General features: G+C 42.5%; 5 protein-coding genes across 6 annotated transcripts in view; 1 reads left to right on the plus strand and 4 right to left on the minus strand.

Annotated features, from left to right (window-relative positions):
* The window catches only part of atp2b3a (ATPase plasma membrane Ca2+ transporting 3a), a gene marked incomplete at both ends in the record, with an annotated part of 173,604 nt that extends 163,715 nt beyond the window's left edge, over positions 1-9,889 (minus strand). Inside the window, one exon of the mRNA XM_084333459.1 lies at positions 9,664-9,889. Within this exon, the coding sequence (XP_084189585.1) occupies positions 9,664-9,889 (226 nt within the window). The remainder of the gene's footprint in view (positions 1-9,663) is intronic.
* A 25,134-nt stretch (positions 9,890-35,023) lies between these two features.
* On the plus strand, positions 35,024-36,619 carry ugt5e1 (UDP glucuronosyltransferase 5 family, polypeptide E1; the record flags this gene model as incomplete). The annotated part of the gene is made up of 1 exon (XM_084333460.1): positions 35,024-36,619. One exon carries the CDS (start codon positions 35,024-35,026, stop codon positions 36,617-36,619), a length of 1,596 nt encoding a protein of 531 aa, XP_084189586.1.
* Positions 36,620-39,536: 2,917 nt separating this feature from the next.
* On the minus strand, positions 39,537-90,140 carry dedd (death effector domain containing). Its single transcript, XM_084333740.1, has 5 exons — positions 89,993-90,140; positions 62,781-63,446; positions 61,708-61,812; positions 61,231-61,368; positions 39,537-45,252 (listed from the first exon to the last, which is right to left on the minus strand). The coding sequence occupies exons 2-5, from the start codon at positions 63,358-63,360 to the stop codon at positions 44,846-44,848; spliced, it is 1,230 nt and encodes a 409-aa protein (XP_084189866.1). The 5' UTR covers positions 63,361-63,446; positions 89,993-90,140; the 3' UTR covers positions 39,537-44,845.
* A 17,710-nt stretch (positions 90,141-107,850) lies between these two features.
* LOC311244504 (phospholipase A and acyltransferase 2) lies at positions 107,851-115,141 on the minus strand. Its single transcript, XM_084334050.1, has 4 exons — positions 115,050-115,141; positions 114,411-114,531; positions 109,664-109,962; positions 107,851-108,440 (listed from the first exon to the last, which is right to left on the minus strand). Exons 1-4 carry the CDS (start codon positions 115,065-115,067, stop codon positions 108,342-108,344), a joined length of 537 nt encoding a protein of 178 aa, XP_084190176.1. The 5' UTR covers positions 115,068-115,141; the 3' UTR covers positions 107,851-108,341.
* A 1,282-nt stretch (positions 115,142-116,423) lies between these two features.
* bgna (biglycan a) overlaps positions 116,424-144,179 on the minus strand; it is a 34,233-nt gene continuing 6,477 nt past the window's right edge. For both annotated transcript variants that reach the window (XM_084334023.1, XM_084334022.1), the window contains exons 3-8: positions 132,696-132,808; positions 130,350-130,563; positions 128,091-128,201; positions 120,648-120,741; positions 119,941-120,079; positions 116,424-118,419 (exon numbers count right to left, since the gene is read on the minus strand). In XM_084334023.1, the coding sequence (XP_084190149.1) occupies positions 118,222-118,419; positions 119,941-120,079; positions 120,648-120,741; positions 128,091-128,201; positions 130,350-130,563; positions 132,696-132,808 (869 nt within the window). In that variant the 3' untranslated portion in view covers positions 116,424-118,221. The remainder of the gene's footprint in view (positions 118,420-119,940; positions 120,080-120,647; positions 120,742-128,090; positions 128,202-130,349; positions 130,564-132,695; positions 132,809-144,179) is intronic.

The following is a 144,179-nucleotide window of genomic DNA, read 5'->3' on the forward strand; positions in this document are numbered from 1 at the left end:
TGAATTGAAAATGGGGGACCCAGATGTAAACAATACGAAAGTCTTTCTCTGGTCTGCATCCCCTTAACAATTGTGTGTATTGAGCCGTACTGTATTGTACCCATTCTGCAATCTGTTAATAAAGTTTTCAATCAATCAATCAATCAATCAATCAATAGCATGACGCTAATTGTGATTAGCATGTTTGCTAGCTACTCAATATTTAACTATAAATAGCTGGCTAGATATAGGTGTTATCAGGGCTTATATGTTTTGGTAATTTAGTATAGTGAAATATTTTATCTGTGCATCACATCTTTACAGGAGTAGATTAGCCTTGGGACACACTTCCAGCATGACGGCACACCCCCAACACACTTGCCTATCAGTCCTTCATGCCAGTAGCCATCAGTCTCCACAACCATGGGCATGGACTGCTGCCAAATTAATAGTTGGATAACTATGGCTGGAGAACTCGAGAACTGTTTGACTCTTAAACTATGCATAAATAGTGTGGTATTACTATTATCGATACTATATACCCCTGGGGCTGTGAAATTATGGAACACTTTCTGTGCCACTCCTTGTACATGATTGGCTGTGCTGGCCTGGTAGGCATGCCATATACTGAACTCTAGTTAGTTATTTAGTTAGTCATTATTTTTTTCTTTACATACTGTAGGTAAGTGTACATAGAAATCACTAATAATGTTTTTTCCCCCACAAAGTATCAAAATATAAAGAAAACTATTAGAATGACAGGTGTAGGAAGAAGTCTAAACGTATACACCTACCCTTCTTACAATAATCCGTAACCCTTCAGTAATTTAAAACATTATATACCTACCCTTCTTACAATAGAGCATTAACCCTTTAGTAATTTAAAACATTATATACATACCCTTCTTACACTATATCATTAACCCTCTAGTCATTTAAAACATATACCTACCCTTCTAACAATATATCCTTAACCCTTTAGTAATTTAAAACATATACCTACCCTTCTTGCAATATATCATGAACACTTTAGTCATTTAAAACATTATATACCTACCCTTCTTACATATCCATAACCCTTTAGTAGTTACAAAACATATATAAATAATAGAAAATAAATATATATATTCAAAGGTTCCAAACATAATACAATACTCTTACAGATTTACCACCTTATTTAATATAATTTTTCTTTTACATTTCCTAAATGCAGGGTTCCATTTATCATGTTCTTACTGCCTTTCAGAGTCTTTAACCAAATCATGTTTATGGATTATATTCTTCTCACCTAGACACACAGATAAAACCTCATTGTGGTACATGGTGTTGTTGTAAAAGCATATTTCAGTGGTCTCCTCCTGCAAACCCCCCACTGACTGACATCTAAATGTAAGAACACAGATGCCGTTCGGAGCCTCTCTCTCAGTGAGATGGTTGAACGGGCGAGGAATGGTTGTGGCACAGATGGCCATGTCAGTGTGTGTCTGCTTCTCCATGGGGCATGTGTTCTGGCACGCACACCAAGGCAGACTGTGGCACACTCCTAGTGCCCTGCCCTAGCCAAACGTCACCTGCTGCTCCTGGCAACCTAGCGGCACTCTCTGTTCTCTTTGGATGGGGTGGGGGGGTCGGAAGAGGGAGTGGGGGGAAGTGGGGCTCTTCACATGAAGTTGAATCTCCATCGTAAATATGCTACTACACAGGCAGCAGCCCTTCCTTGATTTCATCCCGGTTCATGAATTTGCCTCCTGACGGTACCATCAACGAGATGCGCTGAACAAGGCACTGCAGACTCAGAATGCTGTAAAAAGTTCCCCTTTTTTGCTCATCCAGATTATGTGGGAGATAAAAGCCTTGTCTGAATGGGGAGTCGCCCTTCTTCTCCCCGGTGACAAAGCTAGTGACCTGGGTGGGAGCCACTCAGCCATATCTCTAACTATATTGTAATGTATTTGATCTCTCTGGCTAATAAATCGTATTAACCGGATCCATTTGACTGAGTAAGTTATTCATTATCTACAACAATACTTGCAGGTGACGTCGTAATCGTAGTATTCATTCACACAAGCTATTTATTCCTGATCTACATGAATTCCATTTATGTCCTCATGAATTATGTTAGTGAATAGTTTTGTACATATTCTAATAGAGATGTGTAGACAGAGGAAGAAGTACACAGTTCCTTTATTTAAGTAAAAGTAGAAATACCCAGAGAAAATATTACTCTGGTAAAAGAAAAAGTCCTCCAATCGAAATTCAACTTAAGTAAAAATAGAAGAAAGATTTATATTGACTGTACTTAAGTATCAAAAGTTAAAGTAATATTATGATCTTGTATTTCAGTGCTTGAGAGCGTTCAACCCGGTATTATGTCCTCTTGAAGTAGACAGGCTTTATCTTCACTATCTTAATATCTTATGTTTTTTATGTACTTTTTTTCTTTAAAAGTAACTAGTAACTGCAGGGTTCAGGTACATGTAGTGGAGTATACGTACAATAATGTCCTTTGAAATGTATAGAGTTTAACCATTTTAGATTTTAGAATTCCAATCATTTGGGACTTTTCCTAAATAAATGTTAATAAATGTGTTAGGAAAAGTCAAGGAGATCTTTTTTTTGTTCCAAATTACTAGAATTCTCAAATTCAAAAACAGTCATATGATCAACTGTTCTAGTGTTGAAATACAAAGTTCCCTAAAATGGAAATACTCAAGTAATGGTTATCAGAATGTAATTTCAGGAGGACTTTAAAGAGATACAGGGATTGTCCTCCTACTTAGTTAGGCCTGTCTGATTGGTCACAAAGTAGTCCTTTTAGTCTGTGCTATAAGCAGCCATATTTTGGTTTTGAGATACAAGAAGTATAGTTGTTGTTGTTGCAGTGCCAGTAAATGGAAGGCATTGATTTCTTAGAGACTAAGCTTCAAGCCTTCATTCAATAATTGTATGCTTCCAATCTGAAGAAGCAAAACTACTTTTGGAAGGACTGAAAGGAACCCAGGCTTTCTTAAAGGGGAATTACGTCCACTTTAATAATTCATACATGTTATTCCTGAAACAGTCCAAAAATTATTAGCGAATACAGGATGAACAACTCTTTCCCAAGTCTATAAATTAGAGTACTAAAAGTAAAAATGTGTACATCAGGTATAAAGTCTGAAACTGCTCCATAGACAATGAATTTGGTAAGACAGAGTAAGACAGGTAAATACACAGGTCATAACATGTTTACAGGAAAGTTTGGAGTTGTATTTGGAGTGTATTTCGGGACTGTTGGGAACTAGGCTACACTGGCACACCTACTTCCAGTGAATGACGCTAAGCTAGGCTAACGGGACGGCTGTTCCCTAAGCCTACAGAGAAGAAAAGGGTATGTATCTGCTCCAGGGTAGATGGCAAATTAGCTAATTTGATTTCCCAAAAAGATGGTGTTCCTTTAACCATAACCATTAAGCGAATGTTAAAACTAACCTTAACTCTAACTATATATATATATATATATAAATTATGTACCTTTTTCCTGTGGTCAATTACTACTTTATTTACACATTTTAAGCAAAATTGGGCTGGGTTGAAAGAGGCGGCGATATATAATAACTTCTATTGTGAGGGAAGATTCCCTCTTTATTGGCACAGCCTGATAACTTTCTCCCCGCACCCAGAGCCAGCCTCCTCCCTGCATGGTAGTCAACCTCCGCCACAGCCTCCGGTGAGGAGCCGATGCAGTTGGGTCGGGCCAGCCTCATTGCAGCAGAGAGGGAGCGCAGGAGAACGCAGGACTTATGCCTCTACTGTGGGGTGAAGGGGCACCTCCGTGACACATGCCCCTCTCGACTCCTGCAGCCAGTGCCACCTTCACAGACCTGAAGAGACGCTTCACCTCCGTGCTGGTCCTTGTCAACCCTGACCCCTCGAGACCCTTCATCGTGGAGGTAGATGCCTCAGACACTGGCATCGGGGGCATACTCTCTCAGCTGTCTGCAGACTAGAAGATGCACCCCTGCCTGCGCCTTCTACTCCCGTCGATACACCCCCGCCGAGGACAACTACTAACCGAGAGCTGCTGGCTGTCATAGAGGCGTTCCAGGAGTGGCGACACTGGCTGGAGGCCGCCAAGCACCCCGTCACCGTTTGGTCGTATCACAAGAATCTGACGTACATCAGATCAGCCAGCCGATTGACCTCCCATCAGGCACGCTGGGCACTCTTCGTGGGGCGGTTTGATTGCACCATCACCTTTTGCCCAGGATCACAGAACGCCAAGGCCAACTCACTGTGTAGACTTCATGCTGCGTGGGAGGATCCGACCACTCCGGTCTCCATGAATGTCGAGGCAGTGGTCCGGAGAGCCCAACGCACCCAGCCTGATCCCCGGACTGGTCTACCGGGTCGCCTATTCGTCCAAGATGCCGCCAGGACCGAGGTGATGCAGTGGGGCCATGCTGGCCAGTTCGCCTGCCATCCTGGGGCTCAATGGACTCTGTCTTTTGTACGCCAGCGGTTCTGGTGGCCTACCATGGCCGCGGGTGTCAGGGACTTTATCTCTGCTTGTCCCACCTGTGCTCGGAACAAGGTGGCCCACTGTCCACCATCAGGCCTGCTGCAGCCCCTTCGCGTGCCCAGTCATCCGTGGTCCCACCACGATTGGCCTACCCCCTTCCCTGGGCATCACTGTCACCCTTACCATTGTGGACCGGTTTTCAAAGTCTGTATGGTTGGTAGCCCTGGCAATGCTCCCGACCACCGCAGAGACAGTAGAGCTACTCACCACCCACGTCTTCCGAATCTACGGGCTCCCCCAGGATGTGGTTTCTGACCGTGGCCCCCAGTTCACGTCCAAGGTTTGGCAAGCCTTTTGCGCTGGGATTGGGGCCATGGTCAGCCTCTCCTCCGGTTACATCCCCCAGTCCAACAGCCAGCCAGAGAGGGCTAACCAAAGCCTGGAGGCGGCACTCCATTGTATGTCCTCCCTCCATCCATCCTCCTGGAGCAAGGACCTACCCTGGGTCGAGTACTCCCTAAACGCCATGGTCAATGACTCCACCGTCCAGTCACTTTTTGAGTGCTCCCTGGGGTACCAGCCACCCCTGCTTCCTATCCAGGAGGCCGACGCTTCTGTGCCATTGGTCCAGGCCCACCTACACTGCTGTTGTCGGGTCTGGATCTCCATGCACTCTGCACTACTCTGTGCCACTGCACGGACCACCCGGAGTGCCAACCGTCACCGGTCTCCAGCCACTGAGTACCAGGTTGGTCAACAGGTCTGGTTGTCTACTGCAGTGCTAACCATCGCCTAAATGTCTCCTCCAAAATGTCGTCCTGGTACATCGGCCCCTATGCCAATGACCGGGTCATCAACCCCACCGCCATCCGGCTGGTCCTCCCTCACTCCCTCCGACGCATCCACCCGGTGTTCCATGTCTCTCGGGTGAAGCCCTATACGTCACCAGTGACCTGGTTCCGCCTGCTCCTGCATTGCCCCCTGCCCAACTGGTGGATGGTCACCCTCAGTGGTGAGGAGACTCTTGAGGGTTTGTTGCCAGGGCCGGGGATTCCAGTACCTGGTGGACTGGGAGGGGTATGGACCGGAGGAACGGAGCTGGATCCCCCGGTCCCAGATCATGTCTCCTGTCCTCCTCCGAGACTTCTACCGAGCTCACCTGGACGCCCCGGGGTCGGTCGGCAGGAGGCTCCCGCTCGGGGGGGGGGGGGGGGGGTCATGTTACAGCTTCACCTCCACAACCCTCCATACCTGTCTCACACACCCACTGCACTTCAGCTCAACCCTCCATACCTGTCTTACACACACCCTGCACTTCAGCTTGCACACTACTTGCGCATAATAGGCACAGGTGAAATGAGTTACGCTGATGGATGGAGATTGCACACCTGCTCCCATTCTACCGCTCTGCCTACAAGAAGCATGGTTCTCCATTCATTCAGAGTCAGATATTCCCTAAGAATGGCCTGGTAAGTATCCTCTACCCTTTCTCACATTATGCTGTTTATCAGATGTGTGTTCGTGTTCGTATCTCTTTCGTGATTTTTGACATTGTATTTTCCGCTGGAATACTCTGAATTTTGTGACATGATATGATTACCAACTGTTCCTTATGGATTACTTTATGGATTTACTAGCCCTGTTTCTTACTTAGTTAGCCACTAACCAATGCAAAGTCAATGGGGTCAAGCTCCTGCTGTACAAGCTGACTGAGGCTCACTGAAATGTATTCCACAGTGTTCCACAATCAATCAATCAATCAATCAATCATTGCATTTATTTATGCTTTTCTAGACACTCAACGTGAAGATTCCCTCCTCCATCACCAATGTGTAGCACCCAACCGTGACCTACTGTATGTGGGCTCAATGGCTGCCATACACTGGCACCAGGCCCACAACACATAATGGCTGAAAGGCTCAGGAGACAAGAATTGATATCAGACAATTAAGGAGATTGATTGATTGATTGAAAAGTTTATTAACAGATTGCAGAATGGGTACAGTACAGTACAGCTCAATACATACAATTGTTAAGGGGATGCAGACCAGAGAAAGACTTTCGTCTTGTTTACATCAGGGTCCCCCATTTTCAATTCATCATAACATATATGACATACATGACATACAGATAGACAGTACTGCTACATCTATACATTTCTGACATATCAGATTTGCAAATACAGTACTGTTTGTGATACAAAAGTGTCCAGAAAAAGAGTGTATATACTTTTGGCGTAGAAACTGTACATTGGAGGAGGTTGGGTGGGTGGGGTGGGGTTGGGTGGGTTGGGTGAAGGCTGTACATTGGAGGTGGGGGGGGGGGGGGTTGGGTAGGGGACACACACACATTTTACACTGTACATTGGAATACTGACAAAGCCTTACTTGGTCATTTACTGTACAACTAGCTTAGGACATTTGTAGGGGCCAGTTTCGAATTGCAGTCTCACGTAGGTGTTTTTTGAGAGTGTTTTTGAAAGTGGGTAGTGATTCACATTCCTTTACAGCTTTAGGTAGGAGAGGGATGCTTAGGCCTTGATGTCAGAGACCTGATTGGGAATTTGGCCAGGAATCTCAGGGAACCTCCAACTCATTGCAATAAACGCTCTGGGTTCTTTAAAGGACCACTTCGCAGATTTTTCAACCTTATCTCTATCTATCCAAATGTGGGATATAGTGTGAGAATTGCCTGCAGTTGTTGCAGATGTTCTCTGTGTCTCTGGTGGCGCAGCTGCAAAATCTGTATTTATTCCGGGCACCAAGTGTGTAATTTGACAAAGAACTACAGACTGGTTCAACTTTGGATTTATTTTTATCAGCGCCATGAGACTGTGGGTATAAGCTACCATTGGCCGACTATTTCAGTAAGAATTCTCCTCCCCTTCTGATATCTGTTTTTTAAAGGGCATCGTCGCTGTATCCTGGTACATGTAGGCACTGCTAACACGGTTTCGTGAGCAGGAGAACTCGTGTTTCTCGGTCAATATAGCATGTACTGAGGAATGTATTGCTTCAGAGGACTGTACTTGTACGATGTCCCTATCACCATAACCTTGTTACTGCCAAGTCCAGAGGACAGAATGCTCCCTGCTGGACAACAACACCACTTTCCATCAATGGCCTCACTGGCAATTTTTTATTTTCCAATCATGAACCCGGATCCTTACCCATTGAAGGATTTGGGTAGAGTTTTCTTAGAAGATGAAACCATTAATATGATAGGTCTAAGTTCACTTGGACCTTAAAGGCCAACTTGCAGGTTGTATTTTTGTTCAATAAACAATGTGACTAGGCCAACGTTGACTTTCATGAAGAGGGGGAAATTTTTTTTCGAAATTGACCCAGTTTTAGCGTTTTTATCAAACATTTTGTCGACCAAACCACAACCTCCACGCACATGCATATTTCAATCCATGGTTCATAACGTGCGTGTGTCATCTTAATGATGACGTCACATCAGGTGCAGGCCGGGCAGCAAGGGGCTCTGAGAGTCACAGGCAGGTAGTGGCAGGAAGCAGAGAGCCTTGCTACTACTAGCCGAGGAGCTAGTATCTGTTTCACCTAACACTATTGCTCCGTGATCATAGCCATTCATCTCTAAAGCGAACCACTATTTGTAAAAGCCACAACCACGTTACCATATTTGTAATAATGTAAATCATTGTGTCGTTGTACATATTGTGTATATAACGTTAGTAGCTAAGTTAGCTAGCTTGGTAGCCAGCATTCTCGAAAATCCTAACATCACCCGATCTAAAATCGTTCTCTCCTCTTTGTATACCTTTGTCCTCACAAGTATTCTGCCAGGGAACTTATGGACACGACAATAGTAGTAGTTATAAGGTGTTTGAGCTTGTAACGTTAACGTTAGTTAGCTAATAGCTATCGTGGTAGCCCGTTTCGTGACTGTGATGCACCGTGGGGCTAGGGGGCTACTATCGTATCAACATGCCGTGACGTGTAGCTTGCTAGCTGGCATGATGTGTGTGCAGTGCTTTGCCCCACAGGTCTGAGAAGAGGACCTGCACATTTTACTCGTTCCCAAAACTCTTTTACATGCCCAGAATTAAAATGGTTCACGACAGTAGACATAGCGGGGTAACGTTAGCCAGAGCCATATAGCCAGTAGTACTATGACCCGGACGGGCATAAGGCATAAGTTGCCTGAAGTGACGTCACGGCCCTGCTAGCGTCTGATAAGCTTTTTCATTTGCTCCATGCATGTTATTCGTGCGTGGACCTTTATAACCCTTTCTGAGTGGCATTTCCGGCATCAAATGGAAATAAATAAATAATGAAATTAGATACCAATGATGTAAACTACCCATAATATAAGAGTAGGGTTTAACCTGCAAGTTGGCCTTTAAGCAGAGAAAGTGTTAGGATGAAAGAACAGTTTCTTCTTACTTCTGACCTGTATATCACGCTAAGTGTCAACATTCTCTACTGAATCACACCATGTGTCAACAATTTCCCTCGCAGAGGGAATGAATCTAGGAGGCCAGAGGTTGTGTCAAACTTTAGGCACCAGAGCTGATGAATGTGTCGACAGCTGTGAAACCTTGAAGGGTGCTATGAAAGGGTGGCAGAGAAGAGAATCTTTGGTTTTCCGGTAGGGTCGCTCACACAAAGAGAGGACCGGAGAGGTACCTGATGATCTATATGTAACCATTTTTCGGTTTATGCCAATAAACCTGCTATGTTATGAAGAGACTACCGGAGCCTGTGTGTTGTATATATTATATCTCAAGGGGAGCTTTCATTTGAGTGACATTTCAACAAACCAACACAATACAGAGCCTATCCTGAAGGAATACAGAATCAGTAACATTAATTGAAAGTCAATGAAATCTAACACCATCATTCTGCCGGATGAATAATACATTTCAATGAGCAAATTCAACCTAACCCCACAATATTTGCCTACAATTTGCTAATTTGACCTATTTCTGCAATACTTCCACATCAAAATGGTCAGGCTGCTCACAACTTTCTGACCTACATACTGTATGATTGTTGATATGATGTAATTCTAAAAATACAAAAAATCGCTAACTTTTTCATGGACAATTTCCGGAAATGAAACAGAAAATGCATTTCAGTATTTAAGAAAATCCACCCGCAAAATCAAGCATTTTCAGCAACAATCCCCCAAAGAATTATTTAAAGGGAAATTCTCACCATCAGTCGGGGAGGTTTTCAGTCTCTGGCAGAGGCTCTCTGTGTTCCCGTATATCTCCTCGATCTTCTGCAGTGCCTCTGGGCCCCTCAGTTCCATTAGATCCCTGAGCTCCTCCAGGGTGGCCCCAAAGTCCCCCGCGTGGTTGGCCTCCATGCCTCCCCCTGTGCTGCCTCGCTGAGACTTCTTGGGGTGGAACTCTACCGAGCTGTTGGCTAAGTCTCCCATGGCTGCCGAGGGGCAGTGTTGTGCTTATGCAGGCTATAGGCTCTTCGAAACAGAATAGATGAGGTCCTCTGGGTCCAGTGTTGGAGTTGAGTAGAATGTGTATGTATGTGTGTTGATGGTTTGTATTCGCACTAATGTTCCCGGATACCTCTCCCTTTTATCCCCCTTCCCGGATTCTCCATATCAACTATATTGATATATTCATATGTATTCATGAATACCTCCCTTCTTTTTTTTCTTCTTTTTTCTGGATATTGTCAAATATATGTGGTAGTGGCTATCATTGGAATATCTGATTCAATTTTTGGAAACATATCTCAAAATGAAATGTTTTCCCACAAATACTTTTTGAGAGGCGAATTACATTTCAGATTTTGAGACGTTTGTAATAATAGTAGTTTCCCCTCAGTGTCACCAGAAGTAGTCAGTTTAAAGTGTGCATTCAATATTAAATACATAAATAGAATGGTATTTGAAAGAAAATTTCATTTTTGCTGAATTGTCAGCGAAAGTACATGTGTAACCCAGTCTGAGTGCTGAGTGTTGACTCCACCAGATATGCTAATCTAACAGCCCATGACTAGCAGAGAAATAGCTGCAATGGACGTTCAGAAGATGAACTTCTCTTGATGTGATGAGGAGGCGGAAGCACAGGCGATTGGCTGATGAAATCACCCTTGAATCTGTAACATAGGGAAAGAACAAAGTATCGTCAAAGAAATGTATTCACCATTAACACTGAGTGCCAGCGACGAGATTTCTCATTAGTTCATGCCAACCGTTGAGTGCCAGGGACAAGAGATCTCGTCTTTTTCTCGTATTTTTTTTATTATCGATTTCCATTCATTTTTCATCAATCTAGCCTCACGTTACCAGTGGGTATCTGTCTGAACTCGAACAGGGAAAATACCGCCCCCTATCGTCTCTCCGGGTGGTACTGCACCCCTTTGGATTGGATTGAATGAAACGCATGGAGAAAAAAAAGTCCTGCTTCCACATTTTACTTGTCAGACAATGCTATGTCCTATATGCTCTGTAAATACTATGTACAGATACCGAGATGGCACACCATGTTACGTGTTTATTGCACTGTTGTTTTTATTGGATTCTATTATATGTTGTACCACTGTATTTTTATTGGATTCTATTATATGTTGTACCACTGTATTGCACATCGTCGCGGGCAAGACCAGCCGCATTTCATTGTATACCTGTATGCCGTGACAATTAAAACTCTTGACTTGACTTGACTTGACTTGACTTGACTTGACAAGTAACCGGAGACGATCCAAGTAATCGCCCACCACCAGAACAGCGGAGAATGTGTGTTTCCAGTACCCAGCGTTGGATCAATAAACGCAATCGATATTTGGAATGGCGATCAGGAATTGGAATAATCTTTTTGAAGAACATCTGATCTGAGGTAAGGAATCTATTTTACCAGTCTTGGGATAATCAGAGCTATTTTCACCTATATATCAGCGTGTGCCATATGTGTGTATGTGTGTGTCTGTGTGTGTGTGCGATATAGATAATCGATTTTTCAGCCCGCTTCTATAGCGTGCATAATAGTAGTACACATATACTATCGATAATCTAGTGTTTATTTGAAAACTATTCATAAATAGGCCGAAAAATGACAGTGTTTTGTGTATTCCAGTGTATTCCAGTAAAGGGCGTTTATCACAGAATCTTTATTTTGTTCTGGAATTAAAAAAAAAAAAAAAAAAAGCGTTTTTCAAAATGGTATCAAACGGAAATGAACCGATTAAAAAAAACAATCCGTTTCGACAATGTTGACTGCAAACAAGTCATTGATAAGTGACGGCCATATTAGACACATAGCCATAATTTAAGATATAGTTTATGCATTCGCAAATATGAGAGCTCTGTCATTGAAGTGGGTGGTGGCGCGCAATGGGGTTCCGGGGCACCGGACCCGTGGCAATCAAAGTGTTAAAGTCCCAATCCAGAATCTTTGGACCATATACTGTAAACATGGGGTATATTCACATACATTCTTGAAGAGTTTGATCTGTAGATGGAAATCGGAAAATAAGCTATTTGGAACTTTCTTAATTAAATGGTAAATGGACTGCATTTATATAGCGCTTTTATCCAAAGTGCTTTATGATTTGTTCCTCACATTCACCCATTCATTCACACATTCACACACCAACGGTGGAGGCGACCATGCAAGGTGCCAACCTGCTCATCGGGAGAAATTAGGGGTTAAGTGTCTTTCTCAAGGACACTTCGACATGCTGCCGGGAGGAGCGGGAATCGAACCAGGAACCTTCCGATTACTAGATGACCGCGTTACCTCCTGAGCAACTGTCACCCCACTGTCTGTTTTACTGTTTTACAAACATTACCAACGTAAAAACTAAAGTTTTACAGCCACAAAATACAACAAATACAATAAGAAAAATAAAACATTTAATAAAATCATATTCTTTTGTTGTGTGGTGTTAGTCCTTGTATTAAGATAGCAGTCAACTAGACTATCCATGTGCACTCACTGGACTATCTTGTACTTTTTATATTGTATTTGTATTTATATTTTATATTGTATCTATAGTGTGTATAGATACTGGACTGTATAGGACTGTGAAGCTCTGTACCCCCCCCCCCCCCCCCCACTGTATCCCCCCCATGCTGCTTTGACACCTGAATTTCCCCAAGGGGATTAATAAAGGATCATCTTATCCTATCTTAGGCCCAGTCCACACGATCACAGGTATTTTTGACACCGGTTTTAAAAAATTATAAAAAATATTAAAAAAAAAACTCTGTCCACACGATTCCACACGAGTGACGTATATACATGTAGTACAATGCCAAAGCAGTAGGTGGTGATGTAGCTCAAACATGAAGGGCATTTTCAACCAATCAGAAGGGTTGAACGAGTCACTCCACGTCCTGCTAAAAAACAACAGTCCACCATCTTTAAATCACCTCGCGTGAGCCATTTAGCAACATAGCATTTATTTTTCAGCAAGAAACAAAGTGCAATAAAAGTGCAATAAACAAAAAAGGATACATTCACTGTGTGTTCTGCCTCATTTGTTGATGAAACAAAACCAACATCAACACAATTTACCACCAAGAGCGGAGTTTAGTCTCACAAAAAGATCGCAGATTTTGTTAGCTTACGTGCTAACGTGATTGGGATGTGCCATTATAATAGTATAGCATTGTGGCTAGCATACATTAACGTAGTAACGTTAATGCTAGTAGAATGAATGGATGAAAACATTATTTAACATATTGCAGAATGGGTACAATACAATACGGCTCAATACAAACAATTGTTTTTTTTTTATTGATCTTTTTCCCCCTCCATTTTTCTCCGATTTTCTCCCATCCCAATGTTAGTCGTTATGCCAATTCCCAATCCCCTTCCTGGTCGCTGCGCACTTACCCCCCACAGTCAGATCATCTGGGAGAGTGGAGGCTATCACGTGCTTCCTCCGACACACGTCCAGCCAATCAACCGCTTCTTTTCACCTGGCAGCGCGGATATTCTCCGAGAGGGCGTAGCGTGTGGAAGGATCACACTATCCCACTCAGGTCCCATTCGCGCTTAGCAGGCGCCCCAACCGAACTGTAGGAGTCGCTGTTTACAACGACCCGGACCCACCCCGCCAGCTTCTCCCACCCTCTAATACTGCCAATTGTATTAGTGTGAATGGCCAGCCAAGCTGGTGACACAGCTCCGGGGTTGGTGACGAACGCAATCTCCGCTACGCCACCTAACCGCCAATACAAACAATTGTTAACGGGATGCAAACAGTTGTAGTTTGGACTGGGTTCCTTATAACAATAACTTGACAACACGTGAGCTTAGTTTAGCCGCAGTTACAGGTTTACTCTGGTCAAGTCAGGAATGCGACAACAGACATCATCAGTCAATCACAACACTCTTCAACACAGACGATACGTTTCGAACAAAAGTTTGTTACAATCATTTTCATATAACACTACTTGGGACAGCTCTGCTGTAAACACTGGAAATAACCTCGGTTTCTATGCCCACATGCAACCACTGCAACCGGGATGCGCGCAAAAGACCACGGTTGTGTGTGGGCGAACAGTGCAACTGCGCACATACAATCACGGTTACATAAAACAGGGCCTTAGAGACAAAAAATATGTCTCCATTTCCTGGTGGTGGGGTTATCCATTTGTTTACATTTGGATCACTGATTGTGTCTTTAAGCTCCATTAAAGATGGAATCATCACTTATCTACATTATCATCCATGACTAAAATAATTTCATTTGGGCAGTTAGAGAGCAAAATGTGTTCCACTGATACACATATGTGGCTCTGACCTTGGCCAGGGGTGTGAATCCCCCTTTGGGAAATTCCTTCAAACAGCCAGTGAGAAAGCGCTGCACCACCAGCCGACTCACCATAGCTTGTGCACTGGAAACAGTAGGTGGAGGTCTTTCTCCCTTTCGCCCACATGGGGAGGAGGGTAAAAAGCCTGCAGGACAATGTATGTAGAATGAAAAGAACTTCTGACGTTATTAGGGATGTAGGTGAGGTCTTAGCCTGGCACCAGTGCCGTCTCCACTGATGGCTAGATAGCTTGGATGAACTGACAGCTTGCTGACATGCTTGGCATAAGAGCCAAAAGTAGAGTGGTCTTGATAGGAAACCATTGTAAGGATGTCTGGTCCAGTGGTTTAAAAGGTTCCTGGTTTAGACTCTGTGACACCATGGCTAAATCCCATTGCGGCAATAAGGCAGACATAATAGGCTTTGACTTGCTCCCTGAGGGAAGCTCTTTAAAAGGAGATGGCTGGAGCATAGACCTTCACAATAGAGGACAGCTTCTGTGGTAGCAACTGGAGATAAGCAATCATTTAGGGAATGCGAGCCACTCTCCAGCATCTACAGTGACAGTGAAAGGAGCTTGAGAGCTCTGAATGGTTCTGATTACCTCGAGGGGGTCAGCTCTTTTTCTATGATCGCAAAACCCAGCAGAGGGAGTCAGCTATCTGGTGTGCCATCTCGCCCCTTCCTCTGAGTGACAGAGACACAATGTCTTCCAGGTAGGAGAAAAGCCATATTTCCTGGTGGCATAACAGTTCCAATGACATCTTCAATGACATGGAGAATGTACTGTGAGTATCTGTATGGCATTCTCTGGTACTTGTAAGCCGTTCCCTGGAAGGTGAAGTTGGGAAACTTCCTGGGGGCAGAAATAGGCACATGAAAGTAAGCATCTTTCAAATATATAGATGTGAACCAATCTCCCAACTTGACAGAATGCAGCAGCTTCTTGACTGTGACCATTGCAGTGTTCCCTCACTGCAATCGGCTGATTGAGCGAGCTTAGGTTCAGGATCTGTCTCATCCCTCCCATTTTCTTGGGAACCAAGAAATAATGGGAGTATATGCCCTTCATCCTCTCCTGTGGAGGGATGAAGATGATTACCTTCTTTGTATCTCGGCTGACAAGGCAGCTGTCTTCGTCTGGTCTGATAACAGTCTGTTTCACCATAGCATGTGCACTGCACAGAGGGTAAGGGCTCTCGAATAGCAATTTTTGACCCATCCTCAAAGTTCTGTCTAACCATGGTGCTAGACTGCATAGATCTTACCATGCTGTGTAATGTTCTGAAGGCGAGCCGCACTGTGAATTGGCCGCCCTGGCTTCTACCGCTGTCTGCCCGGACGTACCTGATCCGACTCAGCAGGCCTGTATGTAAAGGGAGGCCAGCTTCCTGGCCTGGAAGCCTGTGAGGAGGCACTGGGGAACTCAGATTGCAGTCTGTAGACATGGACGAGAACCACGTTGTCTTTGAAACCTTCATCTTGGGAAGACGGGCTGGGCCGCTTGTCTTTCAAGCTGACAGGGCCAGCATAACTCTGACTTACCTAAGTAAGTGACAGACAGTGCCTCAGTCAGGGTGATCTGCAACAGCCAAAAGTGACACTGGGTCTGCTGCCAGCCTCTGGGTCAGGAGGAGAATTGCATCAGAAGTATTGGCCAATGTCTCCAGCTCCCCAAAGCTCACCATTGACAACAGGGCAGAGGACAGCAGAGCTATGTTGTTGGCAGCTGCTATGCTCTGAGCTGCACAAGCATATAACTTGTTAGCCAAGGCAGCAACCTGCTGGTGCAGTTGTTTCTTGGGATGCGGCTTCCTGTCTGGATGTCAAATTAGGATACATAAGGGCAGCCATTGAGTTCTCCAGGCACAGGATACCCACTAACTGAGTAGACATGTTCCCTTATATCTGGTTATATGGCAGGTAGGTACTAACCAGCACTTTTATCCTAGCGGATCTTGACAGACTGTGTCAATATAGGTGGAAGGGGGCGCAGAGCTTTCTGATAGTCACCCACCATATCGTCAGGCCCGGAGCAGAGTGGGGGCACTGGAAGGGGAATCCTGTTCACCACCAATGTAGCCCTGATCAGCTTGCAGCTGTCTCACAGCATAGGCAGAGGAAGCTACAGAGCTGGTGATGTCATCTTGCTTCTAGATGGAAACAGGGGCCATGGCACCAGAGGCAGGGGGGTGTCTGTGCCACTGTCATCCTCATAGGAGTACAGGGGACCAGGCAGCTGGCCAAGGATGCTCCGAATCTCCTGGTGCATTGATTGATTGATTGATTGATTGATTGATTGATTGGTTGGTTGATTGATTGATTGATTGATTGAAAATGTTATTAACAGATTGCAGAATGGGTACAATTAGTGTTGTCAAAAATATCGATACATATCGATACTGAATATTTAAAGCGGTTTCGATACTCATTTCCCGAAATATCAATACTTTCTGCAGTATCGATATCAGCTGGCTTGCTCGCAGTGTTCTACCGCAAGTTGTTGACAGACAGACACACTGCTGCAGAGCACGCTGGCCCCTCCTCCTCCTCAGAGACCTGTCTTCAGTTTGTAAACAAAGATTTTAGATCAGAATATGGCCAGTGCAGAGCCTCCGCAACTTGTGCTTGTGGATAAAGAAAACAGCAAAAGTGCTGTTTGGAAGTACTTCGGGTTTGAAGTAAACGACGAAGGAAAAGCTAAAGCATTGTTACAGAGCAGTGCCAACGATACAGCTATTAGCTAACGTTAGCTTATGCTAGCTAGCTGGCCACCTTTATAATTACTTCATGGAAACGGAGTAACGTTAAGTCGAGTTCATACTAACTACACTAGTACACGTATGAACTCGACATAACGTTACCCCGTTTCGGGAAAAGCTAAAGATGCCACGATGCCCATTTGCAAGCGTTGTTACAGAGCAGTGCCAACGATAGCTATTAGCTAACGTTAGCTTATGCTAGCTAGCTGGCCACCTTTATAATTACTTCATGGAAACGGAGTAACGTTAAGTCGAGTTCATACTAACTACACTAGTACACGTATGAACTCGACATAACGTTACCCCGTTTCCATGAAGTGTTTAAGTAGCAGCAATCTTGTTGAAAATGTAACGTTAATAAATGCTCCGAGTCCGAGCATAGCTCCGGAGAAATCTCTCTCTCTCTCTCTCTTGCCGTCATGAAAATTGTTGTAGTTGTTGTTTTAACCAAATAAAAAGCAGCAGCACTATTGCATAACTGAGTCATGTTTGCTATGTATTTCTTTCTTTAGGGGAGTTTGTTTCACAGTTTTAGCATGATGTTTTATAGATGGCTAGGTTAAACAGGTTTTAGTTTTTAAGAGTGGTTTGATTTAGATTAGATAATTTAGTTATTTTTAAATGTCTGATCTAAAGATAAACAAATGGTTTTAAAAGTGTTATATTTATCTTCTCTTATAGTACCAGAGAGAAGCTGAGGAGAATCAACCAGCAACAAAAGCTACATTTGTTTAAAAAAGAAATATATATATATATTTTTTTTTCTTTTTTTTTTTTATATATTTTTTTGGTATCGAAAATATCTAAACTTTCGATACTTTTCAAGGTATCGTATCGAAGTCGAAATTCCAGTATCGTGACAACACTAGGTACAATACAGTACAGCTCAATATACACAATTGTTAACACTTTGAGCGCCACTCACGGCTAATCTCGGGTTTACGATTGTGACGTTGAAAGCCACGTCACGGCTTTTCTCGGAATTATTTTTTTTTTTTTTATATTAGCGATCTGAAATCATATTGCATAACCCGAGCCTACCGTTGGATATCCAGGGGCCGCCGGTGATCAGATGTGAAAAAAGCGCCCCCTATCGTCTCCCAGATGGTAAATCACCCTTTTGGAATGGGCTCAATGAAAATGGATGGGGGAAAAAAAATATTCCAGTCCACATTTTCCAGTCCACTGATGCAGCCGGAGTTACCAGAGTTCATTCTGGAGCCTCTGAGCCGCGGCGAGCATGGGTTATACTGTACACACGTTGGATCAATATACTTATCGATTTTTTCGAATGGTGATCAAGAATTGGAATATACCATTTGGATACCATCTGATGTCAGGTAAGGAATCTATGTTATCAGTGTTAGGATAATCAGACTTGTTTTCATCGAGAAAAGCCATGAGGAAATAATAGCAGCGATTATCAGCGCACGGCACGAGCGTGCATGCGCACACATATACTATCGACCATCTAGCGTTTATTTGAAAACGATTCATAAATAGACCGACAAATGATAACGTCTGGAATATTCGAGTAAAAGGCGATTATCAGGGAATGTGTTGTTTTTTCTTCGAAACCAAGTGGTTTTCAAAATGCTATAAAAAGGAAATGAAGCAATAAAAACACAATCTGCTTTGCCAATGTTGACTGGAAAATGATTCTTTGATAAGCGATGGGCAGATTAGACACATAGCATAATTTAAAACATAGATTAGGCGATATTAACGTTACATGGGCCGTGGACCGTGGCATCAACGGGGTAAAAAGGAAAACACGGCCTGGCACTGAAAGTGTTAAGGGGATGCAGACCAGAGAAAGACTTTTGTCTTGTTTACATCAGGGTCTCCCATTTTCAATGCATCATAACATATATGACATACATGACATATAGACAGTACTGCTACATCTAGACATTTATGACATACCAGATCTACAAATACAGTACTGTTTGTGATAGAAAAAGAGTCTAAAAAAGTCTCTATCGATTTTTAAGGGCCGATTTTTAAGGGCCCTTTTCGGGCGGGGGCCCCCTTTTTATGCTTTTTGGGGGGTTTTGGTGATCAAATATTGAATATTGAACTATAATAATCAGTGCAGGAGCTCACTGATCCTTGAAAGACACTTTTATCACTGACTTAAAAGGCCCATACATCTCCATAAATGTTCAGGGGGGAGGGAATAAGTGCTTACCCTACAGACCCCAAGAAGTGCTGTATATTCTGTATTGTTTAATATAAATGCATTTTTTATTCCAATCCCGATTTGTGGGACTTGACTTCTTCGTAATACCAGCATTCAACTGTATGCGCCACAGCGGTTTCTATCATCATCATCACCACCCACGCTATGCATAAAATATAGGTCCGCGGAGAGGCACGCTGAGGAGGCCGTGCAAACTGCAATGGAATATGGGGCATCTCTCTCTCTTTACCTAATATTTTGTTTCTATCCGGACATTTTTCAGTTGGAAGGGCATGCATATCTATATGCGTAACGGCAATTTTTTTTTTTTTTTAGGGCACTTTTTTTATGAGGCCCAAAAAGGCTTTCATGGCATGGGAATTCAGCTAAGCACACCAGGCAGACATCTCTGCATCACTCTTGATTATTTTAAGTCACCATTGCAGAAGAAGTATTCATGTGTGGTGCAAACCAAGGTGTGGGGCAGGGTGATTGCCGGAGTTTGCTACCTATTATAATAACTTTAATAACTTTATTTTAGCACTTTTCATACAGAGGTTGCAGTTCAAAGTGCTTCACAACAGTAAGAAATACAGGCATAAGCGAGCATAAAAAGATACAGGTAGAATCACAGTGTTTCACATTAGGATCTAGCATCCCAATAGGCTCTCCGCTTACAGTTTTCAGTAACACAAATAGTAAAAATAGTTTAAAATGATTCAGTTTAAAAATAGTCAAAAAATTATAAAATAGAACGGACATAAAAAATACAGGCATGAGCGAGCATAGCAAGGTATGGCAAATCACAGTGTTTCACATTAGGATCTAGGATCCTAATAGGCTCTCTATTCAGTAATACAAATAATCAGTGTTTCACATTTGGATCTAGCAAATAATAAAAATAGTTTAAAATGATTCAGTTTAAAAATAGTCATCAGTAAGAAGTAAAAAGTGCAATAACCGACACATGAATTTGATAGGCAGTGTATAAGAGTAGGCAGGGTAAGAATAGTGCAGGTAAATACAAGTTGTGTCAGGATATCCCTGATGTTTCCTCTTGCCACTAGGTGGTAGCAGATATCTATCAGTGAAATGCCTGAGCAAAGAGATAGGTTTTAAGCTGTCTTTTAAAGATGTCTAGCGAGTTGGCTTCCCTGATGTTTTGGGGTAGTTTGTTCCATAGTTTTGGGGCATAGTTGATAAAGGCTGCATTACCGATCCTCTTTTGACTGCTTCTGGGAGCCTCTAGTAGTCCAGCAGCTGATGATCGCAGTGTTCTTGCTGGTGTGTAATTTATTAGAGTGTTGGCGATGTAGCTAGGTCCCTGTCCATTTAGAGCTTTGTATGTAAGGAGAAGGACCTTAAAGTCAATTCTAAATGTTACAGGAAGCCAGTGTAAAGCAGCTAAGACTGGACTAATGTGCTCTCTCCTTTTGGTTCTAGTTAGCAGTCGGGCTGCAGAGTTTTGGATTAGCTGAAGCCTCTCTGTGGTTTTCTTAGGGAGACCTGTGAAAAGTGCATTACAGTAGTCTAACTGGCTAGATATGAATGCATGAATTAGCTTCTCAGCATCGTTCTGATTAATAAATGGTCGTACTTTTGCTATATTTCTGAGATGGAAGAACGATGTTTTCGTCACTTTGCTAAATGAGAATTGAAGTTCAGTTCTGAATCTATGATAACCCCAAGACTAGTGACCTCAGATTTGATCCAAGGGGTTAGTCCCCCCAGGTTCTTTATTAATGTTTCTTTTTTAGTTTTGGAGCCGATAATTAGAATTTCAGTTTTGTTCTCGTTTAGTTTCAGGAAGTTCTTACTCATCCATTTATTTATTGCCAGTAAGCAGTCTGTAATGGAGCTAATCGATGTATCATTTGGTTCAGCAGATATGTACAGTTGTGTATCATCCGCATAGCTATGGAAATCTACATTATGTTCTCTGATGATATCACCCAGCGGTAACATGTAAAGGGAGAAGAGTAAAGGACCTAAGCAACTCCCTTGTGCAACTCCATAGTTGTTGTCGTATATATCAGACATGTGATCTCCTAGTTTAACATAGAATTTCCTCCCTCCCTGTATGTTTTAAACCAGCCCAGCACATGTTCTGAGAAACCGACATGGTTTTCAAGACGATCGATTAAAATATCGTGATCGATTGTATCAAATGCTGCACTGAGATCTAACAGGATAAGGATGGAGATCTTATTCTCGTCAGAGTTTAGTCTGAGGTCACTGATTATTTTGGTGAGGGCAGTTTCAGTGCTATGATATTTTCTGAATCCTGACTGAAATTCTTCTAAGATGTTGTTTTGTTCAAGAAAGGAATTTATTTGAACTGAAACTATCTTTTCAAGTACTTTACTAATGAATGGTAGGTTGGATATTGGACGATAATTTGCCATTTCATTACTATCCAAGTTAGGTTTTTTTAGTAATGGCTTTACAACTGCTGTTTTAAAGGCATCCGGGAAAATACCAGTCCTAAGGGAAGTGTTTATGATATCTAGCACAGGGCTTGAAACACTATTAAATACCCGTTTGAAGAAAGCTGTAGGTATAGGGTCAATATCTGAGGTGGAGGAGTTACATTCTGAGACAGTTTTGCAGAGTACATCTAATGTGATGCATGTGAAACTTCTCATGGTTACATTGCGCGGTTTGCCGCAATCAGCTTTATTTCCATCATGAGTAATGCTGGCCCTGATCAAGGTTATTTTGTTGTTAAAGAATAGTGCAAGTTCTTCACACTTAACCGTTGATGACTGAGGAGGTGTAGGGGCAGTGTTGAGTAGTACATTAATAGTGGAAAAAAGGATTCTGGAGTTTCCAGAATTTTCTGTAATGATTTTAGAGAAGTAATCTTTCCTTGCTAAGCGGATGGTTTTATTATAAGCAGTTAAAGCATCTTTGTATATATCACAGCATATGGTGGTTTTTGTTTTTCTCCATTTTCGCTCCGCTGCACGACATTTCCTTTTTTCTTTGTTGACCGTATTATAGTTTAACCAGGGCGAGGCTCTAGTTTTCTTCTTTTTCATTTTTAATGGGGCGACAGAATTTAATATATAAGATTTTCTACCATTTCATTTAGAGAGCTGTCATGATTGTGTGGTTCATGTAGTCTGATAAGATCAATGAACTTTGATTCAGCTTTGTCGTTTAGGAGCCTCTTTTTAACTATGATTTCTTTTTTTGTTTTAGTAAGGGTTATTTGAGTATCAAAAAATATACAGTGATGGTCGGAGAGAGGTAATTCAGTTATTGAGATATTTGTTATGCTTAGCCCAGTTGTTGTTATAACTAAGTCTAGTGTATTCCCAAGCCTGTGAGTTGCATTTGTTATATGCTGTATTAGGTCAAAGCTATCCAGTAGATTTTTTAGTTCTATAGTTTTCTAGTCTGTTTTCTTATTAAAATGGATGTTCAAGTCTCCATTTAGGATCACCTTATCATATCCGGTAACACATAGTGAGAGTGGAGTCCTGGTATAGGATTGGTGCATGTCAAATTATTTCAGCGTGAAACAGTACAGACACAGAAGGTCCAATATGCAAAACAAGATGAGAACAAGTGAACTTTAGTTTATAATTTCCCACAAGCATCAGGATATTCATATCCAGTCTTAAGAGTAACCTGACTACTAGCATGTCAAATTTGAAAGCTCTCAGAGTTTGTATTATTAATCTACATTAGTTCATATGCCTCAAATCCCATACAGCCAGGCTTTATTTGAGCTCTTTTTAGTTTTTGTTTTGGGGTGTATAACAAATTTTTTTCTTTTTTTATCCACTTTTTCTCCTTTTTCTATTTTTTTCTCCCATCCCAATTTAGCCCTGCCAATTCTCCCCTCCCCTGTCTTGAACGTTGCTCACATATGCCCCCCACTGGTCGGTTGTAGGGAGGATAGAAGCCTTGCATCACATGTCCCCTCCGATACAGGAGGCAGCCTGTCACATATTTTCACCTGCCAGCGCGGACTCTCATTTGGCGAGGTGTAACGTATGGGAGGCTCACACTACCCCCGCTATTTTCCTGTCTCTGCTGTGCAGGCGTCCCCCAACTGACCTGTAGGAGTCGCTGTCCACAACGTCCAGATTACCACCCATCGACTTCCACCCGCTAACTCTGCCAATTGAGTTATATGACGGCCGGCCCAAGTCGGAGGCAACGCCGACAGCCGGAGTCGAACCCGGTGTCTCTTGCGTTGGTGACGAGCGCAATGTCCGCTGCGCCACCCAGCCGCCCGGTGTATAACAATATCTGTACAATAATACCATTTTTACAGTCAAATATTTTTATACAAGAATCCATGTCATATATATGGGACACCTTAGAGATTAGAAAAAACATTAGTGTTTTGTTCTACCTCCAGTAGGTGTATCTCAAAAACGACAGTTGTCACTATATGCTAATAGTGTCCAGTGCTGTATATTAGATTAGATTCCCATTTATTGTCATCATACAGCACAAGTACAGTACAACCAAAACAATGCGCGCACACACACACACACAACCGTGTATTTATCAGACTATAGCTTTTGCTCATACCAAAATGCAGGACCCCGTCCTTTGAAGACGCACCTTTCAGCTTTTTAGCTGCAGCCTAAAAGGCATTAGCTCAGTTGACAGTTTTGAATGAAATCTTAACCTCGTTTTAATTTAAAATAGGTGACTATGTAGTACAAACATAGTCTACTTTTTATTTTATTGTATTATTCTCATTCATTCATTCATACAGGTCTGCGTTTTAAATTTTTATGAAATGTGCTGTATAATTAGTTTGGTCTATTGATAGTGCATATCTGAATATATTGTACATGTGACCTCATTCCCAGTTTTATCTCCTCCAGATAATTTGACCTAGTCGTGCCGCCTTGCAAACGAAAAATATACACAAATCAAATGGCTGTGAGCCGTGATGTTCGAATGCAAACAGCCAATCCGATGGCGAAATCCCATGTACCAGCGCGACGCGCACAGCCATGACGCTCTGTGATTTGAGCTCCAGCGGTGGGCTTCTCTCCTCCGATGCGAGGGGATACATTTCCATGTCACGGACAGAACATTGAGATGTATGGTATTGGCTACCATTACAATAATTTATCTCTTTTCAAAGACAATTAACGGACACTATCAAACTAAATAGTAATGCCATGTACGACGAAAACAGCAAGACAGGTAGTAAACGAATACACGATGCCCCGTTTAACCTTCAGATATCAGTTGTTAACCTTGGTCTGCATCTTCTATGACAACAAAACAACTATTGGGACTGGCGCACGCAGATCGCTCGTATCGATCACTTTGATGGTTATAAAGAGGGGTTGTCTCTATCGATGCTGGGGATAGAATGACACTTGTGGATATATTTAGAGACCTGTCCGCCTCACGCTTTGCGTGTATAACCCATTGGGTCATGATTTATCCATTGGTGATGTAAATTAAGCCGGCGTGAACGTTTTACATTTAATCTGAGAGAGAGAGAGAGAGCAGGCCTACCTGCTGCACGGTTATTACCGGAGACACCGGCTCACTCCCATCGGCTTTTAAATCATTCTGTGAAATCACAACAGTGGCATTAAGCTATTCCTTAATAAGTCCACATAACCTATACTAGCCCGTCTAAACAACAATTCCAGAATAAGACAATTGCTGCAGATATCCAAAAACGCCAGCTGCCATCCCGCTGCATAAAAATGACGATATCCCAAGACCACGAAAACATCCCAATGACCATATAGTTTGAGCAAATACAATTGGATAGCCTTGGTGCCTGCATGTGGATGCAATGATGACAGGTTAATTTCAGGCAGGACGGTTCAGGGAAGGTAACCTATTGCACCAGTCTCATTAATTTGGATGATTGCAATAATAATAATAATAATAATAATAATAATAATAATAATAATAATAATAATAATAATAATAATAATAATAATAATAATAATAATAATTAACAATCATAATAAGAAGAACAAAAACAATGATGCTAATAATAACAACAATAATGATAATACCAATAATACTTCAACATAATAATACATTGCAGCTCATAATAGCGCAAGTCTTTACCATGCATTTGACCAAGGCATTCTGAAGCTATAGAAGAAACCGACTGTCAAAATACTCACCCAGCCGCCTCCAAGGACGTATACGGTGAGTTCAGGAAAAACGGAATTCCAATGTCCCCTAATGTCCTCAAATTCAATTCAAATCCAAAAGCAGAAACGTGTGTGTGAGTGTGAGGAAGTCGGCGAGGGAGCGTGCGTGTTATGCGTGTGTGAGAGTGTGCGTGCGTGTGATGTTCCACAGGCTACCGACGTGATGTCCCATCTGTTGTTTCTGGACAAGAGATCAAGCGCACAATAGTGTATACGTCTGTGTAGAATTCCTCTAAGGCGGAAGAAAATGAAAACGACGGAGGACACATTATTATGAGCAGGTATTTGAGCAGGAATTAATGTTATTGTAGACTTCGATCATTTATTATTAGAGGTAGGCTCTTCTGGTTTGACTGACCGTTTCCCCCCTGTTATTGTCTATAGTCTATCACATACTACACTACAAATGCGTTCCCCCCAAAAAGGGTGTGGGTTTATAATTTGGGTCTACATGGCACATGCTCAAAAGATGCTCCGTTTAACGCACCCGTCCGGTGATGGCAACACGTTATCGGCTGTCCAATGCGACGGATGTGAGGGGGAGGGGCAGCTGGATGCTTGACGTCCTACTAGCATCCCCTTCTCTCCTGCAACCCCTCCTCGCTGCTCGCTCACCGGCCCCATTCATGATACTTATCCCCGGGTATAAAGAACCAGCTGCTAGCGCTCCCACAAGTCAGAACTGTAATAGATTCACAAAAAAATAAAAAATAAATAAAAAAACATTGACAAGGGAGACAGGAAGTATGATACCATTGAACAAAAATGAAAAATGTGTGGTTAACAATAAATATATTAAACCAAGGTTTAATCAACCATGCCTATAGCCTATAACTGAACAGGACTGAACTGTTTTTCACTTACACAATTTCTACCATCTCCACAAACATTTGCCCTCTAATATCGAACCACATTTGTATGCACAGGATGTGAAGCTACATCTACCATCAATAATACAACATGATCCAAAGATGGACAACTGTGGGAGAAGGGTTACGGGCGGAGTGAGTGTTTAATTCCACGAATTACAAGGGACTGATTTCAACTTTGATTCCCAGTATTTCTTTAAATATTAAGAGCATTCTACATACACAAAAAACACATAAACAATGGTTGTTTTTGTAAAACTGAGGCTGTGTCTGATGTGCTTTGGTGGTTCCCTCCACTGGGACAGAATGGAACTGCGAGAGTAAAAAAGAAAAAAGAAGATTATTCAGTTATTCTGTGAGAGAGTTGCTGAAACAAAATTATGCTATCTTCCAATATAAAAAGTTATCTTTATTCATATTCACACATGAACTTAGTTTGTGCGACTATTTTGCTGATAATAGATGGATGTAGCTTCACAAAATATTATTTTTGTATAAAAGACTTGTGTTTATGACAATTTATTGTCACTCAGCAGATTATTTATAATTGATTAATTTAGTTTGGCGCTATCTCCAGGGCCCAGGAGTTAAAAACTTTTAATCCCTTTTAAGGCGGCACGGTGGTGTAGTGGTTAACACTGTCGCCTCACAGCAAGAAGGTCCAGGGTTCGATTCCCGCTTGGGGACCAGGTTTCCATGATGCCAGGTACTCAGGTGGGGTATCTCCCAGGCCTTTCTGTGTGGGGTTTGCATGTTCTCCCCGTGCTCGCAGGGGTTTCCCCCCGATAAGATAAACCCAATGGAAAAACATGCACAACAGATCGCTAACGCTGTGGTGTCCTTGACGAAGACGGACAGGAGCACTTGGATTGGTCCCCGGGGCGCGGCTCACGTTGATGCCCTATCTGCTCCCGGCTGCCCATGGGGGGAAGGACAACAGGATGGGAAAAGTGCAGAGAGACATTTCATCGGCGACTCAGTGGTTCCTGTGGGTTGCCCATCTCGCGTGTGTGTGTTAAACTGCATGACAAATAAAGACTTCTAGTCTTCTAGTCTAACCAATTAATCCCTATCTGATTGGATCAGATTTGGATTTTGGGTAGTTGAAAACCAAAAAAACAGGATGAGGATCACTTTGATATCCGATCAGATCAGGAAATAAAATCCCAGCTTTAATCTGGATCAAATCTTCAAAACGGGTAGTTCAAACTGACAACACAGGATTGGGATCAGTTTGATCCCAAATAACTGGATTATCTTGATCCCACCAGAGGGGTGGATTTCCAGTGGATTACCAGAGCAAAATGTAGTATACAATTTATTTAAAAATATGTTTCAATATAAATAAGATGGAAAGTTTGTTAACTGAAAGAAAAAAGAAAAAAATAATTGCCTTCATGGCAAAAAAATAAATAGAATTGGTCACATTTGTGGTGGCTTATTTTGTTTTCAACCAAATGTCTTTCTTGTGTATGTACAGTATGTGATGAATAAATCTCTTAAATCTTGAAATGTTGATGACAAAAATGTTTATGCTCATAAAAGTATCACAACAAAGATTGTCAATCACAAATGTAATTTAGATTAAAGAAAAAATATATAAAAAAAAAAAAATCCATCTGTCATCACCTTCAGCAAACTGAAACCTCACTTAGAATTCAGCTCATCAAAGCACGCTTGGATGATCAGCTGCCTTTGAATTAATGTTTTTTTGTTGTTACCTAGTGGGAGTTTTTTTTTTATTACAATAAAATTATGATTTTATGTCCTTTATGTATTTAACAATACAATTAGACATTATAGATGTCTCTGCAATGTGGTCCCTTGTCTTCCTTGTATTATTTTTCATATCCACTAGATGGAGATTGGTAGGATTCAATCACTGAATCTAGTAATCTTGAAAAGTCTGAATCTGGATCAGGGTGATCTATACCCTGGATTGCTTTGAAATACCGGGACAAAATCTGGCAGAGTTGTCTGATCCTGGATCACAAAAAATGGGATTTAAAAATCTGATCGGGTCAGATATGGATTAAAAGTTTTGAACTCCTGGGCGCGTGTAGCTTTATGCCAAGCAAGCAGTGCAAAAATGTACCGTAGTGGCATGCAGTAATGCGCCTTTCATTTTCGCGGAAATAGGCTGTCTATTGCCATTCTCTTTGACAAACTCTAACCTTAACCAGCTCCTTAACAACGCCTAAACTTAACCGTTCTAACCTTAACCAACTCCGAAACAATGCCTAACCTTAACCTTAACCATAGAAATTATATTGCCATTCTCTTTGACAAACTCTAACCTTAACCAGCTCCTTAACAGCGCCTAAACTTAACCGTTCTAACCTTAACCAACTCCGAAACAATGCCTAACCTTAATCGGCGAAAGAATACACGTTAAAAAAAAATCACGTTAAAAAATATTTTCGATGGGATTCGAACTCGCCAGCAAACAAGCCATAGGATCCACAGCCATGTGTCCTTACCAATTGAGCTATTTGTTGGATACTGAATAAGGGGCGGTGACTTCTATATATTGAGCTCCGCTCGTGTCGCATGCGCGGGCACCTCGCGCGAGCACGCCGGCGCACGCACGCACCTGAGCGAGCACGCCGCCGCCGGTGCACGCACGGTAGCGCGTGTCTGAAAAGAAGGGCGCTTTACCGCACTAGCGTGCGGTGACGAATGCGGAAGCATTTTTGCACTGCTTGCTTGGCATTAACGTACAGGCCTCCTGCGTCCAGGGCCCAGTAGTTCAAAACTTTTAATCTCAATCAGATCCGATCAGATTTTTAAATCCAATTTTTTTCACCCAAAATGTGATCCAATCGGATGGGGATTAAAAGTTTTGAACTCCTGGACCCTCAGGATGCTCAATGACGATGTAACATCAACCCATCCATCAACTCCTGTTGAAACTGCACCCTCAAGGCATAAACAATCAATTGCACATGCACTGCTGGTCAGGCATAATAATCTATCTTGCAAATACAATTACCGTTTGCTTATATCATTACAGTTTGTTGCACAATACACTAATGGGAGTGGCCTCGTTTTTATCTACAGAACCTTTAAGCTATTTAAATACACTTACATTTTATTGTATCATGTGTACATGTGTGCTAGCGCAGCTGCGCAGGTATAGTTATGAGTGTTGGGGCGCCAGGGTGGAGCACCACGTAACGCACTGTAGTGCAACGCGGCGGCCCGGGTTCAACTCCTGGACCCGGCAACCTTTGCCGAATGTTTTCCCCCATATCTCTCCTCCCATTCTTCCTCTCTGCTGGACTTGTCCAATAAACAAATAATCTACCAAAAACATAATAAATTAAAAATAATGTAGTCATGTAGTAAATTATTCAGGCAAAGCCGTTGCAGTGGCTTAAACGAGGAAATATTGTGCACTTCACACGTTTCTATAATTGTTTTGTCGAAACCGGAAAGCCTGTAGCCTGTACTTCCTGTACTTCCATTTACACACTTTAGGAGGCCTAGCCTGACCCCAAGAAGATCGTCGTCAAGTGGAACCAACCTACCACCCGTTAACAGCTACAGTCTTTCCTCAGCTTCACCAACTTCTATCTGCGATTCATTTGGGACTACAGTCGGGTGGCCGCCCCTCTCGCGGCACTCACCTCCTCCCTGCATCCCTTCATCTGGACTTCTGCAGCCAGTACCGCCTTCACGGACCTAAAGAGTCGTTTCACGTCTGCGCCGGTCCTAGTCAACCCTGATCCCTCGAGACCCTTCATCGTGGAGGTTGATGCCTCTGACACAGGAATCAGGGGCGTACTCTCTCAGGCATCTACCGACCAGAAGATGCACCCCGTCACCGTCTGGTCGGATCACAAGAATCTGACGTACATCAGATCAACCAGACGGTTGACCTCACGTCAGGCACGCTGGGTGCTCTTCCTGGGGTGTTTCGATTGTACAATCACCTTCCGCCCAGGATCTCAGAACGCCACGGCAGTGGTCCAGAGGGCCCAGCGCACCCAGCCTGATCCCCGGACTGGTCCCTCAGGGCGTATATTCATTCCAGATGCCGTCAGGACCGAGGTCATGCAGTGGGAACATGCTAGCCGGTTCGCTTGCCATCCTGGGACACAAAGAACACTGTCTTTCCCACGCCGACGGTTCTGGTGGCCTACCATGGCCGCAGACGTCAGAGAGCTTGTCTCTGCCTGCCCTACCTGTGTACGGAACAAGGCGTCTCATCGCCCACCATCAGGCCTGCTGCAGCCTCTCCCCATGCCCAGTCGTCCGTGGTCCCACCTCTCTGTGTACTTCGTTACCGGCCTTCCCCCTTCCCTGGGAAACACTGTCGTCGGGTCTGGAACTCTGTGTGTTCTGCACTGCTCCACGCCACAGCACGGACCACCCGGAGCACCAACCCTCACCGATCCCTGGCTCCAGAGTACCAGGTAGGCCAACAGGTGTGGTTGTCGACTGCAGACCTCCCCCTCAACGTCGCTTCCAAGAAGCTCTCATCTCGGTACATCGGTCCCTACACCATTGACCAGGTGATCAACCCCGCCGCCATCCGGTTGGTTCTCCCTCCCTCCCTCTGACGCATCCACCCGGTGTTCCACATCTCTCGGATCAAGCCCTACATCACCAGCAACCTGGCTCCACCTGCTCCCCCCCCCCCCCTCCCCACCCAACTGGTAGATGGTCACTCACAGTGGATGGTTCGGAGACTCCTGAAGGTCTGTCGCCAGGGTCGGGGCTTCCGGTACCTGGTAGATTGGGAGGGTTATGGACCAGAGGAATGGAGTTGGATTCCCCGATCCCAGATCATGTCTCCCATCCTTCTCCATGACTTCTACCGAGCCCACCCGGATGCCCGGGCCAATCGCCAGGAGTCTCCCGCTCAGGGGGGGGGGGGGGGGGGGGGGGTCTCCTGTTACGGTTCCACCTACACAATCCCCTCTGTCTCCGTCACACACCGCTGTGTCTGTCTCTAACCCTGTGTTTGTCCCATTCACTCCCTGCACACACAAATCATCACACTGATGGATGGAGACTCCGCACCTGCCTGCTAATCACCACACCACCCTACAAGATACCAGGATCTCCATGCATCAGTGTCAAATCTTCGTTTTAAGATGGCCTGGCAAGTATCTTTGATATTCCTCCCACTGAATATGTTTTTCATAGTTTCTATGTTAACCTTACTCCTGTTGTCTTTTCGTATATCCACCCGTTTCATGGTTTTTTGACATCTCATGTTTTTTCATGTTTTTGTATTGTGTTTTTTCCGTGTGCTTCCCCTCGTTTATGCTGTGAAGACTTATTTAGTTTTTCTCTCTGTTGTCTTCACAGCTTCACTCCCGTGCTTCCCACTGGTCACGGTTATCCACCCAGGCTCAATACGCACACACACACACACACACACACACACACACACACACACACACACACACACACACACACACACACACACACACACCGCACTGGTGTTCATTCATTTTTGCAACGTATTAATAAATGCACTTCAGGGTTGACCATTCTTCTGTCTCCCATGTTGTGCATTTGAGCCTACCTGTTCCTAACAATGAGTTCCCAAAAAAATAAGGGGGGGGGGGGCTCAAGGGTAATTCAGGGGGGATAATTGGCACTATGGTTAGGGTCAAGCGAATCAAAATAATTTCCCCAAATCCCTTTGCATAATGGATTGGAAAAAACTGATTTCAGATCCAGAACACATGCCTCAGATCAGTCATCCATTCTCTCCCAGATGACGTCAAAAGTATGTGTCGAAGTTCAAATGCATTTTTTCTTTCTTGTGCCAAAGTGCAACCTCTAACCATGCAGCCAAGGGGAAATTGCCATTTGAGCTTGTAGTAGTAGTAGTAGTAGTGTGTGTCTGTGTGTGTGTGTGTGTGTGTGTGTACAAGAGTAAAAAAACAGGGCTCCATCTGGGGCCACTCTCCTAAACTGAGTGCCAATATCCACAGCACATCAGATCACCACAACCAGGTAAGCAGTGCCTTCTTTGATTTGCAAGTGTGTGTGAGTGAGGGAATGAGTTAGTATATTATTCTGTAAACAGAAAATACAGTTGAAAAGATAATGTTAGAGGTCGTTTCATAAGTTTATGATATTCTGTAAATCAGTTACAGTAGAATTATCTGAAAGCTTGACAGCATTGACAGTCTGACATAACGGGACCAAGAGTAAATACAATAAATGCAAACTGAATGTCCATTAAGTTTGTGTCTATCAAGGCACTTGGGGGGGGGATCCTGCTAGGGGGGTCCGGGGGCATGACCCTTAGGCTGTAAAGACAAAAATTTGGTGGCCTCTGGCACATTCTAAAGCTACTATTCCATCATATACAGTGATCTTAACTATTGCCTATTTTAATGAGTCTGCCTACTTGATTGTTCACATGTATTGAATTAATGTAGAGGATTAGGCTTCTTGTGCATTTGATCCCACAGTCTGTAATAGTTATTCATATTTCAAAGCCTATTCCTGACTGAACTTTTGTAATAAAGAATTGTTAATTTTTTTAATTAATTTACTGTTTATTGTATCATTTATTATTTATTTATCTTACCTATGTTAAAAACACAACAAAGGAGGGGGGATGGGTAGCAGTGCACTAAAGAGGGGATAAATATGGAATAAAATGTGACCGCTGACCTTGGGTCGGCAGACAATACTCTGCCAATGTAGCTGCAGCTAATCCAATAATATTCATTTTCGGGCGAAGTAGAGTGTGGTGTAACAGCAAGCAATGTCCGTTGGAAAAAGGCAAAAAACGATGGTTCCAGCCACTCTTCTCAATAGTACAGCAGGGTTAATCCACCTAGCAGAGGAAACCCTAATCAGTGGCATGTGTGTTCACAGTTTAATATTAAAACATATACATGTGGGCACTGGGCAAACAAAGAGCATCACTCAGCTTGAGGGGAGATGATAGGAGGAGGACCCCAGCCAAGCCACTCTATGGTCCCGCAGTAATGCAGTTAGGTTGTAAGGGGAGGACGTTAGGCTGTTGGTGATAGGGGATCTGACATTGTAGATACCGGGTGGGACGGACAGCACGTTGTCATGAGATCTCCTGAGTCTGCCATCTTGGAGTTCACCTGCCATTATAAGTCCAGGTGTCCAGCCATGACATCATCACGGGGCAGAGGAGGGAACATAGGGGGGACCTGGGACACCTGTTCAACCAAACCACAGTGGGAGGCAGGCGTCCCAGGTCCTCCCATAATTAGTTCACATTGCCCACAGCTCTGCATGACTTATCTAATTCTCAATTGTCTCAAGCCCTAGTCAGCACAGCCATGGCGCAGGGGGAAAAGTAATCTAACAGTAATCCGATATGTTAGAGGAGAAAGGGGTTAATCCACAGTCTTTCTTGTACACAGTACATATGTCCACATAAGGGAAGCAAGGTCCTGTCAACCTGTGACCAATGGTACATACATAGTGGTCAAATATAATCAAACTTCTCCCACTCATGAGTTCCAATCCGAAAGCTCAGAATAGTTTGAGTTCCCTGAAACGAACCAGGCTGCCCAATCTCATCAATCTCACAAGATACACTACACCACTAAGGTACCCATGTGCATGTCGAAATACTTCCCAAAGGTCAGTGAATACCATGACCACAACACCAGAGAGAGTTCCACAAATCATGTTCAACCCAGATTCGGCTCAAACAAGGGACTAAACACGTTTCGCAATTATGCCACATCAATGTGGAACCCCCTACCCACAGCCGTAAAATAATGTGAATCCCTACCCACCTTCAAAACTGCTCTCAAAGAGCACCTATGTGAGGCTGCAATTCAAAACTGGCCCCTGTAAATATCCAACCCCCCCACCCAACCCCCTCCAATGTACAGTTTCTTCCCCCTCAAATGTATATACTCTCTTTTAGAAACTCTGTTTCTTAAACAGTACTGTTTATCTGTATGTCATGTATGTCATAAATGTTACGATGAATTGAAAATGGGGGACCCTGATGTAAACAAGACGAAAGTCTTTCTCTGGTCTGCATCGCCTTAACAATTGTGTGTATTGAGCAGTACTGTATTGTAATTTGTACCCATTCTGCAATCTGTTAATAAAGTTTTCAATCAATCAATCAATAATTCCTTCTCTTTCCCCAGCTCACTTAGTAAAGTAATCAGCACTCGAATGGAGTGAAGCAATAATGATTAGCTGCTACTCCAGTAAGACAAACTACAGCTACGGCTTCACTAAATTATCAAAGTAGCCAAAGACGCACATGAACAGCACATATTAAAAACCCATTCATGAGCCACACATAATAATGACATTGATTGGGAGCCAGGAGTCTCAGGGAGCTCAATCTGAGAAAAAAGAAAAATGTAAAACCTGAACAACTTGAAAGGTAATATTAATTTAGATGAAACGACACATAATTAATTAATCAATAAAAGGAATAGGACTACACAGCACTAGACAATTTCTTTTTATTATACTAAAGGGGAAATTACATTGCATACTCAGAGAGGGTTGTTCTAATTAGAATATAATGTCAGCTATATTAATAATTAAATAAAGTATATCAGATTACATTAAGGTAGCCAATGTATGTGTAAAAAAGAAAAGGCCTGAAGCCTAACTATCTTTAGTCCAATAAGGTTTAATCAAGGATCAGGAAACCAGACCCATATGCAATGATATTTGTAATAGTAATGTTTTGGTATATTTTAGCTTTGTCTGTTCATTTCACAACCCCAAACTTTTCTGCATCTATTGCTGATACACATGTGATAAACATGACAACAAGACCCCATCTAAAATCTATACTCTTATTTCCTTAGCTGAAAATGGCAGCACCCAGCTCCCCCCAACATGCAGCTCTACTTCTCCTTGTGGGCATCCTTTGGACTCTACCAGCTCAAAGCCAGGCTGGCAAGATCCTGGTGTACCCAGTAGATGGCAGTCACTGGCTAAACATGAACATCCTTCTGAGAGAGATGCATGAGAGAGGCCACTCTATAACTGTTGTTCGCTCGACCACGAGCTGGTATATATCGGAGCAGGCGCCCCACTACAACTCAGTGACTGTGTCTGTCCCAAGAGCCAGCAGCCTGGAGGACCCAGAGTACATGGCGTCCTTCCTGAAGAGAAACCTACAGATATGGACCACAGAACGTTCCATATCGTCCTTCATCGCCCTCCAGCAGGAGACCATCAGTTTGCTGGAGGAGGCCCACGGTGCCAGCGCTGAGATGGCCCGCTTGATCATGGAGAACAAGCTGTTAGTGGACCAATTAAAAGCATCCAACTTTGATGTCATGCTGACTGATCCCGGATTCGGAGGAGGGGTTATACTGGGGAAATTTCTGGGTCTTCCAACGGTGCTCAACGTTCGCTGGATCACCAACGGCGATGGACATTTCGCCATAGCTCCTTCGCCTCTGTCCTATGTGCCGACCCTTGGGTCGCTGGTGTCCGATAAGATGAGCTTTGTCAACAAACTGAAGAATGTTTTGCATTATGGTATCGGGGTTTACCTTGATCATATCATAACGAGGCCCCTCTACCAAGGCATCTGCGATGAATTCATTGATCCCAACACCAGTATCTACTCCCTTATTCAGGGTGCTGACCTGTGGCTCATGAGAGTGGACTTTGTGTTTGAGTTCCCACGCCCAACAATGCCCAATATAGTTTACATGGGAGGCTTTCAGTGTAAGCCCTCAAAGCCTCTGCCAGCTGAGCTGGAGGCATTTGTGCAGAGCTCTGGGGAACATGGGGTGATTGTCATGTCTCTTGGGACCCTGCTGGGCAGTCTCCTGCCTGAGATTTCGGAGGTGGTGGCGGCCGCCTTTGCCCGTCTGCCGCAGAAAGTGCTGTGGAGGCACCAGGGGAAGAAGCCCTCGAACCTGGGCAATAACACCCTGCTTTTTGATTGGCTGCCACAGAATGATCTAATGGGCCACCCAAAAACTAGAGCTTTTGTCACACACGGTGGAACCAATGGGATCTACGAGGCCATATACCACGGGGTTCCAATGCTAGGATTTCCTCTCATCTTTGACCAGTTTGACAACATGTTGCGTCTGGAGGTCAGGGGTGTGGCTAAAGTCTTAGATGTGACAGCGTTGGAAGTAGATCTCCTGACAGAAGCTCTGAGGGACATCCTAGACATAGAGAAGCCCTACAGCAAGAACATGCTCAAGATGTCACAGCTACACCATGACCAGCCCCTCAAACCATTGGACATGGCCACCTTTTGGCTGGAATATGTCATGAGGCACAAGGGAGCAGCACACTTGCGCACAGACTCCTACAAAATGCCCTGGTATGCCTACCATAATGTCGATGTACTAGCATTTCTGCTCAGTATTGCAGTCTTGTTCTTGCTAGTTGTCTACAGGACCTGCAAAGTTATATGTCAGGTTATTAAGGTGAGGTAGTGTACCACAGTTGAAAATGGTGATTTTGGCTGGATTGGAACATTTACATTTCAAACCTTTATGTAAACTCGAAAGGCAACGGAGGTTTCCCCTCATTTACAGTCACGTCGAGTGTACATACAGAAATAAGCATAAATAAAGCCTATAAAATCACACAGCATATATACAATCATAACAATAAGACAACAAGATGAGGGTAGACCAAAGCAAGATTAGCGGATCAATTAAAACACATACAACTTGATTGACAAAGGTTGAAGATCAAGGTAGTCAACTCTGCAACAGAGGGGAGAATCTCAAGCTTTAAGGACTGTTCATTCCATGAGCTAGGGGCATCATAGCGAAATGCAGATTTACCCTGTTCAGAGCAAACTCTGGGACCAGCCAGTCACTAGAATAGGTTCCAAAATTCCATTCCAATAATGATATATACTTTTGTGTTTGTTGCATTTTGATATATCAGATTTTACTGCAGTTTCAGTACATTTAATGCAATCATCAAAAGCAACTATATGAATATAAAACTTTTTTTTGTGTGAGATGCATAATGTAAACCAAGCTATTGAACAAACTTTAACACCAACTTCTCAAAATGACCACATTTGACATGGTGCTTCCTTTAAAATAGCTGGGATGTTTTATTAAAAATTGTATTAAATCTTGTCATTTCTATTTTATTGTGTATTTTATATATATAAAATAACTATATATATATTATAGCTATAAATATTTTTTTAGACAACTCGTGATAGACATTCATCACATTGAAACAGAAACATTAACTCTTAAAAATGACTTAGTCCGCTGAGAAAAAAGTATGTGGTAATTAAGAAAAGAAAATATATATATTAGCTAATTTGAGTATATTAGTAACAAAATATATACAAGTCAAAAGGCTTAAGATTGTTTATTTTGTATCCAAATTCAATGTCTAAAGTTCCACTCGGATAGGATTAAAGGAATTGTTTTCCCTATTCAACTGTGGTACCTCCCCTTAACTCTTTGGACGCCATGATGGACTTGAGCATCGTTTGTTCCTACCACGCCACGTTCTAAAAGATAGGAATAAGTGGCAGTGTTTGCAGGGCTATATATATTCTATATTATAGCTATGGATAGAATACTATGGCCCATTTTACATCAACTATCGTTCAATATGTGAAAAATAATAAATTCTTTCATCCATACGTTCCCGTGTTATATCGTGGTGAATATAAGTATAGTTTTAGTGTGATCCTGTCTAATCCCAGAAAACGACGATATGCAGCAAAACGTGAATTTCACTAAAAGCGTTGCCGTTTCTCGCCTGGACACGTTACTATTTCCAAATCAAATGTATATAATAGGTATTATGTTTCATCATGAATGCATGAAAGGGGGGGGGGGTAGTTTTTTGATGCTTTGATCGTCACCAACGGCATACGTTGTGGAGTAACGTTACACACACGTTGCGATCGAGGTGAAATCATGGTAGGATCAAAGCAGGATTGATATCATTTAGCCCTTACCTTCACTAGGAGGTACCCCAAAAAGAATATTCCAATTGTCTAATCGCGAGTCCAAATATTGGTGTCCATCGTGTCGCCAACATAATCCACCACAACAGATGCATCGGGGGCATTTGACGCTGCTCAATGGGATCGGGATACCCGCTCGCCTCGCCTGACAAAGAAAAGTGCGCCCGGAGACATTTGATCGTTGCACAGGCCAAGATATAATGTTTCAAAGGGTGCTCTCGTCTTGTCGATGGTGTAAAATGAATTAGGTATATTGTTAGTAAGTTAGCCATGTAATAAGCAGGATAATGTATAGCTATACTCGGTCATTGTCGCAAAATAATTGACCGACACAGAGTTTAGAACACCGAGGCGCCACGCTGAGGTGTTCTAAACGCAGTGAAGGTCAATTATTTTAGCTACAATGACCTCGTAGCTATACATTATCCCTTACTTATTACATGGCGTTTTAACATTCGCCAAAATGCTTGATTGTGATTGGTCAATAGCGCTCGGTTGCCCCTGACAGCAGAGAATTATTTCTCGATAACTGACTGCAGCTATGGGCAATGCGCAATAATAACCGCTGATACGGGTAACATAGTGCTATTGACCAATCACAATCAAGCATTTTGGTCGCAGACAGTCACGAAAGCTAAGCTCAGCATATGCACAGCTGCACTCATCAGGTAATCAGACCACACACCTGCCGGCTGCCGGCGATGACAGAGGAGAGGAGCCACAGAACAACTGCGTCTGCATTTGATCTTGTCTTGTCGATGGTGTAAAATGAATTAGGTATATTGTTAGTAAGTTAGCCATGTAATAAGCGGGATAATGTATAGCTATACTAGGTCATTGTCGCAAAATAATTGACCTTCACTGCGTTTAGAACACCTCAGCGCGGATTCGTATTGAACACAAAAAACGCTTTATCAGCCCGATCGGTATAAAAGCATTCCACGATCAAGCAAAAATGTACGTCAGATAGTCCTTACCTGTGATCAAGAGTATTCCAAAAATAATATTACAATTGTTTGATCGCCATCTGGTACATCCGATGTCCATTTGGTCCACGGCATAACCCACCACAACATATGGATCCGGGATATTTGACACGCTTCAATGGAACCGGGAGAACCGCTCCATTCGCCCGACAAAGAAAAGTGAGCCTGGTGACATTTGACCGTTGTACAGGCCAAGATACAAGGTTTCAAAGGGTGCTCGATACCGCCGTCTAGCTGGATGCGGCCGGTATTGCACTTTGGCAATCTCAGACTCATACCCTATGGTAACACAGAGGTCCCCGGATGAATAATGAATAAAAATAGAACACTTCCATGAATTTCATTGTTTACAGTTGGATTTAAGAAGACAGACAATCTGAAAGTCATTGTAAAATCAAAGCAACTGTCACAACATTTGATTATACAACATTTTTATTGATTTTTGAACAAATTAACATTTGATTTGTACAGACATAAATGTACCAGTCAACTATAACCATGTAAATATTCACGTTATACCACAATCTCTTTCTTGGTCGACAAATAAAATAATTTGAAAAAAAAATAATAATTAAAAGGTTGATGTAACATAAGGCGAATATGGGCAAACAATGTGCTGCATTTCTTATTTCATTTCCTTGGTTTATTAACAGTGGATGTATGACTGTGTTACAAGTGACTCAATTGCAGTGCTCCCTCCCATTTGCAGTATGGCATTTAAAAGCCTAATTCCATCATTACTAGCTTTGTTTAGATTTACTAACCTAAGCTCTTTATGCAAGACCTGACCATTGTGTGAGACGCTCAACATAAGTTGTCAACATGTATTTTGAAGCTCTAAATTGTTTACATATGCTCAATTTATTAACCTTGGCACAAAATGGACCTGTATTTTCGACTTATGGTGAATCTGAAAATCACACTAATCCTATCAGCCATCAGTCAGAATCAGTGGGTATATACCCATATTTGATACACACGCACACAAATTAAATAAACTGGGACTTTACACAAAGCCTTCTCTAGGGTCAATTTATTAGGTCCAAATTGTTTGCTCTCTTCAAAGAAAATACAAATTTGAAAAGATAAGGAAAATGTCCAGCCTATCGAGTTATCTACAAAAGGTTACAGAGCTTTTGAATTTTCTTATGTTTTGGGGATCATAACAGGTTACATGCAATCTAGTATAGACAGTGGTGTAAAACAATCAACATAACATACAACAACCTATATAATAGATACCAGCTTGCAACCTTTATGTGAAATTCCACTAGGGAAAAGTATAAATCTAGGCTGACTCTTTATATTTCACAGTAACCGTGGCCTTTCAGTCGTAACTTTTTTTTCTCTCTTTCTGACATGTACCCCATAAGCTGGTGAAATGCCAAAAATAAGGATAGGGCTTCTTTGCTAGGACGAAGATATTGGACATTTAGTAAAAATGTATACTAAAATCTCTTTAAGGTACATCAAGCAAAATGCTAATTTTCAACCCACCATTCACCTAATTGATGAAAGAAACAATACAGGAGTTTCATTATAGCCTTTTGACAACAGTGGCAAAATCTGATTACAAAAATTTGGCAAAAACTTGTGTTTTGCGATTTGCAGCAAGTGAAAATAGAAAATAGTTTGAAAAGGATTAACAGGTGAAGAGGTGCATCGATACCATAATCTGGTTGACCAAGTGCACATTCTTATGCAAAATTTTGAGTAGCCTACTCGTCGATATAGAGTATCGACCAGAGTCATTTTCTTTATGACAATTTGGCTGTTACATTGTATAAAAGATAAATAAAAATAAAAACGAATCTTTGTACAGACCATCACATTTTGGAGAGCAGGCTTTGTGTTCATCAAATGGCATCATGCCATCTATTTTTGTTATGCAATTTATAGATAAACAACATAATCTCAGCATAATCAAATAGCACTATTCTAATCCTGGGTCCTTGGTATCAGTGAACCTTCACTGATAACAAGTACCGGTGCTTTAGCCTGGCATGGTCCATCCTAATCCTGGTATCAGTGCACCACTAAAATCAGGTGTGAAGAAGCCAAAAACTCTGAAAATGTTGAATAAAAGAAACAAAGAGAACTCAACATTTGATTGAAAATATGAATGCATGCAGCTCCTCCATAACGCCTATGATCTTAATGATCTTTTAGTGAATAGGCGACACGCAATGCTCCTCTGCCATGCAGACATATCCTCTGACTATACAAAACAGTGATTATCAGCAATCTTTTCACATTTCTGTCACGAGCAACCACCAAACCTAATGCTGCCTATCAAATCACATACGTTTATGGATATAAAAAAAACCAAGTAGGTATATTCAACGCTTTGGTAAATGAGCCAGTTAGAACCTTAACTTCCAATATTCTATAAAAGTGGCCTTCCGTCTCCCGAAGTGAAGCTCTCTATTTCAACCAGACTTCCTTTTGGAAGCTGTAGGCCAAGGGTTAAGAGTTTGATATCATTATTCAAAATCTGTGCAGAAAAATGTAAGAAACTAAACACATGTAGACATGTCCTTATGGTGGAGTTGGTCAAGCACGGGGGGGTTATGAAACATCAAGATATAGCCTAGTTAAAATAAAAAAATAAATCGTTTTTGTTTTCTGGCTAATTCCCTAATCCTGCTTTCTGAAATACACTTCTGGTCTTACATATAAAATGGGTAGTTCTGGCATTTCTAAACCTGGACCCTATTTTGCCATTATTTGAAGTCTAAATGACTAATAGGAAAGTATTGAGGGAGATTGCTTCAGCCGGCAGCCTCGAAATGGGCTGCAATGCAACAATTCGGGGCATTTGTGCACGTCCACTAAAAAGCGGTTTTGCCACAGACATACAGTTATGATTGATAAGTGTATGAAGTCTTTCATTTCTTACGACTGGTTTAAATGTGAGAGTTGGAGAGGAATAGTTTGTTGTGTTGGAGTAGAGAAAGCTTAGCGTTATGTAAAAGATATGAAACAGTAGTTCATGTTTGCACATATCTGAATGGTAACAACATAATCTGTCACACCACACTTCACACAGTTTTCATAGACTACCTTTGTTGGATAGGGACATGCTGAAGTTGAGGCCATTTGTGCTACAAATGGATGGAAACACTGCGTCTTGAAGACCAGGTCTGTAGTGACCAGTGACCACTACAGAAGAGAAGAAATCCTATACCAAAGGACACAAAATGCTGCTCCAAGTGCGGAGGGACCTGCTGCAGACAGAGTGGAGGTCATGTTATTAGCTAAAGTCATTGTGTTGATCTGGGATGTTGGAACAGAGACCTGCTGCAGACAGAGTGGAGGTCATGTTATTAGCTAAAGTCATTGTGTTGATCTGGGATGTTAGAACAGAGACCTGCTGCAGACAGAGTGGAGGTCATGTTATTAGCTAAAGTCATTGTGTTGATCTGGGATGTTAGAACAGAGACCTGCTGCAGACAGTGTGGAGGTCATGTTATTATTAGCTAAAGTCATTGTGTTGATCTGGGATGTTGGAACAGAGACCTGCTGCAGACAGAGTGGAGGTCATGTTATTAGCTAAAGTCATTGTGTTGATCTGGGATGTTAGAACAGAGACCTGCTGCAGACAGAGTGGAGGTCATGTTATTAGCTAAAGTCATTGTGTTGATCTGGGATGTTAGAACAGAGTCCTGCTGCAGACAGAGTGGAGGTCATGTTATTAGCTAAAGTCATTCTGTTGAACAGAGACCGGAAGAAGTGAAATGTAAACAGAAAGGTCCATTTCCTTTACATGATGTTATATACACATATAATAACAATCTGAGCCTGTGTCAGTGGCAGAAACAAACTTTTAGTGGACGTACTTTCACATGCACAAATGCCCTGAATTGTTACATTGCAGCCCGTTTCATGGTTGTGGGCTAAGGTTATCTCCCTCAATACTGGACCAATTCCAAAAATTTTTGTCCCCATTAGTCATTTAGACTAGGGTCTAGGTTTAAAAATACCGGAATTACCCTTTAAGAACATCAACAATTACATATCAGCGCCTGACATTGATAATAGGGCTGCTCCCTCTGTCAATTAGACTAATCTGTATTGAAGAACTGTATTGAAATAAGTGTCTTCTAATTGATTAGTTGTTTTTTCCCTTGATGCCGATTGCGTTATTCCCCGTTATTAAGCACAATTCAGGCATCACAACAATATTCACCAATACGCTAGGAGCTTTAATAAGCACCATCATTAAAAAGGTAATTCATGATTGCAGGACAATAATGTGGGACAAGCAGTTTTGCTGATTCGTCAATTAGCCTAAATCAACTAGAGTTGACAACATCCTATGATCATTAGTCGTGGGCAGAGATAGTTTAAAAGTCATTTTCTCGTGGGTTTCTTTCAAGAATCTAAGAAGCCACTGAGGCAGCTTTCTTACATTTCAAGACGAGACTTAAAAACACATTCGGATAGATTTTTGAAACGGTTCAGCTTAATGTTCGGCTGTCAAATTTGGTTACTGGAGGTGATTTGAGCAAAGCGGTTCAGGGAAGTCTAGGTCAACAATGGAGCAGCAACACTTCAGAATCATCTAACAAGTATTCACATTCCAAGACTTAGGAACACTTCAGAATCATCTTAAGTATTCATGTTCCAAGGCTTAAGAACACTTCAGAATCTGTTCCAAGACTTAAGAACACTTAAGAATCATCTTAAGAAGTATTCATGTTCCAAGGCTTATGAACACTTCAGAATGATATGACTTCAGAATCACATAAATGTTCAGAACACAACAACTCCAGCCACTTGTGAGCACATTAGATGGGGATCAAGAAAATAATTTCTAGAATGACCAAATATTTGAGCAAAAAAAAAAAGGTAAAAAGACATGAAAGGATCATGGATTCGAAAAAGACAAGGAAAATCCACACACAAATTCCTGGGCACGTTGCCTACTAGATTGCCAGGAACAGGGAAGCAGAAGTTGTGAGTGGACTATGGGCTGCAGCTTTCTATAACACAGAGTAAACCATATGTCAGTTGGGTTAGTCTGATCAGTTCCTAATGTACCAAATGCACTGAAAATAATCCACAAAAGATGTATAGGTTTGACAAGAGGATACCATTAGTTCTGAGATTGACTTGTTTGTCTGGGTCCGTGGGTCGCGGTCGGCGTCGGTCTTATTATATTATTCAAAATAATTCCACTTCTGGACAGTGTGGGACAACCAATGTCATTGTTTTTGTCACGTGAGGTTAAGGTTCAACTTAGGGGGGAGTCGATGAGTGTGTGTCAGTGAATGGCGTGATACCAAAAGACAATGTTAAATCGATTTTCATATTCAATGCTAGCTACAGTATCTGCAATGTCCTCTTGCGGGCAAGAAAAAGCAAGACAATGCATACAGATTCAACAACATTTTTGAATGTCAAGCTTTCTCGGTCCTGCAAGAAGACATTGCTGATATTTTAACTAGCATTGAATATGAGAATTGATTTACATGAAACCGATATGAAATCCCATTCCCCTCTGATATTAGGTAGGGCCACACCGAGCAGATTCCCTCATACATAAGTTCTCATTGAATCAAAACGGGTGCCTGGAAGTACTCTAGCTCGCTTCACACCTCAACAGACACACCCATAACGCAGTTCTATAGCTTGTAGACACATCCATATCTCAGTTATATTCTTCACATGGGGAAAGACGGGGGTGCCCCACCACCTCTGCTACTTTGGAATGGGAGTGTCTATGATGCGGTCTCTTTGCCGCTTCCGGTCACACTTCCTCCGCTAGTGATGAGGTTGCGGAGCAGCTTGCGGCGCCCCGCCTGGTAGTCCTCCTCGTCCACGTTGACCAGCAGTTTGATGGCCTCGTGGCCCACGGCCTGTTTGAGGGAGTCTGTGATGAAGACACCTTTGAGGGCCTCTAGCAGCGAGCCGTTGATGTAGTCCCTCCAGAAGGCATCCAGGTAGGTGAGCTCCGAGAACTTAATGTCGCAAATGATGGAGCCCAAGTCTCGGGACTTGAGGATGGTGTTGGCCTGGTTGAAGCGCTCGAACTGCCGCTCTACCGCCTCCTGTTTGTTGGAGAACACGTTGCCCTGGAGCGCCGACTCATGCTGGCAGTATTCAGCACGCACTCGCAGGCGAATATCTGGAAGGAGGAGGAGCAGAGGGTGTGAATGAGAAGAATCGTGACAGGAGTAGTTATACTAAAGAGGAAAGGAATGGCACAAGAGGATTGCTGACTACAAGTAACATGTGAATCACAGAGCAACCTCTGATTATAAATTAATAATAGTATCATATCATCTACAGGATTCCTAAATATGTTAATACAATATCTTTTAAATGGCGCATTTATATAGCGCTTTACACTTTGTTCCCCACATTCACACACCGACGGCAGAGGCAACCATGCAAGGTGCCAATCTGCTCATCGGGAGCAATTAGGGGTCAAGTGTCTTGCTCAAGGACACATCGACACGCTGCCCGGGAATCGAACCAGGAACCTTCTGACTACAAGACGACTGCTCTACCTCCTGAGCCACTGTCGCCCCTCGTCTTTTCCATGTCTATTCCATGAAAAATAGCTGTTTCCATGTCGTCTATACTCAAATGTTAATTTTTTTTATTTTTTCTTTTATCTCTCAGGTCTTGATTTTGATAGCTATCACATGAAACGTATGTAATCAACCAGGAGCCATGCTTGATAAACATTTGACCAGGCACTTAATTTTTTATATATACACTAATCTTTTCCAAAGCATTCCCAAAAGCTTTTGGATGATAACCACTATTTTTAAGTGTCATGGATTTTCTGTACGTTCATGCCTGTATGAACAAGCAAACAGAAGACTCCATTTACAACTACAACATTAATGTAAAACAGGAACATTATCATACTGTACATGCAACTGCAGAAAAATATGCAGATTATGCATTCTAGCATGCCTTTATTTCAGTCCTGTTCTTGGCAAATGCTGCTTGGCATGCTGCTTGCTTCCCACGCCCAAGCATGCACATCTGGCTCACGGAATGTAGATCAAACTGTCAAACTAGGCACTGCAGATCAAATATTTCTCGTCTAAAAAATTTGCCAGAAACATTATTATTTTAGTTAACCGTTTAGGTGGAAAAAGAGAAAGAATGCTTCCCCCCTGCTGCTTGATGGTATGGTTCTATTCCTAGGGGTGCCCTCTACTGCAAGAGGTTAAAGCACAACTAATTATACAGAAGCATAACAGCATACTGAAACTAAACAGCAGGGAACACTGCAAACGAATCTCCCATAGGGAATGTAACTTACAGAGCACAATGCTAGGGTAGTTGTATACAAACAATACAGAGTAGAACCTGGCTGGGGTGGTGGTGGGTGACAACCTTACTGGCAGGTACAGCAGCAAAACACTTAGCACAACATCAGTGTGTGAATGGGGAGGTCTTTAAATAGAACGCCTAATCAGTGTAGGTGGGACGATGGAGCATCAGCTAAGCTGTCACAGCTCCAGACAAGACATAACCTCTTAAGCCTTCTGGCTAATTCTGGCGTATTTACATTTTTAATGTTGATTAATATGCACTGTCCCTTTTGCAAATAAACTTAAACCCGATCGGCCCGGTGCCAGTATGACATTTATTTCACGTCATAAATAGATCAATACAGTCCGTATTAAGTAATGTTGCGTTTCTTTTTCAAATGTAGCCAAGCGTAAAGACCCTAACCTTTTAAAACAGCAGTCAAAGTGTATATTTTCAGCACTACGTTTGTTTACCAATGATTTGAAGTGTTATTATTGAAATATGAGCTTATAGAAATCTCTGCGCATTGCACCGGAAAAAGGATGATTTAGACGTGAGAAGTGAAAACCGTCAAAGATGAAAATGTTTTATAATAACAATAATTTATATACTCCTTTGGTTCATTACAATTTACTCAAGCATAGTAACAGACACAATATTTCTGACACTGGGAATACATTCCCTGTAGGGGTGTAACGATGCAACCTCACAACGATTAATTTCGATTACGATTATTCAGGCAACGATTCAATGCATCATGAAATTTCTTCATTTGACCACGATTCAATTCGATTCGATACATTTTAGATACATTTTCTATCAGTTAATTCCCCAAAACATTTTGAATACACAAATGTGGCTGGGGGAACTGATTCACTCAGCATGAATGGACTATAGGCCAATAAAAACGATACACAATTTTTTTATTATTATTATTTTGATTAATTTTGATTATAATCGATTCTAACATTTTCAAATCGATGCAGTTGAATCGTCACATTAGAATAGATGCATTTCGATTAATCAATGCATCGTTACACACCCCTAATTCCCTGTGGTCCATAGATGTCCCTAGATACCAAGAACATGCAAATGGACCTTGTAGAAGTGGAGCAATCTTCCATTTACTTGGGTATGTACGTTTGGGCGAATTTTCTGAAAATATGGCTAGGGCTTAAGAAGTTATGTGTCCTTCCTGAACTTGCTTCACCAAAAGGCCCTTGTCACGGTTTTAACATGTCATCACCGGATACACAGATCTAAGCAATAACATTAATTATGGTCCCCTTCCATTTAGGTGTGTCACAGCTATTCCAGTGAGACAGCATGCATAATACCAGGGCCCTGGCACATCTAAATGGAACAAGACCATAATAAATGTATTACAGTACTGTCCCCTTTCCAAGACTCATTCTTATCTCCACCAGGCCAAGTCTTTGGTTGACTGTGTTTCTAACTACAATGTCATGAAACTTGGCACACAGGCTGACAACAGGACAGGAACCATTAATTTAAAATCCTTGTCCATTCAAACAAATATTCTGTATAAAGTATGAAGTAATTTATACGTTTGAACACAAGAGGGCGCTACTACATAGGTTCACTACTCAAGAGCCTCAGGGAATAAGCTCTCTGGTGCCCGTTTACAACATGGAAATGCCATAGTGAACCTATTGCTATAATTAATTGTAAATTGAAATAAGGGCGTCCCCTCTTGCTTGGAATCTGTTCCTAACATGCTACCTATCAGCCTCCCTATGCTTCCTATCACCCTTCCTATGCTTCCTAACATCCTCCCTATGCTTCCTATCACCTTTCCTATGCTTCCTATCAGCCCCTATGCTTCCTAACATCCTCCCTATGCTTCCCATCACCCTTCCTATGCTTCCTAATATATTTCCTATGCTTTTTAAAATCACCTTTCCTATGCTTCCCATCACCCTTCCTAACATGCTTCCTACTACCCTTCCTAACATGCTTCCTATCACCAATCCTATGCTTTCTAAAACATCCTCCCTATGCTTCCCATCACCCTTCCTATAGAGCTGCCACGGTTACAGCATTACTGTGGTAACGCAATCACGTACAGTGTATCCGGAAAGTATTCATACCCCTTCACTTTTTCCACATGTTATGTTACAGCCTTATTCCAAAATGGATTAAATCTTTTTTATTTTTATTTTTTTTATTCTACACACAGTACCCAATAATGACAAAGTGAAAAAGGTTTTTTAGAATTGTTTGCAAATTTATAAAGAAATGTAAAGAATAAACAGATAAGTACATAAGTATTCACACCCTTTACTCAATACTTTGTTGAAGCACCTTTGGCAGCAATTACAGCCTCAAGTCTTCTTGAGTATGATGCTACAAGCTTGGCACACCTATTTTTGGGCAGTTTCTCCCATTCTTCTTTGCAGATTGTCTCAAGCTCCATCAGGTTGGATGGGGAGTGTCAGTGCACAGCCATGTTCAGATCTCTCCAGAGATGTTCAATCGGGTTAAAGTCTGGGATCTGGCTGGGCCACTCAAGGACATTCACAGACTTGTCCCGAAGCCACTCCTTTGTTATCCTGGCTATGTGCTTAGGGTTGTTGTCCTGTTGGAAGATGAACCTTCGCCCCAGTCTGAGGTCCAGAGCACTCTGGAAGAGGTTTCCATCAAGGATCTCTCTGTACATTGCTGCATTCATCTTTCCCTTGATCCTGACTAGTCTCCCAGTTCCTGCCGCTGAAAAACATCCCCACAGCATGATGCTGCCGCCACCATGCTTTACTGTAGGGATGTGATTTACCAGGTGATAAGCGGTGCCTGATTTCCTCCAAACATGGCGCTTCGCATTCTGTTAAATCTAGGTTTCATCAGACCAGACTATTTTGTTTCTCATGGTCTGAGAGTCCTTTAGGTGCCTTTTGGCAAACTCCATGCGGGCTGTCATGTGTCTTTTACTGAGGAGTGGCTTCCGTCTCTACCATAAAGGCCTGATTGGTGGAGTGCTGCAGAGATGGTTGTCCTTCTGGAAGGTTCTCCCATCTCCACAGAGGAACACTGGAGCTCTGTCAGTGACCATCGAGTTCTTGGTCACCTCCCTGACCAAGGCCCTTCTCCCCAGATGGCTCAGTTTGGCCGGGCGGCCAGCTCTAGGAGGAAGAGTCCTGGTGGTTCCAAACCTCTTCCATTTGTGAATGATGGAGACGACTGTGCTCGTTGGCACCTTCAATGCTGCAGAATTTTTTTTGTACCCTTCGCCAGATATGTGCCTCGATACAATCCTACAAAGTCTACAGACCATTCCTTGGACTTCATGGCTTGGCTTGTGCTCTGACATGCACTGTCAACTGTGCATGACAACTTATATAGACAGATGTGTGCCTTTACAAATCATCATCAATTTTACCACAGGTGGACTCCAATCACGTTGTAGAAACATCTCAAGGATGATCAGAGGAAATCGGATGGACCTAAGCAAAATGTTTAGTGTCATATCAAAGGGTGTGAATACTTATGTACATGCAATATTACATATTTTTAATACATTTGCTAAAGATTCTAAAAATCTTTTTTCATTTTGTCATTATGGGGTATTGTGTGTAGAAGTTTGAGGAAAAAAATAAATGTAATACATTTTGGAATAAAGCTGTAACATAACTAAATGTGGAAAACGTGAAGGGGTATGAATACTTTCCGGATGCACTGTATACACTTGTGCGCAGGTCGCGGCACTTTGCGAGTGTCTACCGGCTTGGGGCTGCATTTTTCACAGATCATGTAATATACCGTTTGAAACTTGAATTTGCCGACTTTCAAACGCCACCTTACTCGACCAATTCCGTGCCTTTGTTCTCGAGTTACATGACAATATGTCGGGCGAGCATCTTTTTACAGGCTGCGCGTCAAATAACCATGTCTGACTATATACGCTCGAGAACTGACCAATCACCGCTGATGGCGAAAATGATTGGTCAGCGTTGTAGCCAACGAGTGTCCGCTTCCAATGATACCCCACGTGGGGGAAGTAGGTGAAAGTTGACGAGCAAAAATTAGTTGTGACTGAATCTTCAGAACGCACAGAGGTGGATAGCCATTTTGGATTTGCACGCTTGTTTGGGGGGGTACACGGTTTACTAAAACCGTTCTCAAGCTCTAATTTTTTAACAGACTTTTATAAAAAAAATTACCCGTACTACATTAGACTTCAGGCTATGGAACAGCTGTGTTTTCCAGCTCATACCTCTATGCTGTAACTTAAAAAACAGGAATCTGGCAATGGCAACCACTAAAGAGAAATGTGAGTACACAAGTTCAACTCAAGTTCAAACCTCTGTTACTCTATTTCATTAGCACTATTTTGCTTTAGTAACTTCAGAATGTTACCTTTCAAAAGATACCGGGCTCATGCATGTGCTATAAGGTATAAAGCTAAGCTTTGCAAAAAAGTATGCAGTCCTCAAAAACTAAAATTGCCCTGTTTTGGGGGTTATGCTTAAAGGGGAACTCCAACATTTTGGGAAATTAGCTTATTTAACATCTTCCCTGGAGTTAGACAAGAAGATACATACCTTTTTTGTCTCTGTGCGTGCATTTTAGCTTTGGGAATAGACGCTCCGTTAGCATAGCATAGCTTCATCACTGGAAGTGGGGGAGGGTTAGAGCCTTACAGTGCCTTACAGTGTATTGCAAGGTCTGACATTGACCAAACTTGATATGCATGACCTTGGTGGGCTCTAGGTCAACTCCTGAAAAGGGGGTCAATGTCAGACCTTGCAATCAAAAGTTAGGGGCGCACTGAAATTATGGCAAGGGTTATTAGCCCCCTAACTTTTGATTGCAAAGTCTGACATTGACCCCCTTTTCAGGAGTTGACCTAGAGCCCACCAAGGTCATGCATATCAAGTTTGGTCAATGTCAGACCTTGCAATACACTGTAAGGCACTGTAAGGCTCTAACCCTCCCCCACTTCCAGTGATGAAGCTAAGCTATGCTAACGGAGCGTCTATTCCCAAAGCTAAAATGCACGCACAGAGACAAAAAAGGTATGTATCTTCTTGTCTAACTCCAGGGAAGATGTTAAATAAGCTAATTTCCCAAAATGTTGGAGTTCCCCTTTAACACATTGGGCGCCGGGCATTGTGCCCATCATTATACCCAGTCTGCCAGCACTGTAACCCTATGGAGATGTTTACCTTCTTTGCAGGGCTATAACTTTTTAAATATTATAGCTATATCTGCATTACTATGGCCCATTCAACATCGATTATCTATCGTTCAGGATGTGGGAACGTTATATTTTTTCATTCATACATTGTTGTGTTAATACCGTTGTGTTAATACCGTCTAGAATATAAGTGTTTTTAAGCTTTTCTGCTGTAATTCCAAAAACGCTAGTTATAGGCCCTGACGCATATGATAGATTGGCGTTTCCTTCCTATACACGCTATATTAAAAAATTCCATTCCAAACATTATGCTTCATCATGCGTGTCGTTTATAATTCCTTGATCGTCAGTAACGGCTTTATTTAGTATGGGTTGATATGTTGAGCAGATGGTTTGCAGTGAAGTGAATAAACAATCGGGCTGAAAATAACATTATATTCCTCTTACCGTTCGCCGATGAGACTAGAGAAAAAAGATCCCAATTATTTGATCTCCTACATCCATTTCCGGTTTGTATGGCGCAATAAACGCCGAAATCATATCGATTATTGCGTTTCGAAAGCGATCCAAATGCACTCAAGTGTTTGTCTGGATCCACGTAACAAGATATGACTGCTGGAGGGATTTCCTCGATGCACCGATGGCCACTTCCGGTTTTGCCGTGAGTGTAACTCGCCCGACCATCCACCAGGCGGCGGTATTGAGGCATTGCAATCTCAGACAGGGTGCCGCTGCAGTCCGGAGGGAGGCTGGATGAATTATGAATGCCATGGCGAAAAAATGAAATATTGATCCCAAAAACGATTTACGCCGTTGTTGGCGTTCAACGCATGGCGGGCAATAACGACTTACGCCGTTTATGGCGCACAATGTGTTAACAGATTGAGCGCCAGCTATTATCCTCATCCTGTAGTCAATGGGCCAGCTTTCCATTGCCTATTTTCACTGTGCGTCACTATGTTTCAATCTTATTAATAATTTGCATTCAATTTTTTTTTATTTTTTACATATTTGTTTCACATGTATGTGTAAGATTATAACCGTTTGTTGGTTTCCTTAACACTTTGGCGACCAAAGTCCCACGGCGATTTATAGTCCAGAGGACCAAGCTTTGTCAACAAACCGATGTACTTTCTAACAGCTATATATATACTTTATAGTATTGCTATCTGTCCATTCTCATAGTCACTTGAGTGCATAAACCGTGCCTTCATAATGGCTTAAAGAAAATAATCCATCGGTTGGTTGTCATTTTATAGCGCCGTGAATATAAGGTTTATTGCAGTTTTCGCCTCGTCTTTTTTCTGGGGAGCTAGATAATAGGCTAAAGGCTAGTCACGTTATATCAAACGCCATTTCTGTTGTATATATACGAATGAAATAAAACAAACTGCGTAGCATCCAGACTATTACAGAGCATCTATGGATGAAATGGGGGCGGCGGGGGACGCCGATTACTATTATTGATTAGCAATACAGTGTGTGTTCAAGTAGCCATTTTCACTGATCGATCACGTTGCGTTTTAAAACAAGCTCCAATCCGGCTGTAATTTGGGTGAATAGTATCCTACCGTCAGCCCATGAGATCGCCGGCAGCATTTCGTCATAATACATTGGCATCTGGTATATCGATATGTCCATTGGCTGATCATAAATCCCATTATTCCAGGCTGAAATCTGCGCTTCCAAACGTGATCAAAGATGGATGATGTTCGTTTGGGATCCAGGCTCAAATGAAACGCCCACAGACAGTAAAAATTGTTTTTTTTCCCAATCGGCCTCAATGATACTGCAGTGGAGCGATGGCGCCCATAAGAGGATCTGGCCGGTATTGCATGTTGCCGAAATCAAATATGCGGGTAGGTCCCCAGAGTCGATCGGGGACGTTAATACGGTTATTAACACTTTGATCACCAGGGTTAAATTCATAATTTACCATCCTTCGCCAGCCCTATTTAACATGGAGAAGTTCCCCTTCTTTGCAGGGCTATAACTTTTTAAATTGTATTGCTAAATTGACATTACTATGGCCCATTCAACGTCCTATATCTATTGTTCAGGGTGTAGCAACGTTATACTTTTTCATTCACATATTCATACTAAAATACGGTCTAAAGTATAAGTATGTTTTTATCGTTTTCTGCAGCTTTCTCCAGAACGTGATTTATAGCTCCAAATGCATTATATTGATGATGAAATACAGTTTGATAGGAATATGCGAGAGATAAAAAATTTCAAATGGACGTACTTCTAGAAGTTACTACGTATGATCTGATGATGACCGGATGGGGGGGGGGTCGTTTATAATTCCGTGGCCAACGTTAGATGATTCATCTAGTGTGGGTGATATGATCATTAGAGCAGTTAGTATCGAACACTTTGAAAAATAACATTGAATCTTACCGTAGCTTCCTCGCGCCGTTGGGCAATGAGCGTGGAACAGAAATATTCCTATTATGGGATGTAGAAATATTCGATCCATTTCCAGGTTGTATAATAGTATATACGTCCAAATCATGTTGTTTATCGAGTTATTGGTAACGGATTGCTATCCGTTGTGATCAGCTCGAGTCCTGAGACTATTACCGAGTGATCGGACCGAATTGAAATGAGCACCAGCTTTCATTTCCTGTTTCCGCCCTGGGCGATCCGCCGATCGGCCACCAGATGGCGCTCTTGAACCGTTGGAGAGTTGAGAGGGGCTCAACAGTAGATCTCAAGTCTCCGGGGGAGAAATATGATTTCGATCACAGATTTTTGAAATATTGATATCAAAGACTTGGTACGGCGTCTTTGGCAGAATGAGCATGGCGAGGAAAGACGTCGTACGGCGGTTAATATGGAATAAAACAATAACAACTTGCCACGAGTTAACTCGTGGCTCTGGTCCACAACGCATGGCACCGTAACACGTATAAACTCATGGCTGGTCCTTAAAGTGTTAAACATATACGTGAATGAACAAAATAAAGTTTAAAAAAAATAATAATAATAATATTCCAAAATATAATAATTATTATTTTTATTTTTTTTACCTTTACGAGTAATACACGATCACTCGAGTATAGCATGCGATCAATCGATCTAGATTTTTATTTAAAATGCCCATCCCTAATCTATATTCTAGCTATGGAGACAATATTATGGTCATTTGACAGTCACTATTTCCCGTCGAACATGCAAAAAAGACTTAATTTTTCCATGTATACGTTTGCGCGTTATCTCGGTGAATATTGTATAGTTTCAGAGTGATCCGGGCTAATTCCTGAAAAGCTGAGTTATAGGGCGCTATGTGAATTTTGCTAAAGTCGTTGGCGTTTCTCGCCTGGACATGCTACTATTTCCAAATCAAATGTATATAACAGGTATTATGTTTTTATCATGAATGCATCAAAGGGTAATTATTTTTATGATCTGATCGCATTCGTTTTGAACACCACACACACTGATCAGCTGGATCGATATGAAATCATTGTAGGATCAAGGTGGAATTGACGTCAAGATAGTCCTTACCTTTAATCGGGGTTAATCCAAAAAGAATATTCCAATTGTCTGATCGCGATTTCCAGTATTGATGTCCATCTGGTCCCTGGCACAAGATATGCCTCAAATGTGCTGAACGCGTTTCAAAGTGATCGGATGAAGCGATTTACTTGGCTTGGTCTAAATTATCCACCCGGACGAAATTAGATGTGACACACAGTGTGAAATAAGGTTTCAAAGGGTGGGCGATACTGCCACCTAGCAGGATGTGGCCGGTATTGCACTCTAGGGATCTCAGAATGATTTCCTATGGTAACACTGAGGTCTGTAAACCTGTAATGAATAAAAAAATCGAATAAAAGAAAAAAGGATCTAAAAACAAGTTTACTCGTCTTTGGCGCTCACCGCATGGCGGCCAAAAACGAGTTAACTAGTCTTTGGCGCCCAATGTGTTAAGAGGTTCAAATGTGAATTATAACTCGTCCTCAGTTCTGATCTGGGTTAACTTGGTCTTCCCTTCATCAACTCTCTGAAACCTACAGGTGGATGTAATTTCTATTTCCACTCAGTAGAAAGCTATCCGACTGCAAGATAGTTGCTTTACTTCTTCCCACAACAAAGCAGAAACATCATTTTATTCCACAGTCATCAGCCCACTGACTGTGTCCTAAAGCCAAGGACGGCATCCACACAGCAACAAGTGTCATCGGATCCCCCAGCAAGTTAGGTGCTTTAATCCACTGAAGAAGCTTATTACCTCAAGTTAGATGCTTTAATCCACTGAAGAAGCTTATTACATCAAGTTAGATGCTTGAATCCACTGAAGAAGCGTATTACCTCAAGTTAGATGCTTGAATCCACTGAAGAAGCTTATTACCTCAGGTTAGATGCTTGAATGTAGGGCTGGACGGTATGGTCTAAAATGTATATCACGGTATAATTTGAAGCATAGACGTAACGGTATATATTACGGTATATTCATTTATCTTAAAATGTCTATATAAATGCTTCTGAAGGGGTAAAACACTGGTATGGCAGCTATTATTACTGTACTCTTGTATTACTAGGACATATTTCACATAGTACAGAGGTATTTTAAGAACATTTATTGTGCAAAATTGCAATAGAAAAATGCAAAGCCTTTTCTCAAGTAACTTTTATCTCTGAAAAACACTTTTTTCATGAAATACAATCAAATCAAGCTGCACAAAGTCAAAATAAAAACTACAGCAGGACAGGAAGTTTCTTTCCCTCAAACAACTCAAACACAATACAACTCCTCCATAACTTAACTTTAGTGTACATGTTTGACAACGTATGTCCAATCAATCAATCAATCAATCAGTAGAGCGAGAGAGTGTGATGTAATAGGTTTGAGTTTGAGGTTTGAGCGTCCTAAGTTGCCGTAGTTGATGATGTCACACCAGGATGTCATTGTCAACACAGAGTTGGAAACGGGAGCAGTTCGATGGACAAAGCGATATAAAGAAACGAAGTCAATAAATGTGAAGTTATCTTTGAACCTCAAGCCTCATTAATATAACCCCCCCCCCCTTTCCTCACTAATGGAACGGGTACTGCGGAGTCACGTTAGAACGTTAGCTTAGCGGCTAACGTTAGCCCGTTGCTGCAGTAAAGCAAGTCTCCTCAGACTCCTTAGCCAAATTGAAATGCCAAAACTATATGGCAAGGTCCGTGAGCAAGTGGAGAAAAACTCCGTACAATTAAACACTATGCAACGACCACTGCAAACGTCGAGTGAATCGTCAAGTAACTTTAACGTCATTGCTACTGCTGTGACTAGCTGCTCTAGTCTACCGGTCACAAGGTATGAAGGTATAGTCAAAATCCATACCGTAGTGCAAATTCATACCGTTTATACCGTCCACCCCTACTTGAATGCACTGAAGAAGCTTATTACCTCAAGTTAGATGTTTGAATCCACTGAAGATTATTACCTCAAGTTAGATGCTTGAATCCACTGAAGAATCTTATTACCTCAAGTTAGATGCTTGAATCCACTGAAGCTTATTACCTCAAGTTAGATGCTTGAATGCACCGAAGAAGCTTATTACCTTAAGTTAGATGTTTGAATCCACTGAAGAAGCTTATTACCTCAAGTTAGATGTTTGAATCCACTGAAGAAGCGTATTACCTCAAGTTAAATGCTTGAATCCACTGAAGAAGCGCATTACCTATCTAGTCATCTTCTATATCTATTAGGGATGCACGATAATTATCGGGCCGATATCAGCAATTATGACGTCATCCCGATAAAAGTATTGATAGCTCTGATAAATTTTTTTATTTTTATTTTTTTTTACACTTTTTTATTTTCATGTCAACGTTCACACGCACAATATATGCTTACTTAGGATTTGACTTGATTCAACAACAAAGCAGTCGGGGCAATGGCAAGCCGAAAACGGTCAAAAATGTGGTTATTCGGAGTTTGTATATTTTTATTTTATTTTTTACCACTGAGGTAGGTAGATTACATTTTTAGAGACTAAAGTACAGAAAAAAGCTACCGTTGGGTACCGGTATCGATTCACAGGTACCGGTACCGTATCGGTTCAAATGTGAACGGTATCCCCTACTGACAAAGCACAATACCTGTTGGTTTTTAGTTCACTCATTGTTCAGGGAAACACATTGTTAATGACATTGACGGATTGTGAATTTTGTGATTGACTCAAATTATATTTATTTGGAAAAATAAATATAGTCACTTTATTTGAAGAGTCAAAACTGTTCTCTTGGCTTTGTTTTGTTCATAGTAGTAACGCTCATGTCATGATAAATCTGGTTAGGTCAAAACTACAGGAATATACATAAAAAAAATGTATAATACAATAAATATATATATCGGTTATCGGTATCGACCTTGAGGAGCAGAAAGTTATCGGTATCGATATAAAAAAATCAATATCGTGCACCCCTAATATCTATGTATCACACGAAATAACTACTAGACGTTAGGGATGCACCGATCCGACTTTTTCAGTCCCGATACCGATACCTGGGTTTGGGTATCGGCCGATACCGATCCGATTTCCAATTTTTCTCTCCAAAATTTTTTCAAATATTTATCCACGTTTTATTTTTTTTATATTAAAATATATTTTGTTTTTAAGAATTGTAAAGGATCACAAGTGTGTTTTTGATTTGTTGTAAACAAAGACTGAAAATAAACTTCATTCAATCAATTAATAAACTGTATGCCTCACCGTCACTGTGTGGAAGAGACTGGGATCATTCTTTTGTGCAAGGCAACATCAGGCTTGACTTAAAACATGACTTTCCTAACTTAGTGAAACTAAATGTAACAAATAGATATCAGATATACCGTACTTTTCGGACTATAAGCCGCGGCTTTTTTCCCCATTTTTCGACCCTGCGGCTTATGTAACCGGTGCGGCTTATATGTGGACAAAACCCGAAAATCGAAATATTGCTTTTTTTACTGCATTGAAATGTTATTTATCTGTTCCCTTATTTGCTAAACTTAATACAACTTGTAAATGAGTTAATGTTATTTGTCCGACAGTATTGTGTCCCAATGGGAGTCATTCTCTGTAGAGGTGGGAACTTAAAGCTCAATATAAGAACGGCCATGCACCACCACTCACAGAATCTAGAAAGAGCAATCAATCTGTCAATCCTTTCCGTGTCCGGGCCGGGTGAGGTTTCCCGTGTTGAGTCAAATTAAGCCTCAGGCTCCACTCCTTACATATGGTAATTAAACATTAAAACACATGCGGCTTATAGTCCAGTGCGGCTTATATTTATGTACACATCATTCAATTTAGCTGCTGCGGCTTATAGTCAGGTGCGGCTTATAGTGCGAAAAGTACGGTATATATATATTTTTTTTTTATACCCGTTCCAGCTATTTTACTGATATCGGCGGCCGATACCAATATCGGATCGGTGCATCCCTACTAGACGTATTATCACATGAGGGAAAATAATATATAGGACTTATTCTTTAAAGTCTTTACTAGGGATGCCCCGATCAGATTGGAGCCGATCATGGCATATCTGAATTGATCGGTATTGGCTATATTAACACATTCACGGCCATTGGAATTCCCCATCTAGCTATAGCTACTCCAGCTTTCCATTACACACTTTCATTGTGCATCACGTTGTTTGTAGAACTAAATCTATATTTTATATTATAGCTATGGATACAATATCATGGTCATTTGACAGTAAGAACCTTCCGTTCTTCCATTTCCATCCATACGTTCCCGTTTTATACCGTGGTGAATATGAGTGTTATTTCGGAATGATCGGGGCTAATTCCTGTGAGGCTATTTATAAGCCGCGACGTGTATTATACCAAATCCATTGGCGTTTTGTCCCTACACACGCTACAATAAAAAAATCAAATGCATATGATAGGTATTATGTTTCATCATGAATAGTTTCAGATGAATTGATTGCCAATAACGGCATTCGTTATTACCACAATATACGCTGATCAGGGGGATGGCTATGAAATCCTTGCACGATCAAGCTGAAATTGACGTTAAATTGTCCTTACCTGTGGCCGGTGGGATTCCAAAAAAGATATTCCAATTATTTGATTGCCATCTGGTAGATCATATTATGTCCATTTGGCCCACGACATAACCCACCACAGCATAATGAATCGGGGGTCCCGAAAACTATTCAATGCGATCGGGTGAAGCCCTAGGTTCAGGTTAGTAGAAAAGAGCGCCCGGAGCGTTTTCAGTGTGGCACCCGGTCTGGAACAGGGATTACTGCATTCTCGATACAGCGCCACTAGCAGGATCTGGCCGGTACTGCACCTTCAGAGTCCCAATATGCCTTTTCCAGGCAAAATACAGTTCCCTGACATTGAATAGGGTATTAAAAGTGAATAAAAGAAAAAAACGAGTCAAAAGCGTATATATACGTTTTTGGCCGTCAACCGCTGGCTCCCAATAACGTATATATGTACGTGGTTGGCCAGGAATGTGTTAAGCTTGATCAAATTCAGTTTTTTAAATAAATAAATAATAGCCAATAATAAATGAAAACCATTAACTCATTCTGCGCCAATCACGAAAAAAGTCGGGTTATCTCACCAGCGGTTGAGCGCCAAAACCTGAGAAAAGTCGGGTTTTCATTGTTTTTTCTCTTTTTTATTTGATTCGCTTCTAATATTCTATACAGTCTCACGGACCTCTGTGATCATTGGGACTCATTCTGAGACCTCGAGAATGCAATGCCGGCCGAATCCTGCTAGGTGGCAGTACCCTTTGAAACCTTTCACACTGTTACATTTTATATGGTCCGGGCAGAGAAATGGTACCCGGGCAAGTAAAAGGCTTCATGCGAGCCACTTGGAACGCATCCAGCACACTTGATGCATAGTTTGTCCCATTTCATGTCAGGGACCCGATGGACATCAATACTGGAAATCGCGATCAGACAATTGGAATATTCATTTTGGAATACCTCCTAGCAAAGGACTATATGACATCAATCCTACTTTAATCCTACAATGATTTCACATCGATCGCAACGATCATATGTCACGTAATCCAAAACGTATGCCGTTGCCGACGATCAGAGCATCACAAAACGACCCCCCCACCCCCCTTTGATGCCTTCATGATGAAACATAATACCCATTATATACCTTTGATTTGGAAATAGTATCGTGTCCAGGCGAGCAACGCGAACGACTTTCGCAAAATGCACATAGCTTTCCATAACTTCCAGGAATTAGCCCGGATCACTCTGAAACTATACAATATTCACCACGGGATAACACGCGAACGTATACATGAAAAATGTAACTATTTTTTACATGTTGGACGAGAGATAGTGACTGTCAAATGAGCCATAGTATTGTCTCCATAGCTATAATATAGAATATAGATATAGCTCTGCAAACACCGTGACGCACCGTGAAAATGCCTATCTTTTAAAGCGTGGCCCATTGACAGCAGTGATGGAGATGCACGCTGGCGCTGAATGATTTAAGAGCAAGCTGTGACGTAGTGGCTATTTTTTTCTTTAAGCAGAACTAATCACTTACCAAGCTAGGAAAACACAAATATCGGGCAGATACTCTATATTAAATGACTCGGATCGGGGGTAAATTCGGGACATCCCTAGTTTTCCCCCCTAAATCTTCCCCTGCAAGTTGTGTTTTTTATTAAAAAAATTTACCACAGGTCTGTTTCTCTCTGCAGTCTGTTGTGGTGTGGCTTCTCTTCCTCTTACGGCTGGGTGCAGGCGGGGTGGGCTTTGTCCTGGGAGGTCCAACCTGGGGCCCCGAAGGGGAGCAGCAAATCACCGGCTGGGGGCCTAAGGTGAGTGGAAATAGAAATTACATTTGCTGATTATTTTGTATTACTCACAATATTAATAATATTGCGTTACTGTGAGTGTAATAAATGTAATAACCATTCTTTACCAAAATAATTACGCTAAAAATATTCAATAAAAGGACTTGAAAGGATTTGGATCTGATAAGCAGATTATATATTAGATTTTTAGATTTGATCAAATGCTTTCAAAGTGTATGGAGAGTGAGCCTGGTAGGCCACCTGGCTTCGATGTGTAAAATATCTGACAACCATGACAGAAAATATGAACATCCCAGACTACCAAATTGTTCACTCCTGCACACGGACACACACACACCTGTCCTCCGTTGAGGTGTAGCCTCGTTGCTCTGGGCTGCTCCTCTTGGGGACACGTAGCGCACTGACGTCTCCTCTAAGTACTTGTCAACGGGGTCTGGGCACACTGACAAATAACACAGACACGTCAAATAAGGCAGGCATGTCAAGTAACACAGGCACGTCAAGTAACACAGGCACGTCAAGTAACACAGGCACGTCATGTAACACAGGCACGTCAAGTAACACAGGCATGTCAAGTAACTAGGGTTGGGCATCATTTGGATTTGAACGATTCCGGTTCCGATTCTCCATATCGATTCCTGTTCTGAACGATTCTCGATTCCGATTCTTTGAGGTGCAGGTCACAGCTTATTTCGCAGGAGATTTTTTTATTTTTTTGAAAAAAAAAAAAAAAAAATCATACTATTCACATTTTCAGTTGACTTGATACAGTTTAATTTGGTTGCTGTACTGTAACTAGGGTATTAATTAACAAAGTAATTTTTTATTTTTATTTTTTAAGAATCGAAATGCAGATACCGGAAGTTAGGAACCGGTTCCTAATTAGAACCGGTTTTCGGTGCCCAACCCTACAAGTAACAGGCACGTCAAGTAACACAGGCACGTCAAGTAACACAGGCACGTCAGATAACACAGGCACGTCAAGTAACACAGGCACGTCAAGTAACACAGGCACGTCAAGTAACACAGGCACGTCAAGTAACACAGGCACGTCAGATAACACAGGCACGTCAAGTAACACAGGCACGTCAAGTAACACAGGCACGTCAGATAACACAGGCACGTCAAGTAACACAGGCACGTCAAGTAACACAGGCACGTCAAGTAACACAGGCACGTCAAGTAACAGGCACGTCAAGTAACACAGGCACGTCAAGTAACACAGTCACGTCAAGTAACAGGCACGTCAAGTAACAGGCACGTCAAGTAACACAGGCACGTCAAGTAACACAGGCACGTCAAGTAACACAGTCACGTCATGTAACAGGCACGTCAAGTAACACAGGCACGTCATGTAACACAGGCACGTCATGTAACACAGGCACATTTTGACAGCTTCAGTCTACCCACCAGTCTGCCTCTTCCTGAGCGTAACGTAGGGCAGGAGGTCGTGGCGGGTGATTATGCGTAGCAGCTGCAGCACGTGTCTGAAGTTGGTCTCGTCGCAGCGACCCTGTCGCTCCAGCGCCAACAGGAAGTCCCTCCCACTCCTGATGCCGCCTCGCTCGTACTCATCGATGACGTCCACGAACAGGAACGACAGCACCCGGACGTCCCGGTGGGTGAGCTGGGCTCCGACGATATCAAACATGCGGTGCAGCGAGTACAGCCCATACGAGCTGTCCACCGCCTCCTCCGGCCAGGGTTCGAAACGCCCCGACGAGGGCCTCCTGGACGGGGCGGAGCTGGGGCAAGAGGCGGCGCCGGCGTTCCTGTTGCCCGCTACCGCACCGGAGGTCCCCACGGCGGAGGAGCCCGCCCCGGCCATTAGAGCTCTGTGGTGGACTGCCGCCACAGCGCTGCTCTGGGTCGAGTCCAGTTGGTTGGGCTGGATGTGAGGCCGGGCCTGGTGGTGAGCGGAGGAGTTGTGCGGGGCGAGCTGGGGAGGGCTGACGTTGGCATTGGGGAGGGGCTGCTGCTGTGATGTCATCGCAGGTGAGCAGAAGGGAATTAAGGGGCGGAGCTAGGAATCCCCACTTCTTCTGTAGGTGTGGTCCACCGCTCCCAATACGTTTACTACATGCAAGACAGTGAAGAGAAGAAGAAACATTGATTTAACACTGAAAACAGATGGTGAGTAGTAGAACTGGGCAAAAGGTTCATCTTACACTCATTGGGTCTCATTCACCAACGGACTTAGGACAAAAGTTCATCGTAGCTCCACTTAAGACCTTTTCGGAATATTTATACAGTCTATTCCACTATAGCTATAGTGTGCTGCTGTATGATGACAATTAGGGATGCCCCGATCACGTTTTTTGCCACCGATACCGGTCACCGATCGTCGTGAGCCATATCGGCCGATACCGATCCGATACCGATCGTTTTTGATTAAAAGAAATTTAAATTTATTTTATATAATTTTTTTTTTTTTTATAAAAATATATATATTATATAATTAGACTTGTACTTGTATTATCTGCGAGACATCGCCACCACGCAACAAGCTCCACTGTCTGTGTGTACTCTAGTAGCCTCCAGCTACGGCCAGGATTCTCCGGAGCTGCAGCTGGACCTATACTCGAGTAGCCTCGAGCTACGGCCAGGATTCTCCGGCGCTGCACCTGGACCCTATTGGTATAACGTTACTTAACTGTGCTCAGCAAGCCCTCAGCTCGAATACGCATCGAATCAGTGTTATAAGACATTGATATCAGGAGCTATCTGTAGCTACTGCTAGTCGGATATATAACGTTAATACAACGCATCAGTGAATTATTTAGTTCAATGGGACATTTCGTTTTTAACAGTGAACTAACTTGCGCTAACGTGAGCTAACAGCTAACAGCGAACAGGTATCATACATACCTACTATACTTGCTGGAGCGTTTGTTGATGTCAGGAGCTATCTGTAGCTGGCCGGCTAGATACCGTTCGGTTAGACAATGCCTCATCATGTATTAAACTAAAAGTGAATAGTTGACTGGGTCATTTTGTAACGTTAGCTCAAGGAGACGCCGTCCTCCCGTGTCCCGTGTCTCACTAGACTAGACCCGTGTTTACATGCGTACAGGAGGGGCTGGCGGAATGAGCAGACGCTGCACCACCGGTGTCTGAGACAGAACTCAGCGGCAGCGAGTGAGATCGGGTTTGATGATCGGTGAAAATAAAGCATCATCACCGATCACCGATCGCATATTTATACTGATTATCGGCCGATAACGATCGGTGGCCGATCGATCGGGGCATCCCTAATGACAATACATTTTAATCTAATCTAATTTTGATCAGTTGCAAATCGTTTCCTCGCTACCTGTTTAATACAGGGGGAGCCTCTCGCTTATGTTTTGCACATGGCCCTCGCCTTATAAGGAGGTGTACAAGAACACGCTTCCAGTTTGAGAATGAATGACACTTGATTCAGGGTATAATATCTTAAGGAACACGCCAACATTATGGGGAATGCGCTTACCGTCTTCTCCAGATTCAGACAAGAAAATAGATACCAATTTCTTCTCATTCAGTCGTTCAGTAGAAAGCTATCCAGTTGCAAGTTAGCACAAATGAATGGAAGCAGATACAGACCACTAACCTAGCTTAAACCTCTGGGAGGTTTTTGGTCAACAGCTAGACTAGCTGGAACTATATCCGCTTTCATTCATTTGTGCTAAGCTAGGCTATCTTTCTACTGAATGCAGAGAGGAAATTGGTATCCATCTACTCTGGAAAAGACAGTAAGGCATAAAAGAAAAAAATTGTTGGTTCCTGTTGGTTGTCAGTTAAGGCCATGGGTAGGTAGGGAATTTATTTTAAGTGTGCCATTTGTGTCAAGTGTTATGTTAAGCTTTATTGAACAATGTGAATGTGGCATATGTATATCTAATGTAACTGTATATATAATGTCCGAGTATCTTTTCTTTGTCTTTTCACTTCAGCATTACGTTGTGAATTGAAAATAAACCTTCATGAAACACCAGTAAAGGAGTCCATCCATCACTCACCCAGGGACGCTACACTAATGCATGCACAGAAAAGGGTATGTATATCTGCTTGTCTAACTCCAGGGTAAATGGCAAATAAGCTAATTTCCCAAAAAGTCGGCGTGTTCCTTTAAGCATGTTTGAAATCATCGGGACAAAATCAGCAATGCTCTTGTAAGTGTGAGCGATAGTATGATGACCAGAGAACGGTGATGAGCAATAGGCAATGAGAGCGCCAGAGGAAACCAGGGTAGGAGGCGGAAACAACTAGAAAACCATAAAATATCATCATAGCCTGGAAGATTATCATTATCTGATAAGAATGATCACAGCTGGGTCGACAAAGAGAAGAGGTGGAGAGAGAGAGAACGAGAGGTTTTCACATTTTAAAGGGATAGTTCCGATTTTTGGAAGCCTATTTTCTATTTACATCATTATTTGATTATGTTGATTAGTAGAGTCCTTTCTTGCCACAACCCATGCTGTTCCTCATACTAGCTCCGGCTAGTTAGTAGGGGGTGGGGGAAGAAATCAATATATATCGCAATATTTTGCATGCCGATTTTATATTGATACAGTGACACTAGGGATGGGTATCGAGGATTTTATCGATACTGCTTAACGGTTCGGTACTTTATCGATACTCTCATCAGTTCTTTTTGATTATTTTGCAAGAAAAAGACAATTAATTAAGAACAGAATCGACATTGCTTTATTATTCTTTTATATAACTTTATATAAATAAATATTATTGTAACAGCAATGTTTTAAATGTGTCTGAATTATAGACTTTTTATAATCAACAAATGTAAGATAAGAATTATTAAAACAATTTGTTTTACAGCAAAAAAGGCTAACAGAAGTTCAAACAAACAGTTGCATGGCAACAAATAAAATAATAATAAAATGAATAAATACAATATTAAATAAATAAATAGGCTACACGTCACCTCACCTAACAAAAGAACATCTCGAGAGGAGTGGAAGTTTGAAGATAGTGGTGTTTCAAGAGACTGGCTAGGCTACTGGGGGCTGTAGTGGTAAGTTGTTAACTTGTTCTGTGTGCCGCAAGTATGTCAAAAAGAAAAACAGAAACAACACATTTGTCATGTTTCTTCACAGTACAAATACGCGAGTCCTCTGCTGTGGTTGTGAGTAGGGCTGTCTTAAATACTTCAAAGCTTCGTTCGATGGGCATGGGATTCGAATATGAAAATTTTAATCGATTATAAAAAAAAATATATATATATATATGAGCTGCTAAATTAGATGAGATACAGAGTAACGTCAGGCCTACTGTAGTGGAAATAGCATGACATAGGGCTGGGCGATATAACGATAACGATAAATATCGCGATATATTTTAATAATCGATATCGAATATCGAAATAAAAGAATCGAAAAATCGTTTTTTTTTTTTTTTTTTTATTTTTTATTTTTTTTTTACCTGCAACAGGGCAGTTTTAAAACCAGAGACAGTGGACAGACTTGTCTTTCTTGCCTGCAACTTAAAGTAATGGCTTTGCTTGTCCAAATGACAATACTGACCAAATTCAGATTTATTTTTCTCTTGTCCATTTATTTTGTTTGCTTTCTAATTTAAAATACATTTTGAAACCGTCTGTACACAGTAGGCTATGTGTGCTAGCAGAACTAGACTCCAGTCACGAGTCACAGTTAGGGGTGCACCGATATATCGGTCGGGTATCGGTATCGGCCGATAAGTGCCTTGTTGACTGCTATCGGCCTATCGGCCGATAAGCTCAAATGTGCCGATAGCAGTCGCCGATAAATACCCATCAATTTGTGTAGCGTCAAAAGGCAAAAAAAAAAAGTTCACTCGCGCGATCTACCTGCACAACGCAAAAAAGGCTAACAGAAGTTCAAACAAACAGTTGCATGGCAACAAATAAAATAATAATAAAATGAATAAATACAATATTAAATAAATAAATAGGCTACACGTCACCTCACCTAACAAAAGAACATCTCGAGAGGAGTGGAAGTTTGAAGATAGTGGTGTTTCAAGAGACTGGCTAGGCTACTGGGGGCTGTAGTGGTAAGTTGTTAACTTGTTCTGTGTGCCGCAAGTATGTCAAAAAGAAAAACAGAAACAACACATTTGTCATTGTCGTGTTTCTTCACAGTACAAATACGCGAGTCCTCTGCTGTGGTTGTGAGTAGGGCTGTCTTAAATACTTCAAAGCTTCGTTCGATGGGCATGGGATTCGAATATGAAAATTTTAATCGATTATAAAAAAAAATATATATATATATATATGTATATGAATTATTATTATTTTATTTTTTTTGCAAAATCAACTGCCTCTCTTTGTTAACTTCAACAAGCAATGCTGTTTGTTATTTAAGATGAGGTCGGACTCGGCACTGACAGATGTGTTCATTGTGCTGCTTTTATAAAGCCTCAAATGACGGCTTACAATATTTCATGAAAGCAAAGTGTTTTGTTTGTCTATTTATATGACCCATATAAAAACATGTCTTAATAAAAAATGTAGTCGAATTCTGCCTTTGTCTCTATTAACTACATATAAATATTTATATAATTGTTTGCTTTATAGATGAAGGTTGCAACATCGTAATGTTGTTGGCTGTGTAACAGAGAGCATTTTGCGACCAAATATCAGCGCAGTGCGACTGGATGTTTTCCCTTGTCGCACTGGTGCACCTCCCAGCAGGTCTGTCTGTGTGTATGCGACGCGTGTATGCGTGTGTGTGTGTGTAGCGTTGAGGTTGAGGTTATTGCAATCTTATTTAAATGTTTAAGCTCCAGTGGAATTTTGTGAGACAATTAGTTTGAAAGCCATTTGTCTGAACTTTAAGACCTGCTGTGTCTTATGACAATTTCTTGTTTGTGATTTAAATAAAGAAAAAACATTTATCTGTACCTTTTATTCCTGTGTACAATAATTTACATAACATATTAAGAAATTACTATTGTGTATGGGAACTGACAAAAAAGGTAACAGTACGGAAACGCTTAAAATGTATTATTGCAGCGGCAAGAGGCGCTGTGAAAATTTTTGGGTGAACCTAAATTATGTGCTGGTGCACCTAAATGAAAAAGTTAGGCGCACTGGTGCAACCAATGTAAAAAGTTAGTCTGAAGCCCTGTCACTGTGTGGAAGAGACTGGGATCATTCTTTTGTGCAGGGCAACATCAGGCTTGACTTAAAACATTACTTTCCTAACTTAGTGAAACTAAATGTAACAAATTAACACAGATATAAATGTACTGAATTGTTATTTCTTATTTTATTAATTATTAAAAATAAAAAATCCGATTTTCTTTTTTTTTACCGATACCCGATCCAGGTATTTTACTGATATCGGCGACCGATACCAATATCGGATAGGTGCATCCCTACCTACTTACTCCTGGTAGTAATAGGCTTCCATAGCCCTGAGTAAAGATGGATTAGCCTACTTACTCCTGGTAGTAATAGGCCTCCATAGCCCTGACTAAGGCTGGATTAGCCTACTTACTCCTGGTAGTAATAGGTGTCCATAGCGCTGAATAATGCTGGATTAGCCTACTCCTGGTAGTAATAGGCCTCCATAGCACTGAATAATGCTGGTTAGCCTATTTACTCCTGGTAGTAATAGGCCTCAATAGTGCTGAGTAAAGATGGATTAGCCTATTTACTCCTGGTAGTAATAGGCCTCCATAGCCCTGACTAAACTGGATTAGCCTACTTACTCCTGGTAGTAATAGGTGTCCATAGCGCTGAATAATGCTGGATTAGCCTATTTACTCCTGGTAGTAATAGGCCTCCATAGCACTGAATAATGCTGGATTAGCCTATTTAGTCCTGGTAGTAATAGGCCTCCATAGTAGGGGTGGGGGCGTGAGTAATCAATTATCGATTACTCTGGGCTATGAGAAAACTCGATCTTAAATTATTAATCATTTTTATGGAAAAAAAACAAAAAGATTTATTTAATTTTGTTTACATATTTGTTTCACATGTATGTGTAAGATTATAACTGTTTGTTGGTTTCATTAAACATATGTGAATGAACAAATTAAGTTTTAATAAATAAATAAATAAAAAGAAATATTCAAATATATATATATTTTTTTTACCCTCCACGGGTAATACACGTTCACTCGAGTATAGCATGCAATCAATCGATCTGGATTTTTCTTTAAAATGCCCATCCCTAATCCATATCCCTGAATAAAACTGGATTAGCCTACTTACTCCTAGAAACCCAAAACAAGTATAAAAGGTTGTGTAAAAAAAAGAATAAGATAAAATCTCTATATTCACTTTTATACTTTTTTGTTCACAAGAGACAGAGACAGAGAGAGAGACACACAGACGCACAGGCTGACCACTCCACATTTCAATGACACACACACAAACGAGAAGTGAACGTGATATACAGCATGATTAAAAGACGGTAGGTGGTAGTCGGCGCACTACTAGTTTAATAATAATGTTTCGTAGTAGCACTATATATAAAAAAAAATAAAAAAAAGTATCACAATCTGGATGCCTGCTATGGAATCTGGATCCGGTATGTGGATCAGTGAAGTCAGGGCAATATCCTATACGTGAATTACATCAAATAAGAACCTGATACCGATCTTGGATTGGATCGGTCCCATCTCTATATATAACAGTGTTGTGCAAGGGAGGAACCACTTCAAACCTCACCAAGCACCTCAGTGACACAAAGACAACTCCAAGGAGTACAAAACACAGCAGGTAAGAGAATAAGCAACGTTAGCCAGCTGGTGCTGCAGATGGTGTGGGCCTACATTTTAATCTAATCTACAAGGAACTGAGGTGCACCCTGGAGAAGGATGGCTGTAAGAAAACAGACTTCATGATCAACCTCAACCCTCCCAGGAAGAACACCAGGGCCAACACAAGTTATGAGGACAGACACCAAGACCTCTCCAAGGAGTACAAAACACAACAGGTTAGCCAATAAGTTAACGTTAGCCAGCTGGGTCGGATGGTGATGAGCTGCTAAATTAGATGAGATACAGAGTAACGTCAGGCCTACTGTAGTGGAAATAGCATGACATAGGGCTGGGCGATATAACGATAACGATAAATATCGCGATATATTTTAATAATCGATATCGAATATCGAAATAAAAGAATCGAAAAATCGTTTTTTTTTTTTCTTTTTAATTTTTTTTTTTTTTTTTACCTGCAACAGGGCAGTTTTAAAACCAGAGACAGTGGACAGACTTGTCTTTCTTGCCTGCAACTTAAAGTAATGGCTTTGCTTGTCCAAATGACAATACTGACCAAATTCAGATTTATTTTTCTCTTGTCCATTTATTTTGTTTGCTTTCTAATTTAAAATACATTTTGAAACCGTCTGTACACAGTAGGCTATGTGTGCTAGCAGAACTAGACTCCAGTCACGAGTCACAGTTAGGGGTGCACCGATATATCGGTCGGGTATCGGTATCGGCCGATAAGTGCCTTGTTGACTGCTATCGGCCTATCGGCCGATAAGCTCAAATGTGCCGATAGCAGTCGCCGATAAATACCCATCAATTTGTGTAGCGTCAAAAGGCAAAAAAAAAAAGTTCACTCGCGCGATCTACCTGCACAACGCCCGCCGTCCCCCACACACACACACAATCTACTGCATCAAAGTAACTACTTATGATTAACAAGGCATTCGTTTTGTGGCATTAGCGTTATATAGTTAGTGTTACACGGACAATAACATCAGCATATTATTATTACCCATAGCAGCAAGGCATTACTCCGAGTCCGTTCATTAGCTCGGTTCCATTCCGTTGCTCATTCCGTACCCAACTACACATTCTGCAATCTGTTAATAAAGTTTTCAACCAGACAAATGTATAGAAAGGCTTTGTTTTATTATAACATTTGTTGCAGTAAAATCATTATGTCTCATTTGGTCATGCGTGGAGCGCCGGTCGGCGGGCCGGGCAGCTAACGTAGCTACGTTATTAGCTATTAGATGCAAGACTAACGTTACTGGTGAAAATGTGATTTGCGTTGGAATACTCCTTTGTCAACTTGCTGTACTTTGCTTGCAGGTCTGCAGTCATTATTGCTGCATTATGAATAGCCGCAACTTTAGCCAAGGTAACGTTATGGCTAAACCTTTAACAATAGTTAACGCTAGCTTTCGGTTAGCTGTTCAATGCTATTAATAACACAACTCCCCGTCAACACCCTCTCTCGGGAAGATGGCATTTAAGAAAGTATCTGCTGTTAAAATGAAGTGTTACACGTTCAATAACAAGCATATTATTTACCCGAAGATAGCAGTAAACAAGGCATTACTCCGTTAGTACGTTCATAGCTCGGTTCCATTCCGTTGCTCATTCCGTACCCAACTACACATTCTGCAATCTGTTAATAAAGTTTTCAACCAGACAAATGTATAGAAATGCTTTGTTTTATTATAACATTTGTTGCAGTAAAATCATTATGTCTCATTTGGTCATGCGTGGAGCGCCGGTCGGCGGGCCGGGGAGCTAACGTAGCTAAGTGTGTTCTGCTCTCGCAAACAGAATGCCCGGAAGTAGAAAAATTTATAAACGCTTGCCGATTGGTGGTAAGGACAGCAGGAGGTGGGTGCTAGCGGTCACCGGTGTGGCGTAATTGGCCGAATCGACTGTCAATCAAAATGGTTCCATTGCATTGGTTGAAAGCTCTGGTTGAGAGAATAGTATCCTGCTGCAGGCCGCAAGAATGGTTCCATTGCATTGGTTGAAAGCTCTGGTTGAGAAAATAGTATCCCTCTGCAGGCCGCAAGACGATACTGGGAGAGAGATAGTGATACCATAAACATATTTCTTGATGTTTCCTTTTTTTAAGTAAGTAAAGAGGCCTACAAATACAAACATACACATACAAATATACAGTAGTTTCATTAAAAAAAAAAAAAAAAAAAAAAAAATTTACAAATACTTATATACAAATATACAAATATCGGTATCGGTATCGGTATCGGCCGATAGTGTTAGTTGAACTATCGGTATCGGTATCGGCGGCCAATTTTCATATCGGTGCATCCCTAGTCACAGTGCACATGTGCGGTGGTTTGTCCACCAAAAAAGCGCCAAAAGATCGAAAATAAACTAGCAGAGCCAGAACTGTTCAACTCCTCTGGAGCCACAGCCAGCAGAGAAGCCGGTTTACTTTAGCTTTTAAACCAGCTGCAGCCTGAGAACTGGAGTGTGAGGGGATGTAACACTAAAGATGCAATGACAAAGAATTGCGGCAAAATAAACATACATCTGTTGTTAAAAAAAAAAAAAAAAAAAAAAAAAAATTTTATACTTATAACAATTCGATAATTATCGATATCGAGAAATAAAATAAAATTATCATATCGTTATCGCGATATGATTTTTTTCCATATCGCCCAGCCCTAGCATGACAAGCATATTAGAAAATATAAGTTCCAAAACGACAAATGTATTTAGCTAGTTATTTGAGGGCTCTCATTTTGGTGCTTTTTAAAAACAGCTACTAGCTACAATTCAGGAAGTGCACGTCACTTCTAAACTATGGTGGCTCTATAGCAGGAGTTCTCAAACTTTTCCATACTGTGACTAGGGCTGCAAAATTTTTGGGAAATAATCTACGGTAATTGCGATTTTTTTTGACACAGATATTGCGATTAAATTAGCGATTATAATTATATATTTTTTTAACCAGCCCCACAGAGGTTTATTGTAAAATGCGGCTTGCATCTGGCCTACGCATGGGTCTTTTCGGCCCGCCACAGTCTAATTAGTCCCGCCACAGTTGTATAATGAACAACAAAAATGTAATTAAAATGTTTATTTTTTTTTACTATTCTTTTTTAAATATAAAGTTTGTCAATAGGGATGTATCAGTAGTATTGGCAGTGGTAGTAGTCGTAATAGTAATCCACTATATATTTTTATTTTCTAAAAAATAAACCAGTTCAACACAGGTAACCACTTTTGATTAATTTCTTTGATGGCTCAAATGTATGCTCTAGTAGTCCTGTGGTTCCCAAACCTCTCCTCGAGACACCCCAGCCGTTCCATGTATTTGTTAAATTCCACCACCAGCACACCTTCATTCAACTAATAAAGGGCTAGTTATTGTAGTTAAGTTAAATCAGGTGTGCTGGTGGTGGAATTTAACAAATACATTGAACGGCTGGGGTGCTTCGAGGACAGGATTGGGAAGCACTAGTCTGGTCGATTTTGTGTTTTGAGCACATAGTTCATCATAGATCTAGCCTCTTTATTTTGCTCTCAAAGTGCACCAGATTGATGCATTTAACTTTAAAATGTACAAAAAAATATATTTTCCGGGGGGGCATGCCCCGGGACCCCCCTAGAGGGTCGGAGGTTCACCCCCCATAGTCTCTGAAAATCCTGTGGGGAAACACTGTATATATATATATATATTTTTTTTTTTAAACTTTGGCCATTCCGCTGGCTCTTCTTGCGTTTATCGCTTTTTCTCTGGTCAAGAATGACCGACAGAAACAGGTTGAATGGGGGTACTACAGATGGGGGGAAGACACTCTGAGAAAGTTACGGCTTTGTCCGGGAATCGAACTTGCTACCCCAGATCCGTGACGAGCACGGTTGTCCCCGGCGCCGAAATAGCGCTCGAGGTACGCGGTGAGCTACTGGAGCTCCCCCTGTATATATATATTTGCGTTTTCTTTTCTTTTTGCGATTTGATAATTGCATCATTCCAAATCGCGATTTCGATTTAAAATTGATTAATCGTTCAGCCCTAACCGTGACCCCATTTTATTTAGGAATTTCTTTGGGGACCCCACACGTTGAAATCACATAATTTCAACATGGAATTAAGGAATATCAAAATAAAAGCACACGTTGTTGAACTTGATCATGCATATTTATTAGAAAATGTAATTACAGCACTATGTTATCAATACACATTTATAAAACGAGGCATACTTAGCCTAAATATCTTGCCAGAACATACAAAAAAATAAAAATTATACAAATGTTTAGGGCTGTACGAATGCTTCGAAGCTTCGATCATAATGTTGACATTCGAATTCTAAATCAACATTCAAATTTTTTATTTTTTATAAAAATAAAAAAATAAAATTAATTCAATCGGTTTAAAGTCCAATGGGGGTTTTCTTCACAGTTGCAGTTAAAGATTAGGCTACACTAATATTATACTATAAGACGTCACCATCATTTTCATACCAACGTGTGTGCCCTTATTGGATTATTTATGTTGACAAAACTGATGAGTTATATTCATTAAAGAAAGTTGATTTAATAAAAGAAAAATACTGATTTAATCAGATTAATAACTTTATTCAAATTGAGGATTTAGTTTATACGTTTTTAAAAAAAAAATTTAAGTAACGTTTTTTTTTAATAAAATGCTGTCATTTTATTCCAATTTACTGTCACCTACCCGCAACCCCAATTTGGGTCGCGACCCGTAGTTTGAGGCCATGGTTACACTGGGGAATACAGCAACGTTTTTTTTGCTGAATGATTACGTTTGCTGTCCAAGTTAAAAAGAAACACCGTTTTGGCAGGAAAACGCGGTGTCCTACTGGCAACGCTGAAAAGGTGTTTCCGTTTTGGATACTCGTCAAAACTCGCCGACAATGGTGCCATGTAATCTGCGTGAGCCGGATACAGAGCCGTTGTTGCTCAACGCCCATGTGCAGTAGAGACCTGCACGGTTATTTCCAGTGTTTACAGCAGAGCTGTCCCAAGTGCGTGTTGCTTTTTAACAGCGGAGCAGTGCAAGAATGTGACAATTTGACCATGTGACCGCGGCAACGCGGGAGAGCGGCAGTGCGGAAATAGGCTGTCTCTAGGACAAACTCTAACCTTAACCAGCTCCTTAACAGCGCCTAAACTTAACCGTTCTAACCTTAACCAACTCCGAAACAATGCCTAACCTTAACCTTAACCATGCCTAACCTTAACCTTAACCATAGAAAGAATATTGCCATTCTCTAAGACAAACTCTAACCTTAACCAGCTCCTTAACAGCGCCTAAACTTAACAGTTCTAACCTTAACCAACTCCGAAACAATGCCTAACCTTAACCATGCCTAACCTTAACCGGCGAAAGAATACATGTTAAAAAAAAAATCACGTTAAAAAAAAAAAAATTTATGGGATTCGAACTTGTCAACAACGGACCGCAGGACCGCTGCGTTGCCAGGTGAGCTGAGCGCCGAATGAAAATCATGGCGGATTAGGGCGGTTCTGCGATCATCTCGTCGCAAATTGCCCCCTAATCTGGCCGGTGCGAGTGGAAAATATCATCTGGGGGCAAGCTTGCGAGTAGTGATTGCAACCCTTCATTCGCATTTCACTCCTAAATTAATCCATACAAATTGGATAAAACATTAGCCTACAACCAGGGCATAATGTTGCGGTTGTAATTTCATTAGACAGACCAGCGCGGATCTTTAATAACATGCAATTTGATTGACACGAGCAATGGGCTAACGTTAGCTGCTATCCACGGTATCCATTAGGATTATGCTAAACTAACTAGCGTTAGCTGCTGCTAACCCTGGACACCAGTCAAAGCGGACTCCACAACACTAGTTCCATTCGGGAGGAAAGGGGGTGGGTTATATTGACAACGCTTGACAACAGAAGTTTAAACATAACTTCATATTTATTGGTTATTCGTTTCTGTTACTGTATATCATCCACTTTCCATCTCCGTCTGTTAAACGCTTCCCGTTTACATTCGAGTGTGACGTCATCACCTACGGCAGCTTAGACGATCAAAACGCAAACCTAGAACAAAACCCGGAGGGGGGGGGGCTGGCTCTCTCATTCGTTCTCGCCCCCTCTCTCTCTCTCTCGCTCTGATTGATTGAAAACTTTATTAACAGATTGCAGAATGGGTACAATACAGTACAGCTCTCTCTATATTCAATGATTTAAAGTAGCCAAACGTTACAGACAGTATAAATACTAACTGGATAGTTGATGATATAAACATTTAATTTCATTATCTGAAATATTCTAAAATCATTAAGTCTGCTATAAGCCATTATCCCTTTGTGTGTGTGATTATTATTTTCTCACAGTAGTGTGTGTGTATATATATATATATATTGTGTGTGTTTGGCTAAAGTGGATAGAAAACACAGTACTGTGCAAAAAGAAGGCACCCAAAAGTTTTTATATAAATGGTCTTAGATGTAAATAATTTTTTTATTAGTGTGTCAGTAGACTACTCTTAGTACATTTTCATTAAATTATTTTTTAAAGCATCTTCTTGGTTTAATAATGCAAACATATGTTGCAGGGACTTATTATAATCATCATATTGGCGTGACTGTATGCATCAAAGGGTTAAATCAAGCATTTTTAAGTGCTTTAGAGGAAATGTCAAAATATTGCGATATATATCGTGTATCGTGATATGGCCAAAAAAGATCGCAATATCATTTAGAGGCCATATCGCCCAGCCCTACTATAATGGTAAAATAGTTATTTAAAAATGTGCCCCTAAAAAATATTCTTTGCCCCTAAATTTCTCATTTAGGGGCAAGTGTGCCCCTAGTGAAAAAGCTTAGCGTACAGCCCTGATTGTACCCATTCTGCAATCTGTTAAATAAAGTTTACATTAGGCTTGGGCGGTATGACGGTATACCAGGGTATTTCGAAATACCGTGACGTCACAGACTGTGCGCCAAATCACAGATGCGTTTCCTTCTATTACACTGACAGTTTTTTTTTTTATTATCTTTTCCCCCCTCCTTTTTTCCGATTGTTCTCCCATCCCACTGTTTAGTCGTTATGCCAATTCCCAACCCCCTTCCTGGTTGTTGCGCACCCCCCCCCTACTGTTGGTCCGGGAGGCCGGAGACTGTCACATGTTTTCCTCCGACACATGTGCAGCCAGCCGGCAGCCAGCCTGGCAGCGCAGATTCTCACCGGGAGAGTGTAACGTGTGGAAGGTCACACTACCTTTTTCCAGATCCTACCCTCGCTGTGCTGGCGCCCAGACCGAACTGTAGGGGTCGCTGTCCACAACGCCCAGGACCCACCCACGGCTTCCCTCCCCCTAACTCAGCCAAACGAGTTAGTATAGCGATCAGCCCAAGCCAAGGCAATGCTGACTCTCCGGGTACACAGACAGAGTTATAACAGGGACGGCATTGGTTGTAGTGCACAGCACGCGCCAGCAGAGGGCAGGGCAGTCTGTCTTTCCCTCTCTCACACTGAACCTACTGTAGCAGAGCTGAGCAGGATGACGCCACGCGCGTGTTCCTGTCGGTCTTCTATCGCGCATGTGTGTTAATCTGCACGACAAATAAAGACTTATTCTTCTATAGAATGCGGTTATGGACCGATGGCCGGTTTAATTATTAAGGTCGAATGGATGGACCATGGGTCCACTTCCAGACTAGGGCTGCCGCGGTATTGATTTTTTCCTTACCGCACAAATTTGTGAAATATTTCCTACCGTCGCGGTTACCGCAAAAAAAATTAAAATAGTTTGAATGCATTTTTTTTTTTTTTAGTAGTCTACTCTTTATAGCATATATAGCCTGCCTCTAATCTAAATGTCTATCTTTAGAGGACGACTTTGCAACATGAATATTGTTTGGGATTCGGCAAGCACGCATTCGTTATTGAAAGTGAAACACGGATTCGAAGTCTCCCCTCTGGTCGTGCACCGTTCACTCTGTGTCGCGGGCAGGGGTGGTAGCGCCCGGCGGTTACCCCCCCCCCGACCCTTTCTTATTATTATTATTATTATTATTATAAAGTTACTACTTATGATTAACAAATGCATTCGTTTTGTGGCATTAACGTTATATAGTTACACGTAGGGCTGGGCGATATGGAAAAAAATCATATCGCGATAACGATATGATAATGTTATATTTCTCGATATCGATAGTGTTGTGAAGGGTCAGATTAACACTGAGAATCTACGTTTTATTGTTTTATATAACTTGTATATTATTTATATATATAAGCTATATCCCTTTAAGCCTCCGTTTGAATCATAGCATTATTCGCTTTCCTCATTGGATAACGCCCTTGACACTGGCGGCGCCAAGAATCGCGCCCCTCAGACAAGTTCAAAGACGAGTCTGGACAAGTTGAGACATGCCCTTGGCCAGCGCATTGATTCCGGACAAGAGATTCGGTTGCGCCCTAGAAAGCACTCTAAGGCTATGGTTAGACTAGTGTATTCCTGGCGTTTTTTTATACGTTTTTGACGACGTTTGATGTCCTATCTACACAGAAATGCGTTTTTTGGCATTTTTTTGTGGATACGGCTGAAACGCAAAATTGTGTTTGCGTTTGGAGATACGCAAAAAAAACGCTTCGACAACAGCGTGTAGTCAGCACGGAGCAGTTGTTGCGAAAACGCCCATGCGCAGTAGATACCATCTGCGTGCCCTTCCGGTGACAACAGTGTGTGTGTTTGGGACAGAGCTCCGTGTCCCAAATAGCTTCAGCTACCATGTGTTGTCAAGTTATTGTTATAAGGACCCCAGTCCAAGCTACAACAGTCTGCATTCCCTTAACAATTGTTTGTATTGAGCCGTATTGTATTGTACCCATATGCAATATGTTAAATAAAGTTTACATCCATTCATTCTGCTAGCATTACCGATTGCATGAGCAGCTGGCTAACGTGAGCTATCAGGATTCAGACCCTGTTAGCTCAGAGTTCCTCTTTCAACTTAACAAGCATTAAACAAAATGGCCCAGTCATCTATTCACCTTTGTTTAATACACACAGCGTTGTCTCTAATGTTATCTAACTACTGATAGCTCGCGATATCATCAGTTTTGGTGCTGGTTAAGTAGCGTGAGCTAACGTTAGCTTCTAGCCACAATGCTATATTGTTATAATGGCATACTCCATTGACGTTAGCATGCAGCTAACAATGCTACCGATCGTTTTTTAGACTAAACTATCCGCTCTTGGTGGTCACTTGTGTTGATGTTAGTTTTGTTTCATCAACAAATGACAGGCAGAACACACAGTGAATGTATCCGTTTTGTTTATTGCACTTTTATTAGGCTTTGCTGAAAAATTATTGCTGCATTGAGTAAAAAAGCAAGATGGTGGCGCGGCATAGGCGCCTGCCTTATTGACATTTTCTTTGCTGGAGCTTTCCACCAGGAAGTGTATTGGCACATTCGTTCTGATTGGTTGAAATTGCCTTCATGTTTGCCACCTACTGCCACCTACTGCTTTGACAGTGTACTACATCAGTGTGCTCGGCTGACAAAAACGAAAAAAAACGAAAGTGTGACTCGAGGCGCATGACGTCGCGGCGATACGCGGCGATACGTATAAGAAAACAATACGAAATGATACGAAAGGTGTAACCGCAGCCTAAGGCCCCGTTTAGACGAGCGTTTTGTGAACAGAAACCGCAAAAGTCATCTTGCGGTTTCACTAGTGATGCACCGATGTGAAAATTGTGGCCGATACCGATAACCGATATTAATATTGCTGTTCTGGCCGATACCGATATTTACCGATGTCGATATCTCTGTATAGAAAACACTTTTTTATGATAATCAAATAAAGAGCTATTTTCCAAAACGCATAATTTTTTTACTTTTGTAACTTATTTTCAGAAATGACTGATATTTTGAAACTATTTAAGGCCAAAACATGTAAAAAGAAAAAAAAAACATATAAAAAAAAAGAAAAAAACATTTTTTTTTTTTTTTTTTTTTAAATATCGGCCCTATCTTGATATCGGTCCGATACCGATGTGTAAAAAAACGGCCATATCGGCCGATATTATATCGGCGGCCGATATATCGTGCATCACTAGGTTTCACTTTTAATTTTACGTTTAGACAAGCGTTTTGGGATGGAATTCTGCGTGCAGACGACGCTGTAACGACTCGAGACGACGGAGCCCCACTGTCACACGATTGGCGCATATGTCACATGACGTGCTGTGAAGACCCGCCCTACTCTGCCTCTGATTCGCAGACTGTGGATGGGGAATGTGATTGCACCAAAGCAGAGTCACTCACAGACAGTGGGTCCACTCACGCCGCGGGACAGATTCTTGTGTATTTAACCCTTTCACTGCCACACGACAGCCGGTTGTGTGATAGTAAAGGGTTAACCTTCTGTCGTGTGGCAGTGAAAGGGTTAAAAGTACTGCCAATGTAGCCTTCAGGTGATCTCCGTTGATATAAGTCAGACATACTTGCTTTGTTTACGTCTCGGCTACTGGCGCATACCTGCTACCTGTGACGTAAGCAGTACGCGCGACCAGAGCCGTGACAACCCTTTCGTCATCGTTTTATCAGATTTATACGTTTTAACAGTTTAGACGAGAGCGCAAAGCTTTTGCGTTTCTAGGAATTCCACCCTGGAAGGTAGTCTCACTTTTTTGCGGTTTCACCCCGTAAAAATGCTGTTTCCGTATAAACGAAAGGCACATCCGAAAAAATATTTTTGCGGATTCACCTGCTAGCGTTTCTGTCTAAACGGGGCCTAAGTATATATTGTGGAAGGCGCAAACAGCAGCAGTTCGTCTTTTAGTGTGAATCTAACGTCTAACGTTAACGCAGTTCGTCAAGTAGTGTGAACATAACGTATTGTGCAGTTCGACCTAATCTAATGCAGCAGCAGTTCGTCATTTAGTGTGAATCTAACGTTAACGCAGTTCGTTCGGTGTGCAGCAGTAACAAGCAGTTCGTTCGTTTAGTAACTAGTGTGAACCTTAGCAAGTGTGTGTGGACTTAACGTAATTAGTATCAGAACACGAGGTGAACCTAGCAGCAGAACTATTGGACATGTGAGCATTGGAACCTACCGCGGCGTATCGTTACGGATAACTAGTAGCTCCTTAGATACTACTTTGATATTGTAGAACCATTGTTTGGTGGATTATAGTGACTTGTGGAAACGTAGTACCGTGGAGAAGAGCATCGTTAATACCATTGTCGTTTGGATTTAACTACCCTGAAGATCTACATCGGGCTAGCTTCGAGGACGAAGCTGGCTGGCTATCATCATTGCTATCGGGCATTGGATTACAGCTATTACCCTGCTACCGAGCACTTGGATTACAAGGACCGGATCCGTATGAGAACCCCCTTTCTTCAAGTGACCAGCCTGAGTATCCGTCTATTCTTCATTCCTCTGGAGCTTACTACTCTGTGGGAGGAAATCACCAGTCTCCAGCTATACCCTCGTTTGCCCCCCTATATCGCCATCTCACGCCATGCAGCGTCCCGGTCTAGTATACTTAGCCTAGGAATTATTCATTCCCACTAGGGCTGGGCGATATGGCCTAAATATGATATCACGATATTTTCTGACCTTTCGGCGATACACGATACGCATCACGATGTTTTTCTTTTTTTCCCCAAACAATTCATTATGAGGCTTACCAAGACAGTATTTGAGTTTGCAAGCTAACATTAAAGACAAAATAAAATACCCATGCATTTAGCATTTTTATATTATATATTAGATATAGATTATTGGATTATTAGATTATATATTGCATATATTTAGCAATGAGATATTATATGATTTAGATATGAAATATGATGAATTGAAAATGGGGGACCCTGATGTAAACAAGACTAATGTCTTTCTCTGGTCTGCATCCTCCAGTCCACTGTTGACTGTTGTTGTATTGAGCTGTACTGTATTGTACCTATGCTGCAATCTGTTAATAACGTTTATATTCATTCAGTCGGCAAACAGAATCATTTTGATTGACAGTCGCGTCTGCCAATTACGTCACATCGCTTGCACCCGCCCTGCTGTTCTTAGCACCAATCGGCAAGCGCGTATTCATTTTTTACTTCCGCCATTGGAGAGCTCAATGAAAACAACAATGGCAGCGGTAGCTCGCCGCGGCCGACGTTTAGCTTTTAGCTCTGCAGAATGACTAAACGACTGGAGGCATAATGATTTTACTGCAACGGATGTTATAATAAAAGCCTTTCCATACATCTGTCTGATTGAAAACGTTATTAACAGACCGCAGAATGGGCACAACGGAGTCAGCACGGGCTGAGATATGAACGGCTAATGCTTGCTATATCTAGGTCGACCTCGGTCGTTGCTATGTAAATACGCTGATGTTATTGAAAGTGTAACTATATAACGTCAATGCCACAAAACGAATGCCTTTGTTATCATAAGTAGTAACTTTTGATGCAGTAGTGTGTGTGTGGGGCGGCGCTGTTCAAAAGTGTCAACGTGTGGACCAGATTGACGCAACACAAGCCTCTTGGGCAAAACATCACGATATCCACGATACGTTTAAAAAGTGTATCGTTAATGAACTGTACCCGATATTTATATAATATCGTCATATCGCCCAGCCCTAATTCCCACTGACTTTGATACTCTGACATTCTAATATCATTCGCCATAAAAGAGCGACCCAGTAATTACCAGTTGTATATCTGCTTAATAATAAAATACTGTAAATGATATCTCTTTGTCACCGTGCCGTCTATTGAGTGTCTGCCATAATTAACTGTACTGTCTGGCAAGTAATAATAATATGTAGTAGTGGTTTAATCTATCACAATCTTTAATACAGTCAGGGTTTTGTAACCCCTCAGTTACAGATAGTCAAAATTGTTATACGTATAATTTTTTTCTTTTCTTTTTTTAACAACAGATGTATGTTTATTTTGCAGCAATTATTTGTCATTGCCGCCATCTTTAGTGTTACATCCCCTCACACTCCAGTTCTCAGGCTGCAGCTGGTTTGAAAGCGAAAGTAAACTGGCTTCTCTGCTGGCTGTGGCTCCAGGGGAGTTGAACAGTTCTGGCTCTGCTAGTTTATTTTCGATCTTTTGGCGCTTTTTTGGTGGACAAACCACAGCACATGTGCACCGTGACTCGTGACTGGAGTCTAGTTCTGCTAGCACACATAGCCTACTGTGTACAGACGGTTTCAAACTGTATTTTAAATTAGAAAGCAAACAAAATAAATGGACAAGAGAAAAATAAATCTCAATTTGGTCAGTATTGTCATTTGGACAAGCAAAGCCATTACTTTAAGTTGCTGGCAAGAAAGACAAGTCTGTCCACTGTCTCTGGTTTTAAAACTGCTCTGTTGCAGGTCACACAAAAAAACGATTTTTCGATTTTTTTTTAATTTCGATATTCGATATCGATTATTAAAATATATCACGATATTTATAGTTATCGTTATATCGCCCAGCCCTAGTTACACGTTCATCAGCGTATTTACCGGACCATAGCAAGGCAAGCATTACTCAATTCATATCTCAGTTCCTTCCTTGTGCCCATTCCGCATGCGGTCTGTTAAGTTTTCAATCAGACAAGTGTATAGAACGAAGGGCTTTTATTATAACATTCGTTGCAGTAAAATCATTATGCCTTGTTTAGTACTCTTGTGGAGCGCTGGTAGTCCACTCCGGCGGGGAGCTAACGTTATTAGCCTTGTTGTGATCAATGGCCGACATCCAGGAAGTAAAAAACGAATATGCGCTTGCCGATTGGTGGTAACAGCAGAGGCGGGTGCAAGCGGTGTGACGTAATTGGCAGAATCGACCGTCTATCAAAATTGTTCCGTTCCATTGCTTTGGTTGAGAGTATTATTATTAAAAAACAGCAGTGATGCAGTATTCAGCTAAACTCTGCGGTGGGCGTGATATAACAGCGATACCGCGGTAATGCGGTAACCTCGGCAGCTCTATTCCAGACATTGGATGATTGAGGAATCGGGAAACGGAGCGTTTTTCTAACGCTTTGAAATGGATTCGTGCATGAATGTGGACTCTGGGACACGTTGTTTGGGTACCGGTAAGTAAGTTATGTTATGGTTAAGCGTATGGAAGATGAACGTACGAGTTATGAATGCCGGGAGTGTATGTTTGGTAAAGCGTTCCAGTTCGACTGCGTGTGTGTGCGTATTGGCTTCGCGATTCACTACAGGGGTTTAACGGCTTAAGCTGGGTTTTGATTATCACTTAATCAATGCAGAATAAATTTTGTGCGTCTGTATGTGTAGTTGTGTACTACTGTCGTGAGTTTGTGAGTCACATTGGTCTAATTTCAGCCTCCGTTATACGTTATTTGTTCCGTATGACTTGTTTCATATGTGTGTGTCTCGGATGTGCCCCCCCCCCCCCCCCCCCCCGCGCTGATGAAAGTCATACCGTCATTATACCCATACCGGGGTATGATGCCAGCAAGGTATGACTGTATGAAAAAAAATGATACAGCCCAAGCCTAGTTTACATCCATTAATTCTGCTAGCATTATAGTTACCAAACTGCTAGCCACAATGCTATACTGTTATACTGGCATATCCCAATCACGTTAGCACGTAAGCTAACAAAATCGGCGACAATCTTTTTGTGAGATTAAACTCCGCTCTTGGTGGTCACTTGTGTTGATGTTAGTTTTGTTTCATCAACAAATGAAAGGCAGAACACACAGTGAATGGATCCGTTTTATTTATTGAACTTTCTTTGCTGAAAAAAAAATGCTACGTTGGCTAAATGGCTCACGCGAGGCATTTAAAGATGGTGGATTGTTGATTTTTTAGCAGGAAGTGTATTGGCAAATTCAACTTTTCTGATTGGTTGAAAATGCCTTTCATGTTTGAACTACATCGCCACCTACTGCTTTGGCATTGTACTACATGTATATACATCACTGTGCTCAGGAGGCAAAAACGATGTCTAACTTGCCTGCCATTACGTTGCGTTCTGAAAAGCGAAACTGACCCTGAAAACGAAACGAAAACTGGCCATAGTGTAACCGCATTCTTTTTTTCCGTAGCCGCATTTCTGGCAAGACGCTCTCTGATTGGCCGACGCCTGTTTCTACACTGGTTAAGCTTAGGCACTCTTTCGAAGTTGGTTAAGGTTAGAGTTTGTAGAGCGTGACGGCAAGTTCTTTCGCCGGTTAAGCTTTGGCACTCTTTCGAAGTTGGTTAAGGTTAGAGTTTGTCTTAAGAGCATGGCGATAGAATGGCAGGTCGTTTGCAGGCTGTTTGACACGGAAAGGGGCAAAGACACAGCTCGTCACGCGATTGGGCAAACGCGTCAGTGGCCAATCAGAGAGCGTCAGTCAGTGGCCAATCAGAGAGCGTCTGCCAGAAATGCGGCTACGGAAAAAAATAACGCAGTGTAACCGCAGCCTGAGAACCACTGCTCTATAGCATCAGACAGGAACTTTGTACAACCCTTAGGGCCTGCGTCCACTTAGCTCACAAAAACGCTGGCAGTGCGCCGGTAGTACTGGGGGTGGAGCGCTGCAGCGCGAGCCTTTGTCTGAATATGCGCCCAGCGCATCGCTCTGTAAAGTTCAGAAAGTTTCAACTTTAAAACCGCACAAAAAAGCTGAAATGCGCTGAAAAAAGCCGACGACTGCAGCGCATTTCCTTATAGGCGGCCGGGCGGCCGCATACGCTCCGTCCCCATTGGAATACATTGAAGAAATGCGCTTGCGCCAAGAAATATGAGGCAGGTGGATCCGCGCCCTTATGGACATTCTGTTTCTGATCTATTTGGGTATATATATATATATATTTTTTTTTTTTTTTTGCCTCAAATCTTGCGCCTCCATTCCAATGAAATGAAAGTAAGCGGCGCCTCGATTCCACCTCTCTACAACAAGCATGTGGAGATTATCTGTGTTGAAAACAACAAGGACATGTGCAGCAGACATGTCGACGAAGAAGTCATCAGACGTGTGGTTACACTTTAAAATATGCAAAGACAATGCCTCTACAACAACTTTGTCAAATCACCTAAAAAACGTAAGTATCGTTGTACACGACGGCGACGCCACACAAAACATTAATAAGGCTATGCCTATGCTGCTATGACTAATGTGTTACCAAGTTTGCTAATTTAATTGTAATCATCTGCTTTTGTAAGTGCATTGCCTGATATAATTATAAATTAAATTAAATATAATTGTTTGCTTGATAGACGAAGGTTGCAACATAATTATGTAATGTCATGTCGTTGGCTGTGAGAGCAGCCCCACTGCACCCAGGCAGCGCAGCCGAGTGAAACCTTGTTGGCTGCGTCACAGTCACGAAAGGGGCTACTTAATTAATTAATCCAATCCACTTTATTTATAGAGCACATTTAAAAACAACAACGTTTACCAAAGTGCTGTACAAGTCCCACAACATAAGATAAAAAAAATAAAAATAAATAAATATATATATATATATTATAATTAATATATGTTTTCTTTTCTCTTTTTTTTCTCGAAGCTTCGAATTAAAATCGAAGCTTGGCCCGAAGCTTCGATTGCCAAAAAAAGCTTCGAAGGTCAGCCCTAGAGTAGCCACACCAACTGAAGGAGGGGATAATCCCAGACGAGCTTTACATGAACATATCTTAATCAGTGCCGGCCTCCGTTTCCTATTTACCCCGTTGAATGCCACCACCCACTTCAATGGTAGCGTTAAAAACGCTTATTACATGGCGTTTTCACATTCGCCGAAATGCTTGCTTGTGATTGGTCAATAGCGCGCGTCAGAGGTCAGTTATCAGACAATAATGACCGCTGTGGGACAATAATGACCGCTGTGCGCAGCTGTTCGCAATCAAGCCCACAATAATGACCGCTGTGCGCAGCTGTTCGCAATCAAGCCCACTGACATCAGTGCAAACTGCCGGCTGCCGGTGAAGCTGCTGGGGGGCGGAGCGACGAGCACTCAGCGGAGCCAGAACCAGTGTTACTGTTGCGAGTCATGTAAAATGAATTAGGTATATTGTTAGTAAGTTAGCCATGTAATAAGCGGGATAATGTATAGCTATACTCGATCATTGTCGCAAAATAATTTACCTTCACTGACGTTTAAAACACCTCGCCGAGACGGCTCGGTATTTTAAACTCCGTGTCGGTCAATTATTTTGCGACAATGACCTCCCTTACATAATCTATGTTTTCAATTATGGCTATGTGTCTAATCTGCCCGTCGCTTATCAATGACTTGTTTGCAGTCAACATTGTCGAAGCGTATTTTTTTTTTTTTTTTTTTTTTATCGGTTCCTTTTTATAGCATTTCGAAAAGCTATTGTTTTGTCTAAAATTTCAGGGAAATAGAAAGATTCCGTCATAAACGGCATTTATTGGAATATTCTCGAATACACTAGACATGTTGTCATTTGTCTGCCTATTTATGAATCGTTTTCAAATAAACGCTAGATTATCGATAGTATGTGTACTTATGCACGCTATAGAAGCGAGCTGAGAAATCGATTCTCTTATTTCCTCAACAGCACACACACACACACACTGAGATATAGGTCAAAACAGCAAAAAATTGACTGCATTTATATAGCGCATTTTAATGATTTGTCTGACTCCCCAAAGCTCTTTACAATGTCTCACATTTACCCATTCACTCACACACCAACGGCAAAGGCAAACCATGCAAGGTGCCAACCAGCTTGTCTGGAGTGGTCAAGTTAGTTAAGTCAGTGTCTTGCTTAAGAAGTCGGAAGGAGCCGGAATCTAACTGAGACCCTTCAGACGACCGCTCTACCTCCTAAGCCACTGCCAAAAATGCATATCTAAACAGTATGTATTGTTGTTTAACACAAATTTTTTAATTAAGCTTAATAAGCATTAAGCATCGGGTACATTACTGCAATAAGTTCAATGGACACAGATAACATTTTACCGGAATTTATCCCATTTGTCCAGGACATTATAATCTTCCCGGACACATCGTTTTCATGTTTTGTACATTTTATTCATGGCTTCAATGAAAACAAAGATGGAAATGATGAATGCCTCTGATAACGAACGACAAGGAGTACAAACATCAAAGTAGCTGTGGTCGAAGATTGGCGATGCTTATGGGTACTGTAGTAGTTGCCATGGAAACGAGTAAAAATGATGATATAAAATACATTTCCTCAAAGATAAAGTTTAAAACATTTACCTTCATTGGTAACAGTATAATATTTAAATAATATATACCTCTGTCAAAGTTTATGAACCTATACAATACGGTTTGGCTGTAGCCTAATACTAATGATCTTCAATGGGTGGCTACAATGAGGGGAAGTCACAGGTGGAACGTCACTCCCCCAAACATGTTTAATTCTCTGCTTAATCCTGTAGTTGATTGACTGAGTTACAATAGATACAATGACTAACCTTAAACAGAAATACGATATATGATGAGAATTTTTGTCGACTTTGTTTGTCTACAGATCAAACTTTTCAATAGGGATACCCCTTTTTTTTCAGACCAAGTACAAGTACTTTACTTACATTTGGGTACTGGCCAATATAGAGTACTGATATTGAGTACTTAATGAATGATACCATTACAGTTCTAACAATGAATTTCAAAACATGTTTTATTTTCATCAGTTGTTCCTCACTTTCTGACAGTAACAAATTAAATATACAACATGACGCCGTTGCTGACATTTTAAAGTAGAAATAATATAAAGTAATATACATATAGATTTTTAACATTACACTTTGTGTTTACCTGAACAAACATGGTGCTGAGTAGTAGTATAGTAGTAGTTTTACATGAGCACAGTATTGGGCCGGATAACAATCCCTACTTAAAGAATATGAATATACCCCGCATGTATTTATACTATAGTCAAAAAAATAAACCACAATCCTGAGAACAAACAGCCAGTCACAAATGTATTGATTGTAGATCAAGTCCAGGTTTTTCCTCTCCTGATTAGTTAGACCCTTAGTTCACTCACTGGTTCCTACCTAATGAGTGTTGTTAATGCTCTCTAATATCGATTTAGCCGGTTCAAATAAATTAATGCAAAGAACTTGCCGGTCACTGGCTATTGATGCGAGCTACGCTTCATAACAGCCAGTGACCATCTACGGAATAACATCATAGGTTGTGAACTCTTGTCTTGTGACGGAATTTCGCAATCCAGTCTTTACAAATGTGATAACCAGTTAGTCAGCTAGCTAGTTAAACACATTTAAATAACTGCTAGCTGACCATACCTACATAAGTTGGCGATATGCAACCAGGTCGCTGATCCATGGTTAGCGATAGGTACCGTAGTTAACATAATGAGCTGACAGACTAGGTTAACGTTAATATTAGCTAATAATGTTACATCATTCCGTCAGAGAAAGGCGGTGTGTTTTAATACATCTAGTGATATCAGACTGTAGTATAACATGTGTAATGTTAGCCAAAAGTTGATTTGCTATCGACCATTTCTCACTGCTGTTGTTAGCTTGAGATAGCTGGTTGAGAGCAACATACAAAACAGCAGCTAAGGTTAGCTACTGGTAGCTCGCAGTTCACGTTAACCAATCACTTCGAGCGGATGCAAGTTAGCTAGCTAGCTAGCTGGCGTTAAGTTAGCTAACCTAGCTAACCAATCCGTTAAACTAACGTTTAAATGCGTATTTGATATTAGATCAGCTAATGTTACAGCTAACCAGCTAAGATATGTACTAACTTATTCACTTTACACTTAAACGTTGCGACTCATCAGCTATATTTTTCACAAATTGACGCCACCCATCCCCAATGTATTGCTATTGTGGAGTGTTGTGAGTCCGCTTAACATTAACGTTAGCTAACTAACGTTAGCAGTTAGCTAAGCCAACTTGGCTATCAAAAAACAAGCGATATTTCCCTTGACTACTTTTAAACACTTACCTTGGGTATTTGATGATTTCTGAAAAATTCTTACAAAAAATTTAAGTCCGGTGGCTTTTTATCCAGTCTCGGCGTACACGCAGCTTCTTCAGCAGTAAGGTTTTGTTTGATTATTTGGCTCCTTAGACATAGCTACACTTGCAGTAAATTAACATGCCCATCTTCGTTCTTCAGCTAAAATGAAAGAACTTCCAGTTCACTGTGTGATTCAGTTCCGGGTGCTTTGACTACTCAATCGACAGCAGGGGGCAGCAGAGAGCAGTATGGAAACATAAACAAAGTGATCCACGTTTATTTATCATTTATTTCTTGTTACATTTGGGTCCAAACTGTTCCCCAGCAACATAATTCCAGTGAAACAGTTTATAATAACTAATATCACTGTATTTGTACTGACTGCATTACAGTATGTGTATGAAATAATAGACAACAAGGGCAAAGAGCTAATTTGCCACCATGAATCAAATATTGCCTTAATAATAATAATGATGATAATGATAATAATAAACCTTATTTTATAGTACCTTTCATACAAGAATTGCAGCCCAAAGTATTTTACATCAGTAAATGATACATAAACTTGATCAAAAGCAATGCAGAAGACAAGAGAAAGAGTAAGATAAGATAAGATATTACTTTATTGATCCCCTTGGGGAAATTCATGCATCATAGCAGCATGGGGGAGGGGGGAGGGGAGGTACAGGTACTAGAATAGTCTAAATCTAATCTAATATATAATCTAAAATGCTAAATGATCGTGGCTGCTGTGTATGGTGATGGAGGGGGTTTGGGATGATCACTGTAGGCTACAGTCTGTCTCAATTATTGTCTTGTCATGTTGTGTTCATTTATTGTCCTGGGATGTCTTTTATGTATTATTATTATTATTATTATTATTATTATTATTATTATTATTATTATTATTATTATTATTATTATTATTATTATTATTATTATTATTATTATTATTATTATTATTATTGTATTGTGATATGTTTTGTTTCATGTTGGGAAAATATGCAATACTCTGATAATCCAATAGTCTAAATCTAATCTATATAATCTAAGAATGCTCTAGCTAAATGCTAAATACATGCTCTAATGTAGTGTACAGTATTCACATAATGTGCGGTATACATAAAGTAAGTATATTGTCCTTTTAGATTGGAGTCAGCTACTAGGTTCCTAGTAGTTTTGATTGATTGATTGAAAACTTTATTAACAGATTGCAGAATGGGTACAGTACAGTACAGCTCAATACATACAAGGGGATGCAGACCAGAGAAAGACTTTCGTCTTGTTTACATCAGGGTCCCCCATTTTCAATTCATCATAACATATATGACATACACAACATACAGATAGACAGTACTGCTACATCTATACATTTATGACATACCAGATTTGCAAATACAGTACTGTTTGTGATACAAAAAGAGTCCAGAAAAGAGAGTATATACATTTGACGTAGAAACTGTACATTGGATGTATTAGTTCATTAGTACATTAGTTGTAGTTGGATGTCTGGCAGCAGTCCCTGCCCACTGTTGTGGAGCCTGATGGCCGCTGGTATAGGCTGGTAAAGCTATGCCTCCTAAAGTGTGAAAACGGAAGTACAGGAAGTACCGGCTACAGGCTTTCCGGTTTCGACAAAACAATTATAGAAACGTGTGAAGTGCACAATATTTCCTCGTTTAAGCCACTGCAACGGCTTTACCTGAATAATTTACTACATGACCGGGACGTTCTAGCTTGTTTGCCGACAGGATTCGGGAAAAGTTTGGTCCGTTCGGAGGCAGCTTCCAGGGGAAGTACATACACCGGAAATTCACACTTTCGGCCGTAGTGCTTTACCAGTCTTTATCTCACGGAGGAGATAAAACTGGGAACGAGGTTACCGCTGGTATGAATGACTGGCCGAGGCGGTTTGTTGAGTGTCAGGGGGGTATGAGAGGGGGTGGGAGGGATTCTCCAGGATAGCAGCCAGCTTCCTTCTCATCCCCCTCTCTGCCACCACCTCTAGTCTGACCAGCTCGACTCCCACCATGGAGCTAGCCTTTCTCACCAGCTTGTTGTTTGTTGGTGTCCCTCGAGTTGATGAAGCCCCCCCCCCCCCCCCCCCAGCATGCCACAGCGTAGAAGAGGACGCTGGTCACTACAGACTGGTAGAATGACTGCAGCAGTCTATTGCAAACGTTGAAGGACCTGACTCTCCTCAGGAAGAACAGCAAAAGTAATGCAGACAATAACAATACAATTATTGATAGATACTCACACAGTTTAAACAGTTTAGACAGTCTTTCTTCCTGTTTAACCCTAACCCATACAGTTTCCGGACCATCGTTTTTACAAGGACTATTCTCTGTAATAGCTGCTACTGCAAGCGGCGCCAAGGTATTCTTCGATAAAGGTAAAAATGTTCTTGTAGAACCTGACGGTACCCGATTTGACATAGAGATGTACCAGAGAATATATTGTAGAACCTGACGGTACCCGGTTTGACATAGAGATGTACCAGAAAATATATTATCTGAAAACGGAGTGTAATGACAACGACCAGTGTGATGATGATAACGATGTGTGTAGCGAGATGGCCAGTCACGATATTCAGTCATGGCACGAGATTATGGTGCACTGTAATTACGAGGATTTACTGAAACTGCAAGTAGTGTCAGAGGGTATGCACATTGAGGAGGAGAAGGGTAGACCTGACAAAAATTGTGCAATGTGCAAAACGGGGAAGTTTACCCAACCGAGATACAGAAATCCCACAGACAGAGTAGGGGTACCACTTGCACTAGTTGACATGGACCTAGCCGGCCCAGTAAGCAACGAGTCCATAGGAGGTTTCAGATATGTACAGTCTTTTACAGACGTGTGTACAGGGGCAGTGTTTGTTTACTTTATCAAAGAGAGGAGTGACACGCTCCAGGCCACAGAGAGATTCCTGGCAGACGTAGCCCCTTATGGTACAGTAAGATGTTTGAGATCTGACCACGAAACAGAGTTTGTAAAATAGAGAGTTCCAATCACTATTGGGAAGGTATAAGATAAAATACGAGACGTTACGTCCATATCCCCCACAACAGAGCGGGGCGGCAGAGAGGGAATAGCACACCCTTTCCGAAATGGCTAGATGTAAGCTAGCAGATAGTAACTTACCAAAGAGCCTGTGGCATTATGCGGTACAAGAAGCCGCTTACACCAGAAACAGGTGCTTTAATAAGCACTCGGGCACCACTCCCTTTACAGCGCTGACAGGAAAGAAGTGTAATCTAGCCAGAATGCACCGATTTGGATCAGTGTACCTGCAGGACAGGGGGGGAAAAACCCAAGTCCAAGGATGTAAAAGGATTTTTCGGAGGACATAGACAGAGGAGCCAGAGCTGGACTCCAGAGCAAGGTGTGTAAAAATAGAAACACATCACCCCAGTGTACTTAGTACAGTTGTGCAGACAGACAGTCAGCAACCCCCAGAGGGCGATGACGAGAAGCACCTGAGGGTGACGTCAAGTGCCTCAAGCAGTGGGAGGTATTACACAAGGGAACACAAACCCCCAGAATGTCTGACAGGCTATGCCAGGGAAGAGGGTGACGAGGAGGACAATACACCTACTCCCGTTGAGTACCACTACAGGGTAGTCAGTGGGGTAAACCCGACCTTTAAAGAGGCCACAATGTCCCCCGAAGAGGGCAAACATACAGTGGGAGGGAAAATGGATGTATTTAACCAAGTTACCAGAGGGCAGGCAGTCAGTGGGAGGGAAAGGGGGTATTCAAACCAGGAAGGTATTGAAGACCACGGTAAATACAAAGTATGGTTCATAGAAAATTGATTGAATGCTGAAGAATTGAGCCATATGTTTGGTCCCATGTTTAAGTACAGAGGTGGATGAGTTGCCAGGTTTAAAATGCTGAAATGGATCATATGTTTAATCCCATGTTTAAGTACAAAGGTGGGTGGTTTACAATGTTAAAGTACAGAGGTGATTCTATGTTTAAAATACAGAAGTGGAGGATTTGATCATCGCTCCAGATCACAAAAGAAAGACCGAGGCAGGTTAAACCATTTTATAGGTATGGACTTCGAACAGTCTGTCAACGGTGTAAAAATATCCCAGAAGAGATATGTGGGAAAAGGTCCTGAGATGTTTTGACTGAAGTAAGAAATGTATAGATAAACTGTGGGTAACTTCATTCTGTTGGACAACCTGTACTCGCCCTGACCTATGTTCTGTAGTGAGTAAGAATGTCACAGTATTTTTGTTTTTGTTGATCCCACAGAGAATCATTGAACTGTGTCAAAAATATGTTTTTCGTTATCCCAGAGGTGCTGCAGACGGACAGCGTTTTTCAGGAAAGACAACAAAGGTTTAAGGGCTCAGAGCCTACAGGGATATTATCAGCCTGTGAAGCTGAATATATGTTTCTAGCTATGACAATGCAAAATGTGTTTACCTAGAGCAACTGCTCGAAGTGATGAAGGTTATGTATTGTTCAAGATGCAGCAGGTAATTGAAATATATCCTCTATACCAAATATGTGTGAGGGCTGGCCCAGTACTGCGCGCTTCCAGGTACCAATTACCATCACGCACCTGAAGGGAGTTTCCAATCAGCTCGAGGGGAGCCCTTTTATACACGGGGTTCTGAACATTCAGTGTCGGATCGTTTTGCTCACCACCAGCTGCTGCTTGTTCCTCTTGTGTTGTTTCTCCAGTACGCCCTTGGAAGTCGCCGCTGTTGCCTCTCTTTGCCTCCGTGGACCCGTGCCTCGTATTACACTTTGCCTTGGTGAGTTTTTGGAAGTCTATTTTTTGATGCTCTGATTTCCTAATTTTTTCCTGGACTCAAGACCTTCATTCTGTTTTGTGTGTGTTCCTTAACACTGAAGAAGTGTCGCTTTGTTTTGGTACTGGACTCTGCTTTGTTACTGGACTGCCTCGTAATTGCTACGTTCTATTAATGACATTCTCCGTTTTTCTGTTCCTCCCCGAGTGGATATTCAATAAGCTGCAGAGCCGCAGAGCCACAGAGCCGACTCTGCTCTGGGCAGAGCCGCAGAGCCCTACTCTGCTGAAGGACATTCCCCCTGAATGCTTTTACGTTATTTTTTGCTTGTTTCGGTTTGTAAATAAATACGCCCATTGTTTTTGGCTAACTCTGAACTACCTGTCTGTGTCGTGCTGTTGGGGTTGTTTACAAACCATAACATTACGACCGACCATGTCGACCCCAGCCAACACAGAAGGTGTTAGAGCAGCCTTGGCAGGTCAGATCCAGCTGACCAACGACCACACCCAACAGCTAGGGGCGGCTGCAGCTGCTGTGCAGGACCTCCGGGCCCAGGTCCAGCCTATCCAGATTTCTCTAGACACTCTAACCACCCAGCAGACTGCGCAGGGTAATCAGCAGGCTGATATTCTACACCAGCTGCAGACTCTCAGTGCAGCATTTAACACCCTGCTTTTAACCCCACCAGTGGCAGAAGTCCCAGCCGGACCACCACCCGCCGCCGCGACTAACCCTGCACCTCCCGACCCCGCTCCTCGGGAGCCCCATCTCTCCAGCCCACAACTGTTCGACGGTAACTTCGAGGACTGTGCCACGTTCATCATGCAATGTGAGTTAGTTTTCATTCATCAACCCAGCAGATTTACGACAGAGGGAGCCCAGGTGGCTTACATGACTAACCTGCTCACAGGCCGAGCAGCACAGTGGGTTACTGCTTCCTGGTCCATGAGGGCTGACTTCTGTTTTTCATACACAGATTTTGTGGCAGAGCTCCGAAGGGTTTTCCACCACCCAGCTCGTGGCCAGGACCCTGGAGCCCGGTTGGACACCTTCCAGCAGGGCAGTGGCAGTGTCACCGACTACGCGCTGGAGTTCAGACTGGCCGCAACCGAGAGTGGTTGGAATGACCGGGCGCTTCATCTCACCTTCCTGAAGGGGCTCAACGACGCCGTGAGAGACCAGCTCGCCACCCGGGAGGAGCCCGATTTGCTCGAGGCCCTAATCAGCCTCGCCATCCGCATCGACGGATGCCTCCGGGAGAGAAGGCGCGAGCGAGCCTGACCGGGACCCCCAGCCGTTCCCCAGACCTCCCGCACTCGTGACTGGACTGCTGATCGTCCTGCCTCCTCCGCCCACTGGAGGCCCCTTCCCCTCCAGGCCTGTGACCAAGGAGGAACCCATGCAGCTGGAACGCACACACCTTAGCCCGGCCGAACGGGAGTCCCGACTCAGGTCCGGCCTTTGCCTCTACTGCGGCCTTGATGGACACTGTATCTACAATTGTCCTACCCGGCCAAAAGACTAGGCTTGCTGGGACCCCGGGAGATCCTGGTGAGCCATTTTTCCTGTTCCCACACCCATGCACCACCTAACCATCTGACGAGCATCACCCTGACCTGGGCGGACCAGCGGGCGAAGGTGGGTGCACTCATTGACTCGGGGGCTGATGAGTGCTTCCTGGATTTTGAGTTTGCCACCCAGGCCAACATTCCTCTTGAGGACCTCGAGAGGCCCTTGGAGGTCTTCGCGTTGGATCAGCACCGCCTGGCCGACATCACTCAACGCACCTGTCCTGTCCTCCTCACCATTGCTGGTAATCACGTTGAGAGACTCCAGTTCTTTATTACCAGGTCCCCTTTAGTCCCAGTAGTTCTGGGTCATCCCTGGCTCGTGCAGCATCAGCCCCACATCGCCTGGTCCTCCGGCACTATCATGGGGTGGAGCTCCTCCTGTCATGCCCAGTGTCTTCAGGCTGCGTCCAGTCCGTCGCCCCGGAGTTCCCCTAGTGTGCCGCCCCCAGACCTCTCGACTATCCCCCCTGAGTACCACGACCTCGGGGAGGTTTTCAGCAAGTCCCGGGCTCAGGCCCTTCCTCCTCATCGGCCTTACGCAATCGACCTCCTCTGGGGCTCCCCTTCCCGGCAGCCGCCTTTACAGTCTGACCGTCCCTGAGAAGGCAGCGATGGAGGAGTACATCTCTGAGTCCTTGACAGCAGGCCTTATTCGGCCCTCGTCCTCCCCAGTGGCAGCCGGCTTCTTTTTTGTTGGGAAGAAGGACAGAGGTCTCCGGCCCTGCATTGACTATTGCCAACTCAACGAGATCACCATCGAGAACAAGTATCCTCTTCCTCTCATGAACTCCACCTTCGAGCCCCTCACCCAGGCTACCGTCTTCACTAAACTGGACCTCCGGAGTGCCTACCATCTGGTCCGTTTCAGAGTGGGCGACGAGTGAAAGGCCGCCTTCAAGACTCCCAGGGGTCATTATGAGTATCTGGTAATGCCGTTCGGTCTCACCAACGCTCCGGCGGTATTCCAGGCGCTCATGAACGACGTCCTCCGTGACATGCTCGAGGAGTTTGTGGTGGTCTACCTTGACGACATCATCATCTTCTCCAAGACTCTCGAGGAACATGTCTATCATGTCCGCCGAGTACTTGAGCGCCTTCTCCACAACCGACTCTTCGTTAAGGCAGAGAAGTGCCGTTTCCACGCCAATTCCGTCGATTACAATGGCTTCATCGTGGAGAGTGGCCAGACCCGAGCCGACCCTCGCAAGATCCAAGCTGTGGAGGAGTGGCCGGAGCCCTCTTCTCGGAAGGAGCTATAAAGCTTCCTCGGTTTTGCAAACTTTTACCGGAGGTTCATCCGGAACTACAGCCAAGTGGCGGAACCGCTTACCAAGCTGACCTCTCCCTCCCTGCCGTTTGACTGGTCTCCAGCGGCCTGCAGAGAACAGATTCACCACTGCCCCGGTCTTGCTCCACCCAGACCCCAAGAAGCAGTTCATTGTGGAGGTGGATGCCTCGGATACTGGACTAGGGGCTATCCTGTCTCAGCGGTCGGCGACGGACCAGAAGGTCCATCCGTGCGCCTTCTACTCTCGTCATTTCCTTCCTGCTGAGAGGAACTATGACATTGGAAATCGGGAGCTGCTGGCAGTGGTGGCTGTCTTGGAGGAGTGGCGTCATTGGCTGGAGGGGGCCGAGGAACCGTTCACCATTTGGACAGACCATAAGAACTTGACGTACATCCGCGCATCCAAGCGCCTCAACGGCCGGCAAGCAAGGTGGGCCAGCTACCTCAGTCGGTTCAACTTCTCTTTGACCTTTCACCCTGGGTCCCGCAACACGAAGGCCGACTCTCTGTCCCGGTTACACTCCAAGGGGGATCCAACCACTGAGGATCCGACTCCCATCCTCCCTGAGGTCAGGGTGGTGGGAGTGGTCACCTGGGGCATCGAGACCGTGGTCAAGCGTGCCTTACGTTTCCATCCCGCTCCAAGCCACGTACCTTATCGTCGCCTCTTCGTCCCCGACTCAGTCCGGTCCCGGGTTCTCCAATGGGGCCATACCAGCCGGTTTGCCTGCCACCGCACCTTCTCCTTCCTGGCTCGTCGGTTCTGGTGGCCCACCATGAGGAACGACGTCAGGGAGTTCGTACTGGCCTGCACGGTCTGTGCCCGCAGCAAGGCCTCTCACCAGGCACCCTCCGGTCTACTACAGCCACTTCTCATCCCAAGCCGCCCTTGGTCCCATGTGGCATTGGACTTCGTCACTGGCCTTCCACCTTCCCAGGGAAACACAGTCCTTCTGACAGTGGTGGATCGTTTCAGCAAGGGGGTTCACCTCGTGGCCCTTCCCAAGTTTCCATCAGCTTCCGAGACAGCGGACCTCCTGACGAGCCACGTGTTCCGCCTCCATGGTTTTCCCCAGGATGTCGTCTCGGACCGGGGGCCCCAGTTCACTTCCCAGGTATGGCGAGCCTTTTGTAAGGGATTGGGGGCCACTGTTAGTCTTTCGTCTGGTTACCATCCACAGACTAACGGGCAGACTACGAGAATGAACCAGAGCGTGGAGTCTGCTCTCCGGTGTGTTGCCGCCAAGAAGCCTGCTTCCTGGAGCCGGTTCCTCCCCTGGGTTGAGTACGCCATCAACTCCCTGGTCAGTTCCGCCACCGGCCTCTCGCCGTTCGAGATATCTCTGGGCTACCAACCCCCTCTTTTCTCTGCACAGGAGTCGGAGGTGGCAGTTCCCTCCGTGCAGGTTCATCTCGACCGGTGTCGTCGTGTCTGGGAGATCACCAGGACTGCGCTGCTCCGGGCATCTGAGCGCACCAGTCGGGGAGCTAACCGACGCCGGATCCCTGCGCCGACTTACCAACCTGGGCAGAGGGTATGGTTGTCCTCCAAGGATCTCCCGCTTCAATCCACCGCCAAGAAGCTTAACCCCCGGTTCGTCGGCCCTTTCGAGATCCGGAAGGTGCTCAGTCCCACGGCGGTGAGTCTCAAGCTTCCAGCATCCATGCGCATTCATCCTGTATTTAATGTGTCCCGAGTGAAGCCTGTCTCTCTCAGTCCCCTGATGCCTCCTGCCCCAGATCCGCCTCCTCCCGAGATGGTGGATGGACACCCCCAGTGGAAGGTCCACCAGCTCATGGACATCCGACGCCGAGGACGGGGGTTCCAGTATCTGGAGGACTGGGAGGGATACGGTCCTGAGGAACGGAGCTGGGTCTCTCTCATGGATCCCGCCCTGATCACCGACTTCCATCATTCCCATCCGGGGAAGCCGAGGCCGGGCAGGTCGCCGGGTGGCTCCCGTGGAGGGGGGGGGTACTGTGAGGGCTGACCCGGTACTGCGCACTTACAGGTACCAATTACCATCACGCACCTGAAGGGAGTTTCCAATCAGCTCGAGGGGAGCCCTTTTATACACGGGGTTCTGAACATTCAGTGTCGGGTCGTTTTGCTCACCACCTCCGTGGACCCGTGCCTCGTATTACACTTTGCCTTGGTGAGTTTTTGGAAGTCTATTTTTTTATGCTCTGATTTCCTCATTTTCTCCTGGACTCAAGACCTTCATTCTGTTTTTTGTGTGTTCCTTAACACTGAAGAAGTGTCGCTTTGTTTTGGTACTGGACTCTGCTTTGTTACTGTAATCGTAATCCCTACGTTCTATTAATGACATTCTCCGTGTTTCTGTTCCTCCCCGAGTGGATATTCAATAAGCTGCAGAGCCGCAGAGCCACAGAGCCGCAGAGCCCTACTCTGCTGAAGGACATTCCCCCTGAATGCTTTTACGTTATCTTTTTGATTGCCTTGGTGCATATATATCTGTCCCCACTGGAGGGCGCTCTGGGCGTAGCCACCCAGGTATTCTACCTTAGGGCAACTATAAAAGGAAAGGTGCCCACCCCTTTCATTCTCTTCCCCTTAGTCTCTCAGTAAGAGAGGACTCATTTGTTACTGCTGCTGCTTACATGTGAATAAACGAAGCCACGCCAGTTCAGGCACAAGATAGAAACCATGCCTCTTGACCGCATTATTGTCGCCCTAAAGTGAGTTCTGTTAACACACTCATATATGCAAATGAACATATTTTAACTTATTGTAAACATATTTATATGAACCATGGAAAACATTATTTTACTAATATAAGCAAAAATTCCCAGAATTTCACAAAATACCCGTAGAAATGGTTCAGTGGCAAAAATATTGGCCCTCAAACAGGACTTCTTGTCCTGTGCCGTGCTGTTTCCATACCAGGCAGTGATGTTTCCAGTCAAGATGCTCTCTACAGCTCCGGAGTAGAAGGACTGGAGTATCTTCCCCAATACTCTGAACTTCCTTAACTGTCTCAGGTGGTAGAGGCGCTGCTTCGCCTTTTTTACGACTGAGTCTATGTGTGTTGTCCATGTCAGATCCTCTGAGATGTGGACCCCCCAGGTACTTGAAGCTGCTCAGCTCACCCTGTCCACGGTAGCCCCGTTTATCCTCAGTGGTGTGTGTGTCCCCTGCTGTTTTCTCCTAAAATCCACGATCAGCTCCTTGGTTTTACCAATGTTCAGGAGCAGGCTGTTGTCCTGGCACCAGCGTTCCATTACCTCAACCTCCTCCCGGTAGCGTGTATACCTTCCGCAACGGAATTCGGTTTCCGGGTTCCTCTGATTGGCCGCGACCGCCACGTGACCCGCCCCCCTATCCACCGCTCTGCCTCTGCCGCTGCCCCCTGCGTTGACGCTCGCCTGTGTGTTGACGCGCGCGCGGCAGAGCGTGGACTTGACTTAGAGCGCGCACGTCAACACACAGGCAGCGGCAGAGGCAGAGCGGTGGATAGGGGAGCGGGTCACGTGGCGGTCGCGGCCAATCAGAGGAACCCGGAAACCGAATTCCGTTGCGGAAGGTATACACGCCTCCCGGTAGGCCTTCTCGTCGTTGTCAGAGATCAGCCCCACCACCACTGTGTCGTCCGCAAACTTCACTATGGAGTTGGAGCTGAACTTGGCCACACAGTCATGTGTGTATAGTGAATACATTATCAACAATACATTTTCAAACATTATTAACCCTTTACTGGCCAAGTAACCATTTTTGACCATTTCCCCATATATTTAGCCAGGTGGGAGAGGGGGGGATCTTTAATCTATGAAAAAAACTTCTTCCAGCCAATCAGCACAGGTCAGGCTATGACACAGATATTGTCACCATCCCATCTGACCAATCAGGATAGACCCTGGGGATCTGCAACTTCCTTCTTTTCACCACAGCAAAAAAAAATGCTAATTTTTGCACCTGTTTCTACTCTTCAAAATCTATTATTTCCTCAACAAGTCATGGTGAGTTGATAACATTTACTCATTTTTGCAGTTGAACAATCATTGTAAAGGATGGGATAGGTGTTTTTTGCATAAGATTAGTGAAATCAGGATTTGTTGTTAGCTAAAAAGTGGTGAAGCTATAAACGGTCATATGCCCCTTCAGGTGAAGTGACATAGTGTCCATTTTTAGACATATGCCCGATGCATCTTGTCAGTCACACTTAGGGTATTACTTCTACCATGTAGTGCCATGTAGTACCCTGTAGTACCATGTAGTGTCATGTAGTACCCTGTATTGCTATGTAGTACCCTGTAACTGTAGTACCATGTATTGCCATGTAGTACCCTGTATTGCCATGTAGTACCATGTAGTACCATGTAGTACCCTGTAGTACCATGTAGTACCATGTAGTACCCTGTAGTACCCTGTAGTACCATGTAGTACCATGTCGTATCATGTAGTACCCTGTAGTACCCTGTAGTACCCTGTAGTACCATGTAGTATCATGTAGTACCCTGTATTACCATGTAGTATGCCATGTAGTATGTAGTATGCCATGTAGTATACCATGCGGCACGGTGGTATACTGGTTGATTTGATTTGATTTGATTTTTATTTAGTACATACAATTTATACAATAGTATAAAAACAAGGGGTACAAGGATAACATGTGAAAGTCTGTCGATTTGTTTCCAACAGGGCCTGATCTCTGCCAACGACGAGAGGGCCTACCTGGAAGAGGTAGAGAATCTGTCACAGTGGTGTCAGGAGAACTGCCTCTCCCTGAACGTCAGCAAAACAAAAGAGATGATTGTGGACTTCAGGAGGTCGGGGGTCAAGGACTACAGCCCCCTCAGCATCGACGGGGCACCGGTTGAGAGAGTGAACAGTTTCAAGTACCTCGGAGCCCACATATCCGAGGACTTGACATGGACCACACACATTGACAGTGTTGTGAAGAAGGCACGACAACGCCTCTACTTCCTCAGGCGCCTAAGGAAGTTCCAAGTCAATCAGAAGATCCTTAGGAACTTCTACTCATGTACAATAGAGAGCATCCTGACTGGCAACATCACCTCCTGGTTTGGGAATAGCACTGCACAAGACCGAAGCAGACTACAAAGAGTGACACGTTCAGCCGAACGCACAATTGGAGGGGGGCTTCCCACCCTCCAGAACATTTACAACAAGCGGTGCAGGGGGAAGGCTAAGAGAATTATTAAGGACTCGAGCCACCCGAACAACTGCCTCTTTGAACTGCTGTGGTCAGGCAAGCGATACCGGAGTCTTAAGGCGAGCACAGAAAGACTCAGAAGAAGCTTCTATCCCCAGGCCATCAGGCTGCTAAACGAACAATAAACACTATGCAACAACCATCAAATGCACACAGCACACACACCCACACGCACACACTCACTTAAACCACACAAACACACTTTATATTTATTGATAAAGGATTTGCACTACAACTCGTACACCCACTGTAAATTGTACCTAAATTGCACCTCATCCCATTTCTGCCTTGCACTATATAGTATTGTATTAGTACACTGCACAGTATTGTATATTATATGGTAACTCAGTTACGTCTATTCTGCATCGAACATTGTACATATGTCTATACTGAACACTGTGACCTCATTTTTTTTTTACTTCTAATTTACATGCTATACTATGTTATTTTATTTCATACTTATCTTGTCTTGCACAGTCTCTGGAGCGTAACAGTAAGAAGCATTTTGTATAAAAGTATTCTGTACTTCTGTATGACAACTATTAAAGAAACTTGAAACTTGAACTTGAACTTGGTCCCAAGAAGAATACAATAAATCACAAAGAAAGAGTTAAGAAGATCAAATAGATACAACCAGTAGATAAAATAGACAACACAATTTTCTGAAAGAGCCTCATTACAGCATGTCATGTTCCTGTTCTTCAAGAGTGGTGGCCAAGCACCCTCTGCAACCTATTGTTGCAGATGTCACTTCACACCCCTCTTGAAGACAGCAATAGTGGGGGAGTTTTGGATGGCCCTGGGCAGAGAGTTCCACAGCCGGCAGGCTGTAGACAGAAAGCCATTCTGTGAATAGGAACCCTTTCTAGGCTCATAAACTGAGAGCTGTCCAGACCGTAACTGTCGTCCGTGGACCTGGCCACGCAGGACAATACGAGAGCATAAATATCTGGGGGCAGATCCATTTAACATTTTATACATATGTCCCAGTTTCAGAAAGGAGACCCTCTGCTCCACAGGGAGCCATCCCACCTCATTGAAGTGACATGGCTCAATATGGGTTCGAGGTGGCAGATTTAGGACCAATCGTATGGTCTTATTTTGGCTGGTTTGTAGCCTGTGTTTACTTTCCACTGTAACACCACAATACCAGTACGTACATGCATAGTCATATTGGCTGAGGATCATGCAGTTGGCAAGCAATTTCATAGTTTCCAATGATAAGAACCTCTTTTTTCTGTGCAAAAATGTAACCCTTGTGTTAACATTTTTGATCACCTTCAGGGCCATTGTTTTCCCTGAGAGTGTTTGGTCGAGGTCTGCACCTAGGTATTTAACACAGTCTCTAGACTCGACACTGAAGCCATTACAGCTGATCTCAAGTCGGGAACATTCCTTTAATTTATGTTTTGAGCTGAATAGAATTGACTCAGTTTTTCCAAGGTGAATCGATAATCTGTTGTCAACTAACCATTTGTGAAGGCTTTCCAGCTCCCTACTGAGACCGGCTTGTATTTCTGCCGTGTCGTCTCCAGACACCAGAAGTGCTGAGTCGTCAGCATACAGTAGGAGTCTGCAGGATACTGCAGACACCATGTCATTAACATATAGTGAAAAGAGCAATGGAGCAAGGATGCTGCCTTGCGGCACCCCACATGTTATTTCATTATATGAAGATGCGACATCATTTATGTTCACAACCTGGGTCCTCCCAGTCAAGTACGACCTGAACCATCTCACCGACCCATCGTCCATCCCACAGGCTTTGAGCTTCTCAAGCAGGATCTGATGGTCAACAGTATCAAACGCTTTCTGCAGGTCAATCAGAACCATGCCAGTTCGTTTGCCACAGTCCATCTGGGTTCAAATATGGTCAGTGAGATCAATCAGGCAAGCATCTGTAGAATACCCAGGGCGAAAGCCAGACTGGAATTGATAAAGGAGGTTAACACTGTCGCCTTACAGCAAGAAGGTCCAGGGTTCGATTCCCGCTTGGGGACCAGGTTTCCATGATGCCAGTTACCCAGGTGGGGTATCTCCCAGGCCTTTCTGTGTGGAGTTTGCATGTTCTCCCCGTGCTTGCAAGGGTTTCCCCCCCGATAAGATAAACCCAATGGAAAAACAAGCACAACAACAGATCGCTAACGCTGTGGCATCCTTGACGAAGACGGGCAGGAGCACTTGGATTGGTCCCCGGGGCGCGGCTCACGTCGACGCCCTATCTGCTCCCGGCTGCCCATGGGGGGAAGGATGACGGGATGGGTCAAGTGCAGAGACTCAATTGCATTAGGCGACACAAGAAAATTGCATGTGAGGCGGCTAGGTGGTGCAGTGGGCAAGGCGCTCACCACCAATGCAGGAGACGCTGGGTTCGAGCCCAGCTCTCCGCATTGCTATCAGCTTGGCTGGCCGTTCATACTAATACAATTGGCAGTATTAGGGGGTGGGAAGCTGATGGGTGGGGATTGGACGTTGTGGACAGCGACTCCTACAGGTCGGTTGGTGCGCCTGCGCAGCAGAATCAGGAAGCGATGGGGGCGGCGTCAGGCGTGCCCTCCAAACGCAGACCCCCGACGCTGAGAGATCGCGCTGTGCAGGTGAAAAGATGCGACTGCTGCTTCCTCGAGTACCGGAGGGGACACGTGATGTAAGGCTTAGTCCACATTGCAGCCGGCTTGTGGGAGGCATGGCCTAACAACGTTCGAGACAGGGGGGGGGTAGAATTGGACGATACGTAAATTGGGATGGGAGAAAAATAGAAAATGGGAGAAAAAAGTAGATAAAAAAAAAAAAAATTGCACGTGTGTGTTCCTGTGTGTGTGTGCCGTTTGCATGCCAAATAAAGACTTCCTAAGTCCTGCATTATTATTATTATTATTATTATTATTATTATTATTATTATTATTATTATTATTATTATTATTATTATTATTATTATTATTATTATTATTATTATTATTATTATTATTATTAGTATGTAGTATCATGTAGAACCATGTAGTATCATGTAGTATCATGTAGTACCCTACCCTGTAGTACCCTGTAGTACCATGTAGTACCACTACCATGTAGTTATATAGTTTTGTCCGCTATTCTTCTTTGGGCCTTTATCGGCTACTGTTGCCATGGCAATGCAAATTCAAGAAAACTCCCAATACATTTTCTTATTTATTTTATGTTATGAATCAGCCTGCCAAGTTTCATAGATATGCCCCTAAGGAAAAATATGCCCCATAGCCCCCACATTTTTAGGGTACCGGTCGAGGACCTGTTCACGGACACTTTGGTTAACCTTAATTTACAGGGAATTTAAATTTCAAAATTGTAGATAACTTTTGAAATAGCACCAAAATAACATTCTATAGTTGAAATTGTGAATTTCCAGGTATTTCAAGAAGTGACCGGTAAAAACTCATTCACTGCCAACGACGAGTATACTCGTTATTGGGCGCCAATCGTTGAACGCCAACAACGAGTATACTTGTTATTTGATCGTTATTTTTTTTATTCAATATTTCTATTCATTACAGGCACACGGACTCGGGGTTAACATGGGGAATCAGCCTGAGAATGTAAAAGTGCAATACCGGCCGCATCACGCTAGACGGCGGTATCGAGCACCCTTTGTACCCTCGTATCTTCGCCTGTGGTATGGCCAAACGTCTCCGGTTTCATGTTTCCTTGTCGGGCGAGGGCAGCCGTTCTGCTGGTTCCATTGAAGCGCGTCAAATATTCCCTATCCATATGTTGTGGTGGATTATGCCGTGGGCCAAATGGACATTGGATGTACCAGATGGCCATCAAATTGGAATATTATTTTTGGAATACTCCCGATCACAGGTAAGAATGATCTGACGTAAATTTTTGCTTGATCCTGCAATGCTTTTACACCGATCGGGCTGATAACCGTTTTTAGTGTTCAATGTGAATGCCGTTACTGATAATAATCAGAAACAACCTCCCCCTTTCATGCATTCATGATGGAACATAATACCTATGATATAGATTTGATTTTGGGATAATAGCGTATACAGGCAAGACATGGCAATGTCTATAGTGGAATCGACGTGTAGGGCTATAACTCAGCATTTCATGAATTACCCTAGACTGCTCTAAAACCATACTTATATTCACCATGGTATAACACAGGAACGTATGGATGGAAAAATGTATTCTTTTTCACATATTGAACGATAGATAGGTGATGTCAAATGGGCCATAGTATTGTATCCATAGCTATAATATAGAATATAGTTATAGCTCTACAAACAATGTGACTCAGTCCTATCTTTTAAAGCGTGGCAATGCTACTACAGGGCCATGGCTAATCCCCGGAAGTCAATGAGTTAATTAAAACCTGTTAAGCTGTAAGGTCCACTTATAAGGGGACCCTGCTTTTTGTATCATAAATCGATCAATATAGACCGTATTAGATCCCCATGTGGGGTATCATTGGAAAGCCACACTCATTGGCTACAACCATGTCCAAAGATTTTCGAGATTGCCAAATGATTGATGGAGCCCCGGGAGTCTGGGGTGGTAATGTGTACTTTGGCGCACGCCTCACATATCGGCATGTAACTCAAGAACCGCTGAACGGATTTTGTCACCTGAAAGGGCAATCAACAGGCAACAAATAGGGCTGTAAATCCATTCATATATTGTATTAAAATGAATACACACCCGAGCCGCTAAAGGTCGGCAAAGTGGCGCGTTGCGAATCGTCCTCAAAAGGGCCCACATGTGATGTTAAGAGGTTAATGTTGTGTGTATCCAAGAGTAAAGATCTCAACCCTATCAAAACAGCAGTCAAAGTGTATATTTTAATTTTTACCGATGTTTTATAAGATTTACCGAAAATAAGAATGTATCGGAAAAATGCAAATTATATCTCTTTTATCATAAAAACGTGAGGAAATGACTAAATCCAGATGTAACACTGCCATTGGAAAGAGGAGCCTTTTCCCTATCCATAGATGTATGATTTGGCAATAATAAGGTCAAGGTCAAGTTCAAGGTCAAATATGAATTTATAATTAAAATGGATTATAATTTATTACTGTATCTACAAATCCTTCTGTTTAATCATCTTCCCTTTATTCATTTGCTTAGATTTTTTTGTACACTTGATCTCAAGAAGGTGCTGAATGAGCTGAGTGAGCGAAGTATCTATAGCGCAGCAATTAGGCATGTACTTTTAGGCAAAATCTCTGAAAATAGGGCTACAGCTTAACAGATGAGGTGACAGTGTTGTGTTCATTCATAGTTAACAGTATAGGTTGAGTAGTTTCTTGTGATATAGATCACATTCACACTCCAAGTGATTTAGATTCACTTCACTGCAAATACATGGGCAGTCCAATTTATTTTTTCATATTAACCTACTAAAAGCATTTTGTAAAGCAATTTCTTGAAAAACGTCTCTGGCACAAAATCAGAATAAAAAAGAAAACCAGTCCATTTGATAATACAGTTGCAACAGAGTTTCAAGTTGTTCTGGGCTCAGCTGAATAGCGCTTTACGCATGGTTTTGTTGTAAACAGTCTCTTCAAATTTGTCCGTTGCCATCTCACACTCTTCATTCTTTGATTTCCAAGGAATCTAAATTGGATAAGAAAACAAAATATATTAATTTGGCATTTCAGGATATTAAGCTGAAGATAACATTTTATTTCACTGTTGTTCATGAATAATCATGGAAGTGGGTTCTCTTAACTCATTGGGCGCCATTCACGAGAAAAGTCAGGTTAACTCGCCATGCGCGGGGCGCCAATCACGAGAAAAGTCTGGTTTTAATCGTTATTTCTTTTATTCGCTATATCCATTCATTTTTCATCCATCCAGCCTGATGTTATCATTGGGAATGGGTCTGAGCTTGCAAAAGGCCAATACCGCCGCCTAACGCCTTCCGGCCGGTATTGCACATCATTGAAATCCCTCCCCCTTGGGCTGTACGCTGATCTAAGTAGTCCGGTCCAGGTTTTCCTTCTCGGGCATGCAGTATCGTTATAATAACACATGGACTGGGGAGGGAGCAGCGTGGATTATACGTTTTGGTGGAGAAACGTTGGATCAATAAACGCAATCAATATTTGGAATGGCGATCAGGAATTGGATTAATCTTTTTGTAGTACATCAGATGTGAGGTAAGGACTATATGTTACCAATCTTGGGTTAATCCGATGTTTCTTTTGTAACGATCACGCGGTTTGCTCGAGTTTCTTGAGATTAGACAGAATCGCTCTGGAATTATACTCATATTCATCACGGTATAAAACGGAAATGTATGTATGAAAAAATTATCTGTTTTTTGCATGTTGACTGGAAGAAACTCACTGACAATCGACGTGTTTATTAGATCCATAGCTATAATATTTCATATAGTTTTAGCACTCGCAAACACGGCATTCTCCCCATTGCATTACAGCGATGGCGTTCTAAGCAGAAGGTAAACAGCGCCCCCTTGGCGTCCATTGAGTTAATGTCAAAAAAAATAATTAATTTATTAATATAATTTCATTTGGCTTTTGATTCTTTGTGTTGCCTGTGGTTCTATTAACAACTGAAGAAGAACCATTTAAACCTCAGTCAGAGGTGCTTATCCTTTTTTATGTGAATTATCAGAATGATATTATTATATTGTAAAAGAAAATATTATAAAAAAATTAAAAACAGCATTATATAGGAACAAATATAGAATAATTACTCATAAATAAAGAAAACAAAAACTGGGGGGGGGGGGGGGGGGGTTGACCAGTGGGCCAGGAGTTGGGCAGTGTCTACTGTATCTCAATGTCAAACTGAATGCCGCATTGAACATATACCTGGTTACACAGAGCCTTTCCATATCGTACAAATGTGGCAAAGTGTTCGCAGTTAAAGGTGAACATTTGATATGCAAATTCCTCATCAAGGAGGGCATCCCGACGCTCCTTCATGGCTCCTTCTGAGGACGGCTGGCAGGCATGGCCGCTGTTAGCGATCAAGACATTGGCTCCTTTCGGCACGGTCACCTCAGTAACTGGCATCCTGCGTATCTTGGTCACCCCGAGAAGTAGGTCCCCACATACAGGTGCGACTTTCTGCATGGTGGTGCGGACAATATTCATCAGCTGGCTTTCATCTAAAGGGAGGATACAGGAGACTGTTTCACTATATGACCTAAAAATATGTTTTTTTTATCCACTTTTGCTCCTCCTGTTTTTCTGTGTTTTTCTCCCATCTCAATTTAGTCGTGCCAATTTCCCCCTCCCCTTCCTGGTCGTTGCTCGCATGTGCCCCCCACTGGTCGGTCTAGGGAGGGTTGATAGATACTATCACATGTCCCCTCCGATACATGCGGAGTCAGCCAGCCACTTCTTTTCACCTGCCAGCGCGGACTCTCATTGGTGAGGTGTAACGTGTGGGAGGCTCACACTACCCTCACCATCTCCCTTCCTCGCTGTGCAGGCGCCCTGACCAACCTGTAGGAGTCGCTGTTTACAACGACCAGAATACCACCCCACCGGCTTCCCTCCCGCTGACTCTGCCAATTGAGCCAGTATGACGGCCGGCCAAGCCGGAGGCAACGCTGACAGCCGGATTCGATACCAGTGTCTCTCGCGTTGGTGACGAGTGCTTAGTCCGCTGCGCCACCCAGCCGCCCCTGATTTTCCAATCTTTATAGGCATTGCAAGTTCTGACAGGACACACAATTCTCAAAGTGTGGTACAGGGACCCCCACAGGTCCTTGAGGGGTACCAGGGGGTCCCCCAGCAAAATGGGAAATACATTCTCCAAGTACTTTATTCACTCAAAGTTAGCACAATGAAAGAATGAATGACTATTCTGATCATAGCTTTCACTCTCTCCTCTGTTTTCTCCCATTCTACAGTATAGACAGCTGTGGAACTCTGAACAAACAAAAAACAGGTGGGAGTCCCTTAGAAAAAGTCTTAGAAAAAGTCTTATCAGTCAACCAAGCCTCCAAGGTTCTGTACTTGTCCCAATCCTGTTCACCATCTACATGCGCCCCCTCGGTCAGATCATCTGCCGCCACGGCCTCAGGTTCCACTCCTACTCCCTTGTCAACTGCCTCTATGAAATAAAAACCTGGATGTCATCTAACCTCCTCAAACTAAACAACAATAAAACTGAGCTCATGGTTGTGGCACCCAAGGCCAGGCTCCAGTATGTTCAAAACTCAGCTGCCAGGGTTCTCACCCGCACCAAACCCTGGCAGCACATCATCCCCACCCTCATCCACCTTCACTGGCTCCCCATCAAATCCTGCATCACCTACAAAACCCTTCTGATCACTTACAAGTCCCTCCATAGCCTGGCACCTCAGTACCTCACTGACCTCCTCCACCCCCACACTCAGTCACGGTCCCTGTGATCCTCGGACACTGGTCATCTCTCCATTCCCCGAACACTTTCAGTGTGGCAGCTCCCACCCTCTGGAACTCCCTCCCTGCAGAACTCAGCAATGCCCCAACTCTAGACTCCTTCAAAAAACTCAAAACTCACCCCTTCAACATGGCCTTTGACCCCTAACTACCTCATTGAATGTTGTGTGTCTGTCTACCATGTTTGTTATTGTTGTTTTTCGCCCTATGTAAAGTGACCTTGGGTTTTATAAAAGGTGCTATACAAAACCAAGTTATTATTATTATTATTATTATTATTATTATTATTATTATTATTATTATTATTATTATTATTATTATTATTATTATTATTATTATTATTATTATTATTATTATTATTATTATTATTTTTTTTTTTTTTTTTTTTTTTTTTTTATTATTATTATTATTATTATTATTATTATTATTATTATTATTATTATTATTATTATTATTATTATTATTATTATTATTATTATTATTATTATTATTATTATTATTATTATTATTATTATTATTATTATTATTATTATTATTATTATTATTATTATTATTATTATTATTATTATTATTATTATTATTATTATTATTATTAACTCCCTATTATGTATCAATCTGGGGGAACTTGTAAGTCGCTTTGGATAAAAGGGTCAGCTAAATGACTAAATGTAATGCACTAATAAGCATTGGAGGCTTTTAACCAGGGCCGGACTGGGTAAATCATTCAGGCCAGGAAATATAGTGCGAAATATAGCCCCAGTCAGGCCACTTTTTAAGTGGGGGGTCTGGGGGTCCCCCACCAGGAACATAATAGTTACAAAGACTTAATTTCTTGCATTCTGGTGCAGGCATTTTAGAAGCTGTACCCTTTAAATGCCAGTGTTTGTGATGGCATCACAAATTATTGTTAAAAAATTTGGCTAGCATAGTCAATGATTAGCAACAACACTGATTCTGATGGATTTTTTCGTTTTTTGTAAGGGTCCCGCCTCCACCAATCACATGCGGCTCCCTTTGTGTGTGTGTGTGAGCGAGAGAGAGACAGATAGTTCTCCAACTTGTGTGAGTTTAGACTGTGTTACCCTCTGTTTTTATTTTATATTTTATACCCAGTCTAATCACCTGCATTGTATATTACTATTGCACTTTACTGTTACATTTGCACTATAGTTGTACTGTACTTGTGTTGTATAATAAATAACAATACATTTTAATCTAATCTAATCACACACTCGACTTGCTGTGTACACTTTGCCGTACTGGCTTGCTGCTGCTGTTATTGTACAGTAAGCTTTGGTTCGGCTCTGTCCAGATGAGCCAACCCAATAAGGGGCAGAGTTATCTGACCTTGTTGTGAGCAGTTTCATGTAGGAACTATTTTCTACCGAACTACACCAGCCATACACTATTAGAGGCATTGCTTTTTTTGCTTTTGAGTTTTACATTTTTTATGAGTATTTTCTTTACAAACCATTCAGCTTTTTAGGGATCCTAGTTGATGATAAACTCAATTGGAAAAAACACATTGATCATGTTTGTAAAAAAGCAATGAAGTCAGTAGGTATAATTAGGAAGGTGTGTTCATTGATAAATAGAAGTTGTTTTTTAATCCTGTATTATAGTCTTATCTTTCCTTACATATCGTATTGTAACATAATTTGGGCTAGCACTCATCCGTCTCATCTTCAAAAAATTATTTTACTTCAAAAAAGATTTGTTAGACTGGCAACCCTCTCGGATCGATTTGAACCATCTGCTCCTCTTTTCAAGAAATTAAACATTCTGACTGTGTCTGAGGTTAATTCTTTACAGATATGTATATTTGTGTACAAATGCATTCATGATCGCAATCTACCAAATGGTTTTAATAGTTTTTTTTCTTTTAATTCAGATGTTCATTCATATGCTACACGTCAGTCCAGGGACCTGCATATACCTTATTGTGGTACTTCACTTAGGCAGTTCTCAGTGAGGTATAGAGGGTCCAATCTTTGGAATGCAGCTGATCCTATGCTGAGGAAATCTCCATCTCTGCTTATTTTTAAAGCAAACTACAAAAAAATTCTCATCCAAAAGTAGTAGATAGATAACAGGTCATACATGTAGGTATGTATTTGGTTATGTGGGTGGGTAGGTTTGTAGGCAGGTGGGTGGGTTGTTATATATTATTATGTACACAGTATATGCATGTATGTACCGTGTGTATGTATGTTTGTATTAACACGAATCTTTTAATGTATTCTGGTATTTTATAATATGCATATTTTTGTTTGTTTGATGTTATAAAACAGGGGACGTTCTTGATAAGCCTCTAGGCTTCTAACTTCTCCTTCACAATCGTTATAACTTATTATGTATTGTTTTTACTTCTGTTTAACTGTGTTAATAAACAAACAAACAAACAAACAAACAAACAAACAAACAAACAAACAAACAAACCTTGTTGTGAGCAGTTTCATGTAGGAACTATTTTCTACCGAACTACACCAGCCATACACTATTAGAGGCATTGCTTTTGAGTTTTACATTTTTTATGAGTATTTTCTTTACAAACCATTCAGCTCCATTGTACTGGAGTGACCGCAGACATCTCTGCTGAAAATATCTCCCAAAAATTTGGTATGCTGCTTGTTCTGTATATTTGCATGCTTTAAGAACAAAACCCAATGTTGGGCAGTAACCAATTACTGTACATGTGTAACGGTTGTGACATTGTCACCTTAAATTTCGATGCCCCGAGGGAGTTTCGAACCCGTGGTCTGCCGCGCCACAGGTCGACAGCACAGACCACTATACCAAGAGGTGAATTCACTGCTTTGTAACATGTCTGTCTTTTGAGGATGAGAGTGAGTTTAACTCATAGCACCGCTACTCGCCCCAGTCACAACATCTGAAGTCCATCGTGACTGCGCTTCGCGGTGCCATCCGTTACACATGTAACTGGATTACAGTGATTAAATTACAAACACTTGGTAACTGTAATCAGTTAAAAACATTTTACAATAACTATAACCTTTTACAGTTACCATTGTATTATGAGAATAGGCCTACTGTACCCTTTTAAACATTACATTACTCCCTAATCCTGTACATGAGCAAAATCAGGATTGCTTATCGATGAAGGGCCCTTTTAATGGTCATCCATCTCATGTACTACCTATGCCTATGTCACGTCATGTCTCACCTGCTACTGCGAAATGGATGACATATCCATCTCCGTCATACACTCCCCAGTGGGAATACCCAACGGGGTAGGCAAACTGTATCAAGTCCCCAAACTTGGCGGTGGACACAATTTCTTCAACCTGCAGTCATTATGAAAACATACATTAGAGTTAATGATAACGACAAAAGAATCCTGCAGGGCAGTCAAATCTCCACCCTGTTTAAACAGAACACGTTATTTTTAGGGTACAGTTCCTGTTCCAAAGCAGGTCCAGCCGCATTGCACATGCTCCTTTATAGTGCATGTGGGCAATGTCACAATTTAAGAAGGAAATCCATTATTTTGTTGACATCACATTGACATCAATCTTACATTGCCATGGCTGATGTTGATATCGGTGCACACATGCACATTCTGCATTTAATGTTGTCATTCAATGAGCTGAAGGTATACAATACTGTTTAAACCATACTGTACTGAGCAAATTACTTCTGCTTAGATTCCACTACTACCCTACAGGTTTAAAACCTCAGTCAAACACCTGCTCTCACATACAATCTTAGACTGGCTACTATCACACACAAAACATAATTGTATTTTCTATGCAAGTTAATTAAAGCGGAATTCAGCATCGGTTGTTACATTCTTTATTCTTACCTGTTCTTGGTAGTCCATTGTGTAGACTACTGGTGCGTTTCAGTGTCTCTGTGTTGTTGTCTCAGGTGGCCCGCCTTTAGGGTGTGTTGCATGAAAATCTGGTTTGGACTACTGTGAATTCTTTCAGGCCACACAGAGTGAAAGACACCTGATTGGCCAGTATGTTAAAGGAATTACTGGCAGCTCACACTTTCATTTCCATTATGTCTTGATGACTAAAGAAAACTGGAATGTGGTGGCTGGGTGGCGCAGCGGACATTGCGCTTGTCACCAACGCAAGAGACACCGGGTTCGAATCCGGCTGTCGGCGTTGCCTCCGGCTTGGGCCGGCCGTCATACTAACTCAATTGGCGGGTGGGAAGTTGAAGGGTGGTAGTCTGGTCGTTGTGAACAGCGACTTTTACAGGTCGGTTGGGGCGCCTGCACAGCAAAGTCAGGAAAATGGCGGGGGCAGTGTGAGCCTCCCACACGTTACTCCTCGCCAAATGAGAGTCCGTGCTGGCAGGTGAAAAGATGTGACAGGCTGCCTCCACATGTATCGGAGGGGACATGTGATGCAAGGCTTCTATCCTCCCTACAACCGGCCAGTGGGGGGCATATGCGAGCAACGATCAGGACAGGGGAGGGAGAATTGGCACGAGAGGTCAATTGGGATGGGGAGAAAAATCACAGAAAAAAGGAGAAAAAAAGTAGATAAAAAAAAAGAAATTGAAGGCTTATTTGTTGCCTGTCGATAGCGTCAAAATCCGTCAAAATCCGTTCAGCGGTTCTCGAGTTACATGCCGGTATTTAGTTCCGTCAATCTAGATCCGATCTCGAAAATGATTGTGGATTTTTGTAGCCAATGAGAGTGGCTTTCCAATGATAACCCATGTGGGGATATATAAATCTAAAAAAAAATAAAAAATAAACAAGCGAAAACAGGAAGAGAAAAACAGCAGAATGAATTGAAGTCTATGAGAAAACTCAGTTTTTCTTTTGTACACAGTTTACCAGAATCACTCCTAATCACTCATTTCTGAATGGATCTTTATGAAATGTACTGTAGGACATGTACTACATAAGGCTTCAGGCCATTGGGCCGTATGGATTTGTAAGCCATACCACCTTCTGGGGAAATACTACCTCTGGACTACTAACTACTACAGAAAAACTTGAGTAACACGTTTTTCTACAACTCAAGTTCAGACCTATGTTACGTTAGCACTAAAAGTGAATTTCTTTTCTGGAATCAGAAACTTCAGAATGTCATCTTTCAAAAGAGCCCAGGCTCATGCATGTGCTATAATTATAACGTATGTTGTTTTGGTTTGCAAAAAAGTATGCAGTCCTCAAAAACGAAAACGAAAATGGCCAAATTGGCCATTGCATGAATGAATGAATGAAAACTTTATTTAACAGATTGCAGAATGGGTATTTTTTTTTATTGAATACTTTATTTTGACACAATCGTAGGACAAACATTGGATAAAACACAATAAAGCCAAGGCTTGTTTCCATTGTGGTCCATACATGGAACATAAAAGGCACAAAAACACAAATGGACATGTACACTAGACAGGACACATCCTGAACATTTTTACAATAACACCTGACAACTCATACAGTCAACTAATGTACACTTTCCGTGCCGGAGCTCGGTGCCCCGGAACCTCCTTGAATGCCGCGACCCACTTCAATGTTAGCATTAAAAACGCCTAATCTATGTTTTAAATTATGGCCATGTGTCTAATCTGCCCATCGCTTATCAATGACTCGTTTTCCAGTCAACATTGTCGAAGCGGATTGTTTTTTTATCGGTTCATTTTCGTTTTATAGCATTTTGAAAAGCCCTCGTTTTCAAGGAAAATATAAAGATTCCATGATAAAAGACATTTACTGGAATATTCTAGAATACACAAAAACGTTGTCATTTTTCTGCCTATTTATGAATCGTTTTCAAATAAACGCTAGATTATCGATAGTATATGTGTACGTATGCACGCTATAGAGGCGATCTGAAAAATCGATTCTCTTATTTCCTCATCAGCGATCGCGCACACAGACACATCACACATAGGGCAAAGAGATCTCAGCGAATACAACTCTCATTATCCCAAGACTGGTCAAATAGATTCCTTACCTCAGATCAGATGTTCTCCAAAAAGATCATTCCAATTCCTGATCGCCATTCCAAATATCGATCACGCTTATTGATTGATTATTGGCTGCTGTGAATATATATTCCAGGCTGAGTCTAAGCGACTGACCTGCAGTTACACAGGGATAGACGATAGGGGGCGCTTTTTTCCATTCTGAGCTCCTGTAGGGGCTGCTGTACCAACGGGAGACTCGGTTGATGAAATATGATTTCAGATCGCTAATAAAACAATAAAATTATATTTGTCATCATCGGCACTCAGTGGGGGGGCTAATAAAATGAGATATGTCGTCCGTGGCACTGAAAGTGTAATGCTTGAAACAGCCCCTCACCATCTTACAGAACATATCCTCCAACACACTCCTACATGAATAAGTAACAAACACAAAGTTCAGCAAAGTTTATTAAGAGTTGTGAATGGAATTTGCGTGATCTAGTCACGGCTGTTTACATTAAAACAATTTACAAAAGAAAAGAAAAGAAGGTGGCGAGACAAAATAAAAATATCAAGATGAATCGGACCACCAGTTGCCTATTATACCAAAAGAAGAAAGAAAAAAAAAGAGGAAAAAACAAACTAAAAACTAAAACAACAACCAGTTCAACATCATATAAACTGTCATTCTTTCTATGTGTGGAAGCTGTAGTTTGTTATCTAACATTATGGCTAAGCTGGCTCTGTTCTGCTCAAACAAATCTCAGTTCCTACATTTTCAAATACATTATTATTATTATTATTATTATTATTATTATTATTATTATTATTATTATTATTATTATTATTATTATTATTATTATTATTATTATTATTATCATCATCATTATTACTGTATTATTATTATTGTTGTTGTTGTTGTTATCATTATTATTATTATTATTATTATTATTATTATTATTATTATTATTATTATTATTATTATTATTATTATTATTATTATTATTATTATTATTATTATTATTATTATTATTATTATTAATATGACCAACAACAGGGTTATTTTACCCCACAGTCTCTAACCCATAGATAGGGCTCTACTTCTTATAGTTGCCAAACTGTACTGCCATTCTGTCGCTGACACAGCGGAACGCGGCAGGCTCCACCTCCCAGTACTTGATTGGGTTGTCGAAGAGGCTGATGCCGTTGTAGAAAGTCCTCTTCATGCTGAAGCCCAGTGGGCAGAAGGCGTTCACGTCCACCTTGCTGATGTTGTTAGAGTGCAGGTAGACCACCTGGCGACGGCAAGAGAGAAACATGCAAAACACTTTCTCAAAATTAGATATACAGTGTATTTGTATATAATGAGATATACATGTATTTGTATATACTGAGATATACAGTGTATTTGTATATAATGAGATATACATGTATTTGTATATATAATAACATACAGTGTATTTGTATATAATGAGATAGTGTATTTGTATATAATGAGATAGTGTGTATATAATGAGATATACAGTGTATTTGTCTATAATGAGATATACAGTGTATTTGTATATAGTGAGATAGTGGATTTGTATATAAAGAGATAGTGTATTTGTATATACTGAGATATACAGTGTATTTGTATATAATGAGATAGTGTATATGTATATAATGAGATATACAGTGTATTTGTATACTGAGATACAGTGTATTTGTATATAATGAGATAGTGTATTTGTATATAATGAGATAGTGTATTTGTATATAATGCGATATACAGTGTATTTGTATATACTGAGATATACAGTGTATTTGTATAATATACATGTATTTGTATATACTGAGATATACAGTGTATTTGTATATAATGAGATATACAGTGTATTTGTATATACTGAGATATACAGTGTATTTGTATATAATGAGATAGTGTATTTGTATATAATGATGATACAGTGTATTTGTATATAATGAGATAGTGTATTTGTATATAATGCGATATACAATGTATTTGTATATACTGAGATATACAGTGTATTTGTATATAATGAGATAGTGTATTTGTATAATGACATACAGTGTATTTGTATATAATGACATACAGTGTATTTGTATATAATGAGATAGTGTATTTGTATAATGACATACAGTGTATTTGTATATAATGACATACAGTGTATTTGTATATAATGAGAGACAGTGTATTTATTTGTATATAATGAGATATACAGTGTATTTGTATATAATGAGATATACAGTGTATTTGTATATACTGAGATATACAGTGTATTTGTATATACTGAGATATACAGTGTATTTGTATAGAGATATACAGTTAGGGGTGTAATGATGCATTGATGCATCGAAATGCATCGATCCTAATGTGACGATTCAACTGCATCAAGTTTCAAGTTTCTTCAAGTTTCTTTATTAGTTGTCATACAGAAATACAGAATACTTTGAAATGCTTCTTTCTGTTTTGCTCCTGAGAGTGTGCTAGCTCAAATAAAGATAGTATAAAATAAGTATAATATAAGTATAAAATAGAAAGTCAAGTACGTAAGCAAGTGTAAACAAAACAAAAGTGTTCAATATACATATACAGTATATATATATATATATATATATATATATATATATATATATATATATATATATATATATATATACAATGCAGTAGAGAAGGTAACTGAGTTTTGAGATTTGTAAATGTTAGAATTAGAATCGATAATAATCAAAATAAAAAAAACGATTGACTATTGACTGATTTGTGTTACTATAAATGTTTTGGCCCCTTGGCCGTCGGCTCAGTGTTCTCTTCTCACCTGCAGGTACTTCATGTCAGGCAGGCCGGTGGGGACGCTGGACAGACGGTTATTGTCCAGGTGAAGCTCACGCAGACTCTGGACATAGTACAGGCTGCCATCCTCGATGTGGCGGATGTGGTTGTAGCCGAGGCCAAGTCTGGAACCAATGGAAATACCGATCAGGAATACTCTGTTCGCCATATAATCAGGACAACAAATGTAGACCGATGTGTAAAGAAATACAACGGCGCAAAGACATGTCAACAACTCATAAAGTCCCCTTACACACACACACACACACACACACACACACACACACACACACACACACACACACACACACACACACACACACACACACACACACACACACACACACACACACACACACACACACACACACACAAACACACACAAACACACACACACTATTGCTATGAATGAATCAATGAATGAGTGCTGCTGATGGAAAACCAATGACCAGTGTGTGTGTGTGTGTGTGTGTGTGTGTGTGTGTGTGTGTGTGTGTGTGTGTGTGTGTGTGTGTGTGTGTGTGTGTGTGTGTGTGTGTGTGTGAGTGAGTGAGTCATATAGGTTTGTAAAACGCTTTACAGTAAATTGTTGGAAGAAGCGTTACATAAATGCACACCATTTACCATTTGTGTGAGGTCGAACCATATGAAAAACCTTTCTTGAATCTTCCATTATCCACAAGTTTTACTTACCTGTACAATTCCCCGTACTGCCTCAGGTCCTCCAACTCAATGGCCTGAATTTGATTTTGATCGAGGTGTAACTCGTGAAGGCTGTTGGGAAGGTCTGTTGTGCGAGAGAAAGAGAGAGGAGGAGGTGGAGACGGCTAATTACTGTACGAATTCTGTTGCCTACTCACTTTATACCTGCCTACTGCATGTGTGTGTGTGTGTGTGTGTGTGTGTGTGTGTGTGTGTGTGTGTGTGTGTGTGTGTGCGTGCGTGCGAGAGAGAGAGGGGGGGGGGGCGGGGTGTGAGTCCTCAGCCCTTGTGTGTCATGGTTTTGCTTTATTTCATCTTTCTGTGAGGGACAGCTGTCTATTTTTGCTTTATTTCACCTTTCTGTGAGGGATAGCTGTCAATCCCTGGTCCCTGTGGTTGATTGCCTCATGGGTCGGCAGGTGTGTGGGCTTGATTGCACCTGATCCAGTGCAGCTGTGCCTATGGCCATGCCTTGAGTCTATTTAAGTTTGGATCTCGCAGTGTCAACTGCTAATTCATTTCCTAGTGTTGGCTGTTCTTTTGGTCATGCTCATTATATTGAAGTTTAGTCTGATCTCTGATTCAGAGTTTAGCTCTCATGGTAGTCATTCTTAGTTTAGGCTACTCGCTTAGTCGCTTTATTCTATACATAAACTCCCTTAGTGGAGGTTTATTGTTTTACTTTTTTCAATATACGTAAGGGATAATGTATGGCTAGGAGGTCATTGTCGCAAAATAATTGACCGACACGGAGTTTAAAATACCGAGGCGCCGCGCCGAGGTGTTTTAAACGGAGTGAAGGTCAATTATTTTGCGACAATGACCGAGTAGGCTATACATTATCCCGCTTATTACATGGCTAACTTACTAACAATATACCTAATTCATTTGACAAATCGCAGTTGTTCTGTGGCTCTGTCAGCCCAAATAAAGTGATTATTATTATCGCGCGGGCAGCAGCTCTGTTCTGGCTCCGCTGTGTTCGGGCTCCGCTCGGCGCTCCGCCCCCTGTCATCGCCGGCAGCAGTGTGTGTCAGTGGGCTTGATTGCCAACAGCTGCGCTCTGCGGTCATTATTGAAAAATCTGCGGTCATTATCGAAAAATAATGACCGCAGTCGGGGGGCTGTTGACCAATCACAAGCAAGCATTTCGGCGAATGTGAAAACGCCATGTAATAAACTCCGTTATTAGGAGGTGCCCTTGTGGCTTATTTACTTGTATACTATACCTCTTTATCGAGAGTAGTCCTGTTTTTTGGACTTGATTAATTTTCTTAATTTCTCTCTTTGAGACTTCCACCTGTAAAGGATGTTTTGTGTTGTAAAATTGTCCCCTCTCCTAAAATATCTGCGTAAGCAGTCTAGTGGTTGTTCGTTTCATGGATAACTTTAAGAGTCCCTGTTATCTGCTTGTGACCCACACACACACACACACACACCCACAGCCATTACATTGTGTGGGTGAATGTAACAAGTTCCTAACGTTTTCTTTCCCCTATTATTTCATGCACACTTTATTCATTGTTTTAAATTATTATTTTCTTTTAAGTAATTTTGTGCATCACTCTGTTTTGAATTTGATGCAAATTTGCAATGCATGAGGGTCATCCTTGTGTTAAATGGCTGCATTTGTTGACTCATGTTGAGTATTAAAACTTGAAAAATATCAGTTTAAAGGGGAACTATCTTATAAATGGCCTTTTTGAGTGTTTAGCATTGTTTCCTAGCTATGTGAACTTATCTATCTATGATCTATGTCTCTAATTCTCATATTGGCGCATTCTTCCAATTCTCCTCTCACAATATTCACCCTCACTGAACTGAGTCATCTGAAAATGTGCTGATTTGTGATGTCAGAGAGACACCGCTGCATGATAATGTTCAGGCGAGGCAGTGGTTTACCATTGTGGTTGGTGCCCAGGCTCAAAACGGCTCGAGATCTTGAGGTAGAAAAATGCTGTTTTTGAGGACTTGATTAGAAATACAAAACAATGAAAAAAAAGAAAAGAAAAAAAAATACAGAGGTGTTCCATAGACTTACAGGAATTGTGTAAAAGTGCCCAAATAGTGGAAGAAATAGTAAAATAGTTCCCCTTTAAGGTAGATTTAGAACAGATAAAAAATATGTGATTAATTTGTGATTAATCACGAGTTAACTATGGACAATCATGCAATTAAGATTAAATATTTTAATCGATTGACAGCCTTAATATATATATAAATACATACCTGTATATACTATATCTATATCTGTATATATACCTTACCTACTAGTTACCGCTGGCCAGTCTGACTTACTACCATAATGTCTGTATACCTGTATCACTGTGTACATAATAATACTATAACACTTTACATACATCTGATTATAATTATTACTCAGTAGTACTATATATTATATATTTACTCCAGTTTAAACTTATTTACTGTACTCCGTATGAGCAGTCTGAGTATGTATATGACATTACTAGTATTACTAGTTTTACTAGTATCTATTATGTTTTTTCTAGTGCTGTCAGGCGATTAAAATGGCAGAATTCAGTACTGTACTGTATCTACAAAACCTTCTGTTTAATCATCTTCCATCTATTAATTTGCTTAGATTTTTCAGGTCAGGGCCCTATTCCCCGTACCTGGTTCAACTAAGTCGATCAAAAGTCCCATTATCCAGATTCAATTAACCAGATGTTTGAATCCGGGATTTCCCTGTTCCTCGAAGGTGGATTCAGTCTCGTTCATTCGAACCAGACTTGATGCTCAGGATCAGTGCGCGCGGCCGCTTCAGTTGAAAAGACAGCAGGTGTCGATCGCAGGAAATCCTGATTTTCTAACGGCATTGATTGAGTGATTGATTTAAAACTTTATTAACAAGATTGCAGAATGGGTACAATACAGTACGGCTCAATAGCCTCGCAGACAAGTTAAATGCATAATCTATAGCAGGGGTGGCCAACCAGTCAGAGACTAAGAGCCACAAAAAAATGACTGTGGTACCACAAAGAGCCACACCATATACCAGCGTTTCTCAACCTTTTTTTTCAGTCACGGCACCCTTCATGTGTTTATAGGTCTCACCCTCTGGCCTCTGAAGTTGCTAATGTCTTTTTTATTTGGGCCTCACAGGGTTAAAAGTACCCTGTGAGACCCACGGTTGCAAAATTACAAAATCACTTTTAGCCATTTAAAAAAATAATGTTTATTTAAAAAATGTTAAAGGGGAACTATTTTACTATTTCTTTCACTATTTGGGCACTTTTACACAATTCCTGTGAGTCTATGGAACACCTAGGTTTTTTTCAAAAAAAATGCATTGTTTTGTATTTCTAATCAAGTACTAAAAACCGCATTTTTCTACCTCAAGATCTTAAGCCGTTTTGAGGCTGGGCTCCAACCACTGTGTGGCCTGGTGCCAACTGCCACATCAACTGCCACATTATTATGCAGCTGAGAAATCTCTGACATCACAGATATGCACATTTTCAGATGACTCAGTTCAGTGAGGGTGAATATTGTGAGAGGAGAATTGGAAGAATTCGCCAATATGAGAATTAGAGACATATATCCTATTAATATAAGTCCACATAGCTAAGAAACAATGGTAAACACTGAAAAAAGCCATTTATAAGATAGTTCCCCTTTAAGCACATGTATAGTCAATTGGTCCTGTTGTTCAGCCTCACAATGCTATTTGATAGTAAATGTGTTTATATGTCCCACCCTCTGGCCTCTGAAGTTGCTAATTTCTTTTTAATTTGGGCCTCACAGGGTTAACCTCTTAAGCCCGAGATATACAGTAAAAGTGTAAAAGTATCTCAGGACATTGAGTCGGAAACCGGCGCATATTGACAGGAGGAAGTGGCACAGCCAAAAGTGAGTGTAGTCTTTTGAAGGAAGAGACTCAGGGCTTTCAAATTTCGAAAAACTACCCTACCCAGCTCACACCAGCCCCTGTCAATCATCTGACTTCTGGATTTACTTTTTAATTTCTCTTATTTTTTGGGATTATCTCCCACAAACCTGAACGTTATTGCCATAAAACAGAACGCAGTTAGTTTCTCTACCTTTCTGTGAACGTCTTGCAAAAAACGGTGTTGCAATATGATGAAAAATGGTGGAGAAATTTACATTATAAAAAAGATGGCAGAATTCAGTACTGTATCTACAAAACCTTCTGTTTAATCATCTTCCCTTTATTCATTTGCTTAGATTTTTCAGGTCTGGTAAATTTTAGCATGGTGTTATTTACAGTCAAAGATAATTTTTTTTTAAATAGAATTGATATTCTCCTTTGGTTCATTACAATTTACTCAAGCCTAGTAACAGACACACTATTTCTGACACTGATCCATATATGTCCCTAGATTCAGATACCAAGAACATGCAAATGGACCATTTAAAAAAAAATTGTAAATGTTTATTCTACGTCCTTATGGAATGAGTGACATAAAAAAAAAAAAGTAAAAAAAAATATATATATATATATATTTTTATTTTTATTTTTTTTTATTTTTTTTTATGGATGGAAGAGCCGCACATTGACGGGCAAAGAGCCGCATGCGGCTCGCGAGCCGCGGGTTGGCCACCCCTGATCTATAGGCACATTTTAAGTCCCTTATTACCCCAATCAATCAGATTATATTTATTTAAATGTAACTGCTGGCAATAGGCTTAATGCCAATGGAATGAATAATCAAATGAGATCTTGCTAGCGAAAATAATTATTTCAACTCTTTCAGAATAAGTATACAAAAACAAGCCCAAAGATAAAGAGTATATCTAATTATACGAATGAATAGATACTTATGAGGATATCTCTACTGTTTGCGCTTAGGTATCATGTAATATAATAAATACATCGTTCCTCAGGCCACGACCCCCGAAATAACGGTGTCAGAGAGCCGCGACCCCCACTATTATATAGAGGTGGTTGAAACATGCAAACGTTCACACGCACACATATGCATTGGAGGCTTTTAACACGCACAATAACTACACAAAATAACACAATAATCAAACAACCATAAAATGAATACATATAGCGTGTTTCATTTAGAACGCTATAATGTTCAACTCACCTAATGAGATGGATGCGCATAGTCTGGGTTTAATTTTGGAGACAGCGACTCTGAGATCATCCTCCACATTCATTCAGACGTGATCTGTACTTATTTTTTATATAAGTCAGTGCAGATAATGTTTTTTTCGAATAGGTAGGTATAGCTGTGCCGCGTATTCCCCCTCAATTGATATCTAGTCGGCATCGGAGGTGGGCAGCGAGCTGGGACACATTCTCCATCAGAAACAAGCGCGCCTCATCCTGCAGCTCAAACAGGTGTCATGCAGTATGTAGGAAATCCATAGGCTGAATATGATTTATTATCAGCATTTATTTGACCAGTTTAATGTATTTTAATTGTTTTTAATTATAGGCCTATTTCACACATTCTATGAAATCAATACATTCTGGAAATCAAATAGCACCTACGGGAGGCTGCAATTCGAAACTGGCCCCCGTAAATGTCCAAACACACCCTCCCACCCACCCACCCCCTCCCAATGTACAGTTTCCTCGCCATCGTATATATATTTTCTGTTAGGATCTCTGTTTAACAGTACTGTATATTTGCATATCTTGTATGTCACAAATGTAACAGTACTGTATATCCGTATGTCATGTATGTCATAAATGTCATGATATATCTGTATTATCTGTATGTCATGTAGGCCTATGTCATAAATGTCATTATGAATTGAAAATGGGGGACCCTGATGTAAACAAGACGAAAGTCTTTCTCTGGGTCTGCATCCCCTTAACAATTGTGTGTATTGAGCCGTACTGTATTGTACCCCATTCTGCAATCTGTTAATACAGTTTCCAATCAATCAATCAATCAATCTCTGAGGAAGGGAGCTGCCATTTTGTTCCGAGGGAGTGGCCAGTTTATATCCAGCTAACTCAACTAAACCTGCTCTGGAGCAGGTTCAAACTTTTCGATCTGTTGCCATAGTGACTTAGAAAATCCGACGTCGGGGAACGGAAATGTCTGGCTTAAGTCAAGCTATGCTGAACATTATCCGGCTAACTCAGTTAGCCAGGTACGGGGAATAGGGCCAGGTCAATTTGAGCATAGTGTTATTCACAGTCAAAGATAAAAAAAAATTAATTTATATTCTCATTTGGTTCATTACAATTTACTCAAGCCTAGTAACTGACACTGGGAATACATTCCCTGAGATCCATAGATAATAATAATAATAATAATAATAATAATAATAATAATAATAATAATAATAATAATAATAATAATAATAATAATAATAATAATAATAATAATAATAATAATAATAATAAAATAATAATAATAATAATAATAATAATAATAATAATAATAATAATACATCTATCTTATATAGCGCTTTTCCAGGTGCTCAAATACGCTTTACATGGGCAAGAGAGACAAACTATGGCAAAACAAAAAAACAGAACAAAAACAGAAAAAAAATAATACATGACAAAATAAAATAAAACGACAGAATTAGAGGTCAAAAGCAAGATTGAAAAGATGAGTTTTGAGGGCTGATTTAAAATATGTCAGGGTGTTTGCATGACGGATATGGCTGGGGAGGGCATTCCAGTGGGAAGGGGCAGCAGCAGCAAAGGCCCTGTCGCCCCAGGTCCGGAGCTTAGTCGTGGGAGGTGTTAGGAGGTTGGCATCTGCAGACCTAAGGCGATGGGTGGGGGTGTGACGGTGGAGGAGGTCGGACAGGTAGGGAGGGGGCAAGGTTGTTGAGGGCTTTAATGTATCCTGTATTTGATTGGAAGCCAGTGGAGGTCGTGGAGGACAGGGGTGATGTGATCAGAGCGACGGGTGGAGGTGAGCATGCGGGCAGCAGAGTTTTGGACATATTGGAGTTTATTGAGAATAGTGTTTGGTGAGCCGTAGAGGATGCTGTTGCAGTAATCTAGTCTTGATGATATGAATGCATGAACCAGTGTTTCAGCAGCGGAGAGTGATAGGGAGGGGCGGAGACGAGCAATGTTCCGGAGGTGATAGAAGGCCGATTTGGTTATGTGGTTCACATAGATGTCCCTAGAATCAGATACCAAGAACATGCAAATGGACCATATAAAAAAAAACTCTGTAAATGTGTATTCTACGTTCTTATGGAATGAATGAGATAAAAAAAAATATTAAAGAAATAATTATATATATATATATTTTTGTAATTAATTTTGAGTTAATTTTCATAACGCGATAATTTGCGGTGTAATTAATTTATCTAATTAACGCGATAAACTGACAGCCCTAGTTTTTTCTTTAAGTGTTTTGAATACTCACATGTGTTACAAATATTTTATCATGTGTGCTATTTTATTTTGTGCAATAAAAAACAAGTTGGATCAGAGAAAATCTAATTAATTATACGGTTCACCTTTTGGAATTCCTGTGAGTTTAGCCTCTGAAATGCGCAGGAAGTTCAGTCTGAGTCCGTCGAATGCACCTGGCTCCAAACCACTGTTCTGGATAGGGTTTTGACCCATTTCTGTGTTGGAAAACAAACATCATAAAACAACAGACTTTTAACATTGGAAAACAACTTGATGGCTTACCTTATTTACCTAGAAAAAAACATTACCACAAAGGCAGTAATATATAGGGCAACCTTTTGGGCAACCATGATGGGCAACATTGCCCAAGGCAGTGCCTCATCATCACTGTTTCAAAGCTTTACTAGCTTTGAGAAGCTAGTAAAGGGCTACATCTGCTCCTCCCTCCCCATCAACATGGACCCCCTGCAATTTGCATACCGCCCCAACAGGTCCACGGAGGACGCCATAGCCCATGTGCTGAACACAGCAGCATCACACCTGGACAAGAGGAAGGGGAACTATGTGAGAATGCTATTCATCGACTACAGCTCGGCATTCAATACCATAGTCCCCTCCAAACTCATAGCCAAGCTCAGGGACCTGGGCTTGAACTATGACCTCTGCCAGTGGGTCTTGGACTTCCTGATGGGCAGACCCCAGGTGGTGAGAGCAGGCAACTGCACCTCCTCATCCATCACCCTCAACATAGGGGCCCCCCAGGGCTGTGTTCTGAGTCCCCTCCTCTACTCCCTGTACACACACGACTGTGTGGCTCAGCGGAGTAGCAACACAATCATCAAATTTGCTGACGACACAGTGGTGGTGGGCCTGATCTCTGCCAATGACGAGAGGGCCTACCTGGAAGAGGTCAAGGTCCTGGCGGGATGGTGCCAGGAAAACAGCCTCTCCCTGAACGTCAGCAAAACAAAGGAGATGATTGTGGACTTCAGGAGGTCGGGGGTCAAGGACTACAGCCCCCTCAGCATCGACGGGGCACCGGTTGAGAGAGTCAACAGCTTTAAGTACCTCAGAGCCTACATATCCGAGGACTTGACATGGACCACACACATTGACAGTGTTGTGAAGAAGGCACGACAACGCCTCTACTTCCTCAGGCACCTAAGGAAGTTCCAAGTCAGTCAGAAGATCCTTAAGAACTTCTACTCATGTACAATAGAGAGCATCCTGACTGGCAACATCACCTCTTGGTTTGGGAATAGCACTGCACAAGACCGAAGCAGACTACAAAGAGTGACACGTTCAGCCGAACGCACAATTGGAGGGGGGCTCCCCACCCTCCAGAACATTTACAACAAGCGGTGCAGGGGCAAGGCTAAGAGAATCATTAAAGACTCCAGTCACCCGAACAACTGCCTCTTTGAACTGCTGCGGTCAGGCAAGCGATACCGGAGTCTCAAGGCGAGCACAGAAAGACTCAGAAGAAGCTTCTATCCCCAGGCCATCAGGCTGCTAAACGAACAATGAACACTACACAACAACAACCACCAAACGCACATAGCACACACATCCACACGCACACACTCACTTTAAACAAACACACTGTAGCACCCACTCCCCACACTTTATATTTATTGATGAAGGATTGCACTACAACTCGTACACCTTACTGTAAATTGTACCTAAATTGTACCTCATCCCATTTCTGCTTTGCACTATATAGTATTGTACATTAGTACACTGCATAGTATTGTATATTATATGGTAACTCAGTTACGTCTATTCTGCATCGAACATTGTACATATGTCTATACTGAACACTGGGACCTCTTTTTCTACTTCTAATTTACATGCTATACTATGTTATTTGATACCATCTTGTCTAGCACAGTCTCTGGAGCGTAACAGTAAGAAGCATTTTGTATGAAAGTATTCTGTACTTCTGTATGACAACTATTAAAGAAACTTGAGAAACTTGAAACTTGAGAACATGCCAACATTATGGGAAATGCACTTACCATCTCCAGAGTTAGACAAGAAGATAGATACCAATTTCCTCTCTGTGTGTTCAGTAGAAAGCTATCCAGCTGCAGGGTAGCCTAGCTTTGCACAAACAAATGGAAGCGGATACGTACCAGCTAACCTAGCTTAAAACTCTGGGAGAGGTGTTTTTGGCCAAGAGCTAGGCTAGCTGATCCGTATCCACTTCCATTTATTCTAATTGTTATCTATACTGTATCATCTTGTCCGACTCTGGAGAAGATGGTAAGCACATTTCCAATCACGTTGGTGTATTCCTTTAAGGTCTGGGCCTTCATCTGAAGCTCTCTAGGTACAAGCTGAAGAGAGGAGAATTGTCTCACCGATGCAGTTCATGTTGCCCAGGCCGGAGAAGGTCCCGGACTGCACTTTCCTAATGTTGTTGTCGTTGATACGGAGCTCCACCAGAGATGGCGGGAGGTTCTTGGGCATGGCGGTCAGCTTGTTGTGAGAGAAGTAGAGCTTCTGCATGCGTGTGAGGGGCAGGAAGGCACGGGGGTGGACCTTGGAGATCAGGTTGTTCACCAACACCAGAGCCTGTGCACCGTAAAGAAAGACACACAAGACAACCAACTTGCTTTATCCACACAATGTAATACAACGATGGTCGAAGCAGGACACAAAGAAGTTAAAACCTTGCTATAAAAATACCACTTCAAGAACCAAAATGCTCAAAACAGGCGGAATACACCAATGTAATTATAAACGAATGAATGTAATTAATGTAATTACAAACAAATGAACACAATTCAAGTCATTACAAACAAATTAATGTAATTACAAACTAAATAATGTTTTTTTTTATTTTTTTATTTTTTTATTATCTTTTTTCCCCCCTCCTTTTTCAGACTTTTTCTCCCATCCCACTGTTAGTCGTTATGCCAATTCCCAACCCCCTTCCTGGTTGTTGCGCACTCCCCCCTACTGTTGGTCCGGGAGGCCGGAGACTGTCACATGCTTTCCTCCGACGCATGTGCAGCCAGCCGGCAGCCAGCCGGCAGCCAGCCTGGCAGCGCAGATTCTCACCGGGAGAGTGTAACGTGTGGAAGGTCACACTACCTCCCTCCAGATCCTACCCTCGCTGTGCAGGCGCCCCGACCGAACTGTAGGGGTCGCTGTCCACAACGCCCAGGACCCACCCATCAGCTTTCCCACCCCTAACACTGCCAATTGTGTTAGTGTGAACAACCAGCCAAGCTGATAGCAACGCCGAGAGCTGGATTCGAACACAGCGTCTCCAGCGTTGATGGCGAGCGCATTGCCCACTACACCACCTAGCCGCCCAACTAAATAATGTTATTCATGTAATTGCAAACTAATGCTTACCTGACTCAGATGGTTTTTAAAGACTAGTTTTCCCATTTATAATAATAATAATAATAATAATAATAATAATAATCATTCGTATTTGACATGCATTCATAGCGATCTAATAACAGCGCAAAAAAACTAACAAATCAGTCACATTAGTTATGTTATATAGTTATTACTATACAAATGATTACTATGAAATGTTGGGTGAAGTGCCCCTAGTTTTGGTGCCATGCTCTATGATGGTATTGCCAATCAAAATCAAGCTCATACTTACTACCCAGACAATAAATGTTCTGGGTCACCCATTTGAAGAAGCAGATATGATTTGTAAACAAGTAATTTCAGTCCATTCAAAAAGCACTTGGGGACCCAAATGATGCCTGTGTGAAAGATCCCCTCCACTCAAAAACATACTGTATATATTTTTATGCTCCTCTTGACTTTGACCACATTTTTATTTGTGCATAACTTGTCACATTGCATATCTTGTATGTCACAAATGTAACAGTACTGCATATATGTATGTCATAAATGTCATGATTAGTTTAGATTAGATGATTAGATTAGATTTTTATATCTGTATATTGAGTATGTCATAAATGTCATTATGAATTGAAAATGGGGGACCCTGATGTAAACAAGACGAAAGTCTTTCTCTGGTCTGCATCCCCTTAACAATTGTGTGTATTGAGCTGTACTGTACTGTACCCATTCTGCAATCTGTTAATTAAAGTTTAAATAAAAGCATTCATTCAAGATATCTGGCCTCGCGCGGATCTCACAGCTGTGCCCGCACAGTGCAATACTCCAATTCAGCTATTGGCAATTCAGCCATTTGGGTTTGTTGGCGCTGCTGAGCGGTCGATCCCCAGACCGCCGGACCTGAGAGTGCCGGACCTGAGAGCGCCGCTGGCTCTGCGGCTCTGCAGTTGGATACTATTGACCAGGGCATCTATCATGCCTCTCCCTTGTGACATGTCTTGAAAGAATATAAGCTGCCGTCTTGGAATTCCAGGTAAATATCAATGGGTGCTTGCTGCTATTCATAGATAGTGTATTGAACAATTTGGTGGATAAACCATATTTATACAAATTGTTATTCAATATAGAATATAAAATACATCTGGAGGGGAACTTTAATAATGTTGTGAAACAATGTTTTGAAGGGGCCACCTGTGATTTTTCAGTGACATGGTTTGGGTCCCCTTGACTTCCACTTGAGGTCCCCTTGACTTCCACTTCCAGCTGGCAAGGTGTGATGCTCAGTTCTACTGGAACCGAGAGTGTGAGATGTGACAAAAAAAGTGTTTTAAGCTATTCATAAGCCGACAAGACAAGCTCAGTGCAGGGCTTACGTAGAGGTTGCTCAGGCCCTTGAGGTCGTGCTCTCTGATCTCTGTGATGTGGTTGCCTTGCAGGTCGAGCAGCCTGGTGTCAGGGGGGATGTCATTCGGAACACTGTTTAAACCTGTAGACAAACACACAGAACCAGACACACACGCTCCACATTTTCAAACATAGTCGTGACTCAAAACCCAGTGGTGATAGATGGTAACTACAGGTGCTCATCGAGGTCTCAATGGCATTTCACCCCTTATTAGAAAGGTGTGATCAGTAGAGCGTAAATCTCCACCAGGAGGCTCTCCTTGTAGTTATTATCATTAGCATTATCATGCTTGCTCTAACATACAGACACACTGAGTGTAACTGAGGGGTTACAAAACCCTGACTGTATTAAAGATTGTGATAGATTAAACCACTGCTAGGTATGTACTTTAATTACTGGCCAGACAGTACATCAAATATAGATGGTGAACACTCATAAGAACACGGCATTGACAAAGAAATAGTATTTGAGGGTATTTTATTATTATGCAACATTAGGTTACAGAATGAGAATTAGGGTCGCGCTTGTATGGCGAAGAATATGCATAAAGTCAGTCAGTAGCATGAGTCACTGGGAATAGCAGGATTCCTACGATGGGTCTAGGTTGACGCCACCTGGCGTATAATAGCAATTATAGAAAGCAACGCTGGTACCGCCTGGAGACACTGGGTTCCTCTCAGAGTTGTAAGGTCTAGAGGATAGAGGAATGTTCGGATACTCAGTCTGATTCAATGAAGAATAAGGGGACTCCACGTACAGAAGCCAGTCCTTGTAAATCAGCAGCAAAGCAATAACTGTAATCCAAATGCTCGATAGCAAACGATGATAGTTTCAAGTTTCAAGTTTCAAGTTCAAGTTTCTTTATTAGTTGAAATGCAAAGATACAGAATACCTTCACATGAATGCTTTTTTCTGTTATGCTCCTATGAGGATCATAGGACGCTTGGATCATACACATACAGCTCATTACAGTAATATTCCACAATTATTACATTTTAGATAGTAATAATGGTACAGAGCCTTGAGACAAACATAATGCATATTCACCACCGCAAACAGACTGGCAGCCGTCATAGGCAGCGCCATTTACGGAAGGAGGGGGGAGTGGGTTGGGGTTGTTACAGGGCTGTAGGGGGGGGGGGGGGGGGAGTGATCCCTCACACGAGGCAGCCGACAGTACAGCGCCAATGCAGAGGAAGGAGGGGGGGGGGGGGTGGGGGGGAGTGCACAAGCCAAGTCCTGGGTGGGGGAGGTAGGGATTGCGGGTGGGGAAGCCGCTCGCCACTCTTATCTCCCAGAGGGCCTTCGACTCCAGCAGCTCCCTGTTTCGACCTTGGTCCAGGAATTTGTTTTGGCTGACTGACTGGCCCATTTATCCCAGCCACGTCACTTTAAATTTGATTTGAATAGAGTGAAATATAACTCTATTGATTTGAGTGGAGTGAGTTTTAACAACTCCGTCCAAATGACTGAATGCATTATTAGTCCAAGTGTCCAAGTGTCTTATCAGTTCATTTTGGTAGATCCTGTGCGCGGTAAACAGATCCAAAATCTTCTTATTGCAGTCCAAAAGCTTCGATAATCCAAAAATCACCACGTCTTCAAGTTGGTAGCCCGATTATGATGTCCCAATAGGCAGAGAGGGTTAGCCTTATTCTGCTTCTTGAAGAAAATATGCAATCCACTGATTAGATCCATTTAGAGTTGATTTGAGTATAGTCCGGCCACCGGCACGAAGCAGAGCATAGCAGCGTCGGGCTCCATGGAGCAGTAGAGGCGGCGGTAGGAACGGCCTTGAAGGCCTAGGGAGAGAGGAAAGAAATGCGACTTGTCTCTGCAAGAGGTGGGAGGTGGGAGCTAGCCAGCCTCTGTCCATGAGGCCAGCCCGAGTGTAATCCTCACGAGGTTAAATCCCAAACGATAGTGGAAATCAACGAGGCTCTTCTCCGGGTAACACGTTCCAAATCAATATAATCCAACCAGTAATGGTTCTGCAATCGCCGCCGCTGGTTCTCCTGTGCACTATACTTCACATTAAACTAGGTCGAACTTGACGTTACTGCATTAAACTCTGACACTTTACTATTCTATTCGCACATGTTCTCAACGCACGGTTGCTCACTTCACTATTACCGAACACAGACAGACTTTAGACGAACTTGTCACACTGCTTGTTTAGACGAACTGCTGCTGTTCGCACCTGCGCCAGCATATATACTTAAGTGGTTTTCTAGTTCCAAACCTAACCACTTGCCCGGAATCAATACACTGCCAAGGGCATGTCCCGACTTGCCCCAAACTCGCCCCTTGCACCTGTCTGAGTGCGAGACTGCCTGGCGCCGCCGTCAGGGGGCATTATGCATAAGGAAAGTGAATATTACTATGATTTACACGCAGGCTTAAAGGGATATAACGTGTATATATATAAATAATATACAATGTATATAAAACAATAAATGTAGATTCTCAGCTTTAATCTGGCCCTTCACAACAGCCGCCTCCTAATTAGTCCGCACCTAATTAGTTAAGGGAGACAGATTAATAGTCCAGTCAACTGCTCAATATCTGTTGTGAGGAGTAGGGCAATCTACAAAGTCAGTGGGTCATGATCGTCATCAGGGGAGTCAGGGAGCTCTGGCAACTCTATCAGCCTCGCCACGGGTCGGGTGTAAGTCCGCCCTTGGACAATAACTTCTGCCGCTCTGACCTTCCCGTCGGCACCAGTGATCACTTTGCTTACGCGGCCGGCCGGCCACATAGCTCGGGGTAGTGACTGGTCTATGATCATAACAACTGTGTCCACTTTTAAGTTGTCCCTGTCCTTGACCCGCTTCTGACGGGCTGGAAGGGATGATAGGTAGCTTAGGAGGAAGCGGGCCCGAGACTGGTCGATCTGTGCTTGGCTGTGTCTCCACATCCTCCGTCTGTTCCTCTTGTTCGGTCTGTACCCCGTCTGAGGAGGGGCCGGTTCCGGCCGCCCCATCAAGAGGTAGCTTGGGGTGCTGGGTTCGAGGTCAGCTACGTCGCTTGGCGTGCAGCTGAGGGGGGTGGAGTTCGGAACTCCCTCTTCTTGAGCCCACGGTTCTCTCACAGGCTTCTCGTCTAATGTCAATAGCCTCTCAACGGGCTGTACGAGAGAGTGGCCTGTGTCGCTCACCTTTGCATACAGGCAGCGTGTAGACGTGGGTTGGCTGGAAGGCCCGGAGAGAGGGCCTTGGAGCGTCCAGCCCAGGCGGGTCTTGACCGCGACTGGGCATCCTTTGGGTCCGATGTGGGCCGCCTCGATTGGGACAATGAGGTCCGCGTGGTCGGAGCCTATGAGCAGGGTCGGTGTGGCGCCGTCGATGAGCGGTATAGGTAGTCTGCGTAGGTGCGCGTACTTCGCCATCAGCTGTGGGATGGGGTAGTTGTAGCTTGACAGACCTATGTCATGGCCTGTAAATGCCTTAGTGATGCTGTACCGCTTCTCGGGCTGCCCGACCGCTGCTATTGTGAATGAGACGTTCTTGCCCTTTATGGTTTTCAGGTCTCGCTGAATAGTACGGATTGTCATTGTTTCTTTGGTACCCCGCAGGCCCAACTGGGCTGCGGCGGAAGTGAGGAGGAGAGTCTTTTCAGACCCATCATCTAGGACGGCGTAAGTGTCCATGACCTTGTCCTCGTAGCTCAGGAGCACTCTGACCACTTTGATGAGCACTCGGGGGGTCCCGCTATACTTGGGGTCTATGTGGAGCACTCCTGTTGGTCGGTTGCCTCGTCGGGCTATTCTTCGCATGTTATCCTCGCACAGGAATCGGCGGTGACCGGCTTCTGGGGGGTCCGACGCAATCCACTGCTCCATTTCGGCGATGGTCAGTTTCGGGAACACGTCGCACTGTGCCAGCCAGTGTCCTCTGCGGCAGTACGTACAGGCGATCTTCCATACCTCTTTGGCCGGGGGGTTGTGACCTGTCTGTGGTGACACCGAAGCGAGATGGTACGAGTAGCACCGTGACTCCCAGTGTCTGCTGCAACAGTCAGGACACCAGGGGGGGGGTTCCGGACTGGTTTGTGGTGACACCGCCTCGGCCTGGTACATCACCGTGACGGGGCCCACTTTGGTTTCCTGGCGGACGCTTGTTGCTCTCATGCAGGACTTCTAGGTGGGCGCCGTCACACTTGCCGCATCTTTTCTTCAGGCGGCACTCGGCTGCCATGTGGCCGCGCGCGCAGCGGAAGCAGCGGCGGTTCGCTTTGATCCACTGACTCACTTCGTCAGCCGTCAACTTCTTGAAGGTGTCACATTGAGACAGCCAGTGTTCATTTTCGCAGTACTGACAGACAGCCTTCCACTTCTCATTGACGTGGGTGTTGTGGCTCGTCTGCCGTGACTCAGCCTCGGCTTGGTGCATAACTGTCACGGATCGGCGGTTGTCATTGAACCTCCGCGGTCCATCTCTAGGGCTAGAGTCACTCCACACGAATGTGTCCAGTCGTAGACTGCTGACCTCCCTGGCGAGGAAATCAGCCAGGTCTAGGAGGGATGGTTCTGGGCCGTTGGGGTCACGGTGGTCTTTCTGCCGCCGAAAACGCTCTTGACGGGCTGGAGGGAGCTTCTCCAGTATTCGCTCCACGTTAGAATTTGCATACAGTTCATATCTCCCCTTCTCCTTTTGGGACCCCAGCATCCCCACGAGGGATTGTACCTTGATAGAGAGGTCATCTAGTGCTCTATTGTCTTTGGCTGGGGGGAGGCGGTCGATATCTCGTATTTCTTGGATCACGTAATCCCATATGCGTCCATAGCGCGCGTCGAGGGCCACCAGAGCATCTGAGTATGGGGTGCTTGAGTTCGAATATGCCAGGGCTATGTTATGCGCTCTGGGCACCTTGAGATGCTTGAGGAGGATGGCATATTTATAAGACTCGTCGTGGACATCGGACATTATAGTCTCTAAACACATGCGTAATTCTGTGTACTGTGCTCTGTCCTCGCGCGTAAAGTCTGGGAACGTCGGTGTTCCAAGGTAAGACGCAATGGATGGCTGGGACACCGATGAGCGTAGGGGGAGAGGCCTCCTTGGCGAGTCTCCCCGTACGTGGGGTCGTGGGTTAGTGCTGGGTGGGTACCAGAGGCCAGGCCCCCAGGTGCTGCTCCTCGGTGCTGACTGTGTATTAAACTCAACCTTGGGTTGGATCGGGGGTTTGTAACGCAGTGGCTCGGGGCTGAGGTCGGGGCTGTACTGGGCCTCCTGGTCCAAAGTAGGTTCGTGCTGGTGGGCTCGATGTCCCTCCTCTTCCTCCGCGAGGTCTTGGAGTCTTCTAGTTAGTCTCTCGGCGACGTAGGCCGGTTGTTCCTGTTGGCTGGGTCCTGTGTAGACCGGTCGGGGAGGGGGCTCGGCGACGTAGACAGGTTCTTCCTGTTGGCTGGGTCCCGTATAGACTGGTCGGGGAGGGGGCTCGGCGACGTAGGCAGGTTCTTCCTGCTGGCTGGGTCCCGTGTAGATTTGTCGGCGAGGGGAAGGTGCCCTCGACCCGTGTCGTGATGATCTCCGGGAGCTCCGTGTGGAGGAGTGGGGGGTCGCCCTGGCGATCAATTGTTCTATCATCTGCGCCTGCAGCCGGTCGCGCTCCGCTTCGCGCTGTGCATTGGCGTGTTCTTGCTGGATGTTCTCTTCAGTCTGGAGGCGCCTCTCCTCCAGTCTGATGCGTTCTCTTTCCACTGCAGAATGTTCGCGCTCACTCTGTTGTTGCGCTTGCAGGCGGTCGCGCTCCACTGCAGACTGTTCGCGCGCACTCTGTTGTTGCGCTTGGAGGCGGTCGCGCTCACCCTGGATACGGTCTCTTTCGGTTGAAGCGGTCAGCGTGGCGATGAAAGCTTGCGCCAGTCTCTGGTCAGCCTCGCTGGGGGATGACACTGACGGAGGTGATCGGGCGCCGACAGGGCTTGGAGGAGACCTGTTCTCCTGGCGCGCTCCGAGGTCTATCTCTTGAGCGCGGTACTCTTCTCTTGGTTGCGCGCCGAGGTCTGTCTCGGGTACGCGCTCTTGGGTTGGTTGTGCGCCGGGGTCTATCCCGGTGGCGCTTTCTTTATCCTGGGGGGCTCCGGGGTCTGTCCCGGTGGCGCTGTCTTGAGGTATAGTCACGTCATGTCCCGCTTGGTCCCCCCCGTGAGCTAAGTCAGTTTCGTTTGAACCCACTGGGTTCTCTACTGGAAGGGCCGACAAGTCGATAGGATTTGGCATGCTTAAACTATCCGTTTTATCCGTATTTAACGTCTTTTTAGATAAGCTAGGGGGTAAAACGAAAGCGAAGTCCTCCAGGTAAGGAGGTGGCTGACGTTTGCGCTGCGGGCGTTCTAGCTTGGGGGAGCCGTTTGGAGAGTGTCCACCGCTGGCCATGTCAATATTAATATTATATTAAATATTACTGATACCCTCCGGCTCGAAGGACCAATTGTAACTGAGGGGTTACAAAACCCTGACTGTATTAAAGATTGTGATAGATTAAACCACTGCTAGGTATGTACTTTAATTACTGGCCAGACAGTACATCAAATATAGATGGTGAACACTCATAAGAACACGGCATTGACAAAGAAATAGTATTTGAGGGTATTTTATTATTATGCAACATTAGGTTACAGAATGAGAATTAGGGTCGCGCTTGTATGGCGAAGAATATGCATAAAGTCAGTCAGTAGCATGAGTCACTGGGAATAGCAGGATTCCTACGATGGGTCTAGGTTGACGCCACCTGGCGTATAATAGCAATTATAGAAAGCAACGCTGGTACCGCCTGGAGACACTGGGTTCCTCTCAGAGTTGTAAGGTCTAGAGGATAGAGGAATGTTCGGATACTCAGTCTGATTCAATGAAGAATAAGGGGACTCCACGTACAGAAGCCAGTCCTTGTAAATCCAACGATCAGCAGCAAAGCAATAACTGTAATCCAAATGCTCGATAGCAAACGATGATAGCTAGCCAGCCTCTGTCCATGAGGCCAGCCCGAGTGTAATCCTCACAAGGTTAAATCCCAAACGATAGTGGAAATCAACGAGGCTCTTCTCCGGGTAACACGTTCCAAATCAATATAATCCAACCAGTAATGGTTCTGCAATCGCCGCCGCTGGTTCTCCTGTGCACTATACTTCACATTAAACTAGGTCGAACTTGACGTTACTGCATTAAACTCTGACACTTTACTATTCTATTCGCACATGTTCTCAACGCACGGTTGCTCACTTCACTATTACCGAACACAGACAGACTTTAGTTACTCCCAGGTGGGGTGCAAAGGTTTTTTTCAACACATGAAAGAAAATATGATTTGAGAGATATTTGTAAATTTACTGTTCAGAAAGCTAAGAAAGGGATTAAAAGGAGGTGTATTTCTATTATTGGGGTTAACTTGTGGAACAATGCGGATATACAGTTAAGAATGAGTAATTCGATTTTGGTTTTTAAGAAAAAGGTTTGTAAAGCAATTTTTGAAAAATACAAGGGTGAATAACACTGTTTTGTTTGCTTTTTTTTCTTTTAGAATACTGTTTTGGAATCTACATTTTTGTATTTTTTATTTAATTTTTTTTAATGCTACATTTTGAAAAACTACAAGGGTGAAAAACACTGTTTTGCTTGCTTGCTTTTTTTCTTTTCTTTATAATACTGTTTTGGAGTAAAAAAAAAAAAAAGAAAAAAAAAATTTGGTAAGAATATAGGACAGGCACATATAAGCACTATGCTTCAGTCTGTACCTTTTTCAGTCACTGTAAATAATCAAATATTGATAAATGATGATGTGTATTGTACTTTTTTTTTGATGGCTGAAAAAAAATAAACTACTACTACTACTACTACTATTACCGAACACAGACAGACTTTAGACGAACTTGTCACACTGCTTGTTTAGACGAACTGCTGCTGTTCGCACCTGCGCCAGCATATATACTTAAGTGGTTTTCTAGTTCCAAACCTAACCACTTGCCCGGAATCAATACACTGCCAAGGGCATGTCCCGACTTGCCCCAAACTCGCCCCTTGCACCTGTCTGAGTGCGAGACTGCCTGGCGCCGCCGTCAGGGGCATTATGCATAAGGAAAGTGAATATTACTATGATTTACACGCAGGCTTAAAGGGATATAACGTGTATATATAAATAATATACAATGTATATAAAACAATAAATGTAGATTCTCAGCTAGCTTTAATCTGGCCCTTCACAACACTGAGCACTCTCATGCTAACACTAGACAGTAATAGGAAGCATAGGAAGGATGTTAGGAAGCATCGCATATGGCTCGCTGATAACAAACTATCATTACACATGGGCAAAACAGAGTCCATTCTCTTCGGTTCAAATAACAAACTCAGCAAGACCGACGGCTTCTCAGTTACAGTGGGTGACAATATTGTCACAAGGAAAGAAGATATTACCTACCTGGGTTCCATCCTAGAGGCAAATCTTTCCTGTGACAAAATGGCATCCAATGTAATAAAAAAAGTCAACCAACGAACTCGTTTCTTGTACCGGATCTCCTCACTGGTAAACAAGAATACCCTGAAGACTCTAGCAGGAGCACTCATTCAAGGGTACTACGACTATGCTTGCACCTCATGGTACCAAAGCACCTCAAAGGCGCTAAAAACAAAATTACAAACATCTCAAAACAAACTGGTCAGACTACTGCTTGACCTTACTCCTAGAACCCACCTCACCCCTGCCCACTTTGACAACCTAGGATGGCTTAGAGTAGACGACAGAGTACAGCAACTTGCAATGGGCCTGGTCTACAAGATACACTACACGACCAAGGTACCCATGTACATGACTAAATACTTCCCAAAGGTCAGTGAATACCACGATCACAACACCAGAGGGAGCTCCACAAATCATGTTAAACCCAGATTCGGCTCAAACAAGGGACTAAACACGTTTCGCAATTATGCCACATCAATGTGGAACGCCCTACCCAAAGCTGTAAAGGAATGTGAATCACTACCCACTTTCAAAAACACTCTCAAAAAACACCTAAGGGAGACTGCAACTCGAAACTGGCCCCTGTAAATGTCCGAACACAACCCCCGCCAACACCCCCCCCCCCACTCCTACCCCCCCCCCCCCCCCCCCCCCCCCCCAACCACCTCCAATGTACAGTCCCACCCCCACCTACCCAATCCAATGTACAGTTTCTACGCCTAATGTATATACTCTTTTCTTTCTGGACTCTTTTTGTATCACAAATACAGTACTGTAATTGCAAATCTGGTATGTCATAAATGTATAGATGTAGCAGTACTGTCTATCTGTATGTCATGTATGTCATATATGTTACGATGAATTGGAAATGGGGGACCCTGGTGGAAACAAGACGAAAGTCTTTCTCTGGTCTGCATCCCCTTAACAATTGTATGTATTGAGCTGTACTGCACTGTACCCATTCTGCAATCTGTTAATAAAGTTTTTCATTCATTCATTCATGGGAAGAATAGGAAGCATGTTAGAAAGCATGGGAAGGATGTTAGGTAGCATAGGAAGGATGTTAGGAAGCATAGGAAGGATGTTAGGAAGCATATGAAGGTTTATAGGAAGCATGTTAGGAAGCATAGGAAGGATATTAGGAAGCATAGGAAGGGTGATAGGAAGCATAGGAAGGATATTAGGAAGCATATGAATTGTGATATGAAGCATGGGAAGCATGTCAGGAAGCATAGGAATGGTTGTAGGAAGCATGTTAGGAAGACGATTCAAATGTACAGTATGTGTGTGTGCAAAACTGTTTAGACCTTTTGGATGTGTGTGGTATTATGTGCTAAATAAATCACCATTGTTTTTCGGTGAAGCGTTAAGTGGCCCATTACTTGACATTATAGTTGTGCGGCTAGCTGAGGAGGAGCTGGGTATCCTGTACGAAACGCAGCATGGCTTGTGCTGAGAAGGGACTCCACCCTTTGACAACATGGGAGAGAGAGAGAGAGAGAGAGAGAGAGTTCTGAATGCTCCTTTTGACTCGACTGGCTTCTCACCATACTGTAATTTGGTAAACGTTAGGTAATGCTGTGTGGCTACTGGCTACACTTTGTTGTTCCGCGACTATGTAATTGTCTGTGAAGATGATGACGAAGGCTCCACGTTGCATCTGAGCAAAGGGAGAAGAGGAGGCCGTGGAGCAGACGGCTAGAAAACTACTTTCACTTGTCATGTAACTAAACAACTAGAGTACAGTATGTAGACAGCGGTTGTATTGTTGAATCTCTTGTGTATATATATGTGCACGTATGGTCTACTTTTACAACCACAATGTCACTGCAAGCAACTACCTGTTGTGCTGGATTATAGTGTTTAGCTTATTTTAGCTGGTTTTCAGTCTCCGTCCTTGGAGCAAGTTGTCTATCTTAGTGTTTAGCTTATTTTGGCTGGTTTTCAGTCTTCGTCCTTGGAGCAGGTTGTCTATCATAGTGTTTAGCTTATTTTAGCTGGTTTTCAGTCTCCATCCTTGGAGCAGGTTGGTATGTACAGGAGGGGTTAGGTGCAATCTGAAAAAAAGTTGTGTGTGTGTTAGTGTGATACATCCAGAAGGTGTGTGGGTTAGTGTGATACATCCAGAAGGTGTGGGTTAGTGTGATACATCCAGAAGGTGTGTGTTAGTGTGATACATCCAGAAGGTGTGTTAGTGTGACACATCCAGAAGGTGTGTGTTAGTGTGATACATCCAGAAGGTGTGGGTTAGTGTGATACATCCAGAAGGTGTGTGTTAGTGTGATACATCCAGAAGGTGTGTGTTAGTGTGATACATCCAGAAGGTGTGGGTTAGTGTGATACATCCAGAAGGTGTGTTAGTGTGATACATCCAGAAGGTGTGTGTTAGTGTGATACATCCAGAAGGTGTGTTAGTGTGATACATCCAGAAGGTGTGTGTTAGTGTGATACATCCAGAAGGTGTGTTAGTGATACATCCAGAAGGTGTGTGTTAGTGTGATACATCCAGAAGGTGTGGGTTAGTGTGATACATCCAGAAGGTGTGTGTTAGTGTGATACATCCAGAAGGAACCATCATTCTTGTACGTACTGACCCCCCCCCCCCTCCTTTTATTTATTTTTTTAAAGGGGAACTATTTTACTATTTCTTTCACTATTTGGGCACTTTTACACAATTCCTGTGAGTCTATGGAACACCTCTGTAATATATATATATTTTTTATTCATTGTTTTGTATTTCTAATCAAGTCCTCAAAAACAGCATTTTTCTACCTCAAGATCTCGAGCCGTTTTGAGCCTGGGCAGCAGAACTGTGTGCAGCTCATCTTGTATCTCAACATTAACATGCAGCGGTGTCTCTCTGACATCACAAATCAACACATTTTCAGATGACTCAGTTCAGTGAGGGTGAATATTGTGAGAGGAGAATTGGAAGAATGCGCCAATATGAGAATTTTGAGACATAGATCATATTAATATAAGTTCACATAGCTAG

This window comes from Notolepis coatsorum (assembly GCF_963971535.1).
Source record: "Notolepis coatsorum genome assembly, chromosome: 17".
Lineage (NCBI taxonomy): Eukaryota > Metazoa > Chordata > Actinopteri > Aulopiformes > Paralepididae > Notolepis > Notolepis coatsorum.

Coding starts and splice junctions, on each gene's coding strand:
- dedd (XM_084333740.1), bottom strand. CDS start 63,360: ATGACATCACAGCAGCAGCCCCTCCCCAATGCCAACGTCAGCCCTCCC. Junction 61,813..62,780: donor GCTCAGGAAGAGGCAGACTG/GTGGGTAGACTG, acceptor GTTATTTGTCAG/TGTGCCCAGACCCCGTTGAC. Junction 61,369..61,707: donor TACACCTCAACGGAGGACAG/GTGTGTGTGTGT, acceptor CACTCACCTTAG/GCCCCCAGCCGGTGATTTGC.
- LOC311244504 (XM_084334050.1), bottom strand. Junction 109,963..114,410: donor CATCCATTTCGCAGTAGCAG/GTGAGACATGAC, acceptor TCCTCCCTTTAG/ATGAAAGCCAGCTGATGAAT. Junction 108,441..109,663: donor GAAAGGCTCTGTGTAACCAG/GTATATGTTCAA, acceptor TATCCAATTTAG/ATTCCTTGGAAATCAAAGAA.